General features: G+C 37.4%; 2 long non-coding RNA genes and 3 other non-coding genes across 5 annotated transcripts in view; all 5 read right to left on the bottom strand.

Annotated features, from left to right (window-relative positions):
• The window catches only part of LOC112819832 (uncharacterized), a 25,952-nt gene extending 18,660 nt beyond the window's left edge, over positions 1–7,292 (bottom strand). Inside the window, exons 1-2 of the long non-coding RNA XR_003206984.2 lie at positions 7,050–7,292; positions 5,005–5,130 (exon numbers count right to left, since the gene is read on the bottom strand). This is a non-coding gene — a long non-coding RNA (uncharacterized lncRNA). The remainder of the gene's footprint in view (positions 1–5,004; positions 5,131–7,049) is intronic.
• A 36,239-nt stretch (positions 7,293–43,531) lies between these two features.
• On the bottom strand, positions 43,532–43,640 carry LOC112820465 (U6 spliceosomal RNA). The gene has a single exon (XR_003207139.1). It is a non-coding gene; the product is annotated as a U6 spliceosomal RNA (small nuclear RNA).
• A 5,247-nt stretch (positions 43,641–48,887) lies between these two features.
• LOC112820559 (U6 spliceosomal RNA) lies at positions 48,888–48,994 on the bottom strand. The gene has a single exon (XR_003207192.1). It is a non-coding gene; the product is annotated as a U6 spliceosomal RNA (small nuclear RNA).
• A 5,507-nt stretch (positions 48,995–54,501) lies between these two features.
• LOC112820471 (U6 spliceosomal RNA) lies at positions 54,502–54,610 on the bottom strand. Its single transcript, XR_003207143.1, has one exon. It is a non-coding gene; the product is annotated as a U6 spliceosomal RNA (small nuclear RNA).
• A 389-nt stretch (positions 54,611–54,999) lies between these two features.
• On the bottom strand, positions 55,000–94,884 carry LOC141371358 (uncharacterized). Its single transcript, XR_012376258.1, has 5 exons — positions 94,705–94,884; positions 94,026–94,191; positions 63,190–63,416; positions 57,398–57,554; positions 55,000–55,243 (listed from the first exon to the last, which is right to left on the bottom strand). It is a non-coding gene; the product is annotated as an uncharacterized lncRNA (long non-coding RNA).
• Positions 94,885–144,179: the final 49,295 nt, after the last annotated feature.

Below are 144,179 nucleotides of genomic sequence, written 5' to 3'. Positions count from 1 at the left end.
TAGTTGGCTTTATTTCCCCCAACCCCCCACTATTCATTCTAAATCTGGCTCTTGGGCCCACTGTCCCACTTGACATTTCTGCTCTTGCCAAGGTCATCATTGTCCTCCAGGATACTACATCTTGCCAATACAATGCAATAATCCTTTTTTCCTAAAACCCTGTCTGCCCATCATCTCTTTTACAACTTTCTTCCTATCTCATTTGTTGGCAATTCCCTCTCATGAACCATTGAATGCTGGGGTCTTAAAGGGAGGACTATGTCTGAAGTCCTCGCCCCGCTCACTTTACCCTCTCTTCACATCATCCCCTCCTATGGCTTTGTAGTATACACCACTGGTAGTCTGTAGCTCCCCTCACCCACCTGTACCAGTCTGTGGGCCTTTCCCCTGGTTTAGGTCTGCTTTTACTTTCAATGACCTCTGGGACTTTCTTTGGGGCTTTGGAGCTGGTCTTAACACATTTCTGGGATGACTCCTAGAACCTTGGGGGGAAAATGTGGTTCACATTAAATGAGGTGGAGATGTCCGAACAATGTCCACAGAGTTCTGAGGAAATGATCTCAGGGCCCAGAGATGTGGGCATCCTACAATGGTTCTGTTGTAGAATACCAGAGAATCCATCCAATAATGGAGGAGAGAAAAACGCAGACCTGGTTGTTGGTAGACCAGCTTGGTATGTTGGTACTAACTAAAAATCGGGGGTGCCTGGGTGGCTCAGTCGTTAAGTGTCTGCCTTCAGCTCAGGTCATGATCCCAGAGTCCTGGGATCAAGCCCCGCATTGGGCTCCCTACTCCGCGGGAACCCTGCTTCTCCCTCTCCCCCTCCCCTTGCTTGTGTTCCCTCTCTCTCTGTGTCTCTCTCTGTCAAATAAATAAAATCTTTAAAAACAAAAAAACAAAACAAAACAAAAACCTAAAAATCGATTGCTGCTTGTCTCACACATATTGTATAACCCAGACATTGTTGTCCTGAAAGAGAATGGAAGAGCCCCTTGAAGGAACTTCTAAGGTGCCAGCTTGGAGATGATACACTATGAGGTTGGGGTGTTGGTTCCTGAGGTAGCATATACTTTATGCCAATGCTCATTATGTGAGCATTCTCTGACGGGTAGAATATATGAATCTGGAAGCCAAGGAGTGCAATTAGAAAGAATTCAGTCATCTCATTCCCAGGGACCCACTGGTCACTTGGGAAATTTGTGGTTCTGGAAAACCAAACCAAAGCACGCTTTAATTAACATCTCTATGGTGACCCACATCGGACCTCTAACTTTCTTATGAGCTCCAAAGTTGAATATATAACCACCTATCTGATTTTTAAGTTAGATACCTCACAGGCATCTGAAACCTCATGGGTCCAAAATTGCACTTCCCAGCTCCCCTGTCCTGTAGTGTAGCACTATAAGTGAGAAGTACTGCCATCAACTCAGGAACCCCAGCCTGAAATCTGGAGTCGTCTTTTAACTCGGTTTTTTATCCACCAGATCAAATCAACTAGCACATATTTTTTTTTTCAATTCTATCTTCTAAATATCACTCCTGTTCTCCAAGAGGAAGAACACTTATTATTAGCACTTCTCTCCCATCCCACTGATACCATCCAAGTTCAAACTTTGTCATTTCTCAGTGAGACCACTGCAACACCCTACATGGCAGCAGCCTCCAAAATCATCCCCGATGATCCTCACTTTCTGGTATTCACACCATTACATAATCCTTTCTCTTTTCACTTCTAATAAAAATAGAATACATAGGACAATGATGGGAGGTCCCTTCTGAAATGGTTACAAAGGACTCTGTCTTTCATCTTGCTCTTCATCTCTCACTCTCTCCTTTGCTCTGAAGGAAGCCAGCTGCCATGTTGTCAGCTGCCCTATGGAGAGATCCAAAAGACAAGGAACTGAGGGAAGCCACCAGCAAGGAACTGAAATCATCAGTCCAGTAGTCCATGAGGAAATGAAGCCTACTAACAGCCACATGAGTGACCATGGGTGTGTCAACTCCCACAATTGAGCTTCAGATGTGACAGCAGCCCTGGCTGACACCTTGAGATCTGCCTTGTGAGGCCTTGAGCCAGGGGCACCCAAATAAGCTGGGCATGGACTCCTGACCTACACGAACTATGAGACAGTAAGTGTTTGTTGGAAGCTAAGTCTTGGAGAAATTTGTGATGCAGTAATAGATTCTGCATCCAGCCTCCCAGCTGGTCTCCACTTGTGCATTCCTTACCTCTTCCAATCAATCTTTTCACAGAAGCCAAAGTTTTATTTTAAAAGTAAAAATGTAATTGTGTCAGGCTAACCCATCCCCCCACCCCCTCCCCTCCAGAACCCTCAGTTTGTTTCTCAGAGTCCACAGTCTCTCATGGTATTAAAGAGGGCACGTACTGCATGGAGCACTGGGTGTTATAAACAAACAATGAATCATGGAACGTTACATCAAAAACTAATGATGTAATGTATGGTGATTAACATAATAAAAATATATATATATATATATAATTGTGTCATTTTCCTATTTAAACCCTTAACTTGCATCCTATCGCTATTGGAATTAAGCCCAAATCCTTACCCTGGCCTTTGAAGCCCCCATAATCTGGCCCCCGCCTGCTTTTTTGGGCTCATATCACATTTTTATTCCCCTTACTCACCCTGAACCAACCCCACAGACCTTTGTCTAAGGTTTTTTGTTTTTTTTTTTGGTTGTTTGTTTTTAGTGCACCACATTCCTTCCTACCTCACATACACTGTTCCCTCTGCCTGGACTGTGCATCCCCTTACTCTTGCTCTGCTCATTGCTATCCTTCTCTTAGATCTTCACCAGATGCGATCTCCCTCAGTAGGCTTCACTGATTCCATTCCAGACTAAGTTGAGCCCCCTGCTACATATTCTCCTTACATATCACACCAACATGACAAGGGACATTTGTTGCTGTTCTGTCAGACTATCTCGCCAAACTATAAACTCCCTGAGGGCAGAGAAGATAACTCTCTTGTTCAGATCTTTAACCCCAGTGTTAGCACAGTGTCTGGCACGTGATAAGAACTTTGTAAATAGTTCCTGAAGAAAAGGAATAAATGATAAAATGAATGATAAAAATACAGTAAAGAAATAGGTAAAAGCGATTAAGAAGTACAAACTTCTAGTTACAAGATAAATAAGTCACAGAGATGAGAAGTAGAAAATAGGGAATCTAGTCCATAAGTATATAATGGTGATATATGGTAATAATGTTTAGTGACAGACGGTGACTACACTTAACATGGTGAGCAATGAGTAATATATAGAATGGTTGAATCATTATATTGCACACCTGAAACTAATAACACTGTATGTTAATTATACATCAATTAACAGAAATATCACACTCATGGCAAAAAAATCTTATTGTTTGGTATGTGTTCCTTATAAAAAGTAATTCTATGTTAAAACATCTTATCTCAAAACAATATGGAGGTTCCACAAAAAGTTGAAAATAGAGCTACCCTATGACTGAGCAGTTGCACTACTGGGTATTTACCCCAAAGATACAAACGTAGTGACCCGAAAGGGCATGTACATCCCAATATTTATAGCAGCAATGTCCACAATAGCCAAACTATGGAAAGAGCCTAGATGTCCATCAACATATGAATGGATAAAGAAGATGTGGTATATATTTACAATGGAATATTATGCAGCCATCAAAAAATGAAATCTTGCCATTTGCAATGACATGGATGGAACTAGAGGGTATTATGCTAAGTGAAATAAGTCAATCAGAGAAAGATAAGTATCATATGATCTCACTGATATGAAGAATTTGAGAAACAAGACAGAGGATTATAGGGGAAGGGAGGAAAAAATGAAACAAGATGAAACCAGAGAGGGAGACAAACCATAAGAGACTCTTAATCTCAGGAAACAAACCGAGGGTTGTTGGAATGGTGGGGGTGGGAGGGACGGGGTGGCTGGTGATAGACACTGGGGAGGGTATCTACTATGGTAAGCGCTGTGAATTGTGTAAGACTGATGAATCACAGACCTGTAGCCCTGAAACAAATAATACATTATATGTTAATAAAAAATTTAAAAATAAAAACATCTTTTCTCAAACTGTTACTTAAAAGGTAGAGAGTTACGAATGGCAAATGAAAGGTTGGATCAAAGAAACAGCAATATCATGGAACCCAATGCTAAGTCAGAAGCCCTATTAAATAAGCCCAGAATCAATATATAATCTCACTGGCCCAGGGCCCCTTTTCCGGGAAAACTGGCATCAATAAATAAGTACAGCTCAGGAATAAATGAATACTTATTAAGCAAGCATAGATTAAGGTTTCTTTGGGTTAAGAACCTCTTTGGGGGAGAGGAAAATTTATGTCCATCAGTAATTCATTGAAGTTTGCTAACACCATAGAGACCACTGAGGCTGGGAAGACTCACTGTTAGATATCATTTCCACAGCTATAGCAAATTGATTGCATCTACAAGAGACGTGTCAACATTCGCCACTGGAAAAGAAACCGATGTGCAAAATACAAATTGAGTTTCATTTCCCTATTCACCCTCATACACATAAACACATCAAGCCTACTGAAGAGCCACAGAACTCAAGAAAGGCAAGGTGTCGACAGAATCATCTGTGTTGAAATGCTGACCCCTTGTGTCTAGAAGACATTAAATCCTGTGATTCTGTGCTTAAACACTCCATCCGGTTTTTTAGCTTTGTATAATAACGAAGGAACCAAGACAAACAAATTTCAAATATAATTCAGCCTGGGAAATCCCGCTTGGCAGAGAAAACATACACTGGCTGTCCTCCAGTCACGTCAGCCTATCTGTTGTCCGCAGAGAGGTAAAGCTAGGTACTAGTCACTCATTCCCTTTCACCCAGGAAGGATACAGTCATCAGAGGCAAATTAATCTAGCATATCCCCACAAAACCAAAACAAGTGAGGACATAAAGGAAAAGTAGAATATGAGGCATTTCTCAGTAAGTCACAGTCCAGTTAGAATACTTACCCTGCCCACTACCTGTTTTTTGCTCATTCAAATCCGAATTCTTTTCGTGACATACGGGCCACTGCTTGCTTTCACGGGTAATACACGATTTACTTCTCACACTCTTTGATTGATACCTTATTTAGCCTTGGAGGAGTGAGGAGATTAATATTAAAAAAATAAGTAACTACCTGTTCGTGAGAAAACAATTCATCATGGGGAAAAATGTTCAAACGTTTCATTTGCTTATCCAGTCATCAAAACAGTTACGTACTGACTATATGCCAGGCTCTACAAGAATATCCCTTATTCCTTCCTCATCCCAACACGCGCTGCCCTCCTGTGTAACTGCCTCCCATCAGGAACCGTTGGTGTAAATCCTCCTCATTAGAACTCGTGGTACTGTTCTTTAATATTGTCCCTTGCCCCATCTCCCAATACTCCTAGAATGTGGGTCTGCCTTAAAGTTATCCCCCTGACCACGCTGGGCTATTTGTTCCATCAAGGCCACAAAGGTAAATGTAAAATCATAGATGAGTAGGAGTTTTAGCCCAAGGCTTTTTAGCACGGATGTATTGAGCATTGGTTTATCTAGGTGCTCAGATGAATGTTTGATCATACCTAAAGCAACATCATTTGTACATCACACTACTGTTTTCTGAACCACTAAGAAAAAAATAATGCTGATTAAACTACTGCAATGCCTAAAATGATAGTCCTGTGGCTTTGAAATTTATTTTGTATATTCACAGAGATTTAGGAATTTCTTCTGCTTTCAACTGACTGCTTAACAAGTTATATTTCATGTGTATCTCAGTAACAAGATGAAACTCGGCTTCATCTACTTAGGGGCAGCTTCCTCATGTAGATGCTATAAAGCATGCAATTGTTGCTTTAAAAGGAAATGTGGAAAAGAAAAAAAAAAGCCTCTTAAGTATTAACACCATAATTTTGAAACTAAAGGATATTTTAACTTCCTCCTCTCCAAAAATGAAGAAAGGAATTTATTTCAGAATACAAGCCAGAACTTTAAACCGGAAACATATAGCTTCATTTTAAAAAATGAATAAGTTGTCCTATTTCTCATTTTTCCATGGACAGTTAAATAATTTATTTTGGGGACACCTGGGTGGCTCAGATGGTTAAGCATCTGCCTTCGGCTCAGGTCATGATCCGCGGGTCCTGGGATTGAGTCCCACATCGGGCTCCTGGCTCAGCAGGAGCCTGCTTCTCCCTCTCCCTCTGCCTCTCTCCCTGCTCATGCTCTCTCTATCTCTGTGTCTCAGATGAATAAATAAAATCTTTAAAAAAATAAATAAATAAAAATAAAATTCTAAAAATAAATAAATTATTTATTTTGGCCAGGTGCCAGTACTGTGAGGGTCATTTGGAAAACTGCAATCTAGAGCTGGGGTCTTCACGGTTTTTTGCTCATGCATCCCTAACAGAATTTTTAAAATCTATACATGCCGTATTTTTAAGGTGAGATTAATGTTTTTCGCCATCACAGCATTTATGTAACTATAAACTATGTATGGGTGTATTGTAAATGTTGCTATTTAAAAATAAAACTTTTATCATAGCTTGTTTTAAAAATACGGAATTGCAATCATTCTAGGGAGAAAATATTTGCTTCAATACCAAACGTAAGCCCCATTGCCCTACTCCCACGCCTTCCTTCATCCACAATTACTTTTTGTTTCAATGCTAAGCACAATATTATAATTTTGAAGATATTTTAGATGACACTGAAGTCCATTCGTGCAGTACCAAAAACGCACCTCACTCACGCAGCAACAATAACTTGAATCACCAGAACCAGGTTCCGGCGCGCTCGGAACGTGACTAACAATGACCATGGAACGTATGCCAGTTGCAGCGATGTGAAATTCCTCTGAATTGAGGAAATGTGGTTGGGTGACTTCAGTGAGAGGGAGACGCGTGGGTAGTACGAGCAAAGAGCTGGTCTCTGCCTACTTGAGAGTGAATTCAACTCTTATTTATGAGACCCACTGACTTTCCGTTTTAGAATGAGGATCTGGCCCTTAAAGAGTCTCTCCACATACCTCAGATATGGGCCTGTTTAAAAGGAGGGAGGCAGGGGACGCCAGGAAGCGACAGGTCTCGGGACAATGGTTCTCCCCGTGTGATTTCCAGACTAGCAGCGCCAGCCTCTTCTGGGCTTGAAACGTACATTCTCAGCCGCAACCCAGGCCTGTTGAATTTGGGGCGGGGTCCAGCACGCGGTGTTTTAATAAGCCTTCCAGGTGATTTCCATGCAAGCTAAAGTCTGAGAACCACTGCCTCTGGGAAACTCCAAACCGATGATAGAAAGGAAGATTAAGGCATTCTCTGTATTTCCGTTTTGTTAGTCCATTTGTTTATAAAGTTTTATTTAAATACCCAGTCTCTTCTCAGGTGTCCTCAGAAGAAATAGGAAGGGAAGGGGCACCTGGGTGGCTCAGTTGTTAAGCGTCTGCCTTCGGCTCAGGTCATGATCTCAGGGTCCTGGGATCGCGCCCCGCATCCGTGTCCTGCTCCCCCGGAAGCCTGCTTCCCCCTCTCCCACTCCCCCTGCTTGTGTTCCCTCTCTTGCTGTGTCTCTCTCTGTCAAATAAATAAATAGATAATCTTAAAAAAAAAAAAAGAAAGAAGGAGGGAAGCCTGTGTTCATGCTTGAAGCAGAATGTCCCGGAGGGCTCCCCTGAGGCATGGGGTTGGGGGACAGCAGCAGCAGTCTGAGAATGCCCAAGAGGAAGAAGAATCTGGGAGAAAAAGAGCCCTGGGTCCAACTTGGCTTCACTTGGAGAGTCATACATTATCACTCCCAACTGTTAAACTTAGGAGATGTGAGGTGGTTTTCCTGAGGCACCTGTTGCCTTTTTTCTAAGGCAAAGGTAATGTGGAGTTCGGAGGTTTTAGTCTCACTATATCATATTGTGAGAAAGTTCTTCTGCTTTTCAATTTCCCTATGCTCCTCAGTATGTCTAGAAAAGGTCTCCATTTGGTGTCTTCAATACATCTTTAACACTTTACCAAAAAAGGAGAGAGAGAGAGAAAATGAAAACAAGAGAGAGAAAGCCTGAGGCTCAGAGCCTTGGCAAGCTCCAGCTTTTAGCTAGAATTCAATAATGCTTTCCTGTTTTCACCATTAATTCTTTTTGTGGTTATTACCTCTTGTGGCAGGGGATACTGGTTTCTCATCTGAAGTCATCATCTAAAAGTTTCATTTAAAGAAAGTTTATTTCAGTGAAAGGTGGTCCATTAAAAAAAATTAAGAAAATTATAGTAGAGATGGTTTGAGGATATAGGGTGTAAAAAGGAACCACTATATTAAGGACGGCTGTGGGTTGTTACTCTGGCACTTAAACTAATGAGACTTCAGATTCAGCTCCTCTCTTCAAAGAGACGATTGCTGTTCCTAATTGAGCCTTCTGGTTGGCTTTCAGTGAACCACAGACATACACCTTCTGCCCTACTCAGTCGGTTTTAACAGTTGATTTAAAACGACAAAAACAAAACAGGGGGAATATCAAACAATAGGAAACTGTGACCAAGATTTTAGGACACTATTTTTAAGATAAAAACTTGAATTAAGTTTATGGTAAACTTCTCTAATGATAAGAGGACAAGTAAAAAGACACAACTCTTTCCATTACTAGTAGCAATTAAAATGCAAATATTTCCCACTGAGAATCACGATTATTTACATGCTGTGCACAAATTATCCTTCTGTATATAGTCTTGTAAGTATTTGAGTTGAAAATACGGCTTTATTAATCCTACAGTCAGGATTTCTCTAGTGCACTATTTCTGGTTTTGTCTTGTTTTTTCATCTTTTAAATAGATTTTATTTGTTTATTTTGGGGGGAGTACACACACAAGTGCGTTGAGTTGGGGGAGGGGCAGAGGGGGAGGGAGAATGAGGAGGAAAAGAATTTCAAGCAGACGCCCCGCTGAGCACAGAGCAGACAGGGGGCTCGATCTCACGACCCTGAGATCACAACCTGAGTGGAAACCAAGAGTCCAATGTTTGACTGAGCCACCCAGGCGCCCCTTGTTTTTCATTTAAATGCATCTTAAATATACTCATCGATACTTCCCTTGGTATATGTGACGATGGTAGCTTTTGGGTACAAATTACTGACTACTCAGTTAAATTCCATTTTCATTCTGCATAATGTTCAGCATCCACAGTTACAGCTATGATGTAAGTTAATTTCTTTTTTTTTAAGAGTTTATTCATTTATTTTGACAGAGAGAGAGAGAGAGAGAGAGACAGGGAGAGAGAGAACACAAGCAGGGGGAGTGGGAGAGGGAGAAGCAGGCTTCTCACTGCGGAGAGCCCAACATGGGGCTCGATCCCAGGACTCTGGGATCATGACCTGAGCCGAAGGCAGACGCTTAATGACTGAGCCACCCAGGCGCCCCAGCTAATTTCTAATTAAGCGATCGTCATAGCAGATATTTCATAAAGTTTGAAGCAAGTCTTACATGCTTACTGGTTTGGAGATGTGAAAGTTCTCATAAAGCCAGGTAAGTAATAATAGAAGGGGGTAGTAACATCCTCCTTGGAAGGGTGATGCTGCAGTGAGGGCAGAGGTTATACCACTAGAGCTCTCTGGGCAACCAGAGAGGCTTTGACTGGATTCATCTCTTCAGCTCTTCCTCCTACTGGGATCCGATAACCACCCAAGTAAATAAACACACCATGAATGTTTCTGGATTTCAGAGCCTATTATGAGCCAACAAGCTGATTCGATCCTTACTAACAATCCACGCTTCCAGAGATTCAGAGCCAGGATCATTGAGTTACTAATTCATTAAAAATTAACAGAAATAAAAATTGAACCAGACTAAAAAAAAAAAAAAAAAAAAAAATTGAACCAGACTGGTGCAACCTCAGGACAAAGATGAAAAACGTGTTAACCACCAGAGTGGGTGGAGGGCAGGAGCCCCCTGCTTTTAGCATTAAGCTCCTTCTACAAAAAGCCCTGAGCTGAAATGGAACTGTTTGCCAGAGGCTCCTAGAGATAAAGATGGGCTCCTGCAGAAAACGTTCCACATCCTGGGAAGTAAAGAGCACAGATTAGATAATATTGTGTCCTCATTTAATTGTTGCCATTATGTGTTGCAAAATAAAATCCTGAGGCAAATAGCAAAGACTACCTTGCCTGAATTTCCTTCTTTCTCTTCACACTGCTTACAAAGTCTTGTCCAGTCATCTTTTAGTTCCATAACCAATGGCCATAAAGTCTTTCTGTGATGCTTTCCCAGTTAAAAGCCATGAGTTTGGGCAACACTGTTAGTGGTTGGGGGTTGAAGATAGGATCTCACTGCACAGAACTGGAAGTGTTTTGTCCCTTTCTACCTATGGCCTCCTTACCTGTCTTCATCAGGAACCTGGGGAGACTTCCCAGAGGGTCACCTGCTCACTGCACCTGCATGTCAATCACAGGACCCACCTCAGCTCTCCTCCAAAGACAGAGTAGTGTGACTCCACCTGCACTGTTTAACAAGTGTAGCTGTATAATTTGTCTATGTGCCTGTGACTTCAGGTTCTATTTCAAGTGCTCTCATTACTTAAACTCCGGGGCTTTGCCCAAACATGGCTATGTTTCTTGAAATCTGGATTTCTCTCTACTTTGGGATTTTCCCCAGGTCACTGTGTGATTTTATCTTGTCATTCCACTCTTCCCTTTCCCATCTGTAGTATGCAATGTTACGACCAATAATTAGGAGCCATAAAATACTTCATGTGGACTAGCTGGTATCCTTCACAAAACCCCAGTGAGGAAGGTTTTGTTATACTGTTTTTACATTTTGGTTCCATTTTATAGACACAGACACCAAGGCACCAAGATGTTCGAAGGATTTCCCTAGGATAATGTGTTACCATATTCACTTGGCACTCTGTGTTCAAAAGCTTCTGATTGTGCTCTTCTCAGATATACTATTCCAACCAAGATGTATAACTAAAAGTATTTAGCAGTGGCATCTGGCAGTAGTCAAAAACTTTAGCAATCACCATGAAAGCCAGAGACCTGGCCCTCATTGTTTTGGCAAGAATTGGGAAAGATGTTTTGTAATTCTTGCTCAAGTCATAGTTTTTATTTCCAAGTTAAGTGCATATTCTGTTGCTGCTTATGACATTTAGTAGAGTGTCCATGGGCAAGTGCATGGCCAGGCAGCCCAAGCACCCTGCACTGCCACAACACACACAAAATGAAACCTCCTAAAGAACCAGAATAGCACATGGATGAAGACAGAAACAAAGAATTGGCCTTGCCAAAGTCCAAAGGTCTGGGCGAGGATGCCAGGAGCCAAATCTCTAGGGCACAAACAACCAGGCAGAAGGTCTCCCAGGAACAGGATGTTCTGCTTCATTTCCAATTACCCTGGCCTCTGGGCAGGGCATCTGCTGCTCATAAAGCACCCTCCTCTCCAGGGCTCACCTCTAGGAAGAGCAACAGGATATACCTCAGAAAGAGAAGGAAGACAATCCACCAAATCACATTTCTACATATTGAGAATTCAGTCTCTTTTGACTGAATCTCAGAGCAGTTTTCTTTGAGGGAGAAGTGATATGAACAACTTATTCCCTTCCAGACTCAGTGTTCAATACTTTTCATTATCTAAGTATACTGTTAAGTCTCATGAGTTACTTACATTGTGACAACACGCAGTGGAATTTAAAGTTCTATTAATATATAGTAAACCAAGATTATAAAGGAAAGGGGAAAGGGGATAAAGAATAATAAGTGAAGCAAACCCTAGAGAGGGCAAAGTAGCATGAGGTGGCATATGGCATTAAGTCAAAAGTCAGAGAATCCCGTAGCAGTAAGCAAAGAGTCTTACCTTACCAATATTTGAAACCACAATTTGAAATGCATTTGAGATATGAGAGCAGGATAAAACCAGGTCCTTGTTTTTAATTGATATTTATTTATTTATTTATTTTTTACTTTTTTGGTATTTTCAGCCTAACACTTGAAAGATGATACTGAGAATTTCTTTTTTTTTTTTAAAGATTTATTTATTTATTTGGGGGGGTTGGGTAAAGGGAGAGGCAGAGAGAGCGAATCTTCAAGCAGACACCCTGCTGAGTGCAGAGTCCATCTTGGGGCTTGATCCCTAAGGACCCTGAGATCATGACCTGAGCTGAAATCAAGAGTTGGTCACTCAATCGACTGAGCTACCCAGGTGCCCTGATGAGAATTTCTTAATGATTGTGGTCTAGCACCTGTTGGACCACAATTCCCAGGAATAAAAATATGGACACTGTTAGTAAAGTCTGTTCACTCCCTTCATTCCTCATTTTAAGACTCTGCCTCCAGCAAGGAATTATGAGAAGACTAGGCTGAGACCAACCCCCCCCCAAAACACATTTTTAAAGCGTTCCTTAGCTATGAAATCATAAGAAATAATGAGATGCCCTTCAACAGATGAATGGATAAAGAAGATGTGGTCCATATATACAATGGAATATTACTCAGCCATCAGAAAGGATGAATACCCACCATTTGCATCAACATGGATGGAACTGGAGAGGATTATGCTAAGTGAAGTAAGTCAAGCAGAAAAAGACAATTATCATATGGTTTCACTCATATGTGGGACATAAGGATTAGTGCAGAGGACCACAGGGGAAGGGAGGGAAAACTGAAGGGGGCGAAATCAGAGAGGGAGACAAACCATGAGAGTCTCTGGACTCCGGGAAACAAACTGAGGGTTTCAAAGGGGAGAGAATGGGGGGAGGGGGTAACAGGGTGATGGGTATTGAGGAGGGCACGTGTTGTGATGAGCACTGGGTGTTATATGTAACTAATGAATCATTGAACACTACATCAGAAACTAATGATGTATTATACAGTGGCTAATTGAACATAATAAAAAAATAAATAAAGTGATTTTAATCCTTAAAAAAAAAAGAAAGAATTTCAGGTAATAATGTCTTGTATGTGTTCAAAATATTTAGGATAGTCTCTTAGGTACATCCCTCTGATAATGCCCACAGGACTTTGTAAAGTTATAGACAGTAACCTGATGAAGAGAGAGGTAAAGTGATTGGCTTGATGTCAGAAATCAGGTCCAAGACACTTAGATCTGTAACCGAAAAAGACTCTGTCTATTCAGGTTGCTGGCTTCCTAACACAGCAGGACAGCTCTGAACTTGGCAGTATCTTTCATCTAAGGAGATGGATGCCAAAGAAGGCATTAACATTCCACTGCATGAAAGCGGCACTATAAGCGTAGGATACAGATGTGGTTCCCTGCATGACAGGAGATTTGCCTGATGTCCCCAGATTCCTCCAAGCACGGAGAGAGTCACAGGAATGTAGACCTCTTGTCTCCCAACTAGTGTGTTTCAGGCTTTGTGGCATCTTCCCCCCAGTGTTACTATGAACATAAACCATGTCCTAATTTCCTAATTATTTTTCCCCTTCTCTAATGTACTAAGAAATTCTTAGGAACCAACTGCCATTGTAAGATAATAAATATAATTTTACCTATCATCAATCATTATTTTAGAGATATATAGAGATCATAGTTGGTTGTTATCATTAAATGAAAGACTCTTTCTTCTCTTTGTTGAAAATAAGGGAGGGGAAATCAAGATAAAGGGGGGTTTATACTAGAGCGTTATGAAAAATTAAAGTGTATCTCTGTGTGTGTGTGTGTGTGTGTGTGTGTGTGTGTGTGTGTGTGTGTGTGATTCATTTCTGCTTTTATACTGGAATAGACTCTTAGAAACCCCAGAATAAGTTTTACTTTTAGCTCGGTTTCATTTTCAGGTTTTCATGGTATTAGTGCTAATCTCTTCCATTTAAATTGAAACCCCAAATGTTTTCCAAATTTCTCTTCAAATACTTTTCATTTAACTTTCTAAAGATCAAATGGAAACATAGAACTTCCACAAAACAGCTCTGAGCCTAGTGCCTTGCATAGACTTAATAGTGTATGGTTAATACTTCCTGATACTTCTGTTCCAATATATTCCTAAAATATACTTTCTGATAATTCAGTTTTGTGGATGCGATCCTGCACAGCTTGATTAACAGATGAGAGATGAGTTTGCACACATCAATGGGGGAACCAGGACTAGAACTTGAGTCCCTTAACTCCAAATCAAGTGCTCTTTGAGAGGCATCGTGTATTTTTTCCCCAAACACTATTACTGAAGTTGACTGAAAATGTGTGAATCAGAATTAGTCATCTGGAAAAGTACATTTTTGACAAATGGCAGTAATAGTAAAGGTCTTATAAAATTTGCTTTACATGAGAAACTGCAGAATGCTTTCATATTTTGGATTTGTTAGGTTCCTTCCCTGGAAGCCACCTCTAGAGGGCAGTGCACTCTTCATAACAGAGAGATTCTCTGGGGTTTAGAAGCACTCCCTGGAGTGAAAACCTAAAATGTTTGACATACTTATTAAGAGCTTTAAATCAAACAGGGCACACAAATATCTCAGGTCCGGTACCCTTTCTGGCCTTGTAGGAGAGAAAGACATTGAAATAGGTATGTAGCTTTGGCCTTTTCTCTTCTTTCCTCCTTCCCCAAGTTCAAAGGCTCTAATATTTAATATAAAATAAACTTGAAGCTTCCTTTATAAGGCCAACCTAACACTCTGAAGTAAAACATTTAATTTTGAAAAGCAGAAGCAAAAAAAACAAAAAAAGAGGGAGAATGGGATGTGTGCAGAGAACTACTGCTAGTTGAGTATTGCTGGAGTCTGAATGGTAGGAGCCAAGGCCGGAGAAGTAGGCGAGAGAAGGCCACAGAGGGCCGTGCATGCCAGGAAAGGAAGTTGTACTTCCTCATATAGAATCCAGAAAGCCATGGCATGGCTTATCGGGGAGGGGCAGGGTCAGATTTTGTGTTTTAAATGGATCATTTGGGTAGCTCTGGAAAGAGCAGAGGGGAACAAGGCTAGAAACCAGGAGACCAGTTAGGAGGCTATGGTATTGTCCATGCAAGAGAAAGTACATTTGACATAGGACAGCAGTGTTAATAAGAGTGGCATGTAGAGGATGGATGTGAGAAACCCAAAGGAGAAGAAACCATGAGCTTGTAATGCTTAGTTGGATGAAGAGGGTGAGGAAGAGAGAAAAGTCAAGGTTCACATTTTTTAAAAAAATTTATTTATTTGAGAGAGAGAAAGTGTGTGTACATGAGCAGGGAGCGGGTTGCAGAGGGACTAGCAGATTCCTTGCTGAATGGGGAGCCTGACAGGCGGCTGGATCCCGGGACCCTGAGATCATGACCTGAGCCGAAGTCAGATGCTTAACTGACTGAGCCACTCAGGCGCCCCAAGGCTCACATTTTAAAGAGGATAAAGAGAGGTGAAACAGTAAATAAAGCCTGAGGTTAGAGGGAAGTGCTACTTAGTTTTTGTGAAATGAAATCTGAAATATCTAAGGAGTACCCAAGTGAAGGTGCCTGAAAGGTAATGGAGTTGGTGAGTCTGAAGCTCAGGGGAAGAAATCTGAGTTGAAGATTAAATTAGAGAGTCATTAGCATACAGGTGGTAGTTGAACTCCTGAGAGTGGGTAAATTCACCCAACAAGAGAGTCAATAGTGAGAAGAGCTGTGAGCTGAAAACAGACACCTGGGAACGCTAGCGGGGAAGGTGTGGATAGAAGAGCCCATGGTTGAGAAGGAACAGAAAGAAATGAGACAAACTGGGAAAGTATATTACTTTCAGGGACAGCAGTGCCCATAATCAACATTGCCAAATGCCCCCCCCCCCCAAATGTATAGAAACACAAAGAAAAAAATGGCCATTGGATTTTGTAATTACAAAAATACTGGTGGCCTTAACAGGAAAAGCAGCAGGAGGGGCAGAGTGAATGCGTGGCCCAGAAAGTGGTCACACTGAGTACAGGTTACTCCTTTAAGAAGTTTGGATAACAGGAAATAAGATAGGGGACATTTGCCAGGGGACATGAGGCCAGAGGTAGATTTCTTTTCCAATGAACAGGAGGGAGCCAAATAAGCTTATATTCTGAAGGGAACACACTCCTGCAAGAGGAAAGAATGAAGTTTCACGAGGGAGGATGGCTGCGGAGCCTGATCTTGGCAAGTAAAACTGGGTGGGCCCAGAACCAAAGGGGGGGGCACCACATCTTCTCAAACTGGAGAAAGATAATGAGGGGTGTGGGTGCAGTTCAATTCGTAAGTGTGGAGGAGGCAAGGAATTGAAGGAGCTCATGTTCAATTACCCCTGTAGCAGGATAATTTACTGAGTTTTTTTATATATTACTCCTATTACTTTAGTAGTCTCCAATGAATGAACAAGTCAGCCTTTGTGTTGTGTTTTCCTGGTCTTGCCTGGAAGGGCTAGGATGCCTTGTCCTTCTGGGGCAGAAAGCAAGTTTCTGGGATACCAGGACGGCAGCTCCTATATAGGCTTTCCTTTGAAGCTGTTATTTAATTGGGATTCTACAAAGGGCCATGAAACTTCCATGTGACTATGTTCATCCCCAAAGAAGTGGAGGTAGAGCTGGTATTGAGGTTGAAGAGGGTGAGTGACAAGACCGTGGAGATGACTTTTTTGGAATAGAAAAAGGGGCCAGGGCAGCAAGTTGTGCAAGTGGCTGAAGGCCCTTCCTTGAAGCACGGCAGGATCTCTGAAGAGGTGGCATATGGTTGTAAGGACTCCTGAGTTCCCCAGTCATGAGACCCGGGCCACCAGAGCTGAGTTGGGCCACGGGTGGGGTGGGGTGGGTGAGCTTGGGGATTAGAGACTCCCGTCATAGAATGGCCCATTATGGCCCAGATAATAAACAACTCAGCAGTGACCATTATAGGCTGGAGAAGGAATGTCTATCCTCAAATTTTTTGGACTGAGCAATCCTCCTGGGATGCCTGACAGCCCCTGGAGAGAATGGGCTCCAATAATGACTGCTACTGAGCACTGCCACGCTTGAGAGAGAATTTTGAACTTAACTTTTTTTTTTTTTTTAAGTGCAGTATGACATTTCTTGCACCAGAGGATTATGGAGAACTTTCCTTCCAATATATGTCTATTTTCTTGATAAGACAGAGAGTTTGCTAATAGTAGGGAGACTATGGAATGAATGTTGAATTGAGGGTTTGAGACACATAAAATCATTTTTTAAATGCAGAGTCTGTAGACTCACAGAAGCAAAGAATGTTGATACTGGAAGAGACCTACTGAACTCTCTAGTCTAGACTTTGCTGTGTCTCTTCCACACATAGATTTTGTAGATGAGAAAGCTCAGAGAAGCTAAGGGTTGTGTCTAAGGTCACCCAGCATAGCAGAACTTCAGCCTGTTTCCCCTCATTCTATCCTCAGTTAAAGCAGTCGCCCTTTCCAGCATACATGTGGGGTGACCCCTGGGCTGTACACACCCCCTTACTCACGCCTTGCACTCCAGAGGCTGCCCTGACTTCAGGTCTCACCACCAGAGGTAAGATCAGCTCTGGGGCAGTCCAGCTTCCTTCTCACAGCTGACCTCTGGCAGCAGCACAAAAGCTTTGGACCTGGTCCAGGCCCCACCTGACACCAGGCGGCCTCCCTTGCCAGAACCAGGCAGATGCAGGTCCCAGCTGTGTACCAGGCAAAGAGGAAGGAGGGGACTGAAGAATTGGAGAGCGGAGAAGGCCTCCAGGTTTCCCATTCTTCTCCCCCATTTCACTTACAGGAAGGGAACTGAGGCTTATGAGAAACCCAGAAACTTACGCACAGACCTAGGGAGTCTAATCCATAGGCAAAGGATGATCATTCTGGATTTTCTTTTTCAAGCTCCTTTTCCAAACGTACAGTTCCTCATCTGACTGCAGAAAACAGCAAACGCCTCTCGGTATTAGAATCCTCACCAAGAACACCCTGTACAGGTCAGTCTAACCCAGGCCCACACTGAGTCCTGGAAGTGCTGACAGAGGCAAAGGAACCCTGCATTCCTGCTTCCTGTGAACTGGCCTCGCCCTGCTTCATGCTGAGGAAGCGGGAGGGAAAAGGAGCGCTCTGCACTTAGCCGATGGGACGTTAATGGAGTCAAGGCATGGCAAGGCGAGAAGCTATAAAAAGATGAGGGATTCCCCTATAAAACTGGCAACCCAAGCCCCTGGTCTTTCAGGAGAGGAAGGGCAAACAACAGGGACCAAAGCAGAAATCCACACTGTGAGTGCTAGTGGCCAAAAGGAAACCATGTGGCTGAGGCCGAAGGCACAGATGGGGTCCAAGCCAGGAGACCAAGTGAGGTGGGGAAGGAGAGAACAGGCTGGGTGGAGCCAGAGAAGGCCCACATCAGTTTGCTGTGTGAGCTGGCTAAGTTTATTGACCATCTTCTCCCTGATTTGCACCGGGAAATAAAACCACTTCATCCCTTTGAATTCTTAGTTTTGTGTCCTTACTCCATCCCCAAGCCAGGACCTATAAGCTGGAATTCAGTTTCTAAGATCTCCAAGAGCAGGGCATCACAAAGAAGGGTAAACATATTCTGAATGCAAAATGATTTTAAAGGCACACAATAATTTTTATTTTCATAGTTATGTGTTTATTTTTACAGTCACTTAAGAGTTATAATAAGCAATACTAGTTTTCCCTTTATTTTTTTAAAAGATTTTATTTATTTGAGAGAGAGAGAGAAAGCACGAGGCAGGGGGTGGAAGGGAAAAGAGGCAGAGAGAGAAGCAGACTCCCTGCTGAGCAGAGAGCCCAACTGGGGTGATCCCAGGACCCTGAGATCATGACCTAAACCAAAGGCACACACTTAGCTGATTGAACCACCCAGGCGCCCCCTAATTTTCCCTTTATGACAAAAAAAAATTTACTCAAGTAAAAAAAAAAAAGTCTGAGTCAATTTAGAGAGAATTATTCTGACAAAAATAATGAAGGTGACATATAACAACCTGGAATCTGGGAAATGCTGCCCAGGATCTTCCCAAACAAGGAGCAATGCCAGCTGCACTCAGCTGCATCTCACCGTAACCATGAAGCAAAAAGGCAAGGTTTGAAGCATCATGTTATCATAAACAGTGTGAATCCGCCTACCCTAGGTGGGTATCCTGGAAGTTTGTTTTTCTTTTGTTTTGTTTGTCTTTGGGGGGCTCTTTGGTGATCTCAAACTCCTCAGACAAGAGTACTTTTCCCCCCATTTTACAGCTGGGGGGACTCTGAGGCCTCCTTTATCCCAGGTCACTTAGAGAGAAAGTGATTAGGAGAGCCATGAAGGTCTTCTAGTTCCTAACAAAGGACTCCTACAAAAAAATAGCAAAGTATAAGAAGGGACTGTTGCACCTTCTTCCAAAGACATGTTGAATGCCAAAGAGGAAGGCCACATTAATTTGCATGTGGGATATAAGATAAACTTTGACCCACAAATGGTTATACTTGCATCTTTTCTCTTTGTTTCTTTATCATTCATGACTGGAAAAGCAAAACCAGTTAGAGGAGGATTTAATGCATAGTGATCTGTGCATTGAAAAGCATTCCAAATCTGTGACATTTCTGTCTACAAACCTAACCAGGCAGAGCTGGCAACTTGGTTCAGTGCTGGGATAAAGTTGACATTCAGAAAATGACATTGTCAACGCAATAATTTCCTTAAAGGACAGCCTTTGTTTTAGGTCATTTCTTTCAGAAGAAAATTAATAAAAGCAAGAAGAATTAGACTATTTCAGGGCTGGTGAATATGCAGAAATAAAGAGAATAAGCTACAGTAGGGCATGAGTTGATCTAACTGAAAAGTAAAAACATGAAGGATTTGGTATTTTGTCTAAAAAAATTGAATTTTTTTTCAACAAATTGACCAAGTTTAATAATACTTTATGGATAGTCTCTGCCCACCTTTCCTGGTTGCATGGTTTGGAAGTGGGGATCCCACAAAACTCCCCTCTGTCAATTTCTCCTACCCACTCCTACAGCCTGGTGTTATGGGGTTCCACATGTAAGAAAATGAATGACAATGAGGCAAATAACCTCAAAGAAAGAGAAGAGAACTAGAAGTGGAACTACTAGAACTGAGTTTTAGTCACTCTCCAATTTGTGACTGAAAGTTTTATTCTGGGGCAAGTCACTATAACATCCCGGTCCTCAGTTTCCCTACATATAAAAAAGATGGTAGGACTCCCAAGTCATGGAATCTTCAGCAGACTCCCCGGGTTCTGTAAGAGCTGCCTAAAACTGCTAAGATACAACTCAAAATATAGTGATTCTGTAATTTCAGTTTTCTGGGTAGACAATCCATTATTTTCATGTGATTTGCCAGAGTCAACAACCATGGTCTTAGGTGACTTTTAAGGTCCCTTCCTGATCTCATATTTTATTACTGCAAGAGGCAGAGAATCACAGGAAGCAATAAGCAGGCAAGGATCAGAGTGACAGAAGACAGGCATTTCTGTCCCTATTCCTCTACCAATGCTGAGCACCTCTGGGTTTTTCACCTATCTGCCAAGTCCCTCCAGAATCCACACACCCATAAATAGTGGGCTACTTCCCCAGGAGAAGGGAACCCTGTACGCAGAATACAAGGTGTACCACATTTGTTGTTATTAAATAATAAAAGAGTTTTTGGACATTCACAAACCAGATTTGCACAACTCCTGGCACATATTATTTCCATTAGCTTTGTCTGAAAGGACAATCCTTCATGACTATCAAGTGAAGCTTTGGAATGACTGAAGCCACATGCTGATTGTTAGAAGCTTCTTTTTTTTTTTTTTTTTAAAGATTTTATTTATTTATTCATGAGAGGGAGAGAGAGAGAGAGAGAAGCAGGCTTCCCAAGGAGCAGGGAGCCCGATGCGGGACTTGATCCCAGGAACCGGGGATCATGACCTGAGCCGAAGGCAGATGCTTAGCCATCTGAGCCAGCCAGGCACCCTGTCAGAAGCTTCTTAAAAGCATGGCTTTGATTGCCTTCTCAAAGTACAGAGGCCAATAAACTGAAAGGGAACTAACTGGCAAGGATAGGGGTGAGAAGGAACAATAATAAAATGATGAGCTATTGAAAAGATATGACAATTAAAAATCCCAAATTGGCACATTTGCCCATAAACTAAAGCCCCCTGGAGACACTACCACATTCACTCTGTATATACTAAGCTAAGTGAGAGAGACAAACTGTCACTAACCCTTTCCACTTCCTTGTTGGCACAGTAATGGGGAGAAGCCAGAGGAAGAGCTGCTCTTCTGTCCACATCTGAAAGCCCAGATAATGCTTACCGGACATGGGGAGAAAAGATGTCTTAGTGTGAACCATATAAAACTACCATCTTTGAAAGTAAAAAATAGTCAAATATTGGCAATGTCATATGGTGCAGCCTAGTATTCAGAATACCTCCAAAGCCAGGACATTCTAGCCATTTTGGCATTAACAAGGTGTTCCTGGCTCATATCTTTGACAGAAATGATTAAGACTCTAGAGAAAAAGACAAGAGATGGGTAATTCACTATGAAATCAAGTTGGCTCGTTCTTAATGATTATAATAATGTTTTAAAAAGAAAGAAATGTTAAAATTCCAAGATACATCTTAAACTAACTCAGGAAATAGAGTTATGCTTTTTACAGAATTTGATTTAACAAACCTCTGTCTAGAGCCTATTTTGCACAAAGCACAGGTTGCTGACCATAGGGACATTTGCAAGGTTTCTTGAGATTCATCTTAAAGGAAAAGAGAAATTCTTCAATAAATAGGGAATAGCTAATGCCTCTGAATCATTTGTTAACAAAGAAAGATTTCTGGATCATCAGCATCATCTCTGAAATTGTTAGATTTTTTTTTTTTAATCTGGATATACCATAACTAATTCCCAATTTTCCCAATTGTTGGGTATGTAGGTTATTTCTAATCCTCTTATATTATCAATTTTTCTATAATTAATAATATTCAATACTAAAAACAGTAGGGCATAAGATTATTCTATGCAAAGGAAGTTTGACACCTATTAAAGTTTAAAAGTTAGTTTAAAATTTCCTGTAAGTTTAGGAATGGATGAAAGAAGCATTTGGCAAGGCTGCTCAGGCTCTCCCAAGCATGGAGTTTCTTGGTTCCTCTCTAATAAGTATCACCCAAGAGGTGAGACCAGGGAAGGTCTTCACCTCCTACAAACCCATGGGAAAATGTGAATCAATTAGCTTTATCAATTTTTTATTCATATTATTTTTTTAAATTTAAATTATTTTGTAACTCAAAGTTCCTAGGTTTTCCTTAGAGAATGTATCAATTAAAAAGATCATTTTTCAAATAGCAAAATTTAAAGCACTGGGTAGCTTCCCCTGCAGATATAACTAACATAGAACATTGTACTAGTCCAATGATCTGATATGCATATATACTATAAAATGACTACCACGGTAAGTTCAGTTAACATCCATCACCTTATGGAGTTTCAATGCTTTTCTTTTGTGATGAGAACTTTTAAGATTTACTCTCTTAACAACTTGCAAACATACAATGCAATATTCTTAACTATGGTCAGCATGCTGTACATTACATCCCCAGGACTTATTTATCTTATAACTAGAAGTTTGTACCTTTTGACCTCCTTCACCCATTCTTCCCCTATCCCCTGCTGCCTCTGGCAACAACCAATCTTTTCTATGTATGATTTTGGTTTTTTTAGACTCCACATATAAATGAGAGCATACAGTATTTGTCTTTTCCTGACTTAGTTCACTTAGCATAATGCCCTCAAGATCCATCCTTGTTTTTGCAAATGGCAGGATTCCCTTTTTTAAATAACTGAATAATATACCATTATATATATGTGTGTGTACGTGTATGTATATATATATATATATCTTATTTGTACATTTATCTGTTGATGGACACTTAGGTTATTTCCATGTCTTGGCTATTATAAATAATGCTGCAACAAACATTGGGTACCTATATCTCCTTGAGACGGTGATTTCATTTCCTTTGGGTAAATACCCAGAAGTGGGGTTGCTGGATCTTATAGTAGTTCTATTTTTAATTTTTTGAGGAACCTCCATCCTGTTTTCCAGAGTGGTTACACCAATGTATATTCCCGGCAACAGTGCACAAGTTCCCTTTGCTCCATACTCTTCCCAGCAGTTGTTATCTCTTGTCTTTTTGATGATAGCCACTCTAACAGGTGTGAGGTGATATTTCATTTTGGTTTTGATTTGCATTTTCTGGATGATTAGTGACGTTGAGCACCTTATCATAACACCTGTTGGTCACTTACATGTCTTCTTTGAAAGAATGTCTATTCAGTTCTTCTGCCAATTTTTAGCTGTTTGTTTGGTATTGAGTCACATGAGTTCTATGAGTTCTTTATATATTTATATATAAGGGATGCGAGTCCCTTCTCAAATACATGATTTGCAAATATTTTCTCCCATTCTGGAGGTTGCCTTTTCATTTTGTGATAGTTTCCTTTGCTGTGCAGAAGCTTTTTAGTTTGATGTAGTTGAAATTGTTAAATATTGACAGTAACCACTGCAGCTGTGTTGGGAGCAGAAAATTTTAGGGGCATGAAGAATAGACCTCAACTTCTAGTGTTAGCCTTGCTAGTTATTGGGCCTCTTAAAAAAAGGCACCAGTGCAATAAAGATAGGCTCTGGCTTTGTTATTTTTAGCTGCAGCTCCCCAGGGGAACTGGGCAGTGGAGCTTATGTTCTAGCAGGGTCACTGGTAAAATTTACAACCTCTGTCAGCAGAAGCAGGGCTCTTGTTGGTTGACATTCCAAGGAAGGCCCATCTGTTTGTTCAGCTTTTTCCTGAGGGAGCAAGAAAGGGACTGCTTCAGTTTCATAAGTTGAAGTCCCTAATAAGAGAAAGCTTTGTGGTTGAGTCAAAATATTAAGACATAATATGCTGACATGCATACAATTTTAAAAGTCACAGCTTTCACCAATTTAAACACACCCATGCTATCACATGGTTTTCTGAGCATTTCTCCATTAAGTGTAATGGTGAGGCCAGTTGTACCCCCACATGTATAAGTGAGTTCAGGGACAACCCACAGTCTCCACTGGACCCTCCATTATTACCAGTGAATCCACAGGTATTAATAATAATAATATTAATAATATCTAGTAAATGGTAATAATAACAAACTTGTATGATAACTACAAGTCAGGTAAAATTCTGTACCAATAAAGAAAATTTAAGATGTTGTCCTTGCAATTTGGGTTGGAGAAAAAGAACTCATGAAGCTATTTTAAAAGTTACCAAATAAAATACAGATAGACTTTTATCAATAATTTCTAAAATGTATAATATGAATGATAACTAGCATCAGGGGAAAGAGAAAAAGATCTCAAATGGGATCAGGAGGGGACAAGGAAGCATTAAGGAGGCAGAGTTTTAATTGATGGCTTCTTGTTTTGTTTCATCTTCCCACAGTGAGAGAGAAAAGATAGAGGGTATCAAGAGGAGAGCCATGATAACCAAAAATGAAGGCGCAGAACATGGTATGTTTGACAATTATTGAGTATAGAACAGTTTGACTGGAAATAAAGAACCAGATTATTTCTGGGTATAGGTTAACATCTAACTGTAGTCTTAAGTCAGAGGGTTTGAAACGCTATTGGAGGCAATGTAACTTTTTTTTCCAGCAGTGGGTTAGTGAGAAAGACTGATGATTTGTTAACTTGCTCTCCATTAAGATAGCTGGCCTGGAACCTACCTTGGTTTCTGATGCTCTGAATAGAGGGAGTACCCAAGTGTCCAGAAGGGAAATCTAGTAGAAAATACAGACTCAATTTTTTAAAGTAGCTAGCTCACATCCAAAAAAGGAAATAATAGCTAAATTCACTCATGCTTCCAACCTGCAAAGACAAATCAAAAGATAACTCCATTCAGCACATTAAAAGACTCATCCAGGCTTTCTGGGCTATTCCCTGTGGTCCTAGAGCTTAGTTAAGTGGCCTGACAGAGAGGACAGATGCTTTGAGTTTTTAACAACTTTCAGAAAAGCAGTTAGAAATAGCAACTGGTATCACATGAATACATCTTTCATAGTCAATGAAAAGGCCAAGGGAAGCCCAGCAGCACAAGAATGAAAGACAGGAAAAGAACAGATAAAAGTTGGGCAATTTTAACTAAAGCCACTCATTTCCTCATTTCTGAAACAGTCGAGTTGCTCTTAGACATCTGGGCTGATTAGGGTCATCTGGTAAAGGAAGCAGGAGGGCAGTCAAGCAGAATAATCATCTTCATAATAACTCAGAACTGTATAGCACTTTATAAATTTTGTAACACTTTCAAATATATGATGTGATTTAAAACACTCAAGAAAAAAAATAAAAATAATGAAGATAAAAATAAAACACTCAACAATTGGTACTCTCAACAGGATGGGTCTTACCCTCATTATAGGGATGTTAGAAGCTCTCAACACCTATGTGAGTAACCATCCTTAGTTGTTCCCAGAGTAAGCTGCTCAGTCTTCTAACTTCTAGTCCAGCAGTCTTTTGACCACAAAATTTTTCCCTCTATCTTACAGGCACAAAACAGTTAAAAGGATCTATATAAAGAAAATTTTCTCTTATTTTATATGTCCTTAAGTGTCTTATAAACTTCATTACTGATTCTAAAAATACATTTCCAGCCTACTAGCCCACTGAGTTTAGGCCAGAATGTGGGGATCACTGTGCCATTCTCAAAGGGAGAGAATTAATGCCCTAATAAGGCATACTTTGCATAATGAATTAACATCTCTCCTAGGCAAAGAATGGCACCAGTTAGCGCCCATCCTTGGACAATTGTGAAAACAGTTACTGAAATAATTGCCTGTGTTCTATGGTTTGGATAATCACCCTGGTAGTACACTTATCTTTGGAAAAGGAGTCCCTTGATGACAGGAAAGCCGTACCGCACTTCTCCCTGCCTTATCCTCTACAGAGGATTATGTAATAAGGGTGCTGATAATGATAACTGTCATTTACTGAGAATTTACTACACAACAAGGACTGTGGTTAAGTGCTTTACACATTTTAACTGATTTAATCTTCACAATGACTTTGGAAGGCAGCTGTTATTGTTATTGCCATTTATAGATGACAACTTTGAGGCTCAGGAAAGTCAGTGAAACTTGTTCAAAGTCACACATGGAGTTAAGGGGCAAACTGAAATTTAAAACTGAAGTCAGTTTCACTCCAAACCCATTCCCTAGCCCATGACACTTAACCGAGGCGGGTGGCACACTCTTGTTGCACGGAGTGACTACGTCTCCTCTACCTAATCCTTAGTCATTTTAGACAAAGGGCAGGCTTGTAGGCAGGCTGACAAAAACACTGGTTGGGAAACAAACTGGCCCTTGACATTCGGATCAAACCAAACATAAGTGATGGGGTTTTGGAATCTAGGTGAGGTTCAGTTGGGTGGAGTCCGGAGCCAAGGACCAAGAAAGAATTCTTGAGACATCTTTGGTGCAAAATGGTGGTTTATTAAAGCAGGGGGTCAGGACCCGTGGGTGCCGACCCTGCTGCCGCAGGGGTTGTGTGGGGTGGCTGATTATATACTTGGGAGTTGGGGGAGGTAAGGAAAAGGGAGGTTTCAAGAGAACTTTCATATGCTAAGGAGGACCTACAAGATACTGGAGGCCTTGCCATTGTCCAGTTAAGGTTGTTTTTTCCCCTCTAGCAAGGCATTAACATTAAGATAGTTAGGAGATTGCTGGAAGAATGTCACAGGCGTCCCGGGTGTGGGGGGGTGCAGTTTGCAGGGTATCAGCTTAAGCTTTGTCTTCAGTCAGCCTTCTGCTCCCTCGTCATAAGTATAAAATCATGAATTTTATAAGAATGTAACTTGGAGGAATTTCAACAGATCCTAGATTCCTTCATTCATTTGAATAATACTCACTGGGAATCTATGGCGTGTGACATAATGAGCCAGATCCTGAAAGTGAAAAAAATTAAAAACCATACTCCCTGCCTTTGAGGAAGTTACATTCTAAAAGGAAACATAGGCACACAAATGATTGCAGTACAGTTAATAAATATATAATGGTGAGATCTGTACAAATTAAAAAAGATGCGCAAAGAGAATGCTCAACTCTATTTGGAATGCCACCATAGCTTTCCAGGAAAAAATGCTTGACCTGAATCTTAGAGTTTGACAGATAAAATTAGGTGGGAATGACATTCCAAGAAAAAAAGAGAACATGCAGAGGGATGGGATACAAAAATCACATGGGAGGTTTGGGACCTGTGGATATGGCTAAACCTGGCAAAAGTATAGAATGAGAGGAAGGGCAGTAGAGGTATAAGACTAGTGAGGCTGGTCAAGGAGGGCCTTAAGTCATTCAGTGGAAGAGGGGATGCCTTTGAAATCAGATGCAATAGATTGAGAAAGAAAGGCTGAGGAGTGGAGCTGAGGCAGCAGCACCACAAGAAATATATTGAAGAGAATAAGAAGGCCAAATCAATGGAAGTGAACTTTACTCATTAGATGAAGCATCTTGGCAGGTGAGAGGGTGAGAGGAAGAGTCTAGAGGATGACATCCAGGTTGTTGGAATGGGTGGGATGAGTGAATGGGCAAAGCAGTGAAAAGATGAGTTCAGCTAGGAGTAGTTCGAGATGGTAGTATCTATAGAACCCCGGTGAACGTTCTGCAGGCGTGGAGATAACATGAAGAGACTCAGTCATGTAGATGATCAAACTGGGTGCTTATACTCCCAGCAAAAACAAAATCTGCCCATTGGCGGCACCTGGGTGACGACTTTTCTCATTATGAACGCACTGGCATTTTTAATTTATCTTACTTTTTTTTTTTTTCTGAGAGATGGGAGCTGACTTGGGGCCAACCACAAATAAACATGCATAGGAATTCTCTTTTTAAGATCTTTTTTTTTTCATAGGGATTCTAGTCTTCAGCTCTAATTTCCTACAGGTCAACCATTCTAATGGAAATATAGAAAGGATTGTATGGAACAATGGCCAACTTATATATAAGAACCTGTTTACTCTTGTCACTTCATAAAAGTTGGGGTTAACAGAAGCATGAAAGGGAAAAAAGAGTTCTTAAATAGCACACATTAAGAAACTATCTTTGTATGTAAAAACTTGATTTAAAAAGTTGTTTTTAAATGCTTAATTGGGCATCAGGCCCTTAGGGTTCAGTGTTACAGTAAAAACTGTAGAACTAAAATACATTCATGTTTACTCACCATAATTGTCTTGAATTGCAAATAGATTACGGCAAGATAATACGAGGGAGGAAATTCCTTCTATGTTAAAGATTAAAGAGCGCAGGTAGGGTAGAAACGAACTGAGAAGTATCATGTTATGTCCGAGTAAGCAAGAAAGGTGAGCAAGAAAGAATTGTTAAAGGACGTTGTAATTATGATTAGGATAAATGCCCATTCAGCTAAGCAGTCACATCTGGCTTCTAGTGATATCAGTCTGCCTAATGGAAATAATAAGGTAGTGAGACTGTTGAAGTCTCTTGTGAATATTAGACTTACTTCCTCAGTGAGTCAGACTTAGAATGTCAGCGAGATCAATTTATGTGAATACAATTAATAAGGTAATTAAGAAATAGAGACAGCTCAAGAGGATATTGCCTGATAATTAATAACCAGTGGGAAAGGATGAGGATCCTGAGAAACAGTGAATTAAATAATGATCAGCATGAAGAATTTCTATCAATAAGATATGGGCTGTTCTCTAAGTCAGCTACAGGTTAGTATCCGAAGACCATCTGCTAACAAAACTTAAATGGGGTTTCTTGGAATTGTATATCCTATATATAATCTAATGCCCTAGAGAGCCTGGAGAAAGGGGGCTATCAATAAGCAGGGACAAGGGAAAGGGGAACAACATCATGCACAGAAAAGAGCACCTGGTCTGGAGTGAGGGTCCTGGTTCTGTTCTCACCTCTACAAGAAATGAGTTGCACAGAGCGCCTGGGTGGCTCACTCGGTTAAGTGTCTGCCTTTGGCTCAGGTCATGATCTCCGGTCCTGGAATGGAACCCAGAATCAGGCTCCCCGCTCAGCAGGGAGCCTGCTTCTCCCTCTCCCTCTGCCCTTCACCCTGTTCCTTCTCTCTCTCAAATAAATAAAATCTTTAAAAAAGGAGAGATAAGCTGTATAAACTGAAAGGAAACACTTCACTGCTGAACCTCAATTTCTTCATTAGTCAAATGGGATGATTGAACTCTATGACCTGGTTCTTTGCAACTCTAAAATTTGAATTATAAACACAGTTCCTTAACAACGACAACCAAAAAAAGCTAAAACAATAAGTCTTTGAGCCAGAAAAAGAGTGGTAATTGTTGGCTGTTGGTGTTGAATAGGTACCAACAGGCAATGAAGGCCCAGATTTTAAAGGAAAAAATTAAAAAGAAAAATATAAAAGAAATCATCTCATTCTCTCCAGTCCTGCATCTGAAAAACAAAAATGAAAAATGAAGTGTGAGACTGTGGTTTATTTCTCTTTGCAGCTCCTGCTACTTGTACCCAGATAATTTACTGGTTTTTTAAAGAAGATTTTTTTTATTTACTTGAGAGAGAGAAGAGAGAGAGCCAGCATGAGCAGGGGAGTGGCAGAGGGAGAAGGAGAAGCAGACTCCCCACTGAGCAGGGAGGCCTAGGCAGGGCTTGATCCCAGGGTCCTGGGATCATGACCTGAGCCAAAGGCTCATGCTTAATTGACTGAGCCACCCAGGTGCCCTGATCATTTACTGTTACAACCTACAACTATCAACAAAATACCCCTTGGTATAATAAACCACATAAAGCATTGACCACAAAGTTCAATCCCCTCAGTGACATTGCACTCTGGGAGCCAAAGTTTTAAAAATTGCTGGAACTTGTTCAACTAGAAAATGTCTTTGCTAACCCAACACTCTGTGACTGGGTGAACATTTCTTTGAAGATAGGCATCAAATATCTTATGTATGCAGAGGCAAGCGAGAAAACAAACAGCTGCCTGTCCCAACCTCAGTTTACCTCCCAATTCTCCAAAATGCTCCAAACCCTGAAAATCCATGGAAGTTTCTAGACTGAAGTTTGGTTACTCACCTTGGACTGAAGGGTGAGTGGAGGGACTGGGAGAAGCAGACCAACTATAAAAGTCAGTTTTCTTCAAACCAGGACGCGAGGCTTCAGTGGGGGAGGGTGTCAAGCAGGAAGGGGATTAAAGCCCTCACACAAAATGATATATGAGAAGAATAGCAGAAGTAAACTGATGGTCTCTTTCTCCTTGTAAACCCACCATTAGCCGTTGAAGGGAGTCAACTCTGGGGCCTGATGTCATGTATTTAGTAGTGGAGCTGGAGAAAACTATACATTCTGCCCAATTTGGTGATTTTGGTATTTTGAGGAAACATGAGGGTTTTAGAACTAGCATGTAAATATATCAGAGGCAGCAGCATAGAAACAAGCTACTGAGACAAACAAACAAGGAACTCAAACTGCAGAGACTTCTACAAAATCCTTGCCTACTGCAAACCAAAAGCATGGCTCCAACCCTCGCTGTCTCTGGACCAAAGGCCAGATAAGGAGACCTGAAAGGTCTCAGTGCTGAACTCTTCCCAGGGGTCTCTGATGCCATGTTTGCTCTTCCCCCAAAGCACCCAGGCACCAGTAGAATTGGGCAAGAATGATGATCAAGGCCAGTTTTCAAAGGGAAAAGGTAGTTCCTTGGCAATAGGCAGCTTGTTAAGCATATGTAAGTAGAGAAGGGCTCTGTTTGGGGCTGAGAGGGGTGAAGGGCAAGCTGTGAGGAGGGAAGGCTGCTTGTTGGTACCTCTGCAAATGATGACAGCAGCTTGGAGTACCATCTGGCAAGAACACCTCCTCCCCCTTGATTCCCTGCATAGCTCACCAGCCTCTGTAGCACCCTCAGGGCCAATCAGGGACCTCCCAAACTGCCACTGAAAAATCATAATTCCCAGCCCTGAGGTCCCACTTGCAACCTTCTTTGCCAAGCAGGGCAGTGGGGCATGCTTTGAGTGGTGATGTAAATTCTAAGTGTAGAATTAAATGAGTTAATATATACAGAAAGCACTTAGGAAATGGCCTCGCACAAAGTAAGCACTATAGAGTTAGCTATCAATACCATCATTTTCCACATAGGGAAACCAAACACAGAGAACCCAGACAGTCTGCCTACAGGGTGCAGGGTGCAGGCTTGTAACCATTTCACTCTTGCTAAATGAAGAAACCAAGAAACCAAGCGCTGAGGGATATGTCAGACATCCGTCATGCAAGGTAGAGACTGATTTCAAATCTGGGTCTCTTGACTCCAGATCTGGTATCTTTTCACCTCAGCCTGTGGCCCTTGCATATCATAACAGGTGTGAGAGAAAAAATGACAAAGGTAAAGAAGTGTCCACAACACAGCAATCTGTCCCGTCTTCGACCAGAACCATGAATGTCACTATGAGCAGAATATGGCCCTCTGGAGCCAAGACAAGTAGGAGGAAGAATAGAGTCCATCAGTCCAGAAACACCATTCCTAAAAATTCACTGAGCTATTACCACTAAGTTATCTCTGACAGGTGTGTTCTGACACGTTAGCAAAGAAGCGCTCATTCCCCACAGGGAGTTCTTTGCGTTTAGCCAAACATACTAAGTTGTGCTTGAAGTCAAAATAATCGTCCACTTCTGCCCTGGAGAGTTTCAAATACACAGTGACTTGCTAGGTGTCCAGAAATTGATCACTTCATCATCAAATGAGCCAGCCAGGGGAGTAATTGCTCCAACAGGAAGGTTAACAGGCGAGAAAATGAATCATCTCATGGTTACAAATGTTTCTGCTGCCATGACTAAAAATTGCTGTGATTTTTTTTTTTTAAAGTTCAGATGCCTAGATATTTTACTGCTGAAAATGTCAAGCCACTGAGTTATTGTTATAATTACTGACCACTCCGCGATAGCATTTCATGACTATTTTTTTTCTGTTGTCATGCAGTCAGCATTATAGATTCTGAATAAATTTGAGCCATTGCTGATCTGCTTTCCAGCATGCAGCATTATTGGCTCTGAAGGAAGCGTTAGCTTTGTAGACTGTGAACATATATTATGAGTAATACCAGGGTACAAATATTACCAAACCTTTAAACGTGCTCTTTGTTTCCTAATAAAACTCTTGTAAGGTCCTCCAAGGGGCCTGTCTCAGCTAACCTCGGAATTCACTCAGCTTATTAAGTTAATACAGTAACGTGCCAACTCAGGGCTTCTCTAATTGTTGCTGCATGCAGTAGGATGTGATGGTTTTTAGAAGTGGCTTATTTAAAAGCTTTGTACTTCCTTGGAAGAAGGGTTCATGTAATGCGACTAAATTATTATAATCATCATACATATTCATTAAATCAAGTTATTTTTCAAGTATATACAGAATAAAATATGCTAGACTTTACTTCTGAAACAGGACAACACCTTTCTAATGCCGGTGTGCCTCACTTTAAATAAACCAGTGGTTTTCTGATCAGTTGAATGTGTGTGAAGGGGTTTTTGTTTTTGTTTTTGTTTTTTGGCAGTGTCCAAGCTGGGTGAGTCCCTCTTTGGGTATCTGTTCTCTTACTAGCATCTGTTATTCAGAGGCCTTGCTGATCCATATCTGGTCCCTCCTTAGGCACTGAGAAGATAACTAGATGATCTTTTGAGACCACCCAGGTATGGGCACCTTTTACCCAGCAATATCTAAAAAGAGATCTGATGGGTAATATTTCAGAAAGCAAATGAACTTATTTGAGAAGAACCAAAGTAAAACTGGACACAGATTTACTTGACAATTAAGTTAGATAAATATCACTTACAGCATATGTAACCTAGGTGTGGACTTATTTAATCTTTCTTCACAGAGAAATTAGTAAAGAAATTAGAATTAGAAATTTGGCCCTGGGTGGCTTGGGTCGAAGTGTCAGTCCCTTTCTTGCATCATCCACCTTTGGGATTCCCAGTGACATTCCCCTATGGGGCTGCTCAGATTCTGTCTGCGTTCTCTCAGCCCTCTTTACCTGCAGAAAGTCTCCTTATTACAGTGAATGCTGCTGTGGGTAATTTCAGCCCAGATTTCTTGCTACCCCCTGCACATTTATACATGGCTTCATCTCATACTGATAGTGTTGCTCTCCTGTGGTGCTCTTCTCTGCAGCTAGTCCCAGATCTGCAAATTTTCTCATTGTTAACCTGCCTCCTAGGTTAGGCCTCAGCTATATCTCACAATTTTTCTCAGCTGCACTGCAGAGCATCTCCTGGCTTCTGGGGAATTAGGGACAAGAGATGGGCAGAGAAGCTATTACTCGGGACTCCTATCTATGCTTCAGCTAAGGCAGCTTGGCTTTGAGTTCTAATTACTTGTAGTGTTCTGTTGAGATTTCATTCCAAACAAGATCTCCTTGCAAACAAACAGAGGCTTCCCACATTCAAAGGAAAAAATAGATCTCTCATGAGAAAAGTAGTATACAGTATGAAGCCTTCTTTAATCTAACATAGCTACAAACCTCTACATGATCCAAATGGCCACAAGTATCAATGACTTTACTGCTTCTCCTTCTCTTTCTGGCGTCAGTTCTCTTCCTGGTCTTGCACTCCAGACTGGCCAAGATGATGATCCAGCTGAATTGACCCATACTGGCCAGTATGGGAGAATGATAGCCTCACATTGTCCATTATATATTTCTGAACTGACTTCCAAGAGCACTGACTATTCCCTATCAGCCATTCTAGTATACAAGATGAAGAGGTTTTGCTTTGGCTAGGGTTGCCAGATAAAATATAGGACACCTAGTTAAATTTGAATTTTAGATAAACAAAAACTTTTTTTAGTAAAAGTATTTCCCAAATATTGCATGGGATATGCTCATACCAAACAACTGTTTGTATAGTCTCACAGACTTAATATTTTGGTGACATGGTTAAAGCAATTACTTATATACATATCAAAGCGCAATAGTGAAGATGAAAGGGGCACCTGGGTGGCTCAGTCGTTAAGCGTCTGCCTTCGGCTTGGGTCGTGATCCCGGGGTCCTGGGATCAAGCCTTATGTCGGGCTCCCTGCTCTGCGGGAAGCCTGCTTCTCCCTCTCCCTCTCCCCCTGCTTGTGTTCCCTCTCTCGCTATGTCTCTGTCAAATAAGTAAATGAAATCTTTAAAAAAAAAATAGTGAAGATGAAAGTCACAGAATTCTTTTAATTCTTTGACTTTTCTTTCCCATTATAAGAGATTTATAATCTCATTGGGAGGATGAGGATGAGAGGAATCTAGTTCTATCTGAGACCAAACAAAGCTAACAACCACCACTTTGCAAACTATGTATGAATGGTTTTTACTAAACAAAAATTTCTGTCTAGCAGATGCTTTAATCATTCCTTTTCTAAGCTGAAGAAAATGTCTGCATTTAAATATAGTTACATGGCAAATGTACAGTCAGTCAAAAATGTTTATTGAGTGTGTACTAGGTGTTAACCATGATTAACATATGGTTCTTGCCTGGCAAGAGTTCAGAATCCAGGAGAGATACAGAGATATGAACAGATAATCACAAGGCAATGTGATAGGTTCTCAAACAAAACAAAAGCACAGTTCAGTGGGTGTGACTAACAGGACTCAAGGAGTTGGGGATCTTAGAGGAGGTTACATTTAATCTGGTCTTTAAGGACCAGTAAGAACTTCCCAGGCAGAGAAGGAGAGCAAAGGGATTCCCAGCAGGGATTAAAAAAAAAAAAAAAAAAAAGTCATGAAATCATGAAGGAGCTGCCATGCTTGTGAGGCAGAGAAGGTTCTGGTCTAGTCAAAACTCAGAGGAGGGACAAGAGCCCACTCACTCAGTCTCACTCACACTACTACTACATAGGAAAGATGAGGATGGCCTCAGTCCAAGTCAAAACTCAGTAAGAGCAAGAGGAAGAGTAATAAGAGCAAGTGATCACAGGGCCCAACAAATAATCAAAAGTAAAAGGAGAGATGCCTAACTTCTGTAAAGGTAAAAGTAAATTGCTGCTGTAGCTCTAACAACTTTTATTCCCATTTCACTGTGGCAAAAGCCAATTTTCCATGTGAGGCTGGTTTGGAGGGTTCCAGAAAGTAATTGGCTACTTTTCAATTTTGGAGATGATGAGCAGAAACATTTCCCAGGTAGGTATTACCCTGCCATATTGTGTGAAAAAAAAGGAACAAAAAGCTTCTAATGATTCTCTTACAAATTCTGTGTTAGCAAGATTTCAATCTGGCTGGAAAGCAAAGATTCTGTGCCTGCTAGAGCTATGTATGCTTGAATACTGCACAGCCATAATTTATGATCGATGAGAGCCCAGTGGTGCAACATCAGTAGGAGAACATGGCAAAGAGCCAATGTCCAAGTTTAACAGAACAACAGAAACTGTCTTTCTGATGTCTGACATGCCTTCAATCATTTGATGTGTCTTTCATAACTCATCTTATAAACTTAACTATTAAAACTTGAAAGACAATGGGATACCACTACACACCTACTAGAATGGCTCTAATTAAATATATATAATACACGTATTATATATATTTAAATGACAATAGCATGCTGATGAGGATACAAAGTGGCTAGAACACTTATATATTCTGGCGGGAATTCTACTTTGGAAAAAAGTTTGACCGTTTCTGGTAAAGGTAAACTTACATGTAGGTTACCCTAGAGACTTGGAAACCTATATCCACACAAAGATATTTATATGAATGTTTACAACAACTTAATTCACAAATGCTAAAAGCCAAAAATGAACCAAAATGTTCATCAACTGGTAAATAGATAAATTATGTTATATCCACATGGCAACAAAAAAGAAAAAAACTACAGATACATGCACCAACATGGACACATCTCAAAAGCATTATGCTAAGAGAAAAAAGACTCAAGAGATTACATACTGAATGATTCAATTAATTTGTTACTAGAAAAAAGGAAAAAAAAAACTACAGAATCAGATCAGAGCAGTGGCTTTTAGTAGCTGGTCAGGGGAAGGGATTTAATAAAAAGGCTCATGAGAAATTATTCTGTATCTTGATTTTGGTGGTAGTTACATGACTACATAGATTTGTCAAAATTCATTGAGCTGTATTCCCAAAAAGTAGGAATTTTACTATGTGTAAATTATATCTCAAGAAAAAGCAAAATTAACTTGTATATTTAAGATAGAAAAAAGAAATGAGTTGTAAGTGGGCATTATCTTGAATTTTCATTTGAGTATTGGTTTGACCATTTCCAGCTCTGAAGGCTTTTGACCATTCGTTAGACTTTTATTGACCATAACATACATCCTAAAGATCATATTTAATGGTAGATTTGAAAGTCTATCAGCCATTTGTGGCCAATTTTGAGAGAATTTATTCCTACTTACTATGGCATCCATTGTATGCAATAAACAAACTTCTCTCCTATGTGGCTAGGGAGGTCCTAGTTATGTACCATCTTTGAAGAGATTGAGGATATAATCACTTAAATCATTTTCTGTGTTTTATGGTCTAGATGAGTAAATCCAATTGATTGTATAGCTTATATAGATTAAAACAGCAAAAAAGAGACCACTTGGGAATATTAACACAGTGGTAGCCAAATAAGCTGTGTATCTTGAGCACTGCATTTTATGAAGAAGTCCTGAGTACTACAGAGGGAAATACGGAGGGGTTTCTTTTACTACTTTCTTTCGGCAACAGTTCTTTTGCTTTGTTAGAACATTGACAGAGACAGTCTCAAAACACAAAGCCAAGACTAATTCACCAGCGGAGCAAGCGTTTCCCTTTGAAAATAGGTTTCTTATCTTTCTTGTTTTGATAGTCCTGGTGTTGGGATGGAATACTCCTGAGGCATTCCTTCAATAGATGAGGCAGTGCTTCTTTTATGAAAAGCTAATCTAAGTTAATTAATTGCTCATCAAGGGGACAGAAAACAAAATCAGTGGGTCTTGAGAAACACAACAAAGGAGTAACCAACCCTTGGACCAATTCTCTACGGTGACATCTTGAGGCATGTCAAGAGACATCTGGCTCTAGGTTTCCAAGCAAGTACTCATCAAGCGAGAGGTAGGGAGAAAATTAACCTTAAAATTCATGTAGAATTGAAATTATAAAGCACAGTCTTATGTAGGCAAGTTTTCCATTAAACTATGTGCTGTGAATGTACATGTGAACTGCTGGTTATAATATGACTTCGTATCAGAGTCTTTCACCCAGTGTTCCTGGCAGTAGTGTTTTATGAAACGTGCATGTGCCAACAAAGCAGTAACTAGTGTGCGGTGGAGCAGGCAGGATGCTCCTGGCCAACAGGGGCATGGGGACTGGGCAGGCACGAAGTACAACTTTACCAACGAGCAGAAAATTTTGATGTTTCCCGACATAGTGATTTGTTCTCCCAAGCATTTCAATATGCTACTGGGAGCCAAGGCCAACCACTTTCAAGTGACTTTATTAGAATATTTCAGTCTTTTTACCCTGCCTTCCTTTTCAGTGCCTTGTTAATTTGATCCCAGATACTGAATCATTTGGCAAATTAAAAGGCCTTACTATAAAAATGAGAATTCTCTGTTCTGCCTTTCATTTTTGACACACACACACACACACACACACACACACACACACACACACATGCACATCCTTACCTTAGGGTCCCAAGAACTTTGCATTTTTCACAAAAATCTTCTCCCTGACTGAAATTATTTAAAGGAGCTAATACCTGGACCCTTTGTTCAAGTATTTGGCATTAAAACTGTTATTTGTTTAAATTTCAATTTTAGAAGTCTTGAAAGTCTACTTCCAAAGTTTCTTATCATTCAACCCATAGCCAGTGGTTGCCAGAAGTCTGTATATTTGTCAGGTACAGTTTGGATTTGTCCTCAGACACTGGAAAATGATGTTAATATCCCTACATGACAGAATTAATAATAATAGCTAATCTTTACCATGTGCCAGGCACTGTCACTTTATTTGTATTAATTTATTTGAACTTCACAAAAAATCCACAGAAGTAGGTATAATTACTTTAACAATGAGAAATGAAGTCAAACATCCTTCCTGCATTCACAATCCTGTCTCCACCATTTGGGTGAGCAATCACACTTATCCTGTGTTAGACAATGAGAAACAAAGACTGCCAAATAGCAATTTGAGACATAGATGAATTTATAGGATTTCCTGGCATGCAAGGTCTGCATTACTCAGGTACAAGCAATTCTCTCACCAAGCAGCAAGTGAAAGGACCAGACTTAGAGCCAAAAGAGGAGGAAGGCAATATTCTGAGCCCAGGCTTCTGCATTGTGGATTGTTTCCATCCCTTCTCTGCAAATGGTCATTTGCTCGTTTTACCTCACTGATACAGAGAAGCTAGGTTTCGGAACAAGTCTGAGATGAGTTGCAAAAGATGCCAGTAGGCCTAGGATCATCCAGCAAACATGCTGGATGCATGTGCTTAAGCTGTGGCTAGATTTCTATTTCACATCCAGCAGATAAAATGCGACAACACAACATCTATATATTGGGGTAGGACTAGAGTCTAGGTGGAGTGAAATGGATATGAACCAGATGCTTCTTCATCTCTCTGTTCTCCAAGGACACAGGCACACTCACCACAGAAAGTACCGTACAAGATCAACTCCGGTAATTTCTAACTTGCTTACAAGCTTTATATTTGGAAACTCTTCGGCAAACAGTGCTCCCAAGACTTCTATGGGAGGCAAAATAAACTGAGGAGAAATGTTTCCTTGTGCCTACTAGGATTTTAACGACTTAGAAGCCTGGCATGGCCATACCACAGCTCAAGAAAAAGGGGGGAAAGCACAAAACGAAACAAAAATAAGATAGCTTATCTCAGACTACCTAAGCCTGGTCCATCCTTGGCTCTTCTGTCACTGGCACAGAACATGTTTTGAATTCCCACTGTTCTAGGTTATCCTCCTGCTCAGTTAACAGCAGGAGAGAGAGTGTAAGGATAGGCCAGCAGCTAGTGCAGCTCCTGTAAAATGTCATCCCAAGAATGATGTTTCACATCAAACATGAAGCTGGATGAGATAAACATAGGCATTACTCCAGTCCTCTCCCTCGCTGCCAGCAGAATGCCACAACAGCAGCAAATCCACGAGACATAAGCACAAGTCCATCTGGTTGGATGTGGAGAAAAACCTTACAGTAGAGATAAGAAATTGTCTATTAGGTAGCTTTCTACCCTACTCCCCCAATTTTTCCCTCAGATTGTTCTTTTATATAAAGCAGTTGCTCCCCGAATCTCCCTTTCTAAAAACTAATATTCCTGGAAAGAATAAGCATCTGGCCATGTTAACTCCCTGCTCTAAACTTTCTAATACGACCCTTTGTCAAATGACACATTTCATAAAGGACTTACTGAAAAAGAAAGCTGTCTAAATATGTACAAACAGCAACAATAAGGACAAAACTAACTTTCAGCCTGTGCATTTATAAAGACTTTCTAAGATTGTAAATAATTCTCTGGTTGCTATGACTGTGTGATTTTAGAACTGACCCCAGAAGACATAAAAATAATTCAAAATTACACAACATCCAATTACCAAACACTATCCAGTGTAGGGGAATAATAAAAAATTATCAGTTAAGTCTAAGAGAGTGGTCAGTAAGCTGCTAGGGAATCTGAAGCTGGGTCAACATCCTAGGGTTCCTGTCTCTGAAAACCAGTCAGTCCATAATGCAAAATGAGGAACAGATAGCAAAGACACATTTTCATCCACACCCACATTATTGAAATAGTTTGGATATAACCAGCATACCTGATCAAACACCATCAAGAGAGATTTGATTCAACCAGCAGCCAAGGGTTCAGAATTTTACCTAATTACCTCTGTTCATAATTTTTCTCATAGGATTCTTGGTTCACATGTCACTGTATATTTTCAGCTGCTTGATTAGTATAGATTCACTATTCCAGTTGTTTTGCAGGAAACAAACATAGCAAAGCTCTAGCCTCTGTACCCTGAGAATTTATCCTCTAGACACAGAAGAATGCTTCAACAGAAAGTAAATTACAAAGAATTATATATAAAGCTATGTGACAACAACCACAAACTACTATCTTAAAAACAAATGCACATTAGCTGAAGATTTACATTAAAAAGCAATCAACCTAGGACACGTTTAATAAGAAAAGATTTCCTGAAGGGAGACAGTTTATGACACATATTAAAAAGGACTTTATAGACATGGATTCTAAGAGAGAAGAGAAGGTACCAGCAAAGGCAGAGATACTGTACTGTTTCAAGTGGAAAAATTTTGTTATGGAGAAATAAAAGTGGATCTAACCAAACCAGAAAATGTAGCAAGCCCTGTAGAAGAAAATGCTATAATGTAGGCTCTGCAATTCAGTTAGAGTTTTGTATGTTGAGTAGTTTTTACACTTAAAACAACATGGCTTCTCTTCAATAGGAAATACTATTCTAAAATTTCATGTAAAAAACTTAAAAAATTTAAAAAATTAAATTTTGTATAAAGCTTTAGACATTTTAAAGCATTTATTTTCTCTCTAATTAAAAAGTAACAACTGGGGGCACCTGGGTGGCTCAGTTGTTAAGCATCTGCCTTCGGCTCAGGTCATGATCCTAGGGTCCTGGGATCCAGCCCCACATTGGGCTCCCTGCTCCACAGGAAGCCTGCTTCTCCCTCTCCCACTCCCCCTGCTTGTGTTCCCTCTCTCGCTGTGTCTCTCTCTAATAAATAAATAAAATCTTTAAAAAAAATAAAATAAAAAGTAACAACTGTTCTTGATAGAAAGTGTGAAAAATATAGTAAAATACAAAGAGGAGTTTTAAAATCTTCTATAAGACCACTATTTAGACATAACCATTGTTAACACTTACAACCTTTCAACTGTTTTACTCTGTGTGCGTGGTTTATATGAGATGCTTTATTATATGCAAAATTTGGGTATATTACTGCAAATATAGTTTTATATTTTTTTCCACTTTTAATATTTTAAAATTAACATCTGCCTTATGTGACATTACTTCTGGGACTTTTTCTATTGCTCTGATTTCATTAATTTTTTTTCCCAGTTTCCATTATTTTTGACAAGTAGGAGCAATTGCAAATAAAGGCTCCAGTTATGTTGTCTGAAAGAAATAATCCCAAACTGAATGAATCTCTTAGCTTGATAGTATCATGCTTTGGTTTCCTAGACTAAAATATTCAGAGATGACTACATTAGTGAAGATTTCATACACCCTGATTCTGTGGAATGATAAGGGACTAACCCTTACTATTTGTTCCAGATTTCTTCTGGGCTTTTAGAGTTTGTTCGTTCCTATTTCACTTTGGGAACCAGAAATCTTGTCTTCAAATTAATGACAAAATACTTTTCTTTACCATTGTCAATGTCATTATTAAATCATACTTATGAATGAATTGAGTAATACCAAAGGCATAACGTCCTCAGTGGGCCCACTGGTTCAGAATGTTGTATTGTACTACTCTTCCATCATTCCCAAAGTCCAGCATGCCTCCTCTTCCAAAATCAGCTTATCCTACTCAGGCACAAAAGCAGTAGTTCATTTTTACTACATCTCCATGGTGGGTGTTAAATTCAAAAGAGAGATATAAAAAGCACTATTATATTAAATACGGCTATTCAAGATGACAATTCTTTTTCTTCCTAAAAATAAAATTATCTATCTATCATCTATCATCTATCTATCTATCTATCTATCTATCTATCTATCTATCTATCTATCATCTATCATGTATCATCGTCTATCTCTCCATTATGCATTTGAGTCTATTATTGGAAGTTTCTATCTATAGTTTGCTTGCTTCAGTATTCATCATAGTAAAAGACATCAGGAAGTATCTTTTCACTTAGTAGTGAATGTTTCACAAATAGAGAAACATAACATTGGGGAATGTTTCCCTATTAACTGATGAAGATTTCTTCTGGGGATGCTCATGTACCCAGCAGCTATGGTCAGGTGTCATAAGCAGATAAATATTTTATGCCTTGCTCTCCCTCTATTTCTGAAATCTTAAGGAAAAGTTATGGAAATGAAAAATTTCTACAGTTATGAAAATAAGTCCAGGCAAGAAGGTATCTATGCTGGCTGCTACCTAGAACTGTTTACCTTCTTCTGTCATACAGAGTAGGGTCACCCTTCCAAAGCCTGGTGGTTATAAAAGTTCAATGTAAAACTGACAGTCTTGAATGATGACTTAATTTTTTTAAATGAGAAAGTGTATAAAACATATTGCTTAGGTTTGGCCGCTTGCAAAAACATTACAAGATAAAATATTTTCAACAAAAATGCTTGTACATTATTCTATTAGACACTGCAAAGGGAAATTTTCAGAGACTGGCCATTTCCTTTTGTACATAGCAACATGTGTTCCTTCTTAGCAGATAGGGAAAAACAAATCAGATTTTTCTCAACTTCCTGGACATTGAGAACTGGTTCAGCTGGACCTATGCCAGTTGAACAAAAGGAGCCACTTAAATGCAAGAGAGTCACAGAATTTCAGGAGAAAACTAAAATAATCCCTGAGGTAAGCCCTGTTAAGGAAGCATACTGCTAAATTTTTAAAATGGGAACAAGAGGTCAGTTTTCTTCTACATGCTCTCTTCCTTGTATTTCTTCAAACCACTAAGTAAGTGAGTGTACAAAGAAGCTAGCTATACAAATGAAAAAAAAAAAGGAAGAAAGATTCAATTCAAGTCAATGCATGGATATAGAGCAAGAACTCCCCCAGTTTTTTTTAAAAGTTGTGACTACTTGAACATTTTACAGACCAATACATTATAAAGCCTGAGTCAACATAGGTTGGTTCAGTAAAATGAGTACTTCAATAGAATAAAACTTTTAATAAAAATAATAATCATTTATAAGTACATGATAATGAGGCCTAAGCTTAAGGACTACACATATTCTAAATACTATTTAGCACAGCCAAATTAAATGCTTCTGGCTTTCTCCTAATAGAAGAAAAAACTGGATGGAACTGCTGAAGAGTAATGGATCCATAACACAAGGGAACATAGAGAACGTGGTCTGCCCACTTTTGGGAAGTGGGACTCCAGGATATCAATGATGCAGCACTAAGAACGAGATTCCCTCTCACCCCACAATCATCTTCCCTCAGGGCTGCCTTGTTGCCCACATCCTGGAGAGCACCATTAATATTATATTCCACATAAATGGTAGCCACTGGAACTGTGCTACACAACAAAAATGTTTCTTACCCAAAGAAAAATGTCAGGAGGTGTTGGCTACTGTATACTTCTATCTTTCACTCAAGCATATATTCAACAACTATTTGTGGGGAATTGTTATCAGTTGAGATTCTTTTAGTTAATATGTCAGAAAACCCAGTTCAACCTAGCTTAATTAAAAAAAAAAGGGATTTATTGTTTCATGTAAATGAATAGTCCAGGGGTATACTGGCTTTAGGCAAATAGATGGTGTCATTGTAATCCTATGTGTCTCTCCACTCCTTGACTCCACTTCTTCTGTGTTGACTGTCCTTTGACAGTACTTTGTAAATTGTTTAGAGCTGTACAAACTACTTAAATTCTTTTTGTTAATAATCATTTTCTCCTGCCTTTATTAATGCCAAAGGCAACAGAATTATCTTCTGAGGAAAATTAGCCTATTAGTCAATAAATGAATACATAACTTGAGGAATAAAAGTGACCACACCCTTAAGTGAATTTGCATGTCATCCTTGCACAAGGGCCATGCTAATCTTCTCTGTATCATTCCAATTTTAGTATATGTGCTGCCGAAGCAAGCACCACCACACCCTTAAATGAAATAGACAATTTGATCTGAATCAGAATTGCTGGGGCGGAGCTCGAGGACCTGCATTTTTAACAGCTCTCTATGTAATACGTTGCATAAGACCACTGGTCTGCCCATTCAACAGGTAATACCAAGAACTAGTTTGCCTACTTTTGTAAAATGTCTAACGGAATTCAATAGTTATTGTAATATTAAAATGTACCTAAATTATACTAATACTTTTTATTTGTGGCAGTCTTAGGAATGAATGTTTCAAGTTTTCTAAAACAGGCAGGACCCATAGAAGTATCTCAGCTTTTCTTAAACTTCATTCCCTCTGTTTACTCCCACCTTCAGATAACTTTTATTCACATATAATTTTAAGGAAAAATTCGGGTAAAACTTGAAACCCCAGTATGAATTGCTGTGGGTTAGCATATCTTTTTTTCAAGATTTATTTATTTATTTTAGAGAGAGAGAGAGAGAGAGAGCATGCCCATCCACATGAGGGTGCACAAGTCGGGGGAAGGGCAGAGAGAGAGGGAGAGAAGCAGACTCCCCGCTGAGCATGGAGCCCACCTCGGGACACGATCTCAAGACCCTGACATCATGACCTGAGCTGAAACCAAGAGTTGGACACTTAACCAACTGAGCCACCCAGGTTCCCCAATAGAAAGATATTCCTGAAAAGTAACTGGATAGTACTCTTCAAGTGCCAGGGTCATGAAAGACAAAGGAAATTGAGGAAACATGGAAACTAAACGAAATGTGGGATCCTAGTTTGGAGCCTGGACCAGAAAAAGGACATCAGTGGGATAAATGGAAATTACAACAAAGTCTGTAGTGTGGTGAATGGTATTATATCAATATTCATTTCCTGGTTTAGACCATTGTATTGTGGCTATGGTTATGTAGGATGCTAATGTTAGGGAAAGCTGGGTGAAGGGTATATGGGAATTCTCTGGATGAATTTTGAAACTAAAAGTCTAAAATTATTTCAGAATGGGCTTAGAAAAAAGTAAAATAAAACAAGTTCTCTCCAATGACTGGTGGTGTTTTCTGTCTCCTGACTGGGCCCTGACTGACTGAGGAATAGATGGTACACAGCTGAGGCTGCTGTGCCCTAAATGGCACATCATCCAAACAGAGTCTCACCCAAACCTAAAGAGTCAAATTCATCTATACATGCTATGCCTGCAGTTTCTTTTTTTTTCCTTTTTGCTTTTAAATTTAAATTCAATTAATTAACATATAATATATTATTAGTTTCAGAGGTAGAGGTCAGTAATTCATCAGCCTTATATAATAGCCGGTGCTCATTACATCCCATGCCCTCCTTAATGTCCATCACCCAGTTACCTCAGCCCCCAACACCCTCCCCTCAAACAACCCTCAGTTTGTTTCCTGTGGTTAAGATTCTCCAATAGTTTGTCTCCCTCTCTGATTTCATCTTGTTTTTTTTTTCCTCCCTTCCCCTATGATCCTCTATTTTGTTTCCTAAATCTCACATGAGTGAGATCATATAATTGTCTTTCTCTGATTGACTTATTTCACTTACATAATACCCTTTAGTTCCACCCATGTCATTGCAAATGGCAAGATTTCATTTTTTTTGATGGCTGAGTAGTATTCCTTTGTATATATATACCACATCTTCATCCATTCATCTGTCGATAGACATTTGCACTGTTTCCATAGATTGGCTATTGTGTACATTGCTGCTGTAAACACAGGGATGCAAGTGTCCCTTGGAATCATTACATTTGTGTCTGTGGTAAATTCCTAGTAGTGCAATTGCTGGGTGGTAGGGTAGCTCTATTTTCAACTTTTTGAGGAACCTCCATATTGTTTTCCAGAGTGGCTCACCAGCTTGCATTCCCACCAACAGTGTAGGGGGGTTCCCCTTTCTCCGCATCCCTACCAACATCTGTCGTTTCCTGACTTGTTAATTTTAGCCATTCTGAGGTATGAGGAGGTATCTCATTGTGGTTTTGATTTGAATCACTGATGCCGAGTGATGTGGAACATTTTTTCACGTGTCTGTTGGCCATTTGGATGTCTTCTTTGCAGAAATGTCTGTTCATATCTTCTGCCCATTTCTTGATTGGATTTTTTGTTCTTTGGGTGTTGACCTTGAGACGTTCTTTATAGATTTTGGATACTAGTACTTTATCTGATTTGTCATTTGCAAATATCTTCTCCCATTCTTTTTTTTTTTTTTAAGGATTTAATTTATTTATTTATTTGACAGAGAGACAGCGAGAGAGGGAACACAAGCAGGGGGAGTGGGAGAAGGAGAAGCAGGCTTCCCGCGGAGCAGGGAGCCCGATGCAGGGCTCGATCCCAGGACCCTGAGATCATGACCTGAGCCGAAGGCAGACGCTTAACCACTGAGCCACCCAGGCACCCTTATCTTCTCGCATTCTGTTCGTTGTCTTTTGGTTTTGTCGAACGTTTCCTTTGCTGTGCAAAAGCTTTTTATTTTGATGAAGTCCCGATAGTTCATTTTTGCCTTTGTTTCCCTTGCCTTTGAAGACATGTCTAGCAAGAGGTGCTGCAGTTGAGGACAAAGAGGATGCTACCTGTATTCTCTTCTAGGATTTTGATGGGTTCCTATCCCACATTTAGGTCATTCACCCATTTTGAGTCTATTTTTGTGTATCTTGTAAGGAAATGGTCCAGTTTCATTCTCTGTCCAACTTTCCCAACACCATTTGTTGAAGAGACTGTCCTTTTTCCATTGGATATTCTTTCCTGCTTTGCTGAAGATTAGTAGACCATAGAGTTGAGGGTCCATTTCTGGGTTCCATTGATCTGTTCCAATGATCTATGTGTCTGTTTTTGTACCAGTACCATACTGTCTTGATGATTACAGCTTTGTAATAAGAGCTTGAAGTCTGAAGTCTGAAATTGTGATGCCACCAGTTTTGGTTTTCTTTTTCAACATTCCTTTGGCTATTCGGGGTCTTTTCTAGTTCCATACAAATTTTAGGATTATTTGTTCCAGCTCTGTGAAAAACGTTAATGGTATTTTGATAGGGATTGCACTGAATATATAGATTGCTTTAGGTAGCATAGACATTTTAACAATATTGGTTCTTCCAATCCATGGAATGTTTTCCCATTTCTTTGTGTCTTCCACAATTCCTTTCATGAGTGTTCTAAAGTTTTCTGAGTATAGATCCTTCGCCTCTTTGGTTAGGTTTATTCCTAGGTATCTTATGGTTTTGGGTGTAATTGTAAATGGGATTGACTCCTTAATTTCTCTTTCTTTTGTCTCATTATTGGTGTAATGGAATGCAACTGATTTCTGTGCATTGATTTTATATCCTGCCACTTTGCTGAATTCCTGTTTGAGTTCTAGCAATTTTGGGGTGGTCTTTTGGATTTTCCACATAGAGTCTCATGTCATCTGTGAGTGAGTGAGAGTCTGACTTTGCTGATTTGGATGACTTTTATTTCTTTTTGTTGTCTGACTGCTGAGGCTAGGACTTCTGGTATTATGTTGAACAACAGTGGTGAGAGTGGACATCCCTGCTGTGTTCCTGACCTTAGGGGAAGAGCTGTTTTTCACCATTGAGAATGATATTTGCAGTGGGCTTTTGATAGATGGCTTTTATGATATTGAGGTATGTTCCCGCTATCCCTACAGTATGAAGAGTTTTAATCAAGAAAAGATGGTGTAGGGGCACCTGGGTGGTTCAGATGGTTAAGCATCTGCCTTTGGCTCAGGTCATGATCTCCAGGTCCTGGGATCAAGCCCCACGTTGGGCTCCCAGCTCAGTTGGGAGTCTGCTTCTCCCTCTCCCTCTGCCTCTCCCCCTGCTTGTGCTTTCTTTGTCTCTTTCAAATGACTAAATAAAATCTTTTTTTTTTTAAGGATGGTGTACTTTGTCAAATGCTTTTTCTGTGTCTATTGAGAGGATCATATGGTTCTTGTCCTTTCTTTAATGTAGTGTATCACATTGATTGATTTGCAGATGTTGAACCACCCTTGCAGCCGAGGAATAAATCCCACTTGGTCATGGTGGGAATAATCCTTTTAATGTACTGTTGGATCCTATTGGCTAGTATCTTGGTGAGAATTTTTGTGTCCATGTTCATCAGAGATATTGCTCTGTAATTCTTTGTGGTGTGGTCTTTGTCTGGTTTTGGGATCAAGGTAATTCTGGCCTCATAGAAAGAGTTGGGAAGTTTTCCTCCCATTTCTGTTTTTTGAAAGAGCTTCTGAAGAATAGGTATTCATTCTTTATTAAGTGTTTGGTAGATTTCCCCAGGGAAGCCATCCAGCCCTGGGCTCTTGTTCATTGGGAGATTTTTGATACCTGCTTCAATTTCCTTGCTGGCTATGGGTCTGTTCAGGTTTTCTATTTCTTCCTGGTTCAGTTTTGGTAGTTTATACATCTCTAGGAATGCATCTATTTCTTCCAGATTGCCTAATTTATTGGCATATAGTTGCTCCTAATATGTTCTTATAATTTTATTTCTTCGGTGTTGGTTGTGATCTCTCCTCTTTCATTCACGATTTTATTTATTTGGGTCATTTCTCTTTTCTTTTTGATAAGTCTGCCCAGGTGTTTATCAAATCCTATTAATTCTTTCAAAGAACCATCTCCTAGTTTCATTTGGTTTCTGTTTCACTGATTTCTGCTCTAATCTTTATTAATTCTCTTCTCCTGCTGGGTTTAGGCTTTATTTGCTGTTCTTTCTCTAGCTCCTTTAGGTGTAAGGTTAGGTTGTATATTTGAGAACTTTCTTGTTCCTTCAGAAAGGCTTGTATTGCTATGTACTTCCCTTTGGGACTGCCTCTGCTGCATCCCAAAGACTTTGAACAGTTGTGTTTTCATTTTTCATTTGTTTCCATGAATTTTTTTTTTAAATTCTTCTTTAATTTCCTGGTTGACCCATTCATTCTTTAGCAGGATGCTCTTTAGCCTGTATTTGAGTTCTTTCCAAATTTCCTCTTGTGATTGAGTTCAAATTTCAAAGCACTGTGGTCTGAAAATATGCAACGAATAATCCCAATCTTTTGGTACTGGTTGAGACCTGATTTGTGACCCAGTATGTGATCTATTCTGGAGAGTGTTTCATGTGCACTTGAGAAGAATGTGTAGACTGTTGCTTTAGGATTGAGTCCTTTGAATATATCTGTGAAGTCCATCTGGTCCAGTGTGTCATCAAAGCCCTTCTTTCCTTGTTGATTTTCTGCTTAGATGATCTGTCCACTGCAGTGAGGCGGGTGTTAAAGTCCCTTACTATTATAAAATATGGAACACTTCATGAATTTGCATGTCATCCTTGCACAGGGGCCATGCTAATCTTCTCTGTATCATTCCAATTTTAGTATATATGCTGCCAAAGCAAGCACACATCATGTCTTTGAGATATTAACATATGTTCTTTTTTTTCCCCTAGCATTTCCTCCATCCCTTCCCTTCATTCAAACAAAGAAGATGCCTGAGAGGAGGGGTAAAACAAAGCAAAAGCCAGAAAAGTCTAATAGTATTTCTGGCTATGGTTTTCAAGTGCCTAAGAACTGAAATGGACAATATCTGGGGTAGAGACAAAATACTCAGAAGAATTAAGAAAGAAAGATCCCATATCTATCACCTCCACCTACCACCTCTACCACACACACATACAGACTAGAAATAGGTTCCCTAATTGGTGATAATAGAGATTTTTGGAAGGTCCTATACAGAAGATCTGATGGGGCCAGGACCTGTAGAGAGAAGGTATAACTGTGGTGAATTTAAGCAGATGAGAATACAGAAAACCCAGAGTCTCTCATGCTTCCTTACTCCCAAAGTTTGACTCAAAACAGCAAAAATTTTCCTGTATCCCACCCACTCAACTCCACCAAGATTGGCACAGAAGTAAGAGAAAGAGATGGAGAAGTTAAGAGAGCCAGGTAGACACAAATAGAATTTTAGACTATCTTGACTCAGCTGACTAAAACTCTTGGTCATTTGACATGCATTAAATCTTTCTTCTGGAGAAAAAAAATGAACTTGGCTAAGATGGACTGTCATTTGCAGAGTGCAGGACCACAAAACTTGAGCCATTTTATTCCCAAAAGATAATTTGTATATATTACAAAAGGAGTAAAAAAAAGCAAGGGATTATTGACAAAGCCTTTACATCTATTCATAAGAATTTTTATACACCTGTGTATCAGTTATCTATTGTTGCAATAACAAATTATTCCCAAACTTAATGGCTTAAAATTATAATAATTATTTATTATCTCACACAGTTTCTGTAGGTCAAGAATTCCAAGGTGGTTCATTCACATGACTAACAAGTTCACCTTGGCTATTGGCAATTGTCTTCAGTTCCTCTCCTCCACAGAGCTGCTTGAGAATTCTCAAAACATGGTGGCTGGCTTCCCTGGGGAGAGAGATTAAAGAGAAGACAAGACAGAAGCCACAATATCTTTTATGACCAAGCTTCAGAAATTGTACATTTTTCTTTCCCCCAAGATCCTATTGGTTACACAGGTCAAGTCTACTGATTATGGGAGAAGATCACATAAGATCAAGAATGCCAGAAGGAATAGCTCATGAGGCACCACAGCTTGCTACTTCGTAATATTTCCACTACAGAATAGAGGAAGGTTGCCCCAAACAAAAAAGGGGCATTCTAACAAATGTCATCCCTGTCAATCATCTCAGATATAAAAGAGAAATGCAGTACACCTCACTGTCAAAAGGAAGCAGTGTTTCTTGAACTTAACTCTGAATGAAATTTTTGTCCATTTCCTAAAGACAAGGCATAATATGGATGTGGAAAGATTCATCTTTGTTGCTTAGACCAAAAAAATAAAACATGAAACCTCATTAGTAGAGCACTGGGAAACCAGTGTGTTGATATATCTGATTTTTAATTTTATTTTCAATGGAAAATAAAAGAGGCATTGCTATAAAAACTCTTCCAATTAATGTCTGTTTCCTAAAATCCTAACCTACTCATTGCTTTATGAAAATAACCAACTAAATTAGAATCTGGCAAGGAGAATGGAGTTTTTCCTGATCTCTGTCCAAAGAATTATAAGCAGCAACTGGTGTGTACCAATTACTAAGGGAGAGTTTGTCCACTCCCACCTTTGTGCACTACCATTGTGTAAGCCCCCAAAACTTGTGTATAACCCCGGAAAGGTAGGTAAAACCCAAATAGCACAATGAAGGCTTAAGCTAAATTAAGACAAAGAAAGACAATGTAGGTTATATTTCTTTCACACATATCCAAAATAGCCACTACCCATGGATTCTGATAAAAATCGAACCAATGTTTGAAGTAGAAGACAAAAATATCACTAATTTTATCTACATGAAACAAAACAATTTGGAAACTTAATCCATTTAATCATTCCACTCAGTCAACTCAATTTATTTTTTTTAAAGATTTTACTTTATTTTATTTTATTTGAGAGAGAGAGAGTGAGTGCATGAACAGGGGGAAGGGCAGAGACAGAGGGAGAAGGACAAGTAGACTCCCCGTGGAGCAGGGAGCCTGATCCCAGGACCCTGAGATCATGACCTGAGCCAAAGATGCTTAACTGACTCAGCCACCCAGGTGCCCCTAGTCAACTCAGAAAAAATCTTCAAAGAAGGTTTTAAACAAAATTATATTGTAGGGTCTTACTTCTATTAAGAATAATAAAAATAATAAATCACTTGTACATTCAGCACTATACTAGGCATATTTTTTCATTTGTCTCGAAAAAACTGAGAATTGTGCATTATTATTTATAATTTACACATGTGAAATCTGAGAGTCAGGTTAAATAACTTACCCAAGAATATTTAGTAAAGCCAAGGTTGAAATTCCTGACTCCAAAACCTGTGTTCCTACACTCAGCTTATGATCACCAATAAAGTAGTCTCCTTTTTTAACACAAGGCAGATTTAAAATATTTTGAGAAATCTTATATATAACATAGAAAGACAAAAAATTGACCATCGTTATCAATTCTAACAAGTACCCACTATGCCCAAAATACTCTAAGATTTAAAAAATAATATAAAAACATATTTCCAAAATTAAGCAGTGTGGCATGGTAACAGCAGTGAGATGGAACATGACACCTAAAATGAAAAATTTCTTACCACACAGTGGGCTCTGTAGTCCAAGGTATTGACTACAAAACTGCTCAGACCAGACATAAGGGAAAAGGTCTACTAATTAGCTCTAAGAGAAAACCTTAGATGTCTTCACTTTATAAAATATTCTTCATCTACCATATTTCCTCATTCTCATCTAGTTACAACTATCAGGAAAATTTAACTTTGAGACTTTTGAACACTTGTGATTGTTAGCCAAGGGTCTCTTTATCCATGCTTTTAGAGAAACCAAGTCACAAGAAGTCAACTCTGCCCAAGCCATTCAAATGGAGGAAGCCAAAGAATTTTGCCTCATGTCTTCAAGTATAGTATTTTACTTGTCCTTGTAACATAGTCATATACCCAAAGTTTCCTAGTCCTTTGGAAAATGAGATAGTGTATATATATATATATATATATATATATACATATATATATATGAAGATTATAAAACAATGCAGAGGTTTTATTATTTTAGTAGTACATAGACTTTGGAGTTAATATTAATCTACTCATGATTATATAGAATTACTATTTTATCACTTCATTCTGTGCAGCTATATCACTGCTCAGAAATTTTTTTATTCAAGTATAATTAATATACAGTGTTATATTAGTTTCAGGTGTACAATTTAATGATTCAACAATTCTATCCATTGCTCAGTGCTCATCACAATAAATGTACTCTTAATCCCCCTATTTCACCCACACCCCCACTCACCTTCCCTCCCACCAGTTTGTTCTGTATAGTAAAGGTCTGGTTTTTTTGTTTGTCTCCTTTGTTCTTTGTTCATTTGCTTTGTTTCTTAAATTCCACACACAGGTGAAATCACATGGTATTTGTCTTTCTCTGATTGACTTATTTCACTTAGCATTATACCCTCTAGGTCCATCCATGTTTTTGCAAATGGCAAGATTTCACTTTTTTATGGCTGAGTAATATTTCACTGTGTATATATACGACATCTTCCTTATCCTTCCATCTACCGATGGACACTTGGGCTGCTTCCATAGTTTGCTATAGTAAATAATGCTGGAATAAACATAGAGGTGCATATATCTTTTCAATTAGTGTTTTCGTTTCCTTTGGGTAAATACCCAGTAGTGAAATTACTGGATCATATGGTAATTCTGTTTTTGATTTTTTGAGGAATCTTCATACTGTTTCCCACAGTGGCTACACCAGCTAGCATTCCCACCAACAATGCAAAAGGATTCCTTTTTGTCCACATTCTCATCAACACTTATTATTTCTTGTTGGTTTTGATTCTAGCCATTCTGACAGGTGTATGGTAGTATCTCACTGTGGTTTTGATTTGCATTTCCCCTATGACGAGTGATGTTGATTATCTTTTCATGTTTCTGTTGACCATCTGTATGCCTTGTTTGGAAAAATGTCTATTCAGGTCCTCTGCCCGTTTTTTTTTTTTTTAAGATTTATTTATTTATTTGAGAGAGAGTGATCAGGGGGAGGAGCAGAGGGAGAGGGAGAGAGAATCCTCACGCAGCTCCCCACTGAATGCAGAGCCTGACAACAGGGCTGGATCCCAGGACCCTGGGCTGAAATCAAGAGTCAGCCACTTAACCAACTAAGCCATCCAGGTGCCTTCTGCCCATTTTTAATTGGATTATTTGGGGTTTTTTGCTGCTGAGTTGTATAAATTCTTTGTATATTTTGGATATTAACCCCTTATTAGATACATTATTTGCAAACATCTCCCATTTAGTAGGTTGTCTTTTTGTTTTGTTGATGCTTTCCTTCACTCTGCAAAAGCTTTCTATTTTGGTGTAGGCCCAATAGTTTATTTTTGCTTTTGTTTCCCTTGCTTGAGGAGACGTATCTAGAAAAATGTTGCTGATATCAAAAAGATTGCTGCCTATGTTTTCTTCCAGGAATTTTACAGTTCAGGTCTCACATTTAGATCCTTATACCTTTTTGAGTTTATTATTATATATGGTAATAGAACGTGGTCCAGTTTTCCCAACACCATTTGTTAAAGAGACTGTATTTTCCCCATTGTGTCTTGTTGCTTCCTTTGTGATAGATTAATTGACCATATAAGTGTGGGTTTATTTCTGGTCTCTCTATTCTATTCTATTGATTTATGTGTCTATTTTTGTGCCAGTACCATACTGTTTTGATTACTACAGCTTTGTAGTACATCTTAAAACCTGGGACTGTGATACCTCCAGCTTTGTTTTTCTTTTTCAAGACTGCTTTGGCTATTTGGTTGGGTTTTTTTGTTTTGTTTTGTTTTGTTATTTGTTTCCACATAAATTTTAGGATTATTTGTTTTAGTTCTGTGAAAAATACTGTTGGTATTTTGATAGGGATTGTATTAAATTTGTAGATTGCTTTGGCTAGAATGGACATTTTAATAATATTTGTTTTTCCAACCCATGCGCATGGAACATATCTCATTTGTTTATGCTATCTTTAATTTCTTTCATCAGTGTTTTATAGTTTTTGGAGTGCAGGTCTTTCACCTCCTTGGTTAAGTTTATTCCCAAGTATTTTGTTCTTTTTAGTGCAACTGTAAATGAGATTGTTTTACTATTTTCTCATTCTGCTACTTCATTATTAGTACACAGAAATGCAACTAGTTTCTGCATATTAATTTTGTATCCTATGACCTTCCTGAATTCATTTATCAGTACTAGTAGTTTTTTAGTGGAATTTTTAGGATTTTCTATATACAGTATCATGTCATCTGCAAATAAAGTTTTACTTCTTCCTTACCAATTGGGATGCCTTTTATTGATTGATTTTTTTTAAAATATGGAACACTTCACGAATTTGTATATCTTCTATGCACAGGGGCCATGCTAATCTTCCCTGTATCATTCCAATTTTTTAGTATATGTGCTGTAGAAGCAAGCACTATTTCTTCTTCTTGTCTGATTGCTGTGGCTAGGACTTCCAGTACTATGTTGAATAAAAGGGGTAAGACCAGACATCCTTGTCTTGTTCCTGATCTTAGAGGAAAAGCTCTCAGTTTTTCTGCATTGAATATGATGTTAGCTGGGGTTTTTCATCTTTGGCCTTTATTATGTTGAGGTATGTTCCCTCTAAATCTACTCTGTTGACAGTTTTTATCATGAATTGATGTTGTACTTTGTCAAATGCTTTTTCTGCATCCATTGAAATGATCATATGGTTTTTATCCTTTCTCTTATTAATGTGATGTATGATATAGCTTGATTTGTAAATATAGAAGCACTCTTGCATCTCTGGGATAAATCCCATTTGATTGAGGAGAATGATTTTTTTTTAATGTATTGTTGGATTGAGTTTGCTAGAATTTTGTGGAGGATTTTTGCATCTACGTTCATCAGAGATAATGGTCTGTAGTTTACTTTTTTTAATAGTGTCACTGTTCAGAAATTTTTGAAATGGGTTTTTGCAAATTGGAAAGAAGAGGGGTGGCTGCAGGAAATATTTCTTAAGTTGTTAGAATTCCATTCTCAGATGACTTCTTTTTAGACTGCTGTACCTCACCAGTAGCAGGCTGGCACTGATGAGAAAACAAAAATAATTATGTAATTATTATGAAACTCTGTGTTCAAAGGTACTTTTTACTTCACAAATGGCAGGGGAGTGGGTAGGGAACCAGCCCCCTTGTCTCATGTAATTTCCTCCAAAGCAACTGAAGACATATAAGAAAGTTTATAGCATTAGTTCAATGTGCATCCAAGATTTTCTTGCTCTTAATGGTCAGATTCACTGTGCGGTTTAATAGCCAAAATCCTTCCCACAAAATAAGAAAAGGACTGAAATGCCATCAGAAACTCAAAACAGCTTTTGAAAAAGTGAAAAGATTTAAAGTTCAGCATATTTATGTCTTATTTCACTATCTTCAGTGTTTTGAAAAATGCTAAAAGCAGAATTAATACTTAAAATCCCACCATGAAAAGGTTTCCTGTTTTTAAGTTTACTGAAAATACTGAAGTTCCTTTTGTAGGATAGCTTTCATCAGTATTAAAGAGACAACAGATATGATTGCATTTTAAATACTCATCACGTAAATTCCTCAATTATTTGAATTTTTAAACTCTTGGAAGTGCTACTACCTATACAAAGGTGATTTTATTTTATTAAATGTCTCTAGACTTTCAATAGAATCTAGAATAGAAGTAGATAGAGTTTCAACTTCCTTATTTAAAGTGCTTTCTGTAATTCTTACATTCAACAGAGGACTAATGCAAATAGAGCCGAGGGTTACATGGAACCCTTAACAGGCCAGGAAAGAATCCCAGGGTGTGCTTATTGGTTTTTCCCAACCACTGTCTTTATGGGTTCATTTCACATCTGATCTCACACCTTGGAAAAAATACAGGTCTGAAGGGTCACTTGAATGAGAGATTTTTCTCTTTATAACACCAATAGAAATTGAGGGCTTTGATATTGTCATGGAAATGACTCTGTAAATAGGGCTCAAAGGCCTATTTCAAACCAGTATGAGCTGGAACAATGTTTTCTTTTTCTTTTCAGGTTATGAGATTGGAGTATGTGTAGAGAGGACCTCTGGTCAAGATAGTGGGAGGAAATGGGGGAAAAAAAGTATGCCTGAGAGAATTCCTCTCACTTGATGTCAGCAAGTTGTATAGGACAGCTTTATTCAAAAAAAGGTGTTTGTCTTTTCCTTCAGGTGCACAAAGACACAGCCTGTTGAGAACTGGAGAGGAAAGGTAGGAAAAATATGAAAGAAAAAATGGAACAGGTCATTAGTCTCTTATCCTCAGTTTTAAAAAGGCAAGTTTCATCCTGGAAATTACGACACACACAAACGTTAAAAAAACTTTCTACTTTTCAAAGCAAGTAATTGATTTTTTTTTAAGTAGGATTTGAGAAAGAAATAATGTTTCAGCAAATATTTAAATACCTAATTAAATCAGTGTTTGCTTTGGTGTTTGTATCATGTAGAACCTTATTTTCTTTTAACAAAATGCAAAAAAATAAAACCTTTACTTCCCTTAAAAAAAAAAAAAAGAATAGATTGAAGACAGGGAAGTGATAATGAACTGTTCTTTAAAAAATATTCACCCTCATACTCATACTGAGACTATTAAATTGGATTTCAGGTTTTAGGATCTCAATGTTATCTTAATTTCTAGCCTTCTTAGCAGTATTTAAAAATAAAAATGCAAGGGTCTTCCCCACTTCATACAAATCAAAAATTTTTGGAGAAACAAACATAGAGAAAAGTCCCTGGATTTAAGCTTGGAGGACAATTTAAAGCTAATAATATTGATTATTGGTGCAAAGCATGGTATTTTCAAAGTCACAATATAGTCCGTATCCTGCCCCTGACTTTAAGGCACATCCTTTTATAAAACACTCTATTGACTCTTTTAATATTTGTTCTTTGAGTCCGGGGAGCAAGTGAAGGAAGACTTCTCTAGTTGTTCACAGCATCGATGCATCCATCAACACCTCCTTGACCTTTGAAAAAAAGTTAATGTCTTGTCACTGCTAAATAAGCTTGGGAAATATTTCTGTTGGTCACCTACCTTGTGGCAACTAGAAACTGTCTAAAAAGCATTTAATAAAGCATCTTAGAATGAGAGATAATGAACAGTTACTACTGAATTTTAACATAGGGGAGTTCCATTTTAAAAGTAGCCCAGCTTAATGGAGTGAGTATCTAAATTAATTCGCATTACATTACCTTATGCCCAAAGGCAACTAACTCAGATCCTATGGAAGCAATCCTTCCAGGTGGAGTTGGTAGTACTTGGACTTTTAGGTGAGAGTACTCTGTTTCTGTGAGAAAATAAAATCTGCAACTGGCTTCTAGCTTCACTTTTAATGTATTTGCATCCACCCTGGTGAAAGAATAAGAGTGACTTGCTATTCTTTCTATTCAAGACATGTCTTCTATTTAGAGGCACATTCATAAATGTTTGAGAAGTACGCTTTTAACATTAATCAAGAAATTACATAAAATGAACTGAGTGTAACCTCTATTGAAGATTAATATTCAATACATAGCACCTATAAAGATAACATGATTCTCTCTTCAACAGACATAAAAACAATATAAAGCACTGAGTAGGGCACCTGGGTGGCTCAGATGGTTAAGCACCCACCTTCGGCCCAGGGTCCCTGCTCAGTGGTCCCTCTCCCTCTAGTGCTCCCCCTGCTTGTCCTCTCTTGCTCTGTCAAATAAATAAATAAAATCTTGTTTTTTTTTTCTTTTTTTAAAGCTCTGAGTAGTTCACATGAAAGAAAGAAAGGATAAGAAAAGAAAAAGAAAAAAGAAAGATTGCTCCTATTTTCCAAAATGGGGATTAGGCAATATAAGAAAAATAACTTTCCAAAGACATAAAGATTGGAATTAAGATTCAGGAGACTCTCAAATCCTAGATACTTCTGATGCTGAATTAAATTTCTCTCTCTTTGAAAGAGTATGAGTCATTTCCCAGAAGCCTCATGCCAATATAAGGACTTAGGAAAAGGTGGGAAAATGGGGCCTTTAAAAAAAAAGCCAATCTTGTAATGAGCAAAAACAGAAATTCCTCTTGTATGAAAAAGTCAAATACAGTCTCCAGTGTCAAAGACCTTGAGCTTAATCCTATTATTCAATCAAATCTGAAATAGGCTAAAATTTTAATTTTGTATAGTTCTTCATAGTTTACAAAGTTTTTCAGTAATTCTATCCCTTTAGCTATGTATTTTCTTCATAGCAATTGTCGATACCTGACATATTAGACATTTATTTGCTTATTTCTTTATTATCTTTCTCCTACTGCTAAAATGTAAGTTCCATAAAAGCAGGGATGTTATCCTGCATTGTTCATTTCTATATCCCCCGCATCCACAGCAATGCTTGGTGCATCGTAAACAATGGGTATTTGTTGAATGAATAATTGTGATAAATAAAATGGATAAACACTACTGCATTTGAGCCTTGAAACTCCCAGAGAAAAAGACATGTATTTCTCACCCTCTTTACAGATGAGAAAACCAAGACTCAAAACAGTAAATTATTTATAATAGTATAAACAGTTAAATGGGGGGAGTCAGAGTCATAATTAGAAAGATCCAGGTCCATTATAGTACTACTTTTTGCTGACTTGTGGAAAGGGACTAGATTATGGGTAGTCAAAGATTACCACCTTTCAGGAAGATTGATGCAAGAGAAAAAAAAATGAATAAGTTCACATCCTTCTCTAAAACCACAGCTGTCAACCTTTCTCAGCCTTCTTTCCTCTTTGATCACTTCCTAAATTAAATTCCCCTGCTGATATGTTTGTTGCCCCAGCACCCACTTTGTGCTTATGATTTCCCTCCTGGTATCTTCTCTTCCTACAGATAGCATTTATTGAGCCCCTTTTACACAATGTTAGGCATTTTTCACTGTCCCCTCACAACCAGGAAACTGCAGATCTATCAGGCTTCAAAGCCAGACTCTTTCCCCACCAGACTGCCTCCATGGAAGACCCTGCTCCTTAGACGCAGCTCTTGGGAGGCCCACAACAGCACCCACCATCCCCCTTGACAAGGGAACTCAGCAAAAACTTGACCCTCTACTGGTTAGCTGCAGGGGTGCTGTGGTATATGAGTACAACACAGGCAAGAGGACTCTGATTATTAGCACATACCCGGACAGGTTAGAGGTATCTGAACCCACCCAGCCCAGGATTTGATTTACAATTGTAACAAGAAAGAAGGTAATAATCCAGCCAGTAGTTATTTTGCAGGACTCAGTCCCTGATGTTAATGGTTGGGTCAACTTTATCTTTCTCCTTCACTAGCTACACCAAAACATTTTTGTTAAGATATGCTATCCTTTATTTCCACCTCCTGCTCTTTCTTGCCTTTTCTTCTTAGTGAAACACTAAGTTCATTCCTTTTAGAGCTAGTAGTAAGCAGCTACAGCAGGTGACCCCTTGTGATTCTCATGTCCTTCCTAAGAGCCAGTTCTGCCTCTAAACTGGTACCTCACATTTTCATTAGAGTCAAATATGGTGCCTTCTAAACAATGGCTGAATAAAAAGGGTGGAGAGACACAGATATTTCAGTAATCAGGTTTCTGTCATTGAAAATGCCTATCAGACCATAAGAATAAATTCTTTCTGAACCTGACTTTCAGTTACTAACATTTTGTGAAGTCATTTGAGAAAAGACCCAAGTTAAATAAACAGGTTCACTGGTGGACTTATGACACTGGGCAAGCACAATATAGTTGCTTGGTATAAGGCCAAGTTCTGGGCTCTTGGGAGGTTTAGAAGAGCGTCCTAGGACAGGTCTGATCTCAGGATATTTCTTTCAACTGTTAAACAGTATGTGCTGCCTTGAGCTTTAGTCTAGACAAGATGGAAATGATGCTAAGGCTATTCATCAGCAAAGATGAACCACAGGATTCAAACAACAGAATAAGCCCTGCCAGTCAAAGGGTCAGTCAGAGAGATGGGAAGGACAGGGAATTGGGATCCTTCTTGAGAATGAGTCCAAATACCCATGGCTAGGAAGATGCCTGGAGTTCTTATATCTTGCAGATGAGGGAGACATTAGAAAACACCTATATCACGTTTGTGCCGGATACAAGGCAAAGAACCACTTTATATTTGAGTCATTGCTTTTCTCTTACTCCATTTTGGATGAATTTTGTTTAGGGAAGACCAATTAGTCCACATAGACCTCAATCAATATTAATTTTAGTTGCTTATGGAGGCCAGTGTGATGAAACCTACACTTTTTTTAAAGATTTATTTATTTTAGAGAGAGAGATTGAGAGAGCGGGGTGGTGGATGGGGAAAGGAGGAGGAGAAAGAGTCTTAAGCAGACTCTGAACTAAGCACACAGCCCTATGTGGGGCTCGATCTCAAGACCATGTGATCATGACCTGTGCCGAAACCAAGTTGGACACTTAACCGACTGCACCACCCAGGTGCCCCAAAACCTATATTTAAACAAACAAACAAACAAACAAACCAGGCCCCATTCCCTAGATATTCTGACTTAATTGGTCAACAGTGAAATCTTGGAATCCATTTTTTTCTTAAGATCCTTCAGGTGATTCTAATGTGTAGCAGCCAAGGTTAAAAGCACTAACCTGATAAAAATAGCAGTTTTCTAAATAGCAGATTTAGTAAGTATCCCTAAGGTTATAATAACCTCATAATGATTTAAAAAAAAAAAAGACAACATGTGGTTAGGCTGTGGTGATGATGAATATTTACCTACAAGAGTCATGGAAAATAAAAACCCTTCCTAGTATTACACCAATGGGTGATTGAGAAATAGCCATTCAGAAAGTTTTAAGAATGGGTACGTAAAGATGTCATGGGACATAGTTGTCTTACTAGCCCGAAATTATTTACATCTAGACACATTAGTGAGAAAGAAATATCTCATTTAAACCATTTTTATTTTTTTTTGTTATTTGCAGCAGTGATTAACTGCTAATAAATCCTAATCATTCATCAGCATGTCTACCTATCAAACGAAGAGAGACTGCCTATGAGTGAAGACAACAAAGAAGAAAGTAAAGCAAAAGGAAAAAGAATTCTGTTGATATAATCTGAATCAATAGATCTTGCCATGCCTGAAGTCATACTACCTTTCCATTTTTCAGTTATGTAAGTGAACCTATTTATTTTTTAAAGATATTTTAAGTTGAGTTTCTGTCATTTGAAAAAAAAAAAAGGACCAGATTGATCTAGCAATCTTCAGGAAACCTGTTCTCAATAATGTATATGACATTATTTTGATCAATTATGGGCTATGGAATTGGGAGTAGGAACCAACTTGTTCAGACCTCCAGATTCTCAAGCGACAATGAGATCTAAACTGACATCTAGATTACATTAGCATCCACATTATTCCTTTATCATGGCATCTTATTTTTATTATTTTAAAATACCACATGGGATTTGAGTGGCTTCCGAGAGTAAGACATTTCCCTGGAAAATGGCAATTTAGGGAGATTTCCCAAATTACAGGAGAGATTGAAAAGATTTTGAAGTATGGGACTGGAGGTAGGAGACCAGTTTTGAGTAGGAATTGAGGGCCTCATGGCACAGGGCATAAATAGGAAGGTTTGACAAAGTTAAGAAAACCAATTTAATCTCTAGCTTTAACATATTTATGTCCTACTGGTATCTTATATTAGTAAAGTGCTTTGTAGTTCATGACATATTTTCCCCTGTTATCTCATTTGATACCTAGCAATAATTATTTGGAGTAAGCAAAGTGGGTAACTAGTTTCAGCATTTTACACAAATGGAAACTGAAGCTCAGTGTGATTATGGGTCCTGTCCAAAATTACATGGGTGTCAGACTCCAGATTTTCAGATTAGCAGTCCAGTATTGATATACCAGGTTTCTCTGTACAGAGATCCACGTATAAACAAATTTTTCTTTTCAGCAACTTCGTTTAATTCTACTTCATTGCTCGTTGTTTTCTTCTCACTTATGACCTCTCCTGAGTAGTGATATGGGCTAAAAGACAGAAATGCATCCTGAGATGAAACTTCTTTATAATGTAGTATTAGGACCAAGGTGTGTGTGTGTGTGTGTGTGTGTGTGTATATTGAGGGAGGGAAGACAGGAATTACCAAACAATGACAAAAAAACCAACCTTGAGTCCCACAGAACGAATTTATGTTAATTTTTCAAAACTTTTCTTCTGCTCAGTGCCTCCTACAAAATGAGATCACCTCTCATTCATTTTCGTACCATTTCAAGGAGCCATGGGAAAAGAGAGGAAGTTGCTTTTAGACAGTGTCTTATTCAAGCAAACGGAAATGGTTTCTGAACCACAGAAAACAAATAAACATGCCTCTCCCTGGAACTTCACTAGTGTTTGCCTGTTGTCTGGCACTAAGAAATGTACTTTAAAATAATGGTCAGTGTGTGCCTGGAGATTCTGAATGCTAGTGGGGCTATCTGAACTCTAGAAGAAGAGGATGTTGACTATGTCTAGGACCACTGAGCTTGGACCAATTCCCAAGGGCTGGGTGTGAAACCACATGCTAAATGTCTTTCCATACAGCAAAATGAAATGCCAAATCCTTAATGGTCATCTCAGCTTTCACAATTTCTAAAGAAGCATATTTTATTATTGCTCAAAATATAATGCTTGCATACTATATATATAGCCATGGTATATGACACCTATCATGATATTGATGCTTCACATTCTAGTGACATTGTAAAACATTCTAAAGATTTATGCATTTTCTATTATCATGTCTGTTGATGTACCTTTCCTCCATTGCTTATGAATTAAGAAATGTGTAGTTTGGAATTCTGTGGGATCCTGCTAAATTCCTTAGGACCATGGTCAAACACAGCTAAATGGTTATCCTTTTCCATAATATTATTCTTGGGCATGGAGAGGAGAATCTTTTTAATAAAGGAAAATTGGCAAAGAGACTTCTTGCAGTGCAGTCCTGGTTTGGCATAAAAATGTGAGGCACCGGGGATGCAAACATCTCATCTTCAGATCCTTACCTGGCAAAGATGCAAGAGGACATATTCCATGGCGTTGCTCAGCAATCTGCAGCACCATGGTAGGTCTTAGGTCTTTGGACTGACCTTCTCTCAGATGGTAGGAATCCAAAGTAAAGCAATGTGACCTGGCAAATGTAGGATCCTGGAGCAGAGCGTGTGATTTCTTCCATTCCTATGGAGATCCTCATTTGGCGGAAAGTCCATCCAGGGACAAAGTGTTTCCAGATCTTTGGCAGAAAAAGAAGTATCCTCTTTTCAACTCTCTTTATTTCAAACAAGTAGAATGCTAAAAAGAAAATATGAATATCATCTACACTTTTGCTGTAGCAATAACAGCTATTTTGATCTTAATGCTTATATAATACTGATGTTAACAGTAGCTACTTATAAGATCATTATAGGAATATAATACTTCTTTTTCTAAACTAGAGAATATAAGACGAGACAACAGAGGAAATACCTATGTATACATATGTGTATATATGTGCAAACATGTATGTGTGACATGAAATGTGATGATGTGTACATATGCGTAATATGTATATATGCGTATACACATGTAGTATATCAAGCATGCAGGATTCATGAGATGTAATCAGAAAAAGCCACTTTAGTTTTGTCTTCTGTCTTGTGCTGTCCTTTTTAGTTGGAGGACATCTTCCTCCGTCTCTGGATAAAAACAAGCAATCTTCCACATGATGTGGAAAATCCTACAATGACTTTAAATTGTAAAATACAATCTTGATCCAGAAACTAGAATTTTCAGTTCAATATATGAACTGAACTGAATATATGATTATGAACTTCTATGTGGGAGAAGCTAAGTTGTTCCTCTCTACACTGCCCTCATCCCATTTACTGGGCTGGTATACTCTCCTCTCAGCTGCTATGAAGGTTGTCTATGAATAGCTCCCAGACAATTCTCTCAGGAGAAGTGCCCTCAGCTGACAGGTGCCAACTTTCTTGGGAAGTCATGACACCACCACCACCCATCACCACATATATATCAACAACTGATTTCAAAGGTACAAGAGGCCAGTCCCTGACTCCAGGAGGGACAGTTCTGTGGTGTAACTTATTGTGGCATGTGTCCTGAAATCATATCCTTGCCCCACTTTTCCACTTTTCTTATCCTTAAACTTAATGACTTTTTTTGAATACGCCTCAAAAACGTGTTTGCCCTGAATTCTACAGTCAGTCTCTGATTCTAAAGAACCCAGTCCAAGACAAAATAAAACAAAACAAATCTTAATTTTCATTTAAAGTTAAGATTTTCCACCCTTAACTTAAGGTAGAATTGTCTACAGGAAGTTCACCAGCCTTCAGAGAAGAGGAAGTGGGTCATTTCTTATTACATTTCCAGCATACCACAGCTTTACTCACAATCAGCTACCTACTATTATCAAATAATTTTCCTGTATCTCTTGAAATGAATATATGATTCTTATTTTTAAGACTGTAAATATATTGTAATCCACTGATATTTTCTGATGTTGAATCATCCTTATACTTCTGGTGGGGAAAAAAAATCTTACATCATCATGATGTTCTGTAGATTCTGAGGCTGTGTTGTTAGGACACACTCTCATCCCTTTAGTCTTTACTTCTCTTGTCCCCATCCTAATATTACCTAGAATTTTAATTCTGGAATGGTAGAGGTTTTTCTTGGGTTTTGTTTGTTTGTTTTCCCTTTGGACCCTGATAATTTTTTGGACAAAAAAACCACTTTAGTACATTTATCTATTTACCCTTATTTTCCATATCTTTGGTTGTGTCTCCTAGAATTACTTTTCTTCTTATTGGAATACTTCCTCCAAGAGTGTTTACAAAGTGGTTCTTTGTGTGGCAAACTTGGTATGACTGAAAACATCTCCATTGAGCCCTCCATGGTGCTGTTGAAATCTGGCTATGAGTGTCCTCTGGGTGGCAAGCACCCAAAGGTAAATTTGAGGGCCCTTTGAGGGCTGACCTCCCACCTTGGAGCCTCCACAATGCAACAGTGCACTTTCTAGTTGACCTCTTGTGCACCCCCAGATCTTGACTCAAAAAGTACACCCATACTCTCTTACTGCTGGGGTCTCCTACCTATGAGGAAGCTTCTGGGGGAGATTCTTTGAAGACAACACAAACCTATCTTCACTTGGCCCATAGGGGACTCATGTATCCTTAGGCTTCCAAAATGTTGGCTCCCCCTACTTACTGACTTCTCTCCTCACTGGGGCCTTATGAATGTCCCCTGCCCACCTCTCCCAGGCAGGAAGACACTGAACACACACGAGTTTCTTTCAAATTCTAGCACTGAAGGACTCATGTTCTGCAGCTCAGGAAGACTTCTTCCATACTTCCAGTCTTCTCTTACTGAAGATCAGGAATAAAATGGCTCTGACTTTTCAAGAGCATTACAAGAAAGTAGGACAAAGAAGTAATGTCTTCAAAATTCTGAGGGGAAATGTAATCCAAGGAAAATTTAATCTAAAAATCTATACCTTGCCAAGTTATATAGAGAATATTTTCAGACACGAAAGGTCCCCAAAACTTTATCTAACATGTACTCTTTCTTAGGAAGCTACTAATGAATACATTCCACTGAATTAAGGGAATTAAGCCAAGAGAGGAAGAATGGGATCCAGAAAACAAGCAATCTAATCCAAGAGGGAAGCAAAGGGAATTCCCAGAATGATAACAGATCTCAAGATACCAGCCATTTACCTCCTAGAGAATAACTTGTCCAGATTGGAGGAAGTCAGAAGCTTCTGGGACAGACATCTTTAAAAAGATGATACACGCAAATTAAAACCACAATGAGATATTGCCTTATACATGTTAGAATGGCTATTATCAAAAAGACAAAAAAAAGCAAGTGTTGAAGAAGATGTGGAGAAAAGGGAATGTTTGTGCACTATTGGTGGGAATGTAAATTGGTGTGGCTTCTATGGAAAACAGCATGGGGTTCCTCAAAAAATTAAAAACAGAACTACTATATGATCCAGCATTTCCACTTCTGGATATTTATCCAAAGGAAATGAAAACACTAATTTGAAAAGATATATGCCCCCTTGCAATGTTCACTGCAGTATTACTCACAATAGCCAAGATATGGAAACAATCTATATGTATATCAGTGGATAAATGGACAAGGAAAATGTATACATACACAATGGAATATTATTCAGCCCCCCATAAAAAAGAACAATATCTTGCCATTCGCAGCAACATGGATGAATCTTGGGAGCACTAAGTGAAATAAGTCAGACAGAGAAAGACAAATACTACTTAATCTCATTTATATATAGGAGAATTGGGGGATGGGTGAAATGGGCAAAGGGAGTCAAAAGGTACAAACTTCCAGGTATAAAATAAATAAGTCATGAGGATATAATGTATAGCATCGTGACTACAGTGAATAATACCATATTACACATTTGAAAGTTGCTAACAGAGTAGATGATAGATGTTAAAAATTTTCACCCCAAGGAAAAAAATTGTAACATGTGAGGTGATAGATGTTAACTAGACTTAATGTAGTGATCATTTCTTAATATGTACAAATATTAAATCATTATGATATACACCTAAAACTTATTTGTTATATGTCAATTATATCTTAATTAAAATAATTTTTAAAAGATGATATTGTCATAAAATGGAAGTGTTTCAATATGAGAGGAGATTTATATAAGAGAAAGTTTGGGGTTAATTATGAAAAGAACATAAAAAATAAATACATGAATAAAATAAGACCATAACTCCAAGAAAAACAAACCAAAAAATATGCAGGAAAGATAATTAAACTATAGTACCTAGCTCATTTGTAAATAGTTTGCATAATGAAAATGATGTAAATCTAGAATATTTATTGAACCAAAATTACAGTAACATTATTTTAGGAGAACAGAAATAAACAAACAAACAAACAAAAAAACCCCCTCAACTTCCAGAGTTTAAAGTTAAAGAATAATGTCCCAATATGACAAATTAAGAACTGCTATCATAAGCATATTATTAAGAGACAATTTTTTTTCTTTTCTTTTCTCTCCTTTTTTTTTTTTACCTTATAAAGACTAAAAAGAATAAAATAATGTTTATATCTGGGGTGCAGAAAATGGTAAGAGGTATAATAGCAGGGAACTTCTATTTTCCATTTCTAAAATAGACTGTAGAATTCTTGAGCATTTGTATTTTGTACATACATTTGATAGAAAATAAAAACTAAATTTAAAAAAAATCAAAAGTTAATATGGATTATTCAATAAATGTCACTGGGATGACTGCTTAACCACAAGGGAAGAGTAAAAGTAGATTTCTACCTCTCACCATCCACAAAAATAAGCTCAAAATGATTATAAGATCTATAAAGCTTTAAGCCCTTAAAAAAAATAGGTATCTTTATGATGTCAGTCTAAGATTTCTTAAAAGGCAGAATACTAAAAATAGAAGGGAAAATATTAGTCAATCATATTACACATAATAAAAATCTTTTGTACCACAAAAATGTCACCATAAGCCAAGGTGAGACAAGTCACAGATTGGGAGGAGACAGAATTGCTAAAATATTCAGAATATATATGAAATTCCTGTATATAATAAGATTACTGCAAAAAGTTTAACAGAAAAAAAAGCAAATAATATAATCAGGCAATTTGCTGAAGAAGAGATCTCAATGACCAATAAGTATAAGGAAAGACAGGTAACATAAGGATCAAATTAAGACAAGGAGAAATCATTATACACCAGTGGAACTAGGGGAGTGGGGGAGAACAATATGAAAGCTTATAACAGCAACTGTGGGAAAGAATGTGGGGAAAGAGAATTTATATATTGCTTGTACAAACTGGTACAACTACCAATGCTAACACCTAGACAACCTGAAAATGTGTATAGCATATTAATTAAACTTCTAGGTATATCCTTCAGGCCTAGAGAAATTATTGTACCTTTGGCCAAGGGGTAACAATATTCTTTTGTACAAGGGTATTCTTTACTGCACTGTTTGAAATGGGGGAAATGGACAGTAACCTAAATGTCCATAAATAAAGAATGGAGGAATAAACATGGCTTATTCACACAATGGAATACTATGCACCTGTTGAAATGAATGAACTAGATTTACAGGAATAAATTTTGGGAACATACTACTTAAGAGATAAGACCAAACTGAAGTTGCAAAATGGTACATATGATTCCACATATGTGAAATTTTAAAGCATAACACAGTATTCTATATGTTCATGGATATATACATATAGAGCCAAAGTCTGAAAACTTTCATGGGAATGCTTTCCAACAAATTCAGGATTATGGTGACCCTTAAGGGAGGGCAGGAAGGATGGGAAAGAGATGGGGGAAGGACAGTATTAGATACTTCACAATACTTGATTTCAAACACTCAAATAAAAATGATCTGAAGCAAGAAAATAGAAAGCTAACATTTATTAAATCTAAGAAGGTGGATATGTGGGTATCTGTTATATTTATTCCCTGTATGTTTAAAATCTTTATAGAGGGATATGTGCCAATTATCAGAAGGCCAGGCCTGCTTCTGGCCTCCACTAAATACAGATACATGCTCTTGGCCAAATCCCTTAGCATCTTTCAACGTCATTTCCATTACTTGTAAATGGAGAGGAACAGCATTTTGCCCAGCCAGCTTCAGTGCTTGGAATATGACTAAAGGAAATAATATATGTAAAAAGATACCTTGAAAATTATTCAGAGCTAAATAATGAAAGAACTATTACTGTTTGCATGTTCACATCTAAAAAATGAATATCCATAAAAAATAATAATACTAGTTCAGGGGACCGATGTCAAAACCCGGTGTTATCTATTCTATGGGTTTTATATCACTATTTTCACAGTGCAAAATTATACTTGTCATCTCATCCTGCTCTGGAGGCTTGACAAGGAGAGGGAGAAAACTGAATCCCATTATTACTCCCAACTCGACTCCCTAAATATTCTAAGGATTTGAAAGAGTTAAAGCATGAAGATCAGCATCTACTGGGAGAAAAACACCCTGCATGTAAAGACGATATTTTAGGAAATGTCAATTTAGTAGAAAAGACTGCTGGCAAAGGAACACAATACTTGCTTCTATTTAGAGCTTTAAAAAATTCATTTTAAATAATAGCATTGGAAAAAAATGTAAAGTGAAGAGAGAACAAAAGGAACTTTTTGCATATGTACTCTTCTCAGTTGTGTTCTTAATAAATGAACTCTCCTCGAAAACATTTGTTAGATAGAAGCAATTAAGGCTGAGGCTCTAGCCTCTCTCCACTAATTAATTACAGCAAATGAGCTTGTAATGTGCATCATAACAACTTAATAAGCTGGGCCAAACTATTTTAGATTCTGCTATGCTAGTATTTCATCATTGCTGGGCTATTTAAATTAGGTAAGTAGTATCCGAACATAAATAGCTTTTGAATTACCTGTGTCCTTCAAAATAAAGTCTATGTCTTGAGCAGATATGCTATTTATGTGGAAGGGGTGACAGCAAGAAAATGACCTACAAGTGAGGACAGGGAAAGGAGGAAGAGACAGAGCAAACATGTGAGCTCACACAAACTATCACCGTCAGTAATCTATTATCCATCCAGCATCTCACATTGGCTGACTGGAAGCCATTCCAAGAGGTCCTATACATTTTTCAATATTTGTTGGAGCTGAACAGTGGAGAATCCAATAGCTGCATTAGCCTCTCTTTTTTGACATCATTGGTTACATTATCAATTCTTGCTTCAAAAGTCTAACTGAACATGGATCAAAGGGTGACTAATACAAGGTCTTTAGCAATGTCTCTGCTTCTAATGAAACTTTAAAGGCAATTAATAACTCATTGAGTCAATGAATAGACTTTGTACATCTTGGGATGAGTTAAAATATGGCTTAGTGTCAGTGAAAGAGGCGAGGGCCCTAGACCAGCTGTGAATTATCTCAAACACAATTACCTGAAACTTTAAAGTTCTGGCTTCTTTCAAATCAAAGGTCATTGTATCTTCCAGGTAGTAACATCTGCTACTACCTCAAGGTGTTAATTGACTAACTTCAGCAAAAGTCAAACAGATCCTCTTTTCTCCCTCCTTAAAGCACAAAGAGTTCACTGCCCATTAGGGTGTAATTCAGGCACTTCCAGAAAGGATGGAGAAAACAGGGTATCACAGAGCACATGTGGAACTCAAGAGAGGTCTATCAGGTGGTCTTTTCTGTGGACCCTTCTTTACTCTTTATTATTCATACCAAGTTTCTCTAGAACATATAGACAGAGATTTTCACTACAGAATGGAAAACACAGTGGAACAATTCTCTCAGAATATTTTGAAACATGAGCCATTTAGAGGCAGAGGGAAACATGCCAGTTTGAAAGGCCAGAAGAAATTTTAAAGGCAAAGCCCAGTGACAAGGAGAAATAATTGTTGCCCTTCCTTTGTTTGTTGTCACACCCATCATCTCGAGGAAGAAATGGGTGAAAATGAAGACACACACACACACACCCTATATTTGATCTAAGGACAAATTTAATAATGCAGAAACTATTTGAACACATTTCTTGATGTCTGCTCCAAAATACATTTTACCCTCAAATTTGTGATACTCCTGGGATAAGAAGTGAATATATATATACCTTTCAGGAGTGATGCTTTCAGTAAATTTTTTGGACAGAATCAAGAGTGGACTGTAAAACTGGTGTTCTAACTCATTTCTTCTCTCATAACTTCTCTCCCCTCTCCTCCTCTTTCCCTGAAGGACTTATTTTAGCAAGTTTTTGATAAGATGCCAAATGATAAAAATTTTAAGTATACATGTGTTTTTGAAAGCCCACTCCCAAATCCCAAATCCTCCAAAACTCACAGGGGTACAGCAATAATGATAGAACGACAGGCACAGGGATGAGATGGTGGTCGGTCAAGCCACAGGGCCCTCTCAGTCCATCACTAATCCATTTCCTGCTGAGGCCAATCAGGAAGACACATGAGCAAGAACTGACAAGTGAGGAGAGATGTGCATTGTGTTCACTCTTGGTCAAGAAGTAGAACATGCAAAGACACTCAAGCCTTTAAGAAAACTGTTCCTTGAGTTAGACACTTTCATAAAACTCTTTTCTGTGTAGAAAAATACCTAAGCAAGTAATTTGGAAAGACTTGGGGTCAGTTGAAATCCTACTGATGCCTCAAAGGGTAAGAAGCTTCCGTAAGCAATATATAACTAACTAAATCTTTTTCTCCAACAAGGAGAGCCGTTGCTTTTTATATACCTTTGTCACTCATTGTCAGGCAATAAATCCACTGTGTATTTGCTTAAAGCAGGAAAATGAGGACACAGCCAGACAACCTAGCTTCTGCATCTCCTACTATACTCTCACATTCTTTTCTTAGCTGTCACACTGTCCATCTGGTCTATAGCAAAGCTCAAAATGCTCCAATCACTCTGTTAGTTTAATGAGTTTATCCAACTCACCTAAGCATGGAAGCCTTCTCTAAAGTTCCATGACTGCACTTCACAGAATAGCTTGGCAGCCTTCAATTCTAATAATATAAATGGCCTTTTAAACAATAGCTCATTTGATTTAAAACAAATTTATCAATGTCATATTAACTCCTGAACAGTATTCTCATTTAGAAAGCAAATTCCATCAGGGTAAGTTCTTCTCTAGGCTTGTTCTCTCTCTCAGCATTAAGGCTGACTGCCTTTTGAGAAGATACAGTTGATGTAAAATAATTTATCTCATCCAAAAACTTACATCAGCTATTTAAATTCCAAAATGACTATGCATCATTTTCCTTGAGTCTGTTCATATTTATTATACATCAAATTATTTCATGTTAGTGAAGTCTTCCTCTTTGTTTTAAGAAAAAAAATTGTTCCCTTTACTACTATAGGTAACTGAACAATGTAAGAAAACAACTGTATTAGATTAGCCTAGGAGGAGGGAATTTGATTTCTCTGTGACATTATACTGGTTAAAAAAAAAAAAAAAAAGAAAAAAGCTATGAAAAGTGCTAGAGAAAAAATGGGATAAGAAATTTGGGTATAGGGGCACCTGGGTGGCTCAGTCAGTTAAGCGTCTGCCTTCAGCTCAGGTCATGATCTCAGGGTCCTGGGATCAAGCCCTGCATTGTTGGGTTCTCTGCTCAGCGGGAAGTCTGCTTCTCCCTCTCCCTCTGTCTGCCCCTTCCCCTGCTTGTGCTCTTGCATGCTCTCTCTCTCTCTCTCGAATAAATAAATAAAATCTTAAAAAAAAGAAATTTGGCTATCTGTTATTAGAATAACCATGTTAGAACAAGCAGCAAAAATTATTTGTAGATGGCCAATAAACATGACAGGTGCTCAACTTCAGTAGTTACCAAGAAAATGCAAATTAAACCCTGGTGTGATGCTGGACATATACCAGAATGCCTCAAATGAGAAGATGGAAAAGGATAAGTGGAGGCACCAGAACTCTCCTACACTGCTGATGGACAGGAGAATTGGTGCAACTACTTTGGAAATCTGTTTGGCACTTATCCATTTAAGCTGAATACTCCCATATCCTATTACCTGATGACTCCACTTTTAGTTATATTCCCAATAAAATATGTGTTTACATTCACTGGACTGCATGTATCAGATTGTTCATAGCAGCATTTGTAATAACCTCAAACTGAAAACTACCCAAACATCCCTTAACAGTTGAATGGATAAATATATTTGAGTTTACTCACATGGGGAAAACACCACAGTTATGAAGGTAAACAATCTACCATTACACCTAATGATATGAATGAATCTCACAAACATTGTGTTAAAGGAAAGAAGCCAGACATAAAAGCCATGCATACTCTATGATACCAATTATATAAAGCACAAAGACGGATGGAACTAATTTATACTGTGTTTATGTTATTTGTTATGCTGGTGTCAAGAGGAAGTCAAGTGCCCAGAGGATAGGAGTACCTGTCATCCTCCAAGCTTCCACATTCTCCTGGTAGGAAGCCCTACCCCAAACACTACACACATGATAAAATTAAGACAGGTTTTCAAGTGAATGCTGATGCAGAAGCACATGATGAGCAGTCACAAAGCCATAGAGACATACTTGATGCTGCTTCCAGGGGACAGAAGGACTGTGGGCTGCTCCCCACACACAGACGCCCTGTGACCCTTACTACTAGAGAAGTTTTTCCTTAATTCTTCCATTTACATCCCATCAGAGCACAGAAAATACTTTGATTTAGGCTATGGTTAGAAATGGAAACGTGTGGGGGGCCTGGTGGCTCAGTTGGTTTAGCGACTGCCTTCGGCTCAGGTCATGATCCTGGAGTCCCGGGATCGAGTCCCACATTGCGCTGCCTGCTCGGCAGGGAGTCTGCTTCTCCCTCTGACCCTCCCTCCTCTCATGCTCTCTCTCTCTCTCATTCTCTCTCTCTAATAAATAAATAAAATCTTTAAAAAAAAAGAAATGGAAACGTGTAAGATGTGATGTGGTGAAGGGGAAGGGGTGGCAAGGGGGTGGACAAGATGACAAGACTTATTTAATGCACTTGCCAAAAACTATTATAGATATTTACTTCACACATACTGCTTATGGGAAGTTGCAGGTGGATTTTGCACTCAGGCTCCTTTCAGTTTTTTTAAACTGTTCACAAACAGACCACACGAAGGCTAAGAAGGTATACACAGAGGATACTGCTGCAAATGAACACAGGTTACAACAGAGATAATCCAACACCTATTTAATGACACGTATGACAGATATTCGTGCTGGCTAATAATGGCAAATGGTACGTGTAAGGAGTTAAATAAGGATTACTCTTACTTAGTCAAGTTTTTCTGATTTTTCTCTTCTCTTTGTTAATTCAACACCCTGTAACTTTTTCCATGGCAGGGACCCTTCTTTTCTACCTTTGTGGCCCTATGGCAGGGGCTGGTGCAAAATGTTCTCAACAAATGATGTCAAATGGAAGAAACGTTGATACTGATTATTTATCCTGAAGCTCTTTCTCCCACCAGCATTTCCTACACTGCACCCATCCACTATGGCTGTGACAGAAGCCTCCTTGGGGTGCTCACCTCAACTCTTTTGTCTTCTCTACCTTCAGGTTCCCTGAGCCACTTGTCCAACTGTTCATTACTTACCATCCGCAACACCCGTTTCCACCCACAATACTCACCTACCTGGTGCTCTGAGTTCAAAAAGTCTGGAATTAGCAAAACTCTCAGATACATGCAGATGGCAAACCAATAAGGGCTGTGCTTCTCAGCCCTGCCTGCATATTACAGTCCCCTGGGAAACTTTTAAAAGATGCTGATAGCCAGACCCCACTCTCAGAAATTCAGACTTAGTTTGCTTGAGTGGATCTTTGGCAGCTGGATTTTTTTAAAGTGCACCGGTTACTTCTGATGCTTTCAGATCCGTACTAATATGGTAGCCATTCGCTATGCTTAGCTATTTCAATTTAAATTCTAATTAATTAAAAGTATTTAAAATGAGAAATTCAATTCCTCATTTTCCCTAACCATATTTCAAGTGCTCAATAGCTACACATAGTTGGGGATATCTATCTATAAAGTGTGTGTACATATACATACATACATATATATATGTTATTGGACTGCACATTATACACCATTTCCATCAGTGTAGAAGGTTCTAGTGAACAGCACAGCTACACTATCAGAGCCTGCTTAAATGCAGCTACAGTGAAGATGGGAACCAACCATGGAATCCACTGGCCAGGCAGTGAGGTACGGGGCTAAATCCTTCTTTCAGAATATTCCGTGAGTAACATACCTGCCTTTTCCTGGTGTCTACTTTCATAAAGAAAGGGACAAAAAACAAAGATGCTGAGAAATTTGAAAATAAGCCTGGCTTATTTAGCAATTTTGCAGAGGCTGAGCAGGTTATGTTGGCCTGTAGGTTTGCAAAAGCAAATAAAGCCATCCAGGGTTGTCAAGCAAAGGCATATTTGCCATGAATTTTATTTATTATTCATACACAGTTTCTCGACACTGTACTGGTCAATTTTGAATTTATTTCCCTGGCAACTGGGCTAAATTAAGCAACGTGACAGAGTCATGAAGCAGGGAGCCTTTTGAGAACATCTTAACCTATCATCTCAGACTTTGAAGTTGCCTTTTATCTTAGATGCCATGCCTAAATCAGCCTGCCAATGTGTGTCATCTGAGGCCTATAGTCTCCAGGTCACTAGTCCAGGTCATGACTTGTTTAAACAAGAAAAACAAGAACATGATGGGTCACAGGGTGTGGTTGTGCAGGCTGGGCACTGCACAACTCCATGGAGTACCATTTACATAGTTATCATAGATTTGGATACTTATTCTGACAATTTGCCAGAAAATAGCAACAGTGTCTTAAACAAAGGGTGGCTTTTTCTAACTTTCATTAAGGTAATATATATATTAGCCACAGGGGTAACTGGGTGGGTTGCCTTACAGCAGAAATCAACTAAAGAGCAAAATTCCTTAATCTAGGGGTAATTCAGCATTGGGGCCCAAGAATGTTCTGGATTCTTTGTCTTTGTTCCAAAGCTGCTGGGAAAATTCTGCCTCATGATTTATGAAACTTGTCCAGCCTCAACCTCTGGATTTAGACATATTCACTGGTTCTGACCATGTTTCAAAATTGACACAGTGGATCTCAAGCCTGGTTCAACAATCACACAGGGAATTAAAACAAACAAATGAACCAACAAAACAACAACAACAACAAAAGACCCAACACTGATTCTTAGAAACAAAACAAAAAATACAAAATAAAACCACAAACTCATAGATACAGAGAATAGATTGGTGGTTGCCAGAGGTGAGTAGGGGGTGAGGAAAATTGGTGAAGGTGGTCAAAAGGTACAAATTTCTGGTTATAAAATAAATGTCATGGGGATATAATGCATGGTGACTACAGTTAGTAATATTGTACTTTATACTTGAAAATTGCTAAGAGGTTACATCCTAAAAGACTTTATCACGAGAAAAAAAATTGTAACTATGTATGGTAATGGATGTTAACTAGACTTATGGTGGATTATTTCACAATGTATACAAACATCAAATCATTATGTTGTACATCTGATACTAAAATAATGTTACATGTCGATTTGTCTCAGAAAAAAAAAAAAAACTGATTCTGAACCCTACCTCAAACCAATAAATCAGAATCTCCATGGGTGAGTTCTGGGCACCAGTATTTTGTAAAAGTATGTAAGGTGCAGCACAGTGGATGGATAACTGCTCCTCCAGCAGATGGAAAAAAGAGGAATCAGATATCCCAAGCCTGGGGCAAGTTGTTAAAATGGAAGAAGATCTCTTAAATGTATTTCACAGAACTTTTAGTCATTAGAACCAAAGATAAACTGAAAGGAGACACTTTTTAAAAGTAAGCAATATGATCTGGTATTCATGATTGTGGAGTGGGTCTTCATCATTTAATTTTAAACTTTAGAACCGTACTGCGAATGTAAAGGAGTAACATCACACTTTATGGATGAAGTGTTCTGGAACACTCAAATTGTGCTTTAAAGTGTTAGAAGAAGCAAGGAATTAAATGACTGAGAAGGAGATGGGGCAGGCCCATTTGAGATTGAAAATGAGCCCTCCATTAAGTCCTGCATGTAGCATAGCATCCCACAACCCACACTTGGGAAGAAGGGGTTCACTGTGACTTGAAACATAAGTGGCATAGCCACCAGGAAAGCCAAGACTATCTCCCAAAACTATGACTTATTTATTTAGAAGACCTCATAACTACCTGCTCAACAATCCAAGTGTGGCCTAGACTAGCTTGTTTCAGATGAGAATGGGCTAGTCATTTTACCCAGTTCAATAGTGCTCTCTGAGTCACTGATCATACCCCCTTCATGTTCATGTCTAAGGTAGACGGTCCCTTTGAAACCTCTCTGGAGTTAAATCTGCCCAGCCAATCTTGTCTGTGCTGTCTCAAACATGAGCCAGGGCTTTGTGGTCCTCTTTTGCTACCTACCGTAAGCTAGTGAAAAATGTTCAAAGCAGATATATTCCAAATGGTTCTTAGTGAAATAGTCAATCTTACGAATGTAGGCTGTATTTTCAAATGCATGTTTGGAGCCTAAAAATACACATCCACTTTCAATTCATCTATGGCTATGCCTATTGGACACTGATGTTTTAAAAAACAGGGAAGAAAACATATTTTTCCTCCCAGCCCCCAATTCCTCTATTCAAATCTTTTATTGCTTTCAAAAGCCAGTTCACTTCTCATATATTCCATTAACTTTTCCCAGTCCAAAGTAACCTCTTCCCATTCAGGATTTATATTGATTGTCTGACTCTGTCATTTGGTATTATTCATATATTCTATCATTACACCTCTCATAGTCATTTAGCTTATCGTATAAGAGTGCCTTTTCTACCTCTTAGAATCTTCTAATTTGCCTGTGGGCATAGTGCACAGTAGAAGAACATATACTCCATAGCATTTACTGAATGTTAGCTGAATTCATTACAAGCAGTCCAAATTCATGGACCAATTTTATTCTATGTCTCTCTATGCTATTGTTCCCTCCTTCACAATGATATGTCAAGATATAAGATAAGATTCTCACAACTCTAGGACCCAAACTCTGAATCCTTTAATGTGCCATTTACCAGAAACACGGGAGGCGGGTTTCTTCTATGCTTCCCCAGCAGAGGCTTGTATCATTAAAAAAGTTTTTTTTTAAGGATGAGGAGGAATGCCACCAACTAAATAACAGCATGCCAATGACTGGAGGACATATCCTGATATCAAAAATGTTAAAATGTGAAAAAATGTGTACCTTAAAATCCATGATAAATGGCAAGTGAATATGATCTTTTAAACACAGGTAATATGTAATAAAAGTTAGAAAGGTCCTTCGTTAAAATATTAAGATGTTATCATGAATCAGAGAACAAATTGCCTTAAAGAGAGGCATATCTTATACTTGCCACTGAAACACTGAGCACGAAACTAGACTCTCGACCACGGTGGATGCTGGTGATGGCCTAGAATATACCAAGAACCCACTTACGTTCCCAGAGGGTGAATTATCCAAAAGGAACAAAAGCTATAGCATTATGGCCTTTGCTTCAAGAGCGCATGGAAGTTGCAAAATGCATTTCTGAAAGAATTCAGTAATGTGAGTTTTGGGTTTATGAAATAGGAGGTTGCCATGATGTTGCCCAGGGCCCTGATGCAGCACATTTACAAACTAGTCCAACCCGACCCATGAGTGCCAGAATCTGCCTGCTAATGACCATATTCTACGAAGCTGTTACAACTTCCTTGATGCCACTTTGTGTGGGATGTACACACACATATTACGTGTAGTTGTGTACCTGTCAGTGGATGACAGGGAACATGCCTTGTGTGCTGCTGTTTCTCCAGGTGGCTTGCACTGTGCTTTCCACGTGGTGAGAAACCTCTTAGAGCTTTGTGAAGAACAGATTCACAAAGAACTGACCAAAGGAAAAGCAGTGTAATCATTTAGGTCTGGAGTCAGCAGTTACCCAACAGCATGAGACTGTCGCTTTGAAGAGTGCGGCCAAAAGAAGGATGAGCGGGGGGAATTCTTAGGAGAAGACCCAGGAAGAGTGTCTTCCACCATCCACTATCTCTGTCTGGCTATAAATGGTAAGCAATCCTAAACAACCTTTTAAGCAGCTAGGGTCAATGTCAATACTAAATTCAGTCATCTTGCCATGTATCTTTCCTATCAAAAGATATCCCAACTTTCTTTAACTGTGAAGTAGACTCGAACAGATATATTTAAATGACCAAGATGAGAATCTTGCCCTTTTTTAATCCAAATAGGTGTTTAACTTGCTGACATTTCTGCATGTAATATACAATATATTTAATCAGAAGTCAATAGCTATAGGGATTTCTCTATCCTGGTAGTATCAAACTTGGAGTGTAGTAAGCCATGAGCCAGGATCCTCGTAAAATCAGAGAAAAGCACAAATTAATTTTTCTCTTGCCCTGGAATTTTCCTCTTCATCAAGCCCTGCACCTCAGCACAGGAAAGAACAGCTCACCAAGGGCAAAGATCCACACAACTGCTACAGGTGTATTCCTTCTGACAGCGCTGCACATGCTACCATCATGTCCCTCTCCTGCCCCATGACCAGCCATCTGGGATGTCCATTCCAAGAAGCCACAATAGAAAAGAAGACAGCATCATACAGACCATGTCTCCCACATGGGAAAGAGGCCATCATTTTGTGACCAATCCAACAACCCACAAGTACATTCCTGGTGCCCCGTGTCTGTGCTAGCAGAGACTGCTGCTGGTTTCTCTGGGGGAGCACTGCAGAACATTTAGACTAAATATAAGATCAAACAGGAACAGGAAAACAGCAAGGAGGTCATGGATATATTTCAATCCCTCATACTGGCTTTCAAAACAAAGCAGCTCGTTTTATATCCGAACGATATCTCATGAAAAAGCAAGGACAACCAAGTTGCTTGAGAACCAAAAAGATCTCTTACTCCTGTTTGTATCCCCATAGCCTAACATGGTGTTCAATACATAAAAGATTTCTAATACTGCTTGCTGAATAAATGAATGGATGAATGAATGAATGAGTATCTTACATGAAGGTGGATGCCACCTAAGCAGAATTGTCCTTAAAACTTAACTACCTATCATAGCCTCCATGTAAGGAAAAACAAAACAGAACTCTGTGGTTTTGGCCATTTGATATTACTACCTTGGCCACAGCTAATTGGTCCAGGAATGTGTGCTAAGGCCAAAGAATTGTTTATAAAGGCCAAACTGCTCTGGGGCACCTTGGTTTAAGACGTATCAATAAAAGTGCTCCATATTGGAGAGTGGCCAATAGACTCCATTGGATCCTCCCTCTCAGTAAGTACAGACACACATAGCACAGAAAAGTGGGTCACAAAGGCTTGTTCTTGAGTAGAGAAGGCATGGTGATGGGCTTCTGGAAGACCAGGGTCCAGAGGGGCTGACTGTCAGTTTATGAGGAACCCTATCACTCCAGGCAGCTTTTCCCTGTGTTCTGAGAAACAGAATTCAGAGAGATGTAAATAGATACTGCTTGATAATAGTTTGGGAAATGCTCAATGCCATGTCCTTTCTTGATTAGTCACAATATCCATTTGCACATTTAAGTCTCTTAGAAATCTTGCTACAAAAAAGGAAGTTTAATCCTATTTTAATAGAGGGCCCTGATGTCTCTTATTTTGCAGCGCACTTAACTGCCAAAGTGTAGAATAGGATACCTGATTTGAAAAATGGTGCCCTAAAGTGACCTGGATATATCTTTCCTCACAATTTAAATAAGCCTAACTAAAGTATTGCCTTAATTATGGGACTTTAAAATATTATCCCCAGAAAATAAGCCTCCAACTTGTAAGAATGAATCCACAGCCTCGATCAAAATGAGACCAAGCACTTTTCTATAAAGCAAAGCAGTTACTCAAATTATAACATGAGTCAAAACTTTGGGTTCCAAAATTCTTAAGACTTCATGACTTCATTCAGGAATCCTAAAAACAACTGTGGTCATCATCTATTAAAAATGCAACTTTCACAGTGTTCCACAGACAGGAAGATAAAAGTCCTTTGGGCTGATTTATTTTCATTAGCGCCTTGCCAGTAAATATGTAAACAATTTAAACCAGCTAAACACACATGCTGAGCATAATAAAACCCATCTTAACTGCTGCTCTACCATGGAAAAGAACTCTGAGTATCTTGTCCAATAAAGAAATGATCTATGATTTTTCTTGTCACTTTTCTTCTCTTCAATAAATTTAATAAATAAAATCGATGGTTTTGGAAAGAGTGTTAGGTCAGCCCTTCCAATTGTAACATTCCTTCATTTAAATATCAGTTACCACAACATTCCAAACTTCGAAGCAAAAGCTGTTTCCTGCATTCATTTTAACACATATCATGAAGGAGCACTGATAAAGCTCAGCCCATCAGCCCTGGCTGGAGTTTTTCCTGATACATGTCTGCTTTTCACCTTTTACTTTTCTTCAGCTCCTTCTTTCCCCTCTCCAACCCTTAGTCTTCCCCAGATTCTGACGCCTTAAGCCCATGGTTAGGAAAATGAATTTTGTTTTTTAATCATTTGATGCCTGCCACATAAGCTACAAGGAAATACATTTTAACTCATCTAAAAATTCTAGTTAGGATCATGAATAACTGAAAAGGCTTAGTAATGAGCAAACATGCCTAATACAGGAGGAAAAAGGTGAGCATGAACTCCAATAGTTGCAGGAATATAAATTTCCTGGTCTGTTAGAGATCAAAAAATAATTGGTATTTTAATGGAGAATTCATAAAGACAGATGTAAGAAAACCCAAAACACCAAAAATCAAGAACCCTCAATTCTCACCAGCTCCCAAAATAAAATAAAATGTTCCTGAAATTAGACACTCTTCTATCATACATCAATCAATGCCTACTTTTTTAACTAACAGAATAAATCTGGATGAGGTTGTTATCACTGTCTCGGTAGTAAAATTCAAAGCAAAATTTATAAAATTATGTATGTACATATACATGGGTACGTGGGCAGATTTCACCCTTAACAGCTATGGAAGCAATGATTCTTGAATTCAGAAACTGTTATTTGAAGTGTAAACATGGAAGGAGGGTTTAAATAAGAGGAGAATATAGTAAAGATGACACAAGTTGTTATAACTTACTAGTATCAGTGAGGAGAGAGAAGTAAAAACTATCTAGAGGGAAGAAAGAAAAGGTAGGGAATTTCTTTTCCATTCCTACTCCGTGTAAATTGTTTTCATCTTTAGATTAAGCCCTTTATTGTTTCTTTTTGTATTTTGTCTCTGAAATGAGTGATAACATAAAGTCACCTAAAAAATATTAGTTAAGGCATACTAAAAAAGGAGAAAATATATACAGACGGTCCCCAACTTACAATGGTTGGACTTACAACTATTTGATTTCATGATGGTGGGAAAGCAATACACCTTCACTAGAAACCGCACTTTGAATTTTTATCTTTTCCCAGGCTATGATATGCTGTCCAATACTCTCATGATGCTGGGTGGGGGCAGCAAGCTGCAGCTCTGGCAGCCTAGCGATCACGAGGATAAACAACCCAAACCCTTACAATCACTCTGTACCCATACAGCCTTTCTGCTTTTCACTTTCAGTACAGTTGTCAAAAAATTACAGGAGATACGCAACACTTTATTATAAAATAGGCTTTGTGTTACATGATTTCATCTAAGCGTAGGCTAATGTGAGTGTTCTGAGCACTTTAAGGCAGGCAAGGCTAAGCTGAGATGTTTAATAGTTTAAGTGCATTAAATGCATTTTTGATTTATGACATTTTCAACTTACAATGGGTTTATTGGGATGTAACCCCATTGTAAGGTGAGGAAGATCCTATAGTAGTTTTGTGCTCTGGAGAAAGGAGACAGGGAGGGTCAGCACATGGACATTTCTGTAAAGTGACTGGAAGATCATAACTATCTGTACACTCTGTTCCCAAGTTTTCATCTCTCACCCTGCATTAGTTCACAGATAAATCTATCTACTATCATTCAAATAATGATTGGAGGCCATGTAAAAAAAAAAAAAAGAATTCGAGTGTATCAATACTTTCCTGATTCAATCCCATCCCATCCCACCCCAATCCCAAGGAATTGCTGGGACTTGCACGAAACTGCATTTCTCTCCTTCTTTCTAGTGGATGCATATTTCCTAGCTTCTCCTATAAAGTATTGGAGGCAGGTAAAATGACTTTGATAATGCATATAACAAAACAGATGAAATTTTACAGCATTTCTTTGAGATAAAATATGCTGTCAGAGCTCTTGATTTGAGATTTCAGATAGTCAAATTATTACATTTCAAATACTTGCAAGAGGGACAAATGCAACTTTTTCCATCGAAAAATCCTTAATCTGTAAAGCAATTATTGATTTTCCTTCAACCTTGTTTTTTTCTCCAAAGAACTGAATAGCAGTAGAAACAATAAGGGTAATGATATTTAGTGCATAGCGGCATGGGCTTTACTTACATGTCTTTTTCAAACTCCACAACAAGCTTAAGACATAGGAACTATTATCATTTCTGTTTCACAGATAAGAAAATTGAGGCTGGGAGAGGCTAATGATTTGCCTAAGATCACACAGCTAGTCAGGAAGCTAACGAAGAATGTGAATTCTGCCCTTTGACTCCACTGCCCACACATCTTACACTGAAGAATCTGAGAAATGGAATAGGCATTGCCACCTACCCATAAAAGAGTGTATAGGCATTCCAATCACAAATGTATAAATGTTGAAGTTAGGACAGAGAAATGTAACAAATAGGAGAATACATTCTAAGTAACTAGAAAATCCAAGAAATATTTAGATAATTTGACACTCAACCCCTTCTATATTAGCCAAAAAAACCTGAAAAAGCCAATGAGGCTTCAAATGTTCTAATGTCTCACTAATTGTTTTAGGGTGTCCATTTTATTTTCCCTGAATAGGCATAGCTCTAATGATAAAGGGACAAAGATAGACGGACAATTAAGGCTCTAGGCAATCAAACATATTTACATTCCTACCAATTTCAGTTTCAGGAAAAATCTACTCAACTATAGGCATCAGATAAGTGTTTAACACATTTGACTTTAGGAAGCTGAATTAAATGCCAGGGCCACATAAGCAAAGCAGTTGTTTAAGTGAGGTAGGATAGTCATCTAAGTGGTGAAATTTAAGGAATACTTAGGCCTCTCCTGCTTGAAATATTTTCTGCCCTTACCTGAATGGCTTCATTATACTTTGTCACACTGACCAGACTCTCTGTTAGATACTGATTTTGGAAATTCAAATGACGCTATAAACCATTCACTCTTTAGTGCCAATTAGCATAATTTGATTATTCTGCTTTCCAAGAGAAGTGAGAATTTCTTGCTATTCTTGCACATTAAAATCACCTAGGAATATTTTAAAACAATCCAATGTCTGGGCCCCACCCCCAGAGATTCCATGGTTCTGGGTAACCTAGGGACCAGGCAGCAGTATATTTTACCAGCTTTCCAGGTAGCCCCAGGCTTGAAAGTCACTAGTGTAGACACTCTGCCTCCTATAAAGAGAAATAACCTTTACTGACCATGTCCATATTTTCTGTGTTTTTAGCACTAGATAGAAGACTTTCTTGCAGTAGGCCATATTAAAAGAGAGAGCAATCACCACAAAATCTATTTTGAAATGAGAAGTAAAAGTTATGTGGAAAGAAGGTTAAAGGAAAACAAAAATCTCTAAATCCGGTTATTTAAAAATAAAAAATGTTATCTGACTTCTTTAGAATACAGGAGACATGATTTCATTTTCTTAAGTAATCCTTAAAATATGATTTGCTGCTTTGAAATACACATTTCCTATGTCTTTATGAAGTCCATAACAGCTTACATATGCAAGGAGTCAAATCCTAACTGTCAGACTCCTGTCATTTCTGATACTAATAGAAATAGGTTCAACAACAAGCAAACTCAATTGCCATTTCTATTAACCCATTTAATCAATAGTTCAGATCTGCAATGCATGAATCTGGATGAAATGCCTATATTTCAGTAATCTAGATCAGAACATTATTAATACTGAAAGATACTAAAAACAGACATCAAACTTCACCTAAGTTTCTATAATAAAATTTCACATACATGTAGAATCTAAAAAACATAATAAGTAAACAAACAAGAAGAAAAAACAAAAAACAAAAAAGCAGACTCTTAAATACAGAGAATAAACCGATGGTTTTCAGAAGGGAGATGGGTAGGGAAACAGATGAAATAGATAAAGAGGATTAAGAGGTATGAATTTCCAGTTATAAAATAAATGAAGCATAGAGACGTAAAGTATGGCATAGAGAATACAGTCAGTAATACAGTAATAATGTTGTTTGGCCACAGACAGTAACTATATCGTGGTGAGCACTAAGTAATGCATAGAACTGGTGAACTAATATGCTGTACACTTGAAACAAATACAACATTGTATATTAATTATACTTCAATTAAAAAAAGAAAAATTTGTTATACTACTTGTTCACGGGAAGAACTCTACGATACAAAGGTTAAGTTCTCAGTAGTCACTTAATCATAAGTTTTATAAGGACAGCAACAGTTTCTTACAGATCTTTATATTCTCAGAACTTAGCACAATTCCAAGCATATAGTAGGTACTAAGTAAATGAGTAATATTTATTAAGTATATGAATAAATGTATGAATGGATGATAGTAACTGGAACTCACAGAGAACACAGCCTAATGATTACAAGGCAAAAACAAAAGGCATTCTTGGGCTTTTTTCCTACATCTTCAAAGTTACCATTACCTTTATGAAATTAGTAAACATATTTTTTATTATATTTTTGCCACTTCTTCTTTGGGGCCAATGTAAAAAACTGCTAAAAAAAAAAAAAAGCCTTCAGTAACTGTCAGATAAAATTCTATTTGAGTCAAGTGAGAATATGGGAAGACCAGACACAACTTGCATTCATCTACCTATTCCGGGATTGTACTTTTAAATCTTTTGCCTTTTACATTCCATTCCTATTTCAGAAAGATGGGTGCTTGGAAACTAGGTAGGTAACAGGTTGTAGGATTTCAATTCTAACCTGAAAATGAAGAAGTTGGCCTTGATGTTAATTGTGAGCATTCTTGGTGCTGAGACCATTTTCTGTCTAAAGAGCCCAGATTCAACCAATGGAGGCTTTTCTCCAAGTTTTGGGGGATAAAGTCAGTTACTAATCACATTACCTGTACTCATGAAACATAGGCAAGAAGAAAGCCCTTGTTACTACCACCATCATCTGGCTATGAACCATAGTTGAACTAGCTAAGTATGGGCTTCTTTGTAGCCCGAAAGGATGTATTGGCTGAAGTCTGTGATATACCAATTAATCTTCTTTTTTCAACTCCTTTCACTTTCAGGGACCAGATGTATTTTCCAGGACTCCTTATAGAGTAAGCATGTGTTTTCTTCGGTTTTACTTATAGTTTTTCTCAATGAGTACAACTATGCCTTTGTTTCTCCCTTCCAGTAAAATCTGGAATCCTTTGGACAGAAAGAGAAGTTAACAGCAAGGTTGTTTAAATAAATTTTCTAGGTGCTATACAACCCAGCAAGACTCTGTACTTGAGAAGAATTTTTTAGAATATCTTGGCACAAATACACATATCATAAAGAACTTCATTCACTGACATATACCTTCCTAAAATGACTTTACTACTATGCCACTTATACATAGGCATTTTAGTAAAGCAAAGCCTTAGAGGTTGGTTTTTGGATCTACTACATGAGCATGTTGGTTATAGTGTAGAGCAGAAAACAGTCCAGGAAAGAGCAGGCTTTCAGTTCTCAATGGGTAGGAAGCCTTGGTAAACATTAAGATTACTGGCTCTGAGCTCAAATGAGGTGGATAAACACAATTCTGCCCGAGTTAGGACTGCTTTCTACCTTTTCTCTGATATTTTTAATTGGTACCATTTTCTGGAAGTCAGAATTTCACCCAGATGTAGTCCCATTCTACCCCATTCTACTCTCATCTCATATCTAGACTATTGTTGAAGGCGGGAGACCACACTTCAGAAGGAGATTTTTCCAAGGACGTCCTATTGCAGACTGCCAGTTGTCTACCTTACATGTAGTCTACCCTTTTTTCTTACTGAAAGAATCCTCCTTTTATTCATGGTAGCATTGAAATTGATGAGAATGCTTGCTTGAAAACTGCATTTCCTTGCCTCCCTTACATTAGAGTTGAGCATGCGACACGGTTCAGGCCAAGAAGAAGTAGAAGTTGCTGTTCATGTATCCAAGAGAGTCAGACTCAGGAGGTATGCACCGTGTTTGCATTAAGCCATTCTAATTTTTCCTGCCTCTGGAATAGGAACCCAACAGCTGTAGCTATATGGTCACCTCCAAAACCTGAGGATGAGAATCACACCTTGGGGATGGCAGAGAAGAAATCCAGAAGGTCCTGGGACCCTGAAAAATTTGCTGTCACCATGTTGGCTCTGAGCTGTCTAGTGCAGGATTTCATTTATGTGAGAAGAAAATATAGCCCTTTCTGTTTTAAGCCTCTAGTTTGGTAGTCCCTGTTACTTGTGGCTAAATACAGTTTTTTAATGAAATAAGCTCAGTTCCAAAGTTCATAATTAATAACAATAGATAACTCAAAAATCATGTCATTTGAGAAAGGTTGAAGGTCCAGGGATTTATGTCTGCAAAATGAAGGGAATGGAGAATGTAGAAAATATATTCAAATATGTGAGGCACTGACATATGAAGAGCCATAAAGCCAAACTAGGAAGGATGGATGGAAGCAAAAGAAGCAAACTGTCAGCCCAACCTAAATGATCTTTCCAATAATCAAAACTGGTTCCTCATGCATAGGTTGCCATCACTGAAGAGGCTCAAGTATTCAGATGAATGTCTACTCCAAGGGAATATGGTAGAGGAGATGAAAACACTGAATGAGGCAAGTAGAAAGGGTGTTATTTACTTAAGTTTCCACACCCAACCCAGAAAATCTATGAATCCATGGGTTCCTAATGCCTAATACCCAGTTTTCTTTAATACAACAAATAATTATTGAATGCCTGTGAAATGGATTTTATTGCTTTGCTTGGTTTATTGTATTTAATCAGCCTAACTTTTATGCTACTTTAGGCATCTTGCAAAGATTACTGACTTACCAGATAATTCTGGAGGTGTATCGTTTGTCAGAATTTGTACAGAGATTCATTTGCAGCTAGGACAGTCTAAGCATAGTTATAGACAGTTGTTGCATTCTTGCCACATGTTGGGCACTGAACTATATGCTTTAAATTGATTATCTATAATTTCAAAATAACCCTATGAGAAATGTACTATTATTATTTCCCCTCTAAAAAGGAGAAAAATAAGGCACAGAAAGTTTAAAAAATCCTTCAAGATCATATAGCTAAGGGTGATGCCAGAATGTAACTCAGCAATTAGACTTCAGAATCAGTTGACGACACATGCCACTCCCTATGCCTCATCTATATCTGGCTTCAAAAGGCATATCCACCTAAGGATCGTAATAAAACCGAAAATGAATTACAGGTACTATAAAACCAAACTATGAATTATAAGGGCAAATGCCCTATGTACTTTGAATATTTCTTTAGCAATACTTTTTTTCTTTTACATTCAATGTCATTTTATCCTTATCTGTAAATATCACCCCTGTGTAAAACAAATCTGGACTAATACACATTAAAATGGTATATGGCAGCTATGTGACAAAAGTCAATATTTAGTCCCTGGATAAAATGTTGAGGAGTTATGAGGCCAGCCTCTCTCTACAAACAGCTGAAATTACCTTTACAAGGCAGAGAAGACCCAACAGGAGTATGTATCTTCTTCCACCAATAAGTGAATGGAGGTCCACAGATTAGAAAATCTAGTATAAGCAGTATAAATAACAAAGTATAAAATAATAAAAATAAATCTAGTACAAGCAGACAATAGTTTTTCACAATAAACCAAATAACAAAACCAAAAAGCCAACATATCCATTCTATACTTGAAAAGCAAACATCTCCTTTGCAAAGGTTTCCAACTTTTATACTGCCGATACAAGAATATAAATATGTACCAGTTGGCACATTATAATTATTTCACTGTAGATGATTGTTAGGATTTACAATTTGTCCTTTAAAGGTGAAATAACTGCTTAATGATTTAAAACAAAAAAGTCACTGATATTACAACTAAACAAACATTAATTATTAAGCATCTTTTTATTCTAACGCATTTCTATCTAGTTTTATTTTTAAGTCTTTTCGGAGCTTTATCCCATTTTGCCACTTTTTCTGAAAACTTCTTATTCTATCTTATTATGATTCTTGTCTTGATCAGTAATGATAAACTCCGGACTGGAACTTTGAAATCACTGACTGCCAACATGGCCACATATATGACACATGTTTCATCTCCCTTTTGGCACAAAGGTCTGGTGCATTCTGCACCTCTCACCATGGATACCATCCCATTTAGCTCAGCCTGAACCATGCTGACTACAGACACTGAAAGCTCAGTGAGCTGTTGAAGCAGTTTTCCCTCTCTGTACACACAGCCAGTGATCAAGTAGTTAAAAGAAATATACTTCATTTAGACTAAGTCCAAAAGGATAGGAGCAAAGGCGGGGGGTAGAGAGATAAGTAGATATTGAGAGACAGAGAGATTGAGAGAGAGGTAAGATTTGTAGAGAGATAAATAAAATAAAGGAGAAGCTAAGAACACATGGTCATGTCTATCATTTTTGGCAGGTAAGTTTATGTTGTTAATGGCAAAGAGCAGAAAACCAGGAGGAAGCCCTTCTCACTGACCTCAAAGATATAAAGATAGATCACTTGCTTTGGTGAATTTGTCCCCCAGAATGAGTGGCCCTGCCTGTTGCCACCAAGGGGCTACTCTGGGCTGAGTCTGTAAGCCAAGAACACTGTTCCTCTTGGACCCAAGCAGTGTGTCTATACACACAGCTGCTCTGTGGCACCAAACTACCTGACCAGGAGAATAGCCAGGGAATTAGCGGCTTTCTTTGGAGATTGGGCATTAGCCCTTCTTTGCTCCCATAAGATAACCCAGCAGGTGCTTTTCTCTGCTCTGATTATCAGCAAACAGAAAAGGGTTGCATTTTCCTAAGCTACCAACAAGCCAAGGGTTTGTGTCACTATGACAGCTGCCAAGTGATTTTCTGAGGACAAAATAAAAGAACAGGAAGGAGAGAAGTTAAATCCCCTTCCTGGGGCAGCCCAGGATCCAGCATCGCTGATATCCTAAGAGGGAAGGAAAAAAAAAATCAATGTTCTTACTGTGCTCCACATTCCAACCAGGCATTTTCAACTTTTCTCTCAACCACGATCAGGTTAAAAATGAATATGCTGGCATATGTGAACAAACGCTCACTCCAAGTTTTCCGCTATAGACAATAACTCTTCAGTTAGTCAGAACTAACCACTCCAACAACTCAGAGTCCTCTGAAACACAGCCATACACCAGTAAACCAAGTAAACGTGTAAACAAAACCTTCTGGGCAGCCAGAACATATGTCATGACATTCATCTCCCAAAGCTTAGACGGTCACTCCCAGGAGAGACTGCCAAAACTCTGCCCAGAATCCAGCTCAGTCTAATTAAGACCGAGTTCTAAGAGGTTCGGCTATTTGGTACTGCAGGCTGCAAAGATTAGAAACAAAAACAAAGGGACGTATGCTGCCCCGGCAAACATACTGACAGCAGTGCAGAGGCAGCTGATTCTCAGAAAACTAGAGTCCAGGGTACCACAGAGGCCAACTGAAACTGTAACGACAACACAAAATAAAAATTGCAGGAGAGACTGATCTATCTACTTCAACAGCTTCCTTAAAATAGTGCACTGCACAGTAAAAGAAATCCTATTTTAATGACAATTCTGAATCATCAAGAAAAATAGAAATGGTCAATACTTTGTTTCTGAAAGCAGAAGGGTTTTAATACTTTAAAAAGGGGTGTTGGCACTTTGATGAGTAAAGTTCCATTTTCTGGAACCTCCACTAACTACTGACATGACTATATGTCAATATCTATCTTTAAGGTAACTGGTCACTTTTCCAGCTGCCTACTATTTGGCCAAGGCAACGCCAAGCCAGAAAATAGGAAAGTGGATGAAAATGTCAAATTCAGATTACTGCCCAGTAAAGCTGGCAGTTTGGGAGGGGAGAAAGGAGTCTTTAAAAAGGTAGATGTACTGAGATCCCTGCCCCAAATATGGGTCTCACTCTTCTAAAACACACTGGTATCCGTTCTCTCACCATACATGAAAGCAATCATGCTGGTGGAGTAGGGAGGGAGGGTCATTTCTTCTTCACAAAGGACTTGGAATTGTAGCTTGAAATCCTAGCTGATCTTCAGATTATTTGTGAAGAAGGCAGATTTCCAGAATCCACTCTTGGATGTGCTCATTTGGGAAATTTGGCTAGGACCTTGGAGTCTGCAATTTTTAAACCTCAGCCAGGTTTAAAACCACTGACCTGGGATGCTGTGGTTTGGGGAGGTGCTTTGAGTGCTTGGGCTTCTAGTTCAGCCACCTCCTCCCTGAAGGATCTCTAATCCAAAGGTCAGTTGGTGCTGCTTCTGGGATATGCTCACATTCAGCCTGGTTCCCACAGTGGACACAGAGAGCTCAGTCTCCCATAGGAGCCTAGTGAGACTCCTAGCTAGCACCCTGAGGAGTTCAAAGAGATTAAGACAGAACAAGGAACATAAAACTAGCCATAACCTGTTTTTCTATTGTAAGGCAACTGATCTCCACCCACCAGCACCACCAGAAAGTATTTGAAAGGCAATAAAAAGGAGAGTGGATACTTTACTATATCTAAACCAGTTATGAGAAAAATAAAGTTTGTTGTTTTTTTTAAGTTTCTTCAGGAAGCTGACACTGATGGTCAGAATGTTCCAACTCTAACCACTTTCGAACCTTCTGCTACTCTGCTTAATAATAGCATCAGCTCACACTTAGGTACTGCTCTGCCTGTTTTGTCCTGAATCATCTATTTGGGTATTCATACTCTCTATCTGGCTTTGTTCTTTTCATCAGTTTAACTTTCCATCAGAAATACACAGTCCCCTAACTGCACAGATTTTTCAAATATAATCTCACATAGACCAAGTCTTTAAAATAAACGGAATCATTAGTAATGAATTTGAATATACCAAACCCTTCAGCATGGGTAGAACCAAAGCCTGGTTATGCTTCTTGGAATTTTAGCTTCCAGAGTATCTACTCATTACCTTTATGGTTTTTTTCCATTACATGGAAAGCAAACATTGATATCTCTGAGCACACAGAAAATGTCTTCTGCACAAACTAAGTAAGTTCTACTGTCAATGAGGCAACATGCTTAACCTCTTCCCTTCTGTTACTCAACAGGGATAGTAGTGTGAGAATGAGGGGAGGGAAAATATTTAACTGTACAGTTTTCTGCACAATTCTTATTATGAGTGCTAGAAAAGATAAGGATAAAGTGGTTGTCAGATTTGGCCATAGATGCTACAAAAGTTTCTACCACAATCATTAGATTCTAGCCCCTTTGAGGCAGTGATTCTGGCTATTCATCTCTGGCATCATACAGGTATGCCTGAAACATTAATAGCAGCATTGGTATATTTGGGACTTTATCCATTTTCTAGAAGATTTTAGTGATACTCTTTATATTCTTACTGCATAGTAATACCCTAAAATTAAATGAACTAAAATTCTCTGGAACTTAGAAAGTTTCCCAAACATACCACAGTATGAATGTATGTTAGATGAGTAGGATAAATTGGGATTAGGGGAATAAGAAAAAATAAGAGTTTTCTGGAGTCATTTAAAATAAATTGTGAGTGGATTTTCTGAACAAAAATGAGAAATACCTATTATCCTTGCCCTTGACTGGTAGACATGTTGTAGATATATTTGAAATAATCTACAAAAGAAAGAAGACCTTCCACATGCTATTTTGTCATCCTTACTTCTTAAAACATATGCCCCAAGGCTATATTTACATACATACATGGGGATCTTACCCACATAGTCATTCAATAAATATTTGTTGAAAGAAGGATAAACATCATGTAAAAACTACAAGTTAACAAACCAAGCACAGAAACAAAGAATTTCACACTTTAAGAACCAAAGTCTGTCATTGTATAGAGTGCAGGCTTTCTAGTGAGAAGAACTGAGCTAAAATTGTCATTAGCTGCTAACAAGCCTCAAACATTCAGCTTTCCCATCTATAAAATGGGGTTAACACTATTTGCAAACTTGCTATAAAGACTAGAAATAACATCTGTAACTCTCTAAGCATGGTGTCTGACATATGATTTTGATGGTGATGATAATGAGTTTTCTTTAAGAATACTACCATGAGCAGTTACTTATTTCCATCATTTTACATGTTCCAACTTGTTCTGTATCAAATAATCCTTCTATGGTTTTATCATTTTGCTTGACATAATTTCTCAAAACAACAGAGCATCATATTCAGAAGGAGTAAAAAATATACTCCAAAGTAAAATACAAATAATTTTAAAAATTTTACAATATTACTTAATTCCAATGTTTGGAACTTTACTGAAATCTTATCTATCCATCAGGATTTTTGGATTGCAAAGAACAGAAAGTTGAGTCAAAATAAATTTGTTAGAAAGATACAGGACAGTTCATAGAACTGAAGGATATGCTTTATAATCAGGCATTAGAGGACAGAACTATGTCATTCTAGGGATCAAGGTAGAGAAACTAAGGGACTATGTCTTATGGCAATATGGGCAGCATAGATTGAATCATGTTCCCATGCATTCAGTAAGGGGGCACCTCATTTGATAGCCCCACCAAGAGAAGATGGAATAGGAAAAAGTTAGAGTAATTTAATAATTAAAAAAAAAAGGTTTAATCTTTGAGGCTGAGGAGACAAAATCTGCAGATTTCTACTACATTTGGTAAAGACATATGCCTGGCTCTGAAGGTTGTATGTCTCTATTTCTAGTTGGCAAAATATTTTCTATTTGTGATATGTGCCAACTAGCATTTAGAAAGTTCAAAAATAAAATGCCTCTCCCCCAGAAACTAAAGTTATAGTTTGTCTTCTATTATATATGTGAATAGGAATATAGCAATACTTAAAATAAATATATGATTGTACACTGATTCCAGTTATTAATAAAATGAAAAATCTTATGTCCTTAACAAAAAAAATACTTAAAATAAAATGTACATTCAGTCAAGTTTAACTTTTCCTGACTCCACTAAGTCTAGGAACCATAAAAGAGAGGAAATTCTTCCTCCATTACCCTAGGATTAGTGAGATAAACATTCTCCCAATCTCTTGTTAAGCCCCTGGTAAAATAATTCCTTCATTGATTTACTCAAATAAACAAGACTTCCAGTGCCAGAGAGAAAAAGACATTTCATTATCCTGAGTACTTCCATTTTCAAAAAACAATTCTGATGTTTGACCTGGAAAAGAAAAAAAGCAGTTGGTGCCAGTAGATTATCATATTATAATGTGAGGTTCCTGTAGGAGGGTAGGAACCATATTTTATTCATCCTTCTATCTGATGTGCCTAACACAGAGACAGCATATTGAAGGAATGCAGGCAACATTTATTTTACAAATAAGGAATAAATATTTGAACTTACTTCAAGAGCAGTCTGAATTTTCCAATCAGAACCTGATTGTCATTATTGCCATATGAAATATCTAGAAATGTGAAGAACCATAGTTTTTCACATATAGAAAAATAATACAAAAGTCACATAAAGGGGTGCCTGGGTGGCTCAGTTGTTAAGTATCTGCCTTCGGCCCAGGTCATGATCCCAGGGGCTTGGGAAAGATCCCCATGTCATGCTCCCTGCTCAGGAGGGAGTCTGCTTCTCCCTCTCCCTCTGCCTCTCCCCCAGCTCGTGCTCTCTCTCTCATATAAATAAATAAAATCTTTTTTAAAAAAGTAACATAAAGACAGTTAGTACCTCTTAAGCTCAAGATGGTATTCATTCTTTGTTCAGTCATTAGCCATTTTTTTGAACGTCTGTTATGTTCTAGTAAACAGGCGATAGTTAACTGGATAGGTAAATCAGAGCACAGGTGCTTCACATCCCCATTCTCAGATTTCCAGTGAAATGTTCAAAGGGTGATAAAAGACAAGAGAAAGTCCCCTTCAAATTAGAAAACAGGAAGATAATCACTCACAAAGGAGAAACTTAGAGGGGTTTCAGCTATAGATAAAGTAGGTCAGATAAAAAGCAAATATGACCAGTCACCAAGAAATAACTCAAATTCTCTGGGGCATAGTCACTTAGTTGGAGGGACAAGATCTGATGGCTGGGGGCATCTAAGACAGCAGGGAGTAAACCCCTTAGGCTTCAATTTGCTGAGGTGGAACATTGGCATTTGAGTGTTTCTTGATGTCTTAAATTCTGACAGAGGCCATATCAAAGCAGTAAGACTGCAGCTGGGAGGGAACAGGTGCAGCTTATATAAAACAGAAGGCAAGTTGGCTAAGAAACAGAAAGGAAAGGAAAGCTGGGCCCAGAAATCTGAGACCTGTACAGCACCTTCACTAAATATGGAGGGAAAAGGACACAGTCAGCATCCCTCTGCTGGAGTACCCAGTGTCCACCTCATTTCTTCCTCCTCATGGGCTGTGGGAGTTGGATCTGTGAACCAATAACATAACTGATATCAAGCTGTAGTCAAGCTTAAGAGCAGAAAGCTGGGGTCTAACCTACCAGTTTGTGAGCAAACACCAAACATGGTAGTCTATTGCTCACACAAAAATGAGAAGCAGGGAGAAAAATTAGTGAAATGGGATTATAAAAGTATTCCATGGCATAGTAAATGGAACACAACATTCAAGATGAAAAAAAGCAAAATTTAAAAGTAACCTACTATTTTTAGGTTTTATTTCTAGAAGAAAATACTAGAAAGCATGTGCTTCGTGTCCCCAATAAAATTAAGAAAACATGAACTGTAAGAGGCAAAATGAGATTAGATTACAAATTACAGAGGTTTACTTGGGTAAAAGGCAGCAAAAAGAAAATGAGGAGTGAAGGAGCCCAAAAGATACAGTATCATAACTTTAATATAGAGAAAGCAATAAGGATTGAATCAACACTGCAGAAAATAAAATTAGTGATGTGAAGAATAAAATTAAAAGGTTCTTTCAGAAAGCAGGGAAAAAAAGGCAGATCTAAAAGATGAGAGAAATAATGTTATAAATGAATGATAAAAAACAAAATCCAATCTTACTAGTATTTCAGACAATATCAGGAAAAAATGAGACAGAAGCAATAATGTAAGGAAACTGAAACATGTTAAAACAAAAAAGATTCTCTAATATGGCAGATTAATGAAAGGCTAACACCTCTTGAAATCTTAACATTTCAAGGGATAGAATGAATGAATACTACATGCATCCAGGCAGCGAAAAGCAAAACTAGAAAAGTTAAGATAGAAATTTAACAAATTTCTAATTAAAGTTATTTATTTAATAAATAAATTTCCATACAGGGGGGAAAAACTCAAATGCCACTCTCCTCACTAATTCCAGGGTCCAAAGGAACTCAAAATTCCTGTTAAAAGACAACTTAAAAATAAATATCAATAGAAAATAAGTAAAGAATAATGACAGGCAATTTATAAAACAAAATTAAAAGTAATAATAAGATAGCAACTTATACAGCACCTGTTTTGTGCCAGGTCTATTTAAATGGCTTAAACACAGTACATATGTTCACATATATAAATCATATTTACATAGCTAATTGGTCAATAAGTTTATCAGAAATTCAACCTCACCAGTAATTAAAAAAATAGAAATTAAAGCAATAATAGTTGTTTAAAAAATAAATTATTCTATTGGATTGGCAATGATTATAGCTATTGGTCCCAGAGCAAACATTCTCATTGATTTTTGTTGGTGGAAGAATAAATGACACAACCAATCTGGAAGGAAGTTTGGCAAAATTTATCAAAACATTGTAAACTCATATCCAATGACCTCTCTCAAATAATTCTATATCCAGAAACCTACACTAAAGAAATAATGTGGCTGCTCGAAAAGGTACATACACCATGAGAGACTATGGACTCTGAGAAACAAACTGAAGGTTCTAGAGGGGAGGGGGGTGGGGGATGGGTTAGCCTGGTGATGGGTATTAAGAAGGGCACGTTCTGCATGGAGCACTGGATGTTATACACAAACAATGAATCACGGATCACTACATCAAAAACTAATGATGTAATGTATGGTGATGAACATAACACAATAAAATAAAATTTTAAAAAATTATTAAAATCAATGATGACTTACCTTTTGTAGGAGAGCAGAGAGTTTTTAACTCTAACTTTTTAATGGTATCTACTATGTTATAAACACTCATTTGTAACTCACTGAAACACTCATTGAAAGACAGTGGATTTCCTGCTTCACATTAAATGTCAAGTGTAATAAGAGGATTTGAATTACAAATAATGAATCTGAAAAAAAAAAGGTATGTACAATCATTCCCAATGCAAACCTTTTATAGGTTCCTACCTTTATTAATTTCTCAGCCTTTATTATAAAAATATAAATGTAGAAATAGGAAACAACTTTAATATTTATCAATAGTGGATAGCTTAAACAAATTATGGTATAGCCAAATTGTGGGAAGTTAAGCAACTATTACAAATGATGATATAGATTTGAATTTTATGATGTTAAAATATTACCTGAAAAGCAAAGAAATATAAAACTGCATGTATAGCATGATACCATTTTTTAAAAATACATATGTTCAGAAAGAAAGAGAGCAGAGGAAAAAGAACAATCTAAAAGGATATGCCTCAAAAGGTTAAAATTTGTCAAACCTGGGGTGCCTGGGTGGCTCAGTTGGTTAAGCATCTGCCTTTGGCTCAGGTCATGATCCCAGGGTCCTGGGATCGAGCCCCACATCGGGCTCCCTGCTCCGCGGGGAGCCTGCTTCTCCCTCTGCCTCTGTCCCTGCCCCTGCTCGTGTTTTCTCTCTCTCTCTCTCTGACAAACAAATAAATAAAATCTTTAAAAGAGAAATTAAAAAATAAAATAAAATTTGTTAAACCTGCTAGTTGGATTATAGATGGTTTTCATTCTCTTATTTTTACTTTTCTGAAGATCATTTGAAAAAATAACATTGTATTTAAATTTTTAAAATTATGACAGATGGCTTAAACTGCTTTTGGTAATACATAATTTCACATTATCAAGAAATAGTGAAAATGAAAGAAATAAACATATAATTTCAGCAAATTAGAAGGTGAAGCAAAACTAAAGAACAAAAAAGAAATAATTAAAGGTAAAAAATATTTTAATAAATTGGAAAATGAAAAAGGAACAGAATTAAAAATAACTCTGTGAGCAAATTCTTTGGATAAAAACAAGCTTTAGGAAAAATTAAGAATGTGTAAGGATTGGGTACCTGGGTGATGGGCATTAAGGAGGACACGTGATATAGTGAACACTGGATATTACATAAGACTGATGAATCACTGACCTTTACCTCTGAAACTACTAATACATTATATGTTAATTAATTGAATTTAAATAAATTTTTTTTCGAAAAAACATTAATATAATTTTTAACACTTTACTGACAAGATTAGAAAAGATAATTTTAAGTTGTATTATGAAGGTATATAATGATAAAATGTAAGTTTATCTGCATGTTCTCATTATATTAAATAACATAAATATGAATGTTACTTTCATGTTGCCTTGCAAATTACATTGTTATATTTAACATAAAGCTACTTGCCTCTATTAGGAAGTAAACTAAAATTTTGAATTCCAGCACAAATTGTTTTCAGTTATTTACATATTTTTTTTAAGATTTTATTTATTTATTTGACAGAGAGACATAGGGAGAGAGAGAACACAAGCAGGGGGAGTGGGAGAGGGAGAAGCAGGCTTCCCGCTGAGCAGGGAGCCCGATGCGGGGCTCAATTCCAGGACCCTGGGATCATGACCTGAGCCGAAGGCAGACACTTAACGACTGAGCCACCCAGGTGCCCCTACATATGTTCTTTTTTAATTAAAAAAAAACAAACAAACATTAAAAGGTATGATTTTCTTTTGAAAAAAAAAAGAACGTGTAAGGAGACACATCAACAGATATAGAGGGGATTTTTTTCAATTGTTAGAAATATTACAGGGGTGCCTGCATGCCTCAGTTGGTTAAGCGTCTGACTCTTGATTTTGGCTCAGGTCATGATCTCAGGGTCATGAGACAGAGCCCTGTGTTGGGCTCCATGCTCAGCACAGAGTCTGCCAGAGACTGTCTCCCTCTCCCTCTCCTACTGTTCCCCCACCACTCTCTCTCTTTCTCTCTCTCTCAAAAAAAAGAACTATTATATATACTTTTATAGAAATAAACAAAGTGTGAATAAATATGGTTACAGAAAAATTAGAATTTCTAAAATTGAATCAAGAAGATATAGACCACCCATGTACATCAATGATCATGAGAATTTAAAATGTCGTCAAAGCTTATTTTTAGAATATGGCTCTAGGCCCCTTTAGTTTTTACACACAAATTATAGAAAATTACCAAGGAATTGGCAATTTTTAAACTATTACTAATTGCTTTCACAGGCTAGAAAAGAATGTAAAACTTCAGACACCATTTTAAAAAGCTAATATATCTTATATTGCACAAAATTAGAACATATCCCCCCCCAAAGAAAAGCTCAAACTCACATTTGAAAAAAGGTTCCTATATGTAAAATTCTAGCAGAGACAAACCAAGAATACTAACCCCAATAGGAAGGTTCTGAGGTGATTCACCATTCCAGAAACTGTCTTCTCAGTACTATACTTCTCTCTCCCTGCAAAATGAACCTCTTAAGAGCCACCTCAGCACATGATGCAGATAAATGAACTCCCATTGTGGACAGACCTCAAGCAGTTTTAGTTTCTTGTTGATCATCAACAAATTTTAATCTTTCTAAGGCAGACAAACTTCTAGGGTGATAACTTCACTTACCAGAAGCACTGGGTCTCAGTCCCTCTTTGAGAAATGCTTACACAACTAGAATTCAAACACACAAACAAAACAAGAGATAGGCCATAAAATTCAGAGGAAGAAGATGTTACTTCTGATAGGAAGAATAGGGAACAGGAAAGACAACATTTGAGTTGGTTCTTTAAATACAGTATTTGGACTTGTTTGCATCATCACACAAGGAGAGGAATGTAATATAGTCAAAGAATAAGAACCCAGTTCCAGTCAGTCATGATCGTAACAAATACATTGTCCAACTTAGGGTTACCAGATAAGATACAGGCCACCAGATAAATCTGAATTTTAGATTAACAAAAAAATTAAGTTTAATTATGTCTAAAACATGCAGTATTTGGGAGAAACCATCATGGGGCCAGAGGTGGAATACCAGAAAGTTCAGTAGAAATGTCTTTCCCATGCTTTTGGACATTCATGAAATGTTTTGTTTTGACTTTCTTCCATTTCTTACCCCTCAACTCACTTAAAAATTCAGAGGGCACACTGGAAGTGCCCACCCAAGCACATTTCAGATACAACTAACTCTGGGATGAAAAAAGGGAAGAACTCTTCTTTAGAGGCAAGCGTATGTAGGGAGGCCAACTATAGTTTCTGACAGGGCACAGTGCACAGCAAGCTCTCAGAACAGGCAAGGGCACACAGGGCCAGGCCAGGGAGTAAACTGCCAGGCTCCAGGTGATGAATCCAGGAGCTTGGCAAAGACAGCCACATTTCCTTAGACACATGGCTGAATTGTGAGTTTTAAAAGGGAAATAGAAATGACCATTAAGGTATTTGGGATTTCTACCAAATTGTGTCCACAACTGTGATAAGTATTTCTCAATAATAGGTAATTCCACAGTGTAGCATAGCAACTAAAAAAATGAGGCCTAAAGTCAGACAGAACTGGGTGTGAATCCCAATTCCATCCACCATGGGTTAAATGACCTTGGGCAGAGTGCTTGTCATCTCTGCAGACTTAGTTCCCTTTCTATAAAATAAGAATAATTACAAGGTTATTAAATGAGATAATATATATAAAGTGCCCAGCTCATAGTAGTTACTCAATAAGAAGTAATTATTATAATATTCCATTATTTTTGATACCAAAAGGCAAAACAAATTGCAAGGAGAAGGAGAACTGTTGATCTTCCTAGCATTTCTTCATTCCATTGGGAGAAATCTGGGATCTTGTGTCTAGAATCAAGGTCCCCATAATCTAGGATAAATCCCAGCTTCCCCAGGTGCTCTAATGTCTTTGGAGTGCTAGGATTATTCCCAGCTGGAAAAGGAAACCAGAGTTACCCACAGAGGGGTGAGCAGGGAGGGGTGGGAAAAATAAGCTCTAGTCCTTGAATAGCTTCAAAATAGAAGGATTTTCAGAGGCAGGGGATTTCTGAGATTCCAAGAAGATATTTGAGAACTATCTTTCCCCAGAGGGAAGAAACTAGGTCATGTGCTCTTAACCCAATGAGGTTTAGGGTCACAGTTTAGTTGGCCTTAATTAGCTCCAAAAAAAGCCCAGAACTCCTGGGATTAATCCAAAATCAAGCAGAACTTCTAGTGGAGAGATCTAAGCTCCCAAATATAAGTACTAGTTTCAGTAGAATGAATCCAAATCTAGGACAGCTTCTGAACAATTACCATTTAACTAGCATTTACATGTCATAGGAACTAAATTTATCCTTACCACAACTCCTGTTTATAGAAAAGGCTCAGTTGCTACCAGAAAGTAAGCTCTGTGAAGGCATGGACTGTGTTTGCCCTTTACTGCTATATGCCCAAGGAAAGGCAGAGTACCTGGTACATAGTTGGTGCTCAATAAATATTCACTGAACCAAATCACTCAAAGCCACACAATGAGTTGGTAAAGGGAGCTGGGATTTTAACCTTGGTCTGACTCTAAAAATCACATTCACCTCTAAGTCATACTACCAGCCAAGGCAGACTTAGGTCAGAAAATATCCCAAGGCAAGCTCCTGCCTTGGATTCTCCCTAGAAGCTCTCCTGAGGTCCACCAAGCTGAACTAGGAGGACTACTTGGAGGGTTACCCTTGGGAGAATTTTTGAATCTAGAAATTCTGGCAGATACTGCTGATTGCTTCTTGATACCTATTTTTCCATTTTTCTCTTGATAAAAGAACCTTGAGTTATTCAGCTGACAAATTTTCCATTTTAAAATATTCACCTCCTAGAAATACTTGGTATCTTAATTATGGTAATGATTTCATAATGAATTGTACAATTTATATACATGTAGTTTATTGTAAATAAATTATACTTAGAAAATACACACACAAACACAAAACATATACAGCCCCAGACTTCCTGTGATCCACTTCTGGCCAATGAGATGTAAGCCTAAGTCTATTGGATGGGACTTCCATCAGAGCCATTATATTACTGTTTAGTTGGAATAAACATTTTATCTTTTTAGTTTCCTTTTTCTTTCTACCTGGAGGTAGAACAGCCATTCTGAGAGAATGAGGACAAAAGTCTCAAGCTAAGGCTGGTGAAACAGGAAGCTAGAAGGAATCTGAGTTTTTGATGACTGTTTGGAGATCCTGCACCACTTTGGTCTCTCCACCTCCTGATTTTTCTCATTTTGTAAGCCAAATAAGTCTCTATTTGGTTGACCCGATACCGTATGGTTTCTTCATATGCTGTTTGCCATTACTGAATGACAATATTCCCAAGCAAAGCATAATGAAGATAACATTGCACCATTCCTCAAAAATCTTCAGTTATTGCTGAGTAAAATCCAAAGCCTCCCCAGTCCCATTTCCTACTATTGCATTCCATAAACATGTCCTTCCAGCACCAGCAGGCTCTTTGCCATGTTCCAAACAAGCAATATATTTTAAGATTAATGCTGTTCTCTCAACCTGATATATCTTTCTTCCATAATCTATTACAGATCCTGGAAGATTTGAAAAATTGATATAGGCCACAGTCAGCCAATGGAAGACTTGAGAAGAAAAGTTATGTCTCCTGAATACAATCCAGATGCCCTTTGTCCTAAATACCCATTTCTGGAGTAGGAAAATCAAATGTTCTGCTAAGAGACCTGATTTACTCTTGGCTTTTCTTTGATGTCAAAAGTTCTCACTTTAGAAAATAATGAATAGGGGCATCTGAGTGTTCAGTACATTCAGCGTCTGACTCTTGATTTCAGCTCAGGTCATGATCTCAGGGCCATGACACTGAGCCCTGCAGTGGGCTCCATGGTCAGTGTGGAGTCTGCTGGAGATTTTCTCTCTCCCTCTGCCTCTGTCCCTTGCCCTGATCACATGCTCTCTCTCTTTCAAAATGAATAAATAAAAATCTTTAAAAAATGATAAATAATCATTTATTTGATATATGTCAGAATGGATAGCCTTATTTATAACAGCAGTCATGAGAAAAACTAGAATTTTAAGAATATATTTTCTTGTTCTAAAGTGTCTGATTATACCTGAAGGTATAGGGCTTCTGTTTTAGGTATGTAATAGAACATATATGTGAATACATTATTTTGTCTCATAGTAGAAACTCTAAAGGCTAAGCATTGTGTTCTCACATTCCCTGTGATGGCTAAACCCCAAAGTTATTGACCAAAATATTTCGTTTCCAGAGCTACTTATTATGTAACTAGGAGAAAGTAATTAAACCTTCCATCTGTCAAATAGAAGGAATATTATATTTGCCATCTGTCCAGCTTTTAGGTATGGCAAATATTGATGAGAGGATCTAAATTAAATATAGGGCATTATGTCAGTTCATTTAAGAGTTGATCGGCACTGAAAATTCTACAAATCAATTTTTGTTTATTGTGTTTTTTGAAGTATTTCAAATATAACAGAAGCTAATTATTTGCTACCCATGTCTAACAGATGTTAATATTAGTCCATCTTTATTTCATATTTATTTATTCTTTATTCTTTTAATAAAGTATTCCAGATACAGCTAAAGTTCTAATTCCACTCACATGCCTTCCCACTCCTCTTTCCCCAGAGGTGTGAAGTTTTGAGGAATCAATTATATGCAAGACTGCATAATTTTACTACAAATGTATGCATGAATTAACATATAGTGTTATTTTGGTTTTTAAGTCCCACATATTTTATATCATATATACATATCTTTTAGTAATTTGCTTTTTGCATTGAATATTTTGTTTTTCAAATCTATTCATATTGACACATGCAGATTGATGCAAGTGCTTCATTTTAACTGACCAATAATAATAACCTACAGTTAATTTATCCATTCGATGACCAGTGAACAATAGGTTGTTTTTCATTTTTTACTATTCTAAGCAATGAATACCCATGTACATACAAAGAAGTATTTCTCTAAAATACGTGACTGTACTTTGAAGTAGAATTGCTGTACACTTTTATAAAATTATTTTAAAAACCCCCTAGGAATTTTGATTGGAATGGCATTGAATTTTTAGATAAATTAGAGAGATTTAATATTTTTAGGAGTCTTTCCATCCATGAATATGGTATGTCTCTCCAAATACTTATATCATGTCTTTTATGACTTTAAATAAAGTTTCATAATTTCATGTATGAAGAAAGGAAAATTTTTTCTGACATTTTTTTCCTAGGCATCTTATACTTTCTCTTTCTCTCTCTGTACCCTACTCTGCACTCTCCTTTTCTTAGCTTGTTGCTTTTTTGAGTTATGCCATTTTCTATATTGCATTTATACAAGGTTGTGCTATTACATACAAACTCTACTGAGTTATGTTTTTTTTAAGGTTTTATTTATTTATTTGACTGAGAGACAGACAGTACAAGCAGGGAGAGGGGCAAAAGGAGAGGGAGAAACAGACACTCTGCTGAGCAGGGAGCCCAATGCAGGGCTCAGTCCCTGGACCCTGAGATCATGACCTGAGCCAAAGGTGGATGCTTACCCAAATAAGCCACCTAGGCACCCCACTACCGAGGTTTTTTAATGTTGAATTTTTGTTGTAATTTTCTATTCATAAAATTAGCTGAATGCTATTTAGAGAGCCATTAAACCACAAGGAAAGAGAGCAAGAGAGGAAGAAAGGGAAAAAGAACTACAAAAACAACTGTAAAATAACAAAATGGCAATAAGTGTATACCTATCAATAACTACTTCAAATGTAAATGGACTAAATGCTCCAATCAAAAGACACAGGATGACTGAATGGATAAGAAAGCCAGATTCACCTACATGCTGCCAGAAGAGACTTACTTCAGACCTAAATACACATGCAGATTGAAAGTGAAGGGGTGGAAAAATATATACCATGCAAATAGAAGCAAAAAGAAAGCTAGGGTAGCAATACTTATGTCAGACAAAATCGACTTTAAAACAAAGACTGTGACAAGAGACAAAAAAGAACACTACATAATGATAAAAGGAATAATCCAACAAGAGGATATAACAATTATAAAAATCTTGCACCTAACACGGGAGCACTTAAGTACACAGAGCACCCATTAACAGAGATAAAGGAAGAAACTGATGGTAATACAATAATAAGTGAACCTTAATACCCCACTTACAGCAATGGACCAATCATCCAGACAGAAAATCAACAAGGAAACAATGGATTTGAATGACACATTAGACCAGACGGACCTAACAGATATATTCAGAACATTTCATCACAAAAACATCAGACTACACATTCTTTTCAGGTGCACATGGAACATGCTCCAGAACAGATCATGTGTTAGGTTACAAAACAAGTATCACTAAATTTAAAAAGATTGAAATCATACCATGCATCTTTTCTGACCACAACAATATGAAAGTAGGAATCAATCACGAGAAAAATTTGGAAAGTACAAAAATGCATGCAGGGTAAATAACATGCTACTAAACAATGAATGGATCAACCAAGAATTTAAAAATGTAATAAAAAAACACATGGAGACAAATGAAAATGAAAACGCAATAGTCCAAACTCTTCGGGATGCAGCAGAAGTGGTTCTAAGACAGAAGTTCATAGCAATACAGGCCTGCCTCAAGAACTGTAACCTTACACCTAAAGAAGCTAGAAAAAGAACAAATAAATCCCGAGGTCAACAAAGGGAAAGAAAAGCAAAGATTAGAAAAGAAATAAGTGAAATAGATAGCAAAAAATAAAAAACAACAACAAAAAAAAACAATAGAACAGTTCAATAAAATCAGGAGCTGATTCTTTGAAAAGATCAACAAAATTGATAAGACTTTAGCCAAACTCATCAAGAAAAAGAGAGGACTCAAATAAATAAAATCAGAAATTGGAGGAGAGGAGAAAAAACAATCAACACCACAGAAATATAAAGCATTATAAGAGAATTATATCTCTTATAAAATTTCATGGCAGTAAGTTGGACAACTTAGAAGAAATGGATAAATTCCTAGAAATATATAACCTTCAAACACTGAATCAGGAAAATATAGAAAGTTTGAATAGACAAAGTACCAGCAATGAAATTGAGTCAGTAGTCAAAATCTCCCAACAAACTAGAGCCCAGGACCAGATGGTTTCATAGATGAAATCTACCAAAGATTTAAAGAGTTATTACCTACTCTTCTCAAACTATTCCAAAACATAGAAGAGGAAGGAAAACTTCCAGATTCATTCTACAATGCCAGCATTACCCTGATATCAAAACCAGACAAAGACATTACCAAAAAAGAGAACTACAGGCCAATATCTCTGATGAACACAGATGCAAAAATCCTCAACAAAATAGTAGCCAAACAAATCCAAGGATACAATGAAAAAATCATTCACCACCATCAAGTGGGATTTATTCCTGGGATGCAAGGATGCTCAATCTTGCAAATTGATCAAGGTGATATGTGACATCAATAAGAGAAAGAATAAAAACCATATGATCATTTTAATAAACGCAAAAAAGCATTTGACCAAGTAAAACATCCATTCATGATGACTCTAAAGTAGGTTTAGAGGGAACATATCTCAACATAGTAAAGATAATATATGAAAACCGAAAGCTAACATCAAACTCAATGGTGAAAAACAAATTTTTCCCTACAATCAGGAAGAAAATAAGGATGTCCACTCTTACCACTTTTATTCAGCATAGTACTGGAAGTCCTAGTCACAGCAATCAGAAAAGAAAAAGAAATAAAAGGCATCTAAATTGGTAAGGAAGAAGTAAAACTTTCACTATTTGCAGATGACATGATATTATATATAGAAAACCCTAAAGACTTCACCAAAAAACTACTAAAACTGGTATATGAATTCAGTAAAGTGACAGGATACAAAATTAATATGTAGAAATCTGTTGCATTTCCATACACTAATAATGAAGTAGCAGAAAGAGAAATTAAGAAAACAAACCCATTTATAATTGCTAAAAAAAAAAAAAACAAAAAACAACCTAGGAATAAATTTAACCAAGGAAGTAAAAGACCTGTACCCCCAAACCTGTAAAACAGTGATGAAAGAAATTGAAGCTGACACAAACAAATGGAAAGATGGTCCATGCTCAAGGATTGGAAGAACCAATATTATTAAAATGTGCATACCAAAAAAAAATGTGCATACCACCTACAGCAATCTGAACATTTAATGCAATATCCATCAAAATACCAATAGCATTTTCCACAGAACTAGAACAAATAATCCTAAAATTTGTATGGAACCACAAAGACCCTTAATAGCCAAAAGCAATTTTGAAAAAGAATAACAAAGCTGGAGGTATCAGAATACCAGATTTCAAGATATACTACAAAGCTATAGTAATCAAAATAGTTTGGTACTAAAACAAAAATTGACACATAGATCACTGGAACAGAATAGAGAGCACAAAAATAAACCCATGCTTATTTAGTCAATTAATCTATGACAAAGGAGGCAAGAAGATACAATGAGGAAAAGATGATCTCTTCAACAAATGGTGGTGGGAAAACTAGACAACTATATGTAAAAGAATGAAACTGGACCACTTTCTTACATCATACACAAAAATAAACTAAAAATGAACTAAAGACCTAAATGGGAGACATGAAACCATAAAACTTCTAGAAGAAAATGGGCAGTAATTTCTTTGGTATCAGCTGTAGTAACATTTTTCTAGATATGTCTCCTCAGGCAAGGGAAACAAAAGCAAAAATAAACTATTGGGACTACACCAACATAAAAAGCTTTTGCATAGTGAAAGAAATTATCAACAAAATGACAAGGCAACCTATTGAATGGGAAAAGATATTTGTAAATGACATATCTGATAAGGGGTTAATGTCTAAAATATAAAAGAACTCATACAATTCAACATCAAAAAAACTCCACAAATAATCTTATTTAAAAATGGGCAGAGAGCCTGAATATACATTTTTCCAAAGATGACATACGGAGGGCCAATAGACACAGGAAAAGATGATCAATATCACTTACCATCAGGGAAATACAAATCAAAACCAAAATAAAATATCATTTTACACCTGTCAGAGTGGCTAGAACCAAAAAGATGAGAAATAACAAGTGTTGGCAAGGATGTGGGGGAAAAAAAAAGGTGCCCTTGTACACTGTCAATAGGAATGCAAATTGGTATAGCTACTGTGAAAACAGTATGGAGGTTCCTCAAAAAATTAAAAACAGAAATACCATATGATCCAGTAATTCCACTAGTGGACATTTACTCAAAGAAAATGAAAACACTAATTGGAAAAGATATATGCATTCCTATGTTTATTGCAGCATTATTTAAAATAGCCAAGATATGGAAGTAATGCAAGTGTTCATCCATAAACGGATAAAGAAGATGTGAGATACACACACACACACACACACACACACACACACACACACTAGAACATTACTCAGCCATAAAAAAGAATGAAATGTACCCATTGGTAATGACATGGATGGACCTAGAGGGTATAATGCTAAGTGAAATGAATCAGAGAAAGACAAACACCATATGATTTCATTCTATGTGGAAACGAAGAAACAACACAAATGCACAAAGAGAAAAAAAGAAACAAATGATAAAACAGACTTTTAAATACAGAGAACATACTGGTGGTTGCTAGAAGGGAGTTCGTGGAAGGATGGGTGAAATAAATAAAGAAGATTAAGAGTACACTTCTCATGAGCACTGAATAAGGTATAGCGTTGTTAAATTATTATATTATACACCTGAAATTAATATAACACTGTATGTTAATTATACTTCAATAGAAAAAATAATAAGAAAAAGATCAATTCTAAAGGTTCTCTTACCTATGGATATTTTTGGATTTTCCAAATGTCCTTATCTGCAGATTCCCATGGATTTTCTTTTAAGCAAACATATTGTGGAGAAGTAAAAAATCACTTCTTTTTATACATTTTTCAAACTTTTATTCTATATAATGCTATAAATCCTAGCTGACAAAATAAAACAAGAAAATAAATAAATCATTAGTCCAAAAAATGAATTTCAGGGCCCCTGGGTGGCTCAGTTGGTTGAGCGACTGCCTTCAGCTCAGGTCATGATCCTGGAGTCCCGGGATCGAGTCCTGCATCGGGCTCCCTGCTCAGCAGGGAATCTGCTTCCCCCTCTGACCTTCTTTGCTCTCATGTTCTCTCTCTACCATTCTTGCTCTCAATAAATAAATAAATAATTAAAAAAAAAAAAGAAAATGAATTTCAACTACTAACAGGAACTTAAACAGTCATCTCACTTGATGAGGCAGCACATAATGAATACCGACCATCTATTAGAACAATTAGCTGTTTCTGTAAGACTTGAGGCCAATAATCAAAGTTAACTGTAAATACTTAAAGCAACTTTTTAAAGATGCAAATTCATGGTCATTTCCTAGTCTGCTGTTATTATTTGTTTATCTAATCCATTTGGGGTCATTTTACTAAAGACAGAGACAACCTCTTAACAGCTCTTTTCCCAAAATATCATCTTTTACTCATGAACAGTGTATATTTAACAAGATTATCATGAACATGAAAAACGTTTTCTAATGGAAACTTCCCTGTAAATGGTAAATTCTCACACTAATCCATAAAAAACTACTTAATCCATAATATACCAAAAGTAAGTACAAAACACTCTTAGCTATACAAACCATCACAAATAACCTATTTTTATAATGGTAATTTATAAGAAGGTGACTTTTAAGGTCCTCATTACAAAGACAAAGATTTGTGCATTTGTTGAAAAATAAAGGGAGATAATCTTGGGCCACAACCATTTGTCTAGTCTTTAGACCTTTTAGATAAATTAAACTATTTTCATTTAAAATTATAATAGAAATGCTTTAAATTAAGTTTTGTTATTTTCTAGGGACTTTGTAGGACAGAAATCATAAATCCAATCAACAGGGGTTTTCTACTCTCAGTGTTCTCAAATTTAGTTACATAAGAATCACCTAGATAACTATAGGAGGTGATGGATATGTTAACTAACTTGATTGTGGCAATTATTTCACAATGTATATGTATATCAAAGTGTCAAATCCAAGTCATCATCCTTAAATATATACAATTTTTATTTGTCAATTATACTTCAATAAAATGGGTAGGGGGTAAGAATCAAATAGTGACATTATTAAAATTGCAGATTCCTTCAATCTTTTATCACCCTCATCCTCAAAAGATATTGATTCACAGCTCTTGTGTGGCACTGATAAATTTTCATTTTTAATAAGTACTCTCCCCTCAAAATGCTGACGAGAATTGACCCCAGATCAAACTTTGAAAAGTACTTTTCTTGATAAAGTATGTACCCAAGGTTGTGGCCTGTATCAAATCTCTGATTTTTTAATCCTTGTACCACCAAGATGTACCAGATTTTTCTTTAAAGCACAATGGCTTGATTGGTACCCCTTTCATCTCCCCATCCAATCCTGATCAATAAAAATAGCTTTGGCATCCACTTACAATAAAGATTGGCATGCTGCACCAAGTTCTTTTTTTACATAACCTCCTGGTAATCTCCTCTGTTCATACATCCAGTGCCTTAGTGGTCAGCACCTAAAACTGGGTAACTGCCAAAATTCAATATGCATTTTTTAATGTTTTTATTTAAATCTATTCATTGTTATTCCACAATGAATACGATAAATCATAAAGTTTTACCCAGTGTCACTGTTTTCATGTTAATATATCATAATTATTTTTAACAACTTTATTGGGATATAATTTATGCCATAAAGCTTACCCACTTAAATGTGTTCAAGTAGGGGCACCTGGGTGGCTCAGTCGTTGGGCGTCTGCCTTCGGCTCAGGTCATGATCCCAGGGTCCTGGGATCGAGCCCCGCATCGGGGTCCCTGCTCCGCGGGAAGCCTGCTTCTCCCTCTCCCACTCCCCCTGCTTGTGTTCCCTCTCTCGCTGTGTCTCTCTCTGTCAAATAAATAAATAAAATCTTTAAAATAAATAAATAAAATCTTTAAAATTTGTGTTCAAGTATACAATTCAATGGTATTTAGAATATTTACAGAATTGTGCAACCAAGACCATAATCTAATTTAAAAACATTTTTAACACCCCAAAAAGAAGTCCCACATCCATTAGCAGTCATTTCTCATCCTATCCCCCAAACCCTAATCAACCATTAATCTACTTTCTGTCTCTAAAGATTTACTTATTCTGTGTTTTTTATATAGGTGTAAACTTACAGCACGTGGTCTCTTGTGACTGACTTCTTTCACTCAGCATAACATCTTTGAAGTTCATGCAAGTTGTAGCACATATCAGTAGTTCATTCTTTTTTATGGCCAAATAATATTCCATTGTATGGGTATGTAATATTGTGTCTTTCCATCCATCACTTGATGAACGTTTAGGCAGTTTATTTTTGGCTATTATGAATAATGCTGCTATAAACATTCATGTACAAGTTTTTCTTTAGACATACATTTTCAATTCTCTTGGGTATATACCTAGGAGTAGAATTGCTGGGTCGTTTGGTAACCTTATGTTTAATATTTTGAGGAGCTGCCAAACTGGCTATATTATTTTACATTCCTACCAGCAATCAATGAGGGTTCCAATTTCTCCACATCTTTAATAGCACTTGTTATTGCCTTTTTTTATTATAGCTATTCTAGTAAATGTGAAGTAGTATCTCATTGTGGTTTCGATTTGAATTTCACTAATGGCTAATGATGTTGGGCATTATTTCATGTGCCTGTTGGTAATTTGTATCTTTTTTAAAGAAATGTCTATTTCTATCCTTTGCCCATTTTAAAATTGGATTGCCATTTTGTTATGGAGTTGTAACAGTTCTTTATATAGTCTGGATTTATTTTCTTTTTTTTAAAAAAAAAGATTTTATTTATTTACTTGACAGAGAGAGAGAGAGAGACAGTGAGAGAGGGAACACAAGCAGGGGGAGTGGGAGGGGGAGAAGCAGGCTTCCAGCTGATCAGGGAGCCTGATGCGGGGCTCGATCCCAGGACCCTGGGATCATGACCTGAGCTGAAGGCAGACGCTTAACAACTAAGCCACCCAGGCGCCCTGGATTTATTTTCAAATATATGATTTGCAAATATTTTTTCCCAGTCTACAGATCATCTTTTTACCTTCCTGATGGTGTCCTTTGAAGCACAGAAGTTTTTAATTTTGATGAAGTTGAAGTTAATAGTCTTTTATTACTTGTGCTTTTCCTGTTGTATCTAAGAAATCATTGCCTAATGCAAGATCGTGGAGATTTACTTCTGCATTTTCTTCTAAGTTTTATTGCCATGATGATTTTTATAGATGTGACTGAATGGGAATTGAAATTTAAAGTGGTATGATTAGAGAGCTATCAAGAGAAAATTTTTCAGTTACTTAACTTTACAGATAATAATTACTAGGATTATAGGATAGTTCCTGGGTATTAACTCTATAGATATATTGATAAAAAGAAGACAGTAACAATAGAGAACTGCAAAGTCATGGCAGGCCTAAAAGGACTTCAGGAGTAGGTAGCAAACCTGGATTGGTGAGAAGTCATAGGAGGACTTTGTCCCTCTGCCCAGGGCAACTGTGGGGGACACTCCAAGGCAGCTCTTACAGTTGCCAACAATAGGTGAAAAATCAAAAACCCTAACTCCTGCTCTTATACTGCAGGACATTGGCTAGAGAGAGTGGAGTCATTCCAGGCTGTACAAGAAGTACAGGCTTGGACCCATGCACACTTGATCATTCTTTGTCACTGTGAGAATGGGAGGTTTATTTTTCTTCAGATGATAGCCATGTCTGAGCGAAAGAAAGAAACTGTCTGCTTTGTCACTGTCCTTGGCACTCTGTTGATGCTGGCTACCTCTCAGGCCCAATGGCCAAATACCAAAGATCATTGATCAACTATTCTCCATATCCAGGTGGGAAGAAGGATCATAAAAATACTTTTTTTTTTTTCATAATAGAAGGAACATAGGTAAGGATAAAAGAATTTCCTGGTGACCTGTCAAAGTAACTTTATCAGAGAAATAATTTTGAATCCAGTTTTCCCTCTTCACATTTCCTATACTGTGTGAAAGAGAAATGTCTCTTAATTCAGTGAATGGGTCATCTGAGTGAAAAATCGTCCATATTATGTTGAAACATTATTCCTTCCCTTCAAAACACAATACAAAATAATCATGCATAATGTTCACCATGAACTATTTTATACATTGCACTACACATTCAATACAGTTAGAATCCTCAATTATCCTATAGTACTACCATGGTTACTGGACTCAGGAAGGTATCATGATTTAACATCTGAATCTCTCTGCTTCCTGAAGCTTCATTATCCTTATTCTGTTGCTACTGCCATGGAAATCACGTCTCTTTTTCCAATGGACATTTCAGAAACTAAGTCACCGTACCATGAAGGTACTGTAGAAGGCATCATTCATGGAAATCAAACTCAATCACAATATAATGATGAAGTGTAAAAGGTCATTTGGCAGACTCGTAGAAAACAAAATGTCTTCTAAAGACCTGATGGAGAAAAGAACAAAATAGCCTTCGTATCTGACATCCTTCATGTAATAAGCTAGAAGTAGTCTTAACACATGATTTGATATGTATTCGTAGCACATGATCATTCTCTATTCTGGACAGAAAGAGAGAACATTTAGAAGAAAAGCCATTCTCACCTAAGTGGAATGGTTTGATAGCTCCTCTCTTAAAGCCAGGCAATGCATAACTCAAATTTTTGAGTATTTTCAACTCTAGAATTCTATGGTGACATAAAATAGTTGTTTTAAAGATAGAGAAAAACCAATCAGGTACATTATTTATTAAACAAAAATAATTGGTAGATCCAGGAACAGAGCTCAATTTTCAAATAATTTTGGTCCAGAATTTCATATATTTTGAAATATTGTTACCTATATGTTTGTATTCTTACTTTTAATTTTTTTCACTAAATATTTCCTCGTATTTTTCCCATTTTGATATAATTTTATCTACTTGTTCCTTAAAACAATCTCCAGGACAGGAATTTGAGGTTTTGAAATACAATCAACTTTGCAAGCATTTTGCAAATTCTCTTAGTATTAATGTGACTCAAAATAGTTACCTCTTCTTCTCAAATCAAGGCTTTTAATATAAAAATGAATCCTTCCATAATCCTGAACATACTTTGTCATGCTCTTCTGTGCAAAGATGGACTATAACATTTGTGAAAGTTCCTTTAGCTAAATGGATTGTAAATACAGATACTAATCTCAAGGACAAATAAAATTTATTGGAGCAACAACTTAAGAACAGATTTAATCAAGACAATAACTCATTTGTTCATGTGGAGACTAACCTGGTGATGGAACAGGGTAAAAGAAGTGAAGAAAGATTAAATAAGAAATTAGAAGACCTGAATTTCAATTAAGATTATGCTACTATATTCTTTTATGAACTTAAGCAGATTAATTTATTTCTCAGGGTGTAATAATTAGGAATGCGTGGAGAACTGAGTAACAGAAAAACTGACCAAAGTGGCTTAAGAAATAAAGAATTAATTGTCTCACACAGGAGGAAGAGATATTGATACAGAAATACCAATTTTGTATAGTGGCTGGCTCTAGGTATCAAAGATCCAAGCTCTTTCCATCCTCCTACTCTATTGTCTCTCTGTCCTTAGTCTTGCCATCTCACAGTCTCAAGATGGCTGCCAAGCTCCAGGCATCACACTCCCATTCAAAAACACGAAGCCAGGGAGGCTAAAAAAGATTTTTATTTATTGGCTTTGTCTTTTAAATACTGAATGGAATTTTTCCCTGAAACAATCCAGCAGATTATCCCTTATATGTTGTTGGCTAAAAGGTGACCACATGGCCACCGTTATATACAAGAGAATCTGGGAAAGTAACTATCTGGCTTATTCAGCCTCTATAGAGGGAGAAAGACAAGGGAGCCTCATGGCTCTGTCTATAAATGTGAGAGTTGGGTAAAATAATCACTCAGGTATAGCTGTACCCTAATGAGTAACTCTCAAAAATAAAAAGTCATGAAAAATAAGTGACCTGAGTTCTACTCTATATATTTTTAAGAAGTTTTGGTTTTTATCCAAATTTCCTGTGATAGCATTCTCTCCCATCTCTAAAACAAGGCAAAACAAACTTCCCCCACCCATGATTCCAAAGTTCTAAAGTGAACAGTCTCTCCCATTCCCTAACTAGAAAAAAAGAAAAAGAAAAAAAAACCTTCTGACTGGTCCAGACACTGAGTCATTCAATTTAACTTTGACAGGGTTGCATCTATTTTTGAGGTTTTGTCATCGTGGTTTACGAACACTAACTGTCTGCAGACACTTTGAATATTTTTCCTAGCACCTCTCTGAGTTTATGCTGCACTAAATTTAAAATGGAAAATTAATGATGTAAAAGGCTAAGTAAATAATTCTATTGTAAAAAGCATAAGTGTTCATCTTCTTAAAAAAAATTCAAAGAATTAAAAATGTATTAGATTTGTCCAAATGAGATTCCATTTGTTGTATCTCACACTCCCGTGTGTCATATTACATGTACCTGTGCTTCATTTTTTATAGAGAATTACACAGCTACCCCTTATTCTTAAAAACACCCCAGCACTGAATGTGCATTCTGAAATTAAAACAAGACACTGCATGAGAAAACCTTGGAAGCCAGAATGTTGCCAGCTGTGAATGCCAGATGTGATTATAGAGTGACAACAAACAATGCTGCAATCAGCCTACTGGTTAGCCAGAAACTGAACACCCAGAAAAGGCTCTGTCTGAATACATACCCAATGGCATGTTTAAAACTATTGTGCAAAAACGCTTGTTTTACTCAGATACTCTATGGGAATATTTAGCTGTTACATTGTAAATGCTGTTATTTTGGTTTCTAAAAATGTCATGACAGGAAATGATTCCAGGGAGGGGTTGCCAAGATGGCTATTGGGCAGAAGCAAGGGTGGGGGAAATGTTCAACCTAGAGAACAATTAACAAAACTAAAAGGCAACCTGTGAAATGGGAGAAGATATTTACAAATGACATATCTGATAAAGGGTTAGTGTCCAAAATATATAAAGAACTTAATCAAACTCAACACCCAAGAAACAAATAATCCAGTTAAAAAATGGGCAGAAGACGTGAATAGACATTTTTTTCCAAAGAAGACATACAGATGGCCAACAGACACATGAAAAGATGCTCAACATCACTAATCATCAGGGAAATACAAATCAAAACCACAATGAGACATCACTTCACATCAGTCAAAATAGCTAAAATTAACAACACATGAGGAGAAAGGGGAACCCTCTTACACTGTTGGTGGGAACACAAACTGGTGCAGCCACTCTGGAAAACAGTATGGAGATTCCTCAAAAAGTTAAAATTGAACTACCCTATGATCCAGGAATTGTGCTAATAGGTATTTACCCAAAGGTACAAAAATACTAATTTGAAGGGAATACGGGCCCCCTGACATTTACAGCAGCAGCATCAACGATAGCCAAATTATGGAAAGAGCCCAAATATCTGCTGACTGATGAATAAATAAAGGTGAGGTATATATATGTAATGGAATATTATTCAGCCAAAAAAAGAATGAAATATTGCCATTTGCAAAAACATGGACAGAGCTAGTGAGTATTATGCTAAGCAAAGTCAGTCAGTCAGAGAAAGACAAATACCACATGATTTCACTCATATGTGGAATTTAAGAAACAAAACATATAAACATAGAAGGGGAAAAAAAAGAAAGGGAAAACCAAGAAAAAGACTCAACTAGAGAGAACAAACTGATGGTTACCAGAGGGGAAGTGGGGGGGATGGGCTAAATAGGGTTAAATAGGTGATAGGGATTAAGGAGTGCACTTGTGATGAGCACCAAGTGCTGTATATAAGTGTTGAATCACTAAATTCTACACCTGAAACTAATATTACACTGTATGTTAACTAACTAGAATTTAAATAAAAACTTGGAAGAAGAAAAAAAGCTGACTCTGGCTCAGAGAAAAATAAAGCACTCACGGTTACTAAATTTAGTGGGCACCTCACACTTTCATAACTGTGCTTATCTAATCATTTGTTCATGTAGTAATATATACAAATTAATTATATAAAAATATTTCAACAAATAATCTCAAATATCAGGAAATTATACCAAATTATCCCTCATTATTACTCTGATATGTGATAGTTTTTAAATTTGGTTTTCTTTCTCCTACATATTTCAAAAGCATTACTTCTGGATAAGCAGGTTAATAGACAACTGGATAAGAGCACAAAATAGCTAAAGGTCAACTAATGTGTTAAAAGAGAGTTTTTCTTATTTTCTTTTCATTAACTATTTAAAAAATTAAACTGTTAATGATATTGATTACTTGACTGTGTGAAAGAAAAGCCACATTTTACGTTTTGTTTTACAGTGGATGAGAGAATATAATTCAAATAGATCTGGAACTTGATTTTCCATTTCTCCTCTGAGTTAGTATTGAGTTTTTATTCTTTTTTAAGTCTATGTGATTCATCTAGTGTTGGTCTATTTTTTACATCTGAGGCATCCCTTATAGAAATGCATTCCCTGTTTATCAGCCAACAATTTAAATAAATGTCAAGTTCACATATCTAAAGAAGAAAGGGGTTTCTAGAAGCCATCCCTTAACAATGAGGACAAGTTTGTTGTCATTTAAATGCTAGATAGCACTGATACAACTGCCTCAGAAGTCTTGAAAGATAAATTTGTTTCCTGAGGCATCTATAACACAAATATTAGAGGTCAGAAACAGAGTAATAGGGACTACAAAGATATATGACTGCTTAGCTGCTATTGTTCAGAAATCAAGAATAACTTGAGGTGTGGTAGGTAAATGAAAAGATAATTGGATGGAAGAAGTGGAAGAAAAACAAATGTGTACTGTGAGTTGAATAGGTTACAGACAAAATATTTATAGAGCTGAGATTATGTTGCACTAAATGGACCTGAATGTATTCTAGATGTATTCTTGGCTAATTTTGCTATTACAATGAGATAATTTTTACTATAATATTATAATTTACTCTTATTTATTAATCTAATATTAAATTCAACAATTCCAACAAGAAATATTGTGTACAATTGGGGCCACCAACTGAAAACATGCCACTAACCTGCAGGAATTTCTCTTCTTAGAAAAGATACCATATTAAAAAAAAAGAAAACTAACTATCGTGTTGTATTTTGATTAAATGATCTGTAAACCAAGTACTAAGGACTGAAAAGAGGGTGGCATCATAACACGAAGGATCTTTGATGAAGATCTTATGGTGGATACTTGCTGGTTTGGGGCCAGAGCTGGCGAAGTTCCTTTGGGGAACTAAGTTGTACCAACTCTCAGCCCATGTGCACCGGTAGGCCTTCACCCTTGAATACAGGATGCATGACTCAGATCTGGCCAATTAGAATACCTAGTTCCCAATACCTAACAACTGACTCAGGTGCGGGCCTGTGAGCCAACTTGGCCACTTAAGAGTGAATTCGGCTATGTGTATGGAAGCCACAATAATAAATCCTCTCTTCTTCAATCTACTTGAAACAAAGAAAGCTCTGGCAATAGTATCTTGTCATCATGTGTTCATCTGAGAAGGTGAATTGGTATCCTGTTGCTGCCATAACAGATCACCACAAATTTGATGGCTTAAAACAACAAAAATTTATTCTCTCATAGTTCTGGAGGCTAGAATTCCAAAGTCCAGAATCAAAGTGTCCGCAGACCCATGCCCCCTCTGAAGACTATGGAAAAAGCCTTCCTTGCCTTTTCCTAGCTCCTGGTGTACTTTGGCATGTAGAGATGCATTACTACAATCTCTGCCTCTGTCTTGGAATTCCTCTTTTATCTCCTGTGTCTCCTTGTGTTCAAATCTATGTTTCCTTATAAGGACTTCAGTCATTGCATTTAGGGCCCACCCTAATCAAGAATGATCTCATCTTAACTTGATTACATCTGCAATGACTCTATTTCCAAATAAGGTTAGGTTCACAGGTACCAGAGGTTAGGATTTTGACATATTTTCTTGGGAACACAGATCAAACCACAACAGGCTGGAGAGGACATGGTGCCCTTCATATCATCCATAATGAGCTGATACCACTTAATTTAGCACTGAAAATATATGCTGTGAATGAAACTAATTGTAATTTCCTTTAGTGAAGCATGTAATTATAAACAATGGTACTAAGAAGTGACACATCTCTTCTTTCTCTAATAAATGATACTGAACAAGGGCATCAGACAAAGCATGTTGGGTTTCTCTGGTGCAGAGTAACTGAAATTATAGTACTTTTATTTGAAATAATTTATTAAATTCAAGGAAGAATCTCAGAAAAAAAGAATGTCAGATGATCTCATTTAATAACCAACTAAGCTCAGAACTATTTAGAAACAAAATGAACCAAACAAGTTGAATCATTTCAGATGGTCACTTACTAATTACAAATATTTTCAATGGCTTAGTTATATCTCAGTTATGTCTTATTCATTAAGGAATATCTTATTAAATGAACATTGGATAATCAAAAGACTTAGGTTTTAGTCCAGACTCTAACTAACCAACTCTATAATTTTGGGAAAGACCTCTAACTGTTCTGGGTTTCTTTTTTCTGTAACATGGAGGATTGATAATCAAGACAATCTCAGAGGTCCCCCTTTCTCCTCAAAAATGTTTGCATTAAAATTTTTATTTTTTACCATGATCATTTTAACATTTACACACTGTGTTCTGCACAGATTAATAAAATCAATTAATTATAGGAAAGTCCTACTATGCCTGAGGGTAGCTTTTACCATGTGAAAATAAAAAGCATGAGGAAATTCTATGGTCACAAGATGACTGCCACAGCTCCTAACATCACATCTTCGCAAAGGAAAGTCCAAAGCAGTAAGGATAGTAAGGACAGAGATTTCTTTTATATATCTGTATAATAAGGAGGCAAGCCCTTCCCAGAAGTCTTTGAGCAAACTTCTCTTCAGATCTCACTGGCCAGAAATGAGTCACAGGCCCATGCCATAGCAACAAAGGAAAAAAGGAGGACGAGTATTTAGCAATTTTCAGCCTTTGCAGGAGAGACAGGCTCTAAAAGCACAAAACGAAGAGGAGAGAAAATTGTTCATTAGGCAACAAACAGAGTCAGCCAGAGACTAAAGTGACTTTAGAACCTTTGTAACAGATTCTAACAGCCCTCTACCAAGATACAGAGCAGGGTCTTCAGTGGATTCAGTGAGAGATAAAGATTTTATTGATATCAATTTTTGTCAGTCATGCCAACAACTTTGGTGTGGCCTAGGCAATGTCACTTACTACCTATATGACCTTGGATAAATTATTTAGTATCTCTACTGACCTTAGTTTCCTGATCTATAAAATAGGTGTAGTACTTACCCCAAAGGTTTGTTCTGAAGATTAAATAAGAGAACATGTATAAAGTGCCCGTTCAGTCCCTGACATGCAGTAGATATACAATAAATGTTTTCACTCTCTTTTCCCTCTTCTTAACTTACACTTCCATGCCCCTCTTAGAAAGAAATCCCCTAATATAATTAAGGGATTATTAATTATATATATTACTTACATATATATTAATTATATATAATCTAATCTACCTACCTCCCTGCCTCTTGCTGCCTCCCTACAACCTCCCCAACCCTCTCTGTTTCCTAACTACATACTTCTTGAAAAGGGGCTGCAGGTAAACCATTCTTAAAAGTGGGTTATTAATGACCTGGCAGAGTATATATTGTGATGCCTTTCTCCATTCTCTCAGGAATCAACTAAACATACATCTCCCCAGTGAGTTTCATAGGAAAGGCATTAGGGGACATGGTCATAGTGAGATGAGATGATTCTCTGAGATTGGTCATCTGTTCATGTTGTCCAGAAACAATCATTAAGAGGGAACTGGATTAGTGATGAAGAATAACTAAAGGTGACAAGAGGACTTACAACCCTGGTTGATAGCCACCATATTTATAAGAATTATCCCCCTTTCCCTCCTCCCATCCCAATAGGATAATAGGTATTGGCACATGTAGCTAGAAGAAACTTGCCTCAATCAAGCAAAAACATTTAGAGAGCCTACTATGTACAACGACTAACCTAGGCAAGCCCCCATTTTCTCCCCCACCCAGTCCCAAATCATTCCCTACCCATCCAAAGGCTACTTTTGGGCCATGAGACAGGGACAGCATGGATGAGAAGCACCAAACAATTTTGAATAGACTCTCAAGAAGAAAGGTATAGACCCAGCTCTTGAGTGCGCAAAGCAAGTAGATAGGGGGAAAAGAATAAAAGAGATTTTCTTAAGGAATGGGATTATCTGCTAAGCTTTCCCCTCTATGAGTTCAAGAAATGTAATCTAAAATTTTTATTTAAATTGAGATTACATATTTGCTGTTGTGATATAGCTCAAACAATTCACCACATGGCCCATGACATTATATACATTTAAAATATAATAAATGTGATATCTCATTTTTACAGAGCACTTATCCTGTGCCAGACATAAACTATGTGCTCTCACTCATTTCTTCATTTACTGCTTCATTTACAATGGCCCTAAGATTGGAACACCTTTATCTCTATCTTTCACTGGAAGAAACTAAGATTTCAAGAGCAAGGTCTGCCATAGAGTCACTCTAAATTCCTGATACCTGATACTGCCCCAACTGGTGCCTTGCCTGTGTTTTGCCCAGCCTCCTATGCTTATCTCTAGTGTCACACTTAGCAGACTGTATTGAAATGAGCTTTTAACTGGTCTTTCTCGTCAGCTGGTTTAAGCCATTTGTCTTTAGATCCTAAACCTAGTACAACAGAGGAGTTAGATAAATATACAAATATAGATTGAATCAATGACCAAATAAACTGGAAAATAGACAATATAAGGAGTGCTAAGTTCAGAAGAAGGGATGTAACCACTAGTTGCAGAGGGTGGAAAAGGCTTTGTGGGTGAGGCAGGGCCTGCACCAAGCTTTGAAGAGGGATAGGACTTAAATGTTTAGGGAAGATGGGAGAACATTCTGAAAAGAGAATATTTTAGCAAAGGCCAAACGCCTTAAATGTTTTTAGGTACTAATTCTACCTCTCCAACAGAGTATTTTTAGTTGCATAGTTCATTATGCATAGTATGCATATGCATTATGCATAGTACATTATTTCCATTTCAGCCAGCCCCTTCTGCTGGACCACAGGCATGAAATGTGGCTTCTGCTTCTGTAAGATCTTTCTCCAGATCAACAATCCATTGAAAGTATAAAACTGCATTGAAGTCAGAAACCCCATGGACAACTTCATCTAACCATGTATATTGCATTAAAAAAAACTTAATAGGGAAAAATGGTAAATATTTCAGGGCTAACTAAGTAATCAAGTAGAGTTTACTATGTAAAAAAAGTGAATATGGACTGCCAAATGTAAAAAAAAAACAACCTTAGTGTAAGTCAAATAGCGTCCCCAAATGATAGACTCAAATTTGAAACCCAGGCAAAATCTTTTAAAGAACTGAAAATACTAGTGTTTTAAAAAAGCAAGAAGTCACGCATTCTTGGTTTTTATTACTCAGACTCAGAACCTTCAAGTAACTAGGGTAAGAAATAAAACATAAGAAAATAACTCTCGTTTTACTTTTGGAAATTTTTATTATAAGATATATACAGAAAGTATGCATATTATTAGCATACCACTATCTGAACATATACATGTGACCAATGCCTAGCTCAAGAACAGAACATTTACAGCACTCCAGAGGCTTATTTCTTGACTCCTTTCACTCACCTCTCCTAAGGACAACCATCTTCCTATTTCTAATACTACAGGTAAGCTTTACCTGTTTTTGTATTTTATAAATGAGAGGCCATAAATCTTGTATTATTTTTGGAGCTGACTTCTTTTACTTGACATTATATTTCTGAGATTCAACCATTGTTGTGGGTAGCTATAGATCATTCATTGTCATTTTTGTCCAACAGTAATTCTCAAAGTGTGGTTCATAAGTGTAGTTCAAAATATGGTCCAGAAGTAAGCAATTTCCATAAATATAGTAAGATATAATTTGTCTTTTTTGCTGTATTGATATTTGTACTGATGATACAAAAGCAAAAGTGGGTAAAATTGCTGGTACCTTAACATAAATCAAGGCAATGGCACCAAACTGTACTAGTCATCATTCTAACATTGTTCAACACCATGCACTACCAGTCAACAAAAACATCAAACAAAAAAATGCCAATTTTATTTAATAATGTCCTTAGTAAACAAATTGTTAATTGCATTAGCTTTCAACCCTTGAGTACATCTTTTTAATACTCTGTGTGATGTAAAATATACATGAAATACAAGCTAAACTAGTCACTTTTGTCATGGCACACAAATTCACTTAAAAAACTGACAGGAAAACTATGGTTACTGAAATTTGGGGATTTGGCAGACATTTTCTCAAAAATAAATGAAAGGAGCCCTTAATTTGAGGGAAAATGATGGGTAGTAATTGATGTCAATGACAAAACTTCAACTTCCAAACAAAAATTAGAATTTTGCAAAGTATGTTCACTACCATGAATTTGACAGCTTCCCAACATTTAAAGACTTTACTATATGTGATTTTAAAATATTATATAAGGAAATATGTAAGCATTTGAAGGCTCTGCATAACTCAGTGAACCAATATTTTCTAAATAACCAATGCATAATACAAATCAAGCACTGGTAAAAGATCAATTCAAAGTCTAGGATAGACCAATGAATTTAATGTAACAGAATATGAAAAGTTCATTGATATGGTTCCAGAATCCACATTACAATTAACCTTTAAGGAACCACTACTTGTCAAGTTTTAATGTAGTATCAAAGAAGGATATCCACGTTTATCTAAGATGAATGAATGAACGAATAAATAAATAAATAAATAAATAAATAAATAAATAAATAAATAAATAAAATTACCTACCTTTGTGAGGCTGGATTTTCTTCATATACTTTAAATAAAAAATAGAGCAATAGATCAAATAGAGAATCCAGCTGTAAAAAGATTGCAAAATGTAAAACAACACCTCTGTTCTCATTAATTTCTTGGGCAAAATAAAGTCATTTTTATAAAAAATAGTTATTTATGTTACCATGCAATGTGTTTAGTGTTGTTATTTTTAGATGAATTTATAATAAATATTCTTTAAATTTCTCAGTTTTAAATCATAATGTGGTAAACTTGAATAGCTATAATCCACCTAATCAAAAGCTCTTTAAAGCCCTCAATAATTTTTAAGGGCATTAAGAGTCATCAGACCATAAAGTTTGAGAACCCCTGCTTATACAGTATTCCATTATAAGCAGAGGTTTAATTTTAACAGTAATTTCTGGGAATATTCTTGAGATAGTATATATTTAGCTTAATTTCCTCTCCTGGCCTTTCTACTTGTGGTTTCTTCTTGTCTCCAACCCTTCTTGCACTGGGCCAATCAGATCATTCTTCGGTCCAGTACTTACAGCGTCTGTTAAATCAGGTGCACTTTCTTCCTCCTGGCAGGAATATCCCAGAAGGCCTTACCAAGAATGTAGACCTGTGCTGTGGCTTTAAGGATTTAGCCAGAAGGAGGTCAGAGGAGGACAGAGCAAACTAGAGCAATGTAAGCAAAAGACTTTTTCTTGGATTATGGACATGGTTTCCTGGGCTTCTCAGTTTAACAGAATCTTCTAACACCAAATATGAAACAATCTCCCTGTGTCTCTACAACATATAACCCAGTTTTATTCTCTTCTAAATGCCTATCCCTACCTGGCTTTTTTCTTGGTTTTTATTTCTCTGTTTTCTTTCTTCCCCACTGCTTTTCCCAGAATGCGAGCTCCAAGATTGTAGAGACTTTTTCTGTTTTGTTTAGTGACTAGAACTGTGCCTGGAACACAGTTTGTACCTAATATATATTTGTTGAATAGATTAGTCATTCTCTCTTCAGAAGTCTGTTTATTTTGCAATGCATAAAAGACAAAGGAAAATTCCAAGATCCACAATTCTGTTTTATTTCATGGGATAGGTTTTCCCCCATTTGGGTATATAAGAAAATAATGGCATAAAATATTTTACAAAGTTTCCAGGAGCTATATTTTGGCTTAAAATATTGTCTCTCCTTTTCTTAGTCTTATCCATTATTCCTAGACATACAGACAGTTGCTGCCAAATAACTTCACAACTCCTTGGAAATATATGACTTACAAAGAATAGATTTCTATCCCATTTATTCTAAAGTATATGTTATTTAAGCTCAATATATATAGTAATTTATATATTTCATTATAAATTATATTCTCCATTCTGATTGTTAAATGTTTTCAACTCATGAGGATTTTCACATGTAATCTTAGCGCCACTTCCTGACATTGGCTTTTAAGACTTTTGAAACTAGAAGAAAAAAACTTTTTTTTTTTTTAGAGAGACAAAGAGAAGAGCAGAAGCTGGGGGGAGGGGCAGAGAGAGACAGAGAGAGAATCCCAAGCAGGCTCCAGGCCCAGCATGGAGCTTGACACTGGGCTTAATCTCATGACCCCAAGATCATGACCTCACCCAAAATCAAGAGTTGGACGCTTAACTGACTGAGCCACCCAGGTGCTCCTAGAAGAAAATATTTTTATTTAAATGTTGCCAGTATGCTCTATATGTACCAACATAGAAAGTTCTCCAAGGCATGCTATTAAGTCTATCTATAAAGTAAGAGGTAGAACAGCATATACAATTTTTTATTTGTTTTTTTCTTTTTAAAGAAAAAATATATAGTCCTAGAAATATTTGCATGTGTGCAGATTGGCTCTGACAGAAGACAACAGAAAACTGGAGAACATGGTTGCCTCTTGGGAGGAGGATGGGAAGACTGGGGGAAAGGGTGGAAGGAGACGGACTTTTTAACATGTCCTTTCCAGTATCTTTCAAATTTTGTATACTTGTGTGCATTTTTATTTAATTTTTAGGAAGTAAATTTTATAGATAAAAGAGTGTTTACATGTACCAATTAAAAGACAGAGATTGGCAGAGTAGATTAAAAAACATGACCCAACTATATGCTGTCTACAAGAAACTCACTTCAAATTTAACACAAGGGGGTTGAAAGTACAAGGATAGAAAAAGATATATTATGCAAATGTTAATCAAAAGAAAACAGGAGTAGCCATATTAATGTCAGATAAAGTAGACTTAAGAACAAAAATTTACCACAGACAGAGAATGACATGACATAATGATAAAATGGTCCATCCACCAGGAGGACAAGGCAATCCTGGATGTGTATGCACCAAACAATAGAGCTACAAAATATCTGAAGCAAAACTGGTGAAACTGAGAGGATAAATAGACAAACCTACAATTATAGAGATGTTAGCATTCCCTCTCAACAATTGGCAGAAACCAGACAGAAAATCAGCAATGATACAGAAAATTCTATAACACCAACAACGAACAGAGTCTAATCAACATTTATAGAACAGTCCACCCAACAACAGCAGAACTCACATTCTTTTCAAGAGCCATAGAACATACACTGAGATAGACCATATCACAGGCCACAAAACAAATATCAACAAATTATAAAGAATTCAAATCATAAGAGTGTGTTCTCTTACCATAATGAAAGCAAACTAGAAATCAGTACAGAAAGAAAAACAATACATTTCTAAATAATCCACGGCCCAAGAAGATGCCTCAAGAGAAATGAAAAATTATATTGAACTGAGTGATAATGAAAGTACAACATATAAACATTTGTGGAACACAGCTAAAACAATGCTGAGAGGGAAAATTATAGTACTAATGCTTACAATAGAAAAGAGGGAAAGTATCATATCAGTAATCTAAGCTTCCACCTCAAGAACCCAGGAAAAGAAGGAAAAGTAAACCCATAATAAAAAACAGAAATCAATGAAACCAAAACTTGGTTCTCTTTACAGATCAATAAAATTGACAAATCTCTAACAAGACTGGCAAAGGAATAAAAGAGAAGCCACAAATTACCAATACCAGAAATTTAAAAAGGGATATCATGACAGACTCTGGATAATACAGGAATGCTGCAAATAAATGTACATACATAAGTCTGGTAATTTACATGCAATGGACCAACTCTTCAAAAAGCACTGAGCACCACAACTAAGCCAGTATGAAACAGATAAATTGCATCATCCAACAATTATTCAGGAAATGATTATTTCATAATTTAAAAATTCATAATTTAAAAGCTCAAAGAAAATCTCCAGCCCTAGATGGTTTCACTAGAGAATTCTTCCAAATGTTTATAGGAGAATTAAAAAACCAATTTTATACAATCTCCTCCAGAAAACAGAAGAGGAGAGAGCAATCTCAATTCATTTTATGAAGATAATATACCCTGATAGTACACAATGTAAGTATAAGAAAAGGAAACTACAGGCCAATATCACTCATAAAAATACATGTAAAAGTCCTTAAGAAAACATTAGCAAATAGTATTCAGCAATAAATAAAAAGAATTATATACCATGACCAAGTAGAATTTATTCCAGGGATGCAAGTTTAGTTCAATATTTGAAAATCAGTCAGTGTAATCTACCATATTAATAGTCTAAAGAAAAAAATATATGATCATATCATTTGATGAGAAAAAGCATTTGACTAAATTCAAGACTCATTCATGATAAAAACTCTCAGAAAGTAAGAATAGAGGGGAACTTCTTCAACTTAATAAAGCTGACATCATACATAATGATGAAACACTACATGCCTTTCCTCAAAGATCAGGAACAAAGCAAAGAAATATGTACTCTTATTCAACATACTACTGGAAGTTGCAGCCATTATAATAAAGCAAGAAAAGGAAATAAAAGGCATACTGATCAGAAAGAAAGAAGACTATCCCTATTTACAGATGACATAATTGTCTACATAGAAAATTCCAAGAACTCTATAAGAAAACTTCTAGAAATACTATGTGAATTCAGCAAGGCCACAGGATACAAAATAAATATTCAAAAAATCAATTTCATTTCTTTGTACTAACAATGAAAACCAAAATTAAAAATATACCAATTACAATCATTCAAAAAAATGAAATACTTATGTATAAATCTAACACTAGAGTATTGTATTTGCATTTGTATGCCGAAAACTACAAAATGTTAATTAAAGAAATCAAAGAAGATCTAAATATATGGAGAGACCTACTGTCTTCATGGACTGGAAGACAGAACATAGTAAAGGTGTTGCTTCTTAAATTCATATACAGTTGACCCTTGAACAACACAGGTGTTAGGGATGCTGACTCCTCACACCGTCAAAAATCCACATATAACTTTTGACTTTCCAAAAACTTAACCACTAATAGCTTACTTTTGACTGGAAGCCTAACCTATAACAAAAACAGTCTATTAACACATATTTTCTATGCTACATGTATTATATACTATATCATTACAATACAGTAAGTTGGAGAAAAGAAAATGTTATTAAGAAAATCATAAAGAAAAGAAAATACATTTAGAGTACTATACTATATTTATCCAAAAAAAAAGTGTATAACTAGATGTGAGATGTTCAAACCCATGTTGTTCAAAGGTCAAATGTATAGGTTTAAACTAATTTCCAGAAGCTTTGCAGTTATAGGCAAGATTATTCTTTATTTATGTGAAAAGGCAAAGGAACTACAATAGCTAAAAAACCAATTTTCTAAAAAAATAATAATATGGGAGAAATCAGTCTCCCCAATTTCAAGACTTATTGTGTAGCTACAATAAACAAAACTTTGCGGTGTTGGTGGAGTGATAGACACAGAAATTAACAGAATAGAGTAAAAAACCTAGAAAGAGACCCATACAAATTTGGCCAGCTGACTTTTGACGAAGGTGAAAAACAATTTAACAAAGAAAGGATAGCCTTCCAACCCATGGCACTGGAGCAATTGGACATCTATAGGAAAATAAATAAATAAGAACCTTGGCCTAAACCTCACATCTTATATAAAAATTAATCCAAAATGGATGATGGATTTAAATGTAAAATCTAAAACTATGCTACCTTTTCAATGTTAGGAAAAAAACAGGAGAAAATCTTTGGGATTGAGATCTAAGTAGAGTTCTTAGACATGACACCAAAAATACAGTCTAAAGAGGGAACACTGATAAACTGGGCTTCATCAAACTGAAAACTTTTGCTCTGCAAAAGACCATAAAGAGGATAAAAAGACAAGCTATATACTGGAAGAAAATATTTGTAAATTACATGTTTGACAAAGGACTGGTAACAAGGGTATATTAAGAACTCTTAAAACTCAACAGTTAACATGAGAGATGATGGACTCTGAAAAACAAACTGAGGGTTCTAGAGGGTAGGGGGGTGGGGGGATGGGTTAGCCTGGTGATGGGTATTGAGGAGGGCACGTTCTGCATGGAGCACTGGGTGTTATGAAGAAACAATGAATCATGGAACACTGCATCAAAAACTAATGATGTAATATATGGTGATTAACATAACAATAAAAAATTTAAAAAAAAAACTCAACAGTTAAAAAACAAGCCATTCAATTAGAAAATGGGTAAAAGACATGAAGATGTTTGTCCTTGTTATAGTAGTTGTTTGCAGAAACTTGAATTTAAAGACTATAAAAATGATATGTAGATATGAACTTCACACACTGGACAAGAAACTAAAAAAATAAACAGGCTGTACTTTGGAATTCCTAGACATGATATTTTTTGGGACTAAATAATTCAGAATGTTTAGGTGCTAAACTAATATACTGTAGGTAAACTTCTGTGGGTAGAGCTGGGGTCTTCCCCATATGGCATTCTCAATGTCAATCCCAGGAATGGTCTGAACTAGAAATGTGGGGGACTCTGGGGAATGAGACTTTTACTGGAGAGATGAAAACATCTGTTCTCCTTGGAGGCCTCTTGGGAGTATTTCAACATTCTCAGACTGAGCTAGTGAGTAAGAAATGCCTTTAGCCACCCTTAGATATGGCTGTCCTAGAAGCTATATTGTAGACAGAAGTTATTCTGTGTGGTACTTCCCAATATCGCTCTGGTCCACTCCCATGTTGGATGAAATTTTGTGGGAATTTCAGCCTGGTCTCTGATGTGTAGAATTAGAAGAGGAACTGGTTTCTGCTTTGCCCTCAGTAGCTAAGGGTACAGAAAGGACCCCTGCCACCCAAAACCAGGTCAGAAAGATAGTTAAACATCTTTTTTTTTTTTTTTAAGATTTTATTTATTTATTTGAGAGAGAGAATGAGAGACACAGAGCATGAGAGGGAGGAAGGTGAGAAGGAGAAGCAGACTCCCTGCCAAGCAGGGAGCCCGATGTGGGACTCGATCCCGGGACCCCAGGATCATGACCTGAGCCGAAGGCAGTCGCTTAACCAACTGAGCCACCCAGGCACCCGATAGTTAAACATCTTTGAGCGTCAACATCACAAGGGTCACTGACAACAGAGGCAATGTGCAGTGGCTTTGCCCAAATGAAAGAACATACAAGACCTGCTCCATCCTGCATATCCTTTGGAACACAGGGGAAGTTGGTGGAACATTTGAGAGAGGTGCTAATTTTGAGGAATCAGGCTGGTCTGTGAGACGAGCTCAGATCACTTGGGTATTTAGAAGAAATAAGATAATATTTTGTAGTCATTGGTTGTTGAGGCTGGTACATTTGGGTTTTACTAAGTTAGAGAAAAGCTCACTTTCCCTTTTTCAATAACACAATGTCTTTTCATTAGAAGCCTGAAATAGCAGGGTTTTTCTCTGCTCTTCCATTCCTTTGAAACCCTACTCATAATTAGCTTCCCACAACTCCTAGGTTTCTTCCACCATTACTCATCATCCTGGTCTATTTGTGTTACAGATTATGATTCTCAACCTCCACTGGCTTCACCAAGGTTAGTACCATTTTGTTATTTTAAGTCCATATTGCTAATCTTTAGGGAACATACCTACTTTTCCCTTATTACTATATGTAGTACCTTCAAATTAATCTGATATGGTCACAGAGGTTCTTAATCTGAGGTCTTGTGGCTAGGAAGATGCATGGATAAAATTCAAGCTGTCTGTGAGTTTGGACAGGAAAAAAATTCACATCTTTATTTTCATTAACCTCTAACCCTAGTTGAGCATTTCCTTCTTTTATTAATGTAAGCAACAAATTACAATGAAATAAATGGAACATAAAATCTACTTTTATATTGTATTCTAATTGTTTCAGGTATCTCAAAATTCACTTATGTTCATCACTAGTTAAAATTATGATTGTTATTAGATGTGCCACAAGATATTGTTATTTAATATATCAGAGTATATCACACAAAATATAAAACACATATATCATAAATTTAAAAAATATTTTGATAACTCTTTCAATTAATATAATTGGTTTCTTCTGTAATCTTATATTTTTATGTTAAAACAAACAAACAAACAAACCACCAACCTTATTCTGAGAAAGGATCCATAGGCTTAACTGTCCAAGGGAATAACAGCACTAGAATGATTTAAAATTCTTGGAATAGCCAAATGTCTCTACAACACAATGGCAAAAAGATTAAAAGCAATCTAAATGCTCAATGACAGAAGATTGGTGAAATAAATTATGATGTATACTCAGAGTAGAATGTTATGCACTCAACAATGCTATAGAACACTGTTTAATAGCATACATAGGTATATATCACAATGTTTTATAAAAGAAAAAGTTGTACATGATTTTTTGTAAATCATCACACATACACATATACTTACAATACACATATATAAAAAATGGGTGTCAAGATAAGGAAAAATGCTAACGCTTATTTACAGATGCTGTATAATAATTTTTACTCAACTCATTTCTGAAAATTTTCTACCAAATTTTCTATTTTTTGCAAGAAAAATAAATAAAAATTATTATCTTTAAAGAAATGAAGTCCTAAGAAATGATCCAAAGGAAATGTCATTTTTACCCCGATCAGCTACACATTCATTCATTCAACAAATAAACTTCAGCTCAATGGTTAATGTTATAGGATGAAGTAATGTTATCTACAAGATCCACTATCATTATGGAAAAACATCTACTGATTTTCATACAAATGATTTAGCAGCTGAACCAGTAAAAAAGTTAATTAAGTATGATTTATCAATTTTCTAGGCTATGGGACCTAAAGTCAAATCTGTCTTTAGCACAAGTATCAGATATTCATTCCTTTGAAAATTGTGTCCCACCAACCAATAATAATTTTGTCTTCAGAAAATCCTTTCTGTCTTGTTTTATTTTTGCTCATTTGTGCTTTTGCTTTTTGAGTGTCCTGGAACAAATAAAATAAATTTAGATTTCCATCATACAAATCCTATTAAAAAATAAGCATATTTTATAACAACACGTTTCTGAATTCACAGTACCCACAACAAAAACTATTTCCTCTATAACTGTGCCATACTTTACAATTTTTAATAATTCTGAATCTTATACTGGAAAAGATATTCACTGTTATTTTACTATATCTAGGTATTAGGAATTCCAAATGCTACTGAGATAAACATGACTATCATACTCCTTATATGCTAACCTTTTGCTAACATGTTATATGCTAACATTAGCCGGAAAAAATATACTAAGTTTTAAAAATGCTCCTAACTAAAGGTTTATGACTTTAAAATACAACTCTTCTAAAATTAGACATTCAGCTAATATGCAAGATGTGACTATAAAGTAATTGGCCTGATATTATTGTTTTTGTTCATAAAAACACCAGAAATTACATAAGACATGATGTCATCCCCTCTGAGTAGTCACCTACAGGCTAACTTCAATGACATTTACCTTTGCACAGAACAATATCAGGACCTTTCTTTTGGACTTGTCTTTAGTCTGTTCCTTTATATTTTAAACATATGTCTTCATAGGCAGCCAAATTTTGTCCTTTTGAGTTGGATTTGATCTTCATCAATAGCTAAAAGTAATCTAGAATAGGATTGGGGCCCTGGATGTACCAGGTAGAATGAAGTAGATATGAAAGAAGGATTGAGGAAAATGCAGGATGACACTCTATGTGAGGGGTGATACTCAAAATATTCAACAAAAGGTATGATACCATCAAAACAGATGTCACCGGAGCAAGGTCCTAGAGGACACTGACCAAGATCCAGGTATTAATTTTTTAGTCGCTGGGTTGTGAGGTGTTCTAAAGAGTCCTAGAAGACAAACTGTAGCACTGGGGATAGGTGGGCATTTGGGGGTTTCTGAGCTGTGGCATTTACCAAACAATAAAGGAGATTTGAGGTATTTTAATATCCACTAACTATTAGTCCTTCCCAAAAGTGAAGAGGCCAGTGCTGTTTATGTGTGGCTCAGGCATTGACTCGGAAGGCACTGCCCAAGAGTTGTTTGAAGGTGTTGAGAGCAATAATACTGGGATAAATGTACAGGAAACCAGGGTAACTATTTTGAAGGGTATTGCTTATCTGAATATTTAGATTCTTTAAACTCATTTAGAACAGGCACCATGCCTTTTTTATTTTTTCTCCATAGCACCTAAACATATTTAGGACCTTTTAAAATTTTTATTTTTTAAACCTGTAAACTCTTCATTCTATTGGAGATAATTCTAAAAATCTCTTTAAAGAGAGAAATCTACCAATATATATTTCTGACTCAAAATACTTTGGATAGCTGCCTACTTCTCTCTGGAAAGCAGGCCTTTTCAATGTTGTTTTCATTATCACGGCTTAAAAAGACACACGTAGATGAGAATCTGTCTCTAATTCCTTGAAGTTCCGATTATTTCTATTCACAAAGAATCTTCCTTTTAGCAGACAGGACTCGAGGCTTTCTCAAGGCTCGAGCTGCTATACTGTGACTGTCGTCAAATATTTATCAGGCTATGGGTGTCTCGTACTATGCATCATACATCATTTACTTCTCCTAACATCTCAGTTCAGAAAACTGTCCCAGAGGAGCTAAGCAACTTCCCCACATTTGCACAGCTAATAAGTGGTGAAAATATGTTCTGAATTCAGGCTCCAGAACTGAGCATCCTTAACCAACACAGTATAATAAGGAATAAGAGCTTGTTTATCTTCTATCGACAGGATAGAAATTGAAGATTTCCCATACCTAAGAAGTACCTGAGAACCCTCATTACACTGACTCTCAAAAACTAGGTTTCAGGGGCACCTGGGTGGCTCAGTCGGTTAAGCGACTGCCTTCTGCTCAGGTCATGATCCCAGGGTCCTGGGATCGAGTCCTGCATCGGGCTCCTTGCTTAGCGGGGAGCCTGCTTCTCCCTCCTGCTCTGCCTGTCACTCCCCCTGCTTGTGGGTGTTCTTTCTGTCAAATAAGTAAATAAAATATTAAAACAAAACAAAACAAAAAACAAAACAAAACAAAAAACTAGGTTTCAGAGGGAGACTTCATTTTACATTCATTTTACAAGTGATACTGAACACATATGATGTTGAGGCACTGTTCTAGGTTTGGGGGGGCAGGTGAGAGATCCATGATCTCTTACTGTTTTGTAAACATAGTGCCTAAAAATTTACTCTTCTATGGCTACTTTTTTCATTACTCCTAGTGAGAGGAAAAAAATTGAATCCCTGTGTTCAGTCTGAATTTTGGATCCTAAGCAGTCATCATCCTTGATGAATTGCATAATAGACATATCTCTAGAAGGGAGGACATCTACTATTTTCTTCCTCTGGCTTCCATGGGGGAATATCTGATCACCTTTGACATCCTGTCCTTTATAAGGAGAACAACAGAGGGAGGGGAAGGCGGAGGTTATATGTGAAACATGTAAACTACTTGGAACACAGGTATCATCTAAACATTCCATTAATGTGGGCAGCATTTCTCTGTTACTGCGGGATTACCCTGTATAATGCTGGTATTCAGAGCAAGTTCCCTATAGGCTAATGGCTTCATATACGAATTTTAGGCTTTAGGAGGCATTTCAAGTTATACAGTGGCTTCATGTGTTATCATAATTTGGAAGAGTAGAAACATTAACTGAACTTTGTACCTTCCTTGAATGATTAAGTTGTACTTTAAAGGGAGGTTAATAAATAACCAAAGAGAAGGATACTAAAGAACTAAACCTGGAATAGTAAACTGTACTAAATGCCCCAAGCAAGCTGAGAAACACAAGAAAATACTTTTTCACCATAAATTGTCTTAACACATGCTGAAAGATTGGGCTGCTGTAAGTGGTTGGTGACTCCATCCCACCTCTGCCCTGTTAAGATTTCAAGGTAAAATAAGGGTTCCTGATAACAGCAATAACAAAACAACAAAGATTTTTTTCCTAAAACCCCAAATCTCAATATTAGAGTCATCCTAATGTTCTCAATTATTTATTTTTATTTTTTTTCTTATTGTATGATACATGGCCTCAAATTTCCTTTTTGGAACAAAGTACAATATAAACTTTTAAAAAGAAGCAAACGAACAAATACATAGATAAATCATACTCAGGAGAGTACTTTCTTTCACCTAAGATTTGGTCTGTGGTAAACTACAAATTTCTTTGGGAGAGATCATGTTTTAAACGATGTTATCAATATGATATGAAAGAGTACTTGAGTCTCAAAAGCAGATTTTGCGAGAAAATAAAAAGTGAGATCTGTCAACCTTTTCTGAGAGGTAAATGTGCCAAACGTTTCCCTTGTTCTAATTTTGGCCTAAGAACAAGCATGTGGGATGTTTCTGCATTTGGACTGAAAGTGCTTTCCACAAGTTAGACGATCTGTATGGCACTTGGCGTAAGGCTGCCTCCCTCAAGAGTAACTACAACCTTCCCATGCATAAGATGCTTAATACAGACCTTAGCAGAATCTTGAGAAGTCCAGAGATCCAAAGAGCCCTCTGAGCACCATGCAAGAAGATTGATCACAGAGTCCTGAAGAAGAATCCATTGAAGAACCTGAGAATCATGTTGAAGCAAAACCCATATGGAAAGACCACGCACCGGAATACCATTCTTCACCAGGCCAAGAATCACAAACTCGGAATGGATAAGGCAGCAGCAGCCTTAGAAGCCAAATCAGATGAGAAGGGGGTTCCAGGCAAGAAGCCTGTGGTAGGGAAGAAAGGAAAGAAGGTTGTTGGTGTGAAGAAGCAGAAGAAACCTGTGGTGGGGAAAAAGGCTGCAGCTACCAAGAAACCAGCAACTGACAAGAAACCTGCAGAAAAGAAACCCACTGCGGAGAAGCCTACTGCCTAAAAACTTATGTTTATTCTATAAAAGTCAGATCATTTTGGACAGCTAATTTTGAATAAAGACCTGTGAGACCAGTGAGAAAAAAAAAAAACAAAAAACTGAGCACCAAAATCTTTGTCTCCCAAAAGTAAAATGCTCAGATATCTCCACCTTCTGTGTTCTGGGAGATAAATCACATTTAAATCTCAAATTTAAAAGAAACTTCTCCCTTGCACTCTTTTATTATACTCCAAGGCGAATAATCAAGTTAACCATCCGGTAGTAGCATAACCCATAAGAATAAAATGTTAAAGGATTTTTGTCAAAGGGATTACAGAAAACCAGTCCTTTTATCTCATGGATTGTTTCTGATTTTCTGGTCCTTTAAACTTTCTCCTCTCCTATGTTTAAGTCAAATCATCAGATCAATAATACATGTTGCTCGAACCTTGAGATTTCAGGCTCAGCAATGATACGGCACATGCAAAATAGGCATTACAACACAAAATTGTGCTTTGCGGAAACTATGGCATAATATCCTGAAAAAATAGTTCAAGTCATAAAAATGTAGTGCACTGACCTCCCGGAAAGAATTGCGTCCATAGGTCCGGGAACGATGTCTGTTGTCCAACACCCTCACCCCACGTCTGAGCCCTTGTGCTCCATGTGGTTTTTCTCTCAGGGGTCATTATTGGGTTTCATAATGATTAGTTTGTGTATGAAAAAGGAAAGCTCAAGACTATAATTTCATACATACTTAAAAAAAAAAGCATATAAAGAAAATTCAGTAGCGAGACAAGTAATCTCCTGGAGCCGGCTGTGACCAAGAGTATACCTGTGAGAAGGCTGAGCTGATGAATGAGTGTCTCAGCATGTATGGGGACAAACCACAGAGGGGAAAGCTTTATGTCCCTCTAGCTGAGGAATCCCTGCTCTCCTGGTTCCCCCTTCAGACACAAGAAGAGTACCCACAGAGAAAGAGAGAGCAGCTGTTAAAGCCAATGAGTACTGGGGCTACCAGAGTCGGAAATTTAGTGACAAAAATAGGGGGGATATTTCTTTTCATTTTAGCAAACACATACTTACAGAGATATTTCTCAGTAAAGGCCTACGGGAAGGGTAGATTGAGGAAAAGTGGAGGTGAAAGCAAGGCCCAGAGGTAAAAAGCACAGCAGGCAGAGAGGACTTGGAGGAGGAGTTAAAGCCATATGAGGATTGAGGGAGGCAGTGCACATACCTGGGGAGCAGTTCTTCAGCCTCTCTCCTTTCACTACAGATTCTCAAGTCCTCTCCCCTGAAGAGGAAGCCCAGCCTGGAGAAGAGAAAAATCTGGCTTGAAATCCTGGGTTAGCCCCTCACTGTCTGTGGGACCCTGAGCCAGTGACTTCATAGCTTTGCGCCTTCATTTCCTCATCTGTGAAGAGGAATAACTAGAGGAGAACCAGTCCACCAAAACACCTGTAACATTGCGTGGCCCATGGCCCATCAACAGTCACGTCAACATAACTTCCCTTTTAAAAAAAAAAAGTGTTCAACACATGTCCCATCCCCTCCAGTTGTACTTAAGATTTAACAAAAAGATAGGTAACTTCCTCACTTTCCCTTCCTTTGGTGAAATAAATTAAGGAATTTTCTATATTTCTATATTTTTATTTGTATTCATTTCTGTATTCTTCTACATACAAAAAGTAAATTCTTGAAAACAATAGCATGAATGAATGCAACAGCCTTCTAGCTAGTCTTCCTCAAACCACTCTTACCTGACTGTGGTCCATTCTCTACACGGAGCCTGAGTTATCTTTGTAAAATACTTTGTAAAAGTATATCACTCCCTGATTAGAACCTATGACCCTTAGAATAAATTCAGATTCCTACCTGTGAGATCCTGCCTTATCTGGCCCTTGCCTTATTTCTAACTGTCTTTTATACCCGCCAAGTTTTCATTACAATAGTACTACACTAGCCTCTCAATTCCCCAGCTTATTCTGGCCCCAGGACCTTTGCCTGGTTATTGTCTCTCCTGAGAGCTCTCCTCTCACAGCTGCTCCCAGTGACCAAGTCTTATTTCAAATAAGAAATATTTGAAATATATTCTCCAAGCTATCCCATCTAAAGAAGAATGCCCCAACAATTCTCTGGTTCCATTTAATTTTCTTTATAGAACTTGTCACTAGATGAATTTTTTATGTATTTATCTGCAAGTTTATCATCTCTTTCTCCTTATCAAAATATCGCATCATGAGAGCAGGGGTCTTGTTATACCTAGCATTGTGCCTGGAGTAAATTGTTAGCTCCCACTAGGCTTTGTTGAATATATGAATGAATAATATGCCTAGAATATAATAATAGGGTCTAGATGAAGAAGAAAGAATGAAGACGATGAAGAAGAAAAGGGAAATGTGTTTATGAGAATATATTTCTAATGGGTTGAATGGCTCAAAGGATATTAGGAAAATAATATCTCAGGGATTAGACCTTCCAAAAATTTCGAGCAATGTTTATATATTCAATTGATCGATGGCTTCAGTCTAGTTTCTTATGCCGGTAATTCAGGGCCTAGCCTCCTGTCAACAGTCAAAGCCTTTTAGATAATCTATACGGAGAAGCGTGGGATAGAAACTCAACAAGGACAACAGTCCAGATCAGAACTGCAGATTCTAAAAAAAAGTAAGAAGACCTTTGAGGTGTTCTGTAATTCTGCCTGATAATTCTATTGCTAAGGTAGTCACTCAAGCTATAACAGAATGAAACATTCATGAAAATAAAAAAATCATTTCAAAGTAACAAAAGGTCCAATGAAAGTCCTCTTTCACAGAAATAAACATATATTTAACATCATTTTAAGCTAACATGAGATTTGAGATTGGAAAGAGTCATTGATCTCATAAATAAAAAATTGTGGCACAAACATGGTATCTGTTTGGCAAGTTTACTTATCCATATTTCATAATTAGGCCCATGGCTTCTTTTCCTCATGTGAGGCTAATTTCTCTTGCAAGCTCAAAGCAAATCTTATTTTAAAATCAGTTCAATGCTCTCAGTTTGTGCTGATGTTCAGATAACTGTTTCAGACATAACTTTTAAATAGACAATAATAAAGCACACGATATTAAGTGGATATTCAAATATTGATGCCATAACAAAATGCTATCTCTTTATGATTTTTAGAGAGTCCTTCATCACAGATCCCCTTGATAATCTGGACACACAACTCTGTTAATAAAGCTCTACCTTCACTTTTATAGAGGCACCGGCACACTAATTGTTATTTGAGGTTTGGACCCATCCATGCTATCTGGTTTCACCTAAAATCAAAGAAGCAGTTTTCCTTCATTCAATACAATTGATGCTTACAAAACTTCCAGTGACATATTTATTCAGGTTAAACACTTCAAGTTATAAATTTTATCACATTTGCTTCAGTATCTTTTCAACTGATACCATTTTCATTCTAATATTTCCATCTAACATACTCTTTTTTCTAGAGAGTATCTTATGTAATGGGTCCTATGTTGTGTAAAGTTGAGAAATATAACATCTATGCTGTTATTCAAATAGCTGATAACTTATTTTTCAACAGTGATGGCAGAAAACACAGTGCTAGTTCTTCTTAATGATTCTGCTTGGAAGTAGCTAAGGTCACCCCTCACTTTTCATTGGCCACAGCAATACACATAGCCAAGACTGACACTGATAGGGTGGAAAGTTTTGAAAATTAGGGTCATAAGTACCTTTCTCCACTCTTTTGAATTTTTTCCCTGTTCTCCAAAATTTCTCAAAGAATATGGTAGTACTATGATCATATCACTTAGATTGTGAACTGCCTAAAATGCAATTTGTCATGATCTGGGGTTTGGATTCATCTAAAATATTTGTTATCACTAGACTCCTCTCATTGTTTATATCAATGACCTCTTAATGTAATGATCTCTCAATGTTGTCAGCTTAAAGATCATTCTTCTTGGTAGAGGCAGAAGAAAAGTGGATGTGTAGTGTTTTCTTTTAACACGATACCATCATTCTCAAGCAATGGACCTATAATTTTCATCTATCTATTGCTCTGAAAATAGCACTAAAAATTGCTGCTGCTGTCTCTAGTGGTTTTTGTGAGCCTCAGCCAATCTTTGGTGTTAACTCTCTTGACATTCTTATCCTAGTCGCTTTGTATTCCCCTTGGTTATATGTTCTCTCGTGTACAATTTACATAGGTATCTTCCAGCTTTATTAGACAGCTTCTCTTACCTGCAAATATGCCAGGTTTTCTACCTGCTTCCCCATTTTCTTTCCATTGAGACTATATTAAATTGTGTGACCAGAAGTTCGTAATTCAGCATTCTTTATCACCATAGAATTATATTAATTTTTTGAGTCTTTTTTCGAAAATGTCTTTATTTTTTAAGAAAATATTTCATCAGCTTTTATTTGATAATCCAACTTTATTCTATCCTCATGGTTTTTTTTTTTTATTTTATTTTCATCATGATAACTGTACTCTTTAATCCCCATTCCCTCTTTGCCTCATTCCCCTTCCCACCTCTCCTCTGGTAACCAACAGTTTATTCTCTACGGTTAAGAGTCCGTGTCTGGGTTTCTCTCTCTCTCCCTTTTTCCTTTGTTCATATGTTTTGTTTCTTAAATTCCACATATGAGTGAGATCTTATGGTATTTGTCTTTCTCTGACTGACTTATTTCACTTAACATTATACTCTCTAGCTCTATCTGTGTTGTTGCAAATGGTAAGATTTCATTCTTTTTCATGGCTGAGCAATATCCCTAATATATATATATATATCACTTCTTCTTTATCCATTCATCTATTGAGGGACACGGGCTATTTCCGTATTTTGACTAATGTGAATGATGCTGCAATAAACATAGGGGTGCATATATCCCTTTGAATCAGTGTTTTTGTATCTTTTAGGTGCGATTTCTGGATCATAGTGTTCTATTCTTAATTTTTTTGAGGAGGTTTTTTTTTGATAGCATGATTATAAGAAGCAATATAGCATAAAGTTTAAGAATTCAGTCTCTGGAGATGAAATTTGAATCTTGGTTAGGTTTGGGCTTTTTTTTTTTTTTAACTCATTTTTTTAAACTTAGATCAACAAATTCCTAGGTAGAAAGCAGACAAAACCCTATGGATAAGTGAAATGGAGCACAGGAGGCTGCAGCATAGAACAGAAGAGGGCCACAGTGAAGGGCAGAGCCTAACTTCAATGGGACTTTGGAAAGGCTCCTAGCTCAGACTGAGCAGGTATACTGGGGGACAGTAGAAATAGGGGGCTTACTTAAAGTCCTTCAATAAAATAGCTGCATTAGTTCTCTCTCTCTCTCTCTCTCTCTCTCTCTCTCTCTCACACACACACACACACACACACACACACGTAACACACACCAGGATCTCTGCATGCAGAATAAATGGAAATCCAGTGTTCATTCCTCCAAGATAAAAACAGCGCAGGCACCTAAAGGAATTGAGTAGGCTTCCTGGGAAAAGTACAGGCTGCTAGTGTGAGCTCTGGTTTACCTTACCCACTCACCCTTAGGCAAATCCTCCAGATAATAAGCTCTACCTACATACAAAGAGCCTTTAATTCAGGGACGACACGTCTTGGGGAAAGAAACTGCCAAGAAAACCTGCAACCCTAACCTGGAATAATCAACCTAAACAGAGTAAGAATAAGCCTAAATAATAAGTCAGGACTACCAGACAGATGAGGAAGACTAACAGCATTAAAGAAGAAGATCAAGAGGGCGCCTGGGTAGCTCAGTTGGTTAAGCGACTGCCTTCGGCTCAGGTCATGATCCTGGAGTCCCGGGATCAAGTCCCACATCGGGCTCCCTGCTAAGCAGGGAGTCTGCTTCTCCCTCTGGCCCTCCTCCCTCTCGTGCTCTCTATCTCTCATTCTCTCTCTCTCAAATAAATAAATAAAATCTTAAAAAAAGAGGAAGATCAAGATAAAATCAGCTGTAGACTTCAGTAGAATATAGTGGAAGTGCAAGAAAATGAAGAAATCCGTTTTTTTTTTTAATTCTAATTAGAATACTCAGAAGTTTTTTTTTTTTTTAAGATGTATTTATTTATTTTAGGGAGAGAGGGTGGGGGGGCAGAGGGAAAGAGAGAATCTAAAGCAGACTTCCCCACCAAGTGCAGAGCCTGACGCGGGGCTTGATCCCACGACCCTGAGATCATGACCTGAGCCAAAATCAAGAGTCCAAAGCTTAATCAACTGAGCCACTCAGGCACCCCAAAAATCCTCAGGAGTTTTTAAATGATGTTATAACCTTAAAAACAAGAACAAGAATCTATAAAAACGGGAGAGATCACAGTAAGAACCAGCTCTTAAAATTTTTTTAAATGCAAAACTCAAAAATTCATAAAAGAGCAGCAAAATTTTTAAAATATCATAACATAGAATGAAAAAATACAAAGAAACACATGACAGAGAATGTAAGAGTCACAAAGTATCAATCCACAAAGTTCAATGTTCAACCCATTGGGGGTCCAGAAGGAGAACAAAGAAAATAAAGGAAAGTAAATTTAAAAAAAAAAGGAATAAAATGCAGAAAGACACAAGCCATAACATTGAAAGGGCCCCTGAATATTTTCACCATCTTATATAATATTGATTCAATAGACAAACTTAAAGTTGAAGGAATAAGAAATAAAACATACTATTATTGTAGGTGAAAAAAGTTACAACAGAAAACCTGAAAGTAATAATAAAATACCAAATATTGGGAGAAATAATGGAAGAAAAGTTGAGAACTGTTTCAATAAATTAAATCTACAACATTCACAGCAGAAAATCATCAATAATAATGAAAATTGATTAATCAAGAAATAAGTTAATAGATTATATTCACCATAACTAAATATAGTAATACACATATTATTACATTTATAGAAGAAAACATTAAGAAAGTTAAAAATGATTTTAACTGAGAAGAATGAGATTTGCAAAAGAGACAACAGAGTATTTTGCCACTGAATCTCTATAGTAGATTTTTTTTTTTTTTAGTGTCTCATTCTCTATTCAGGCTAGCACTTTTTTGTGCAACATAAAGCCTTAGGCCTATATAGACAGCAAGTAATGAATCGTGTGATGAAACAGTATGATCCACGGCCAGGCTCTATGGAAGAACGCAGACAGCCCCAGGTGGGAGAGTGGACCACTGACTGGGCTGACCTAAGGTGAACGTCATCCCTTGGGTAACTACAAAGGCATTTGAGCCTCCTTCCAAAATCCCAGGCAAGACTGTTTTCAGCTTGACTGAGCTGCCAAGATTCCCATACCTAGGTAGAAATGAGACTTTTCATTGGATGCCATTCTGCCACTATCAAGCTCGGGTTTCAGTACCTCTATTAAGCTCTGCCCTTGGGTTAGAACTTAAGAATATAAAACACGATTCTCTTGCAGTTGTTTTTGACTTCAGTAGTCCCAGCTACTGAGTTGAAATATTTATTTCAAGAAAAATGAGCGCCTACTTTGTGCCAGGCACCATGGGAAATACACATGTAAACCAGACAAACTGGGTTCTCTCAGGGAGTTTAGGAACCACCGAGTGTGAGAGTTGTATGCAACTAATTGTAATATAAGACCAAATGCAAGTGAATTGGAACATAAAGGAGGAAGAGAGGCCTTCCAGTTTAGGAAGGAATCAGGAAAGTCTAAGTAAGGAACTGTCAGAAGTGAGCAGGGATCCTGGGCCTTGAGTCAACAGGATGCCTTCCAGCTAGTGCTGTTATACAGCTGCACCTTGGTACATAATCTGCGCGTGATGTTATCTGAGCTGTACCTGCCCTGGCCAAAGACAATGCCACTATCTCTAGTTTGAAGTGGCTCTGAATTTCTGC

This window comes from Callorhinus ursinus, unplaced genomic scaffold, assembly GCF_003265705.2.
Source record: "Callorhinus ursinus isolate GAN/ISIS: 27379988/994484 unplaced genomic scaffold, GSC_fseal_2.0 scaffold3, whole genome shotgun sequence".
NCBI lineage: Eukaryota > Metazoa > Chordata > Mammalia > Carnivora > Otariidae > Callorhinus > Callorhinus ursinus.
Note: the sequence above shows the minus strand (reverse complement) of the source record. Positions and strands in the feature narration are given on the sequence as shown.